Source organism: Ornithodoros turicata, chromosome 1 (assembly GCF_037126465.1).
Source record: "Ornithodoros turicata isolate Travis chromosome 1, ASM3712646v1, whole genome shotgun sequence".
Classification (NCBI taxonomy): domain Eukaryota; kingdom Metazoa; phylum Arthropoda; class Arachnida; order Ixodida; family Argasidae; genus Ornithodoros; species Ornithodoros turicata.
Window position 1 is genome coordinate 182,652,715 of NC_088201.1, and position 141,760 is coordinate 182,794,474.

General features: G+C 46.2%; 5 protein-coding genes across 12 annotated transcripts; 2 read left to right on the plus strand and 3 right to left on the minus strand.

Moving 5' to 3' along the window:
- Nucleotides 1–10,355: 10,355 nt before the first annotated feature.
- LOC135373685 (zinc finger protein 287-like) lies at nucleotides 10,356–19,650 on the minus strand. The gene is made up of 4 exons (XM_064606772.1): nucleotides 19,511–19,650; nucleotides 17,164–17,273; nucleotides 13,787–13,897; nucleotides 10,356–12,560 (listed from the first exon to the last, which is right to left on the minus strand). The coding sequence occupies exons 2-4, from the start codon at nucleotides 17,264–17,266 to the stop codon at nucleotides 11,227–11,229; spliced, it is 1,548 nt and encodes a 515-aa protein (XP_064462842.1). The 5' UTR covers nucleotides 17,267–17,273; nucleotides 19,511–19,650; the 3' UTR covers nucleotides 10,356–11,226.
- Nucleotides 19,651–20,005: 355 nt separating this feature from the next.
- On the plus strand, nucleotides 20,006–52,645 carry LOC135378864 (zinc finger protein 431-like). 5 transcript variants are annotated; one of them, XM_064612011.1, is made up of 8 exons: nucleotides 20,006–20,187; nucleotides 20,993–21,086; nucleotides 22,909–23,085; nucleotides 25,563–25,676; nucleotides 28,424–28,537; nucleotides 34,785–34,904; nucleotides 50,083–51,829; nucleotides 52,142–52,645. In XM_064612011.1, the coding sequence occupies exons 4-7, from the start codon at nucleotides 25,571–25,573 to the stop codon at nucleotides 51,819–51,821; spliced, it is 2,079 nt and encodes a 692-aa protein (XP_064468081.1). In that variant the 5' UTR covers nucleotides 20,006–20,187; nucleotides 20,993–21,086; nucleotides 22,909–23,085; nucleotides 25,563–25,570; the 3' UTR covers nucleotides 51,822–51,829; nucleotides 52,142–52,645. The 5 variants fall into 5 exon arrangements, with proteins under 5 accessions (XP_064468081.1, XP_064468080.1, XP_064468084.1 ...); XM_064612010.1 differs by having other exon boundaries at nucleotides 20,006–20,160; XM_064612012.1 differs by lacking the exon at nucleotides 20,006–20,187 and adding an exon at nucleotides 20,252–20,343.
- A 3,555-nt stretch (nucleotides 52,646–56,200) lies between these two features.
- On the minus strand, nucleotides 56,201–59,017 carry LOC135373695 (uncharacterized). The gene has a single exon (XM_064606780.1). The coding sequence runs from the start codon at nucleotides 58,769–58,771 to the stop codon at nucleotides 58,208–58,210; it is 564 nt and encodes a 187-aa protein (XP_064462850.1). The 5' UTR covers nucleotides 58,772–59,017; the 3' UTR covers nucleotides 56,201–58,207.
- Nucleotides 59,018–59,407: 390 nt separating this feature from the next.
- LOC135373709 (zinc finger protein 468-like) lies at nucleotides 59,408–91,690 on the plus strand. Of its 4 annotated transcripts, none has more exons than XM_064606794.1 (6): nucleotides 59,413–59,669; nucleotides 60,295–60,331; nucleotides 60,396–60,512; nucleotides 63,816–63,935; nucleotides 73,125–73,214; nucleotides 90,174–91,690. In XM_064606794.1, exons 3-6 carry the CDS (start codon nucleotides 60,404–60,406, stop codon nucleotides 91,082–91,084), a joined length of 1,230 nt encoding a protein of 409 aa, XP_064462864.1. In that variant the 5' UTR covers nucleotides 59,413–59,669; nucleotides 60,295–60,331; nucleotides 60,396–60,403; the 3' UTR covers nucleotides 91,085–91,690. The 4 variants fall into 4 exon arrangements, with proteins under 4 accessions (XP_064462871.1, XP_064462864.1, XP_064462856.1 ...); XM_064606809.1 differs by having other exon boundaries at nucleotides 59,471–59,486; XM_064606801.1 differs by lacking the exon at nucleotides 60,295–60,331 and having other exon boundaries at nucleotides 59,408–59,486.
- Nucleotides 91,691–104,028: 12,338 nt separating this feature from the next.
- LOC135391560 (uncharacterized) lies at nucleotides 104,029–104,568 on the minus strand. The gene has a single exon (XM_064621857.1). The coding sequence runs from the start codon at nucleotides 104,566–104,568 to the stop codon at nucleotides 104,029–104,031; it is 540 nt and encodes a 179-aa protein (XP_064477927.1).
- Nucleotides 104,569–141,760: the final 37,192 nt, after the last annotated feature.

Consider the following 141,760-nt stretch of genomic DNA (forward strand, 5'->3'; position numbering starts at 1 on the left):
TCAATCAAGATTGTTTCAGGATATAAATAAGGCGTGTTTCTGTTTGAAACTGGATATGTAATGATAATAAGTTTTATTAGTGCTAAACAACGACCACAGCGGCCTTATAGTATAGATGAACATAGCGCATCAGACACATTGTCGCAAATTGCAACATAGAAGCAGCCAGAAATATCACGCAAAAGAAACACAAAACAAACTATGCTAAAAAATAAAAAAATGACAATAATTAAGAAGAAACAGTGAGGTTGCTGTTCGACAAACTCATGATTACTTTTGTGTGTGTTTACGTGTGTGTGTGCGGACGAATACGAAGGAGCAAAGAACCACTTGTAAACCGAGATCACAAGATTTGGCAACGATAATAAGATCATAGGGACAGAATGCACCTATATAAAATGATGACAGCTTGCGAAACGCAGCTCTGGGAGGACAAATAATTCCCCGTGTTCGCATACAAGCTTTACTATTGAAGGAAGACGATGTCCAAATCCAGTCTTCGCCGACACGCCGCCGAATTAGGGTCCGAGAAAAAGAGCTAAATACTGTACAACATATGGCAGACACTAATTTTACCCAAGCTCCACGATGTTCATTGGTCATTCATTGGTGTATTTCGCAACTTTTTCACGTCAGTTGCTGTGCTATAAGTCCGCATCGTGACGCTTAACTGGTCATTGACAAATATACTAAATGCAAGGAATGAGTTCTTAGTTTGAAACAACGGATTTGAGCGGCACGTTGGGTGGATTGCCGTGAAAGCGCTCTCTCAAATACGTGATCAGCGGGACGATACAGCGAGAAGGACGAAAACTTTACGGCAAGTTGCCTCTCTTTCACAATAACTTGGTTGTCGTGGCAGATTACCACATAGAATTAATTTCCATTTTGTCTTCTCCTTTGACTTTCTATGCAGGCAGCTTCAAACCGCTCTTTTCGAACGGCGAAACTAGCACAGCACTGCTAGACGCTGCTGGCTGGTACCAGGGCATTACGCCGCGTTTCCCTTCGAGGGGCCGCTGCCGTCGATAGAAAACTCTAGCGCACGGTGCCCATACCGCTGTCTCGGTGGCTTCACCATCTCATACAAGGACACACACACATACATATAGCTTTTTCCATTTTGACACTCCTAGCGCTAACGCATTAAAATTTGTTTAATCTCCCGAGCCATTGTTCTGTTGTAACCGTTGCGGGTCACTGCACTACGGCGGGGAAATCCGACGGGTGAATTGGGGGAGGTGGAGATGAGCCGGTTGCTTCGTGCTGGGGGAATCGGGACGGGGGAGTTTAAATCGGGGGAATCGTGCACCACCCGCCTGGACGCTGACGTTCACATGTGGATTTCTTTGCCAGGTGGGTGCAGGGCACCTCTTCCGCTTATCATCTGCCATCTCTACTGTGTGCCCGCACACAACAAAAGGGGAGAGACCTCTGAAGAAAGGGGAGTCAAACAGAGGGTACAGAATGCCCTGGTGGGATGTCACCCTTTTCCGGAATAATGTGAACACAGCCCACTCCAGGGACAGAGGACATTGACACTTTTCCAGATAATCTAATCAGAACGAAAGGGTCTGGTGTAATGTGAAGTACCCTGTGAAAACCAAGGAGTGTCTAAAAATATAGTACTGAAGTTAATAATCAGAGCCTTATGAGACGGAAATCGTGCTCCGAGACCTCGTCGCGCGTCAAGTTCCTTTCATTTTAACTTGTCCATTTATACATAAAGATTGAGTTCAAGGAGTTATTCCGAAATCCTAAACTGTTTGGAGAAGGCGTTTGATCGAAGACCGCTTGGTCGCAAGCCGTTCGATCGAAAGCCGGTTGATCGAAGCCGTTTGTTCGAAAGACGTTTTTTCGAAGGGAGTTCGAAGCTCGCAGCGTGTCCTTAGCACCTCTTTTTCTGTAACTTTTGATTCGAACATATGGAGCATGAGGCAATCAGTGTCCTCTCCTTTTTTTTTTTTTTTTTTTGGCTGGAGGGCTTTCAGCTAAAGAGGGGAGACCACTGGTCATTTGCAGAAAGGTTTTATTGGTCATTCACGAACAGCACAGCCTTCTGGCTTTTTACTCTCTCCCATCCGAAAGGAAATAAAATTGAATAAAACTGAATTGAATTGAATAGAACAATGCGGAAGCATCCCCCGTAGCTGTAGGACACATACAGAAGAAAATGTCTTCAAGTTGGGAGCAGCCAATAGTCTGTGCTTCTTCTGGGCACCCTTTTCATTGTTGGGATCCGAAATGGGATAGTGATATGTGCACGAAAGGCACTCGAAGCCTGAATGCTAAGAAGGAAATTTCGCCATAGTATAAAATACAGATATTGTATTAACAGCCATATAAAACTTTAGTTCAGTCTTGTTTAGAGTATGCATCTGCTCCAAACGAAGCAATAAAAAAATAAATCAAACGACCGTTGCCGTTTCGATCAAACAGTGTTCGATCAAATGACTTTCGACCAAATGTCCCGCGTTCGATCAAACGGCTTTTGTACGTTCTTGCCGAGACAATTTCTCCGGGGGACATTTTTCCCTGGGGACGGTTCTGCCTGGGGACATTTTTTTCCGGGGAAGAAAATCTGGCATCTCTGGCGAGCTTTGATTATATGAAACGACTTCTCCGTGATCATTCCTTCATTTGGCAACTAGCGCTCATATTCATCTCTGGAAACCCCAATTTTGTAATTGCATCTGTGTTGCCCTTCAAGAATAGTGATTTTCCTAAAATACGCATAAATTTGGCTCACATGGTGTCCAGTTCTTCAGCTTTACCACGACCGAATTTCACGTTTTCAAGTTACGATTGAATTAACTGAGACCTCAGCATTCAACACAACGAAATCTGGAGTAAAAATTTAAGCTTCAGAAATTCTTCTAAAAAAAAGAAAGGAACTGTACTTCTGCCAACTGTACCGAACTGTACTTTTTTGCCACACTCAAACAAGAACCTGTTATGTTGTCGGGTGACCATAGTTATTATTTTTCTCCAATGTGTCCTTTTATTTTTTGTCGAATCGTTCCTCTTGGCGTTCAGGAAAAAAAAAAAAAAAGACTGTGTAGGGAACTTCCGCTACGAGGCCTTGCCGCTCGACCTTCCCATATCTTTTTTGGTTGGTTTCCGTGTGTCGACCCGAAGCCTTTATCGCCCTTCACCTCCTTTGTACGGTTTTGCAACCTGGTACACCAGAAGAAAAGGGGTCCCCTGTCACGGTTAGGCCTCATATCCTCCAAATGCCCATTTCCACCGACGTCCCAAATCAACCAAAAGCTCATTTCATCCGAAAAAATGTTCGGAGGTTCTGGGCTCTCGGTTGATCTGGGCACGCGGGTGGCAGTGACCCATATCCCCCAAATGCTCTTTTCATCCGAGCGCCCAGAACCACCGAAAGCGGGATACTTGAAAGGACACGCTTCCCCCGTTTGTCAGGGAGAAGAGGAAGGCTGAGCGGTTTTTGGGTGTGCGGGAATCCAATCCTGCAACTGAGTCAGAAGTGAAGTTTGCAAAGGAAAGACTATTGATGTCGATCGCGTTCAAGAAATGATCCGATCCGAACAGAGAGATATTTTCCATGTGAGTGACCGGGCTCCAGGCACTGTGTAGGTCATCATAGTGGAAAGCAAATAGTAACAAAGCGCCCACTTTACAGGTCTCGAAGAAGGCTACAAAAAGGACCTCCTCCTTTACTTTTCTTTTATGCGTTCTGTTAATACAGTTCAGACGTCCAGAAAACACGCTATTAACCGGCTGAAATAACTCCTAGAAAAAGCTTGCAAACAGTATCTCCTCTGAAGGCGTTTGAGGTTGGTGTGCTTTCCGCAGTCCCGCTAAATGTTCCAGCCACAGAACATACCACTCCCACCATGCCCTTTTTCCGTGAATCGTGACGCGGACTTCCATGACCTTCCGAAGATGGTGCTTCTCCCGTCAGCAACGTGCATACCAATAAAATTCATTTTCGGGATACCTCTCCGTTCAGATCACTTCTTGAACGGGATCTCATTTGTACACACCGAGTGTCGTGTCATTTCTATCCAACTACGCTCAAGCTTCTTTAATACAGATCTCGTGCATCAGCTCTCATATTTATATTAGTCATATATGTTACATCTCTAAGGAGAACTATTAGTAAGCAGGGGAACAAAGGAAGCTGTGCAAATCAACGGACCGCATACCTCACGCTACAGACCATTTCGAGCACCGTATGAGCAGCAGTCAGGAACCCACGTGACCCTCTCTGGCGAGTTGAAGGAAGTACAGCTCGAAGCAGAGTTAACTGGAACGCCACTTCGACCGCTGAATCGGGAAGAAAATCGCCCTAGCGGCGCTTAGGAGAAATAAAGGGAAATAATGTTTCCACTGTCCTACTTATGGCGAATTGGGGTGGTCATTTAGTTACAACACCGCCTGGCGCTCGGAAATTGCTAGGTCGGCTCCGGAGCTGGATCATGTGACAGTTGCCACCCGAACATGAGTGCCAGGGATCTGGCGGTTAGGATCAGGATCAGGCTCGCCTCATCCCTTTTGAATTAGGGCAGAGTTCGTACACTTGGATCACGCTAGGGCCATCGCGGTCGCCTGTCTTCGGGTTCCGTCGTGTGCTAAATCACGTGAACTTCGACGTGCGGTCCAATGAGAGCTCTCGCCACTGTTGCAGTGCGGATTTGACGACACCTGATATAGTTGGGCAACCCGCTGCTCGATCGTTTCGAGACCTGACGAAATCAGCAAAAGCTGGGAAATTCCGGGCGCACGGAAAGTGCCACGCGAACATGCAGGATTGCTTGACTGCTCGAGATCTGTCAAAAAAAAAAAAAAAATAGAAAAGAAAAGTTGCCACCAAATGACCGCCACTCGCCATGATGCTGCGAGGGTGTCCGCCTTGGCATGAGTTGTTGACTCGGCATTACTCTCAACGGTGGTTATCATCGCGATGTTTGTTTGGGTTTGAGACGATTATGTAAAGGTGTATGCTGGCCGATATCACGCGGATACGATGCTGTTATCTCATTGATACGCGCAAAGGTGGACAGCAACTCCAATAAATTTTCCACTAGACCCTGTGCATCTTCATTTGTTTTATCACAAATCTGAAAATGCCCCACTGAGCGAACGCGACCACTTTCGCGTGTATCAATGAGATAAAGGCATCGTATCCGTGGGATATCAGCCGGCATACACCTTCACATAGTCGCCGCAAACACAAAAAAAAAAAAACATCGCGACGATAACCACAGCTAAGGGCAATGCCGAGTCAATAGCTCACGGCAAGACTTACACCTCCACAGCAACAGTGGGACAGTCGGAACACTATTTGCCTTTATTTCTCGTAAGAGCCGCTAGGGTTGCTCCCTCCCCGAGTTTAGCTCCGCCAGTCGAAGTGGCGTTCCAGTTAACTCTGCCTCGAGCTGTACCGCTCACCCTTCCTCCTCTCCCTGTTAAACGGTGGACGCGTGTCCTTTGAAGTATCCCGCTTTCGGTGGTTCTGGGCGCTTGGATGAAAAGATCATTTGGGGGATATGGGTCACTGCCACTCGCATGCCCAGATCAACCGAAAGCCCAGAACCTCCGAATATTTTTTGGAGGAAATGAGCTTTTGGTTGAATTGAGACGTCGGTGGAAATGGGCGTTTGGAGGATATGATCTGCTACCCCCTGTCACTGGGGTTGTCGACTGACATCATTTTTCTGAGCGTGTGTAAGGTAAAAGAAGAAGAAGGGAGAACATGGAGGAAAGGAGCCTTTCAAATATGTTACTGAAGCTTTCGGTAATAATAAGAAGTCTGTTCTACGACGGAATTTTTGAAAAGTCTTTTGCACCAACGCCTTGTAAATGAATTCAGATATTTGATAATGCTTACTTACCAGAAATATACATATCAAAATGTCATTTTTGCATGAATAATAGAGTTATTATCAAGGTAAATTGCATGTTGTAAAAACATTTTTGGGATCCCTCATATAGGACCCCGATTAGCGAATGCTGCCCTTCTAGACGCAGGCGGGTAAACTTTGTTGTGCATTTCTCACACACAAAATATTGACTTTGTCGCAGGCAATGCTATGTACCTCATAACTTTAATGAGCTCCCCTTCGACAGTTTTTCTTTGGAATCGAAGTACAAACTAAAAAAAGCGCTACGGCAACTTTATCATAGGATGTAGTACCTTTATATGTTCATATACTGTCAAACTGTATGCCGCTGGCTGCTTCAGGGCGAGTGCCACAAGCCTTTCGGCTTAGACGGGCCCGTTTTATTATATTTGTAGTTTGCTTTCTTGAGTAAAATTATTATTATTATTATTATGTAAGCGAGTGTAAAAAAAAAAAGAAGAAGAAGAAAAAGAATAGGGAATACCGTTTCGAGGTTTCGAGCACTGTAAGCGCTGTGTGTAAGCAATGTTTATAGCCTGATTTGTAGCCGCTGGTAGATCCAATTGAAAGCCTCCGAGATACCGGCATCCGTAGTATCCGATCACACTTGTACGTCGGCGACTCGGCATACAGTAAGTATGCACTAGTAAAACAATACGAAGAGCAACTAAACATTCCATAATCAGTCAGTACAGGCGGTAATGACTTGTGAAAACAATAATTGTAGCATAAATATATAAAAACAAAAAATAAATATATAAGAACAAAAAAATAAAAATAAAGTACTCATGTAGCAATAGGAGACGAGCAAAAAGACGTGGATGTCTCAAATCGAACTGCGGACCTTTCGTGGCAAAGTCCGACACTTTACCGCATTCGTTAATTTCCGGGCGTATGAGGCTTACTTGTTTGTGTCGTCCCTAAGTGTGGTCTGCCTCGGCCAAATCTCGTTGTTTACGACACTTTACCACTCGACAACCACACCATGCACAATGGGGATTATTTCGGGAGTCGGAGGCGAACGGCGTGATAAGGACGGCGAGTGTGGCGCCATCTAGAATCGGGAAAATCGTGAATCGGAGTTGCTCCCCGACTGGTATGGCCTCTTAACGTCGGAAACATGGAAATTACTTGGATATGCTACAAATCACACAGCACAATAACTTTGAAGCAGCAAATATACGGTGAGTAGCATATGTGTAACCTACAATATGGCGGCCGAATGCAGCACATCTCTGCGTGCTAGCGACAGCGGCGGTCTCCCGCGGATAGATTTTTATTTTTGACCTTGAAGAGTGGGGAGTTTCATCGCCACAGGCGATACTCTACCCCATTGCTGGTGGGAATGCGGGGAATAAAATAACGAACCCCTTCACAACGATCGAAGTCCGATGGTGTCCAAAAATGTCAGAAGAGCTTTGAGCGCAGAGCGTTGCTCTGCTGGATTGGGCCAGGGACCAAGCAATTTCGATAGGGAGAAAGGGCGACAGTCCAGCTGACGAAGAGACTCGGAGAGTGTGGTTCAGGAATGTTGGTAGTGAGGGCAATGAAGAAGAATATGCTCCCTCTCCCGCGGATGACGTCATGTGAACGGGGCAAAACAGTGATGTAACTGTGTTTTCTACCCAACAGTTTAATGTGCATTCCCACAGACATCTCAGTGAGGGCACTCTGATGGGTAGAAATCGGCTTTCACCCTATAGAGGCAACCTTCGTGTACGACTCTGTGTACAACAAGTGTACGAACTCTGCCCTAATTCAAAAGGGATGAGGCGAGCCTGATCCTGATCCTAACCGCCAGATCCCTGGCACTCATGTTCGGGTGGCAACTGTCACATGATCCAGCTCCGGAGCCGACCTAGCAATTTCCGAGCGCCAGGCGGTGTTGTAACTAAATTGCGATTCGGGGTGCAAACTGGGGTGAAGAATCGGGTTAAGCCCTTCAGGTTCTATTTATGGCGAGGGCTTCAATATTCTGCATAAATAATTATAAGCTGCAGGTATCACATGAGAGAATATACATAGGGCTGCACAATATCAGTTCACAGATGTGATTCAACTACTGAATTCTAAAGATCATAGTAACAGAAGAAAAAAATATTGATAAAATAGAGAGTGCTGCTTTTTTTTTTTTTTCTTGCTGCTGATTCCAGTTTTACCTTTTTTAGGGGTGTGCGAATATTCGAGTTCTCGAATTCGAATCTATAATCAAGCGCTCGAACTATTCGGTTCGCGAATCGAATATCCAATGTTCGATTTTTCGAATATTCGACTATCCCCCCATTATGAATGATACAACCCGAAAGTGGGATGATGCTTCCGTGCATGAGGTGAAGCCTGCTTTACAAAATTGCAAAATTGGCGCCCCTCCCACATGCAGTTTAGCGGTGTCGAGGGGGACTTTGATTTGATGTCTGTGAGGTTGCCTTTAAAAAGTTAGGGCTCTTGAATAATGATAACAGCTCACGAACAAGAAGGGAGTCCTTTATGTCTAAAATTTCAGCAATGCAACTTCATAGGGCGAGAAAAAAGAAACTAAAGGTTGTTCATGGCAAAGCTGAGGCAGGATGCCAATTCGTTTGTTTCACAAATGGCCTGTGGTTGTCTGAAACAATTACATCCTCATCCGTATAACATGCCACTGCCTGACATAAAATTTTGAAATGAGGTAACCACTCCAGTATTCCAGTAAGTGTAGGCTCACCAGAAAAGCAGGAAGCGCTCTCATGTAAAATTAAAGAGTAGGGGACTTAAATACAAGAACTGCATGTCTCTCTTGTAACAGTTAATGGCAGAAAAATTACACTAAAGCCATGGGCTACAAAATGGAAACTTTTAGTATAAAAGTCACATATTGTAAATTTTGCACGAATATTCGATATTCAATTCGGTATTCGGAATTTTTTCTCCCATTCGATGCAATTCAACTTAAAATATTCGGATATGCACACCCCTTTTTTATTTACAAGAACCTCAAGCGCCCATATAGGCGTTACATGAGGGGTGGGCAAGTGCGCAAGCAGGCTGAGTTGCTAACTCAAAAAAAAAAAAAAGGGGAAGACCGACATTGGAAAATTCGTTATTGCAAAGAGTGCTAACCCCTTTGGAGTCGAAGCTACATTTGTGACTTCAAAAAAGCGTAAATTGCACGAGCAGCTCCATGAGAACAAGAAAAAGATGCAAAATCAAGCGTTTTTAAGGACTAAAAACAAATCCAGGTTTTGCAGAGCTTGAAAATGACATTTTCAAATACAAGAGTACTGAAGTGTTTCAAGGATCAGTGGGACCATGTGGACTATAGCATGGGGGGTGAAATCAGTTGCTCTGTGTGCATTGAGGACACATTAGGTTATAGCTTTGGTCCAGATCACACCGTATCAAAACCGCATTACACGTGTGTAGATAATGCTATGTGCTCTCAGTGTACCAGCACCCACACACACCGGTGCATCATTGCTACTGTTCAGCACTCCATCAAACTTGCGCTCAACTTGACTCAATCCAGTGTGGCTATTATGCCGTATTAACAGTATGCCACGTATTAGCCGTGGCTTATGCACATTTTTTTTTTCATGGACACTCTGCGGCTTATCTGATGACTATTTCTTGCTGGTATCTTCCTCATACCCCGGTCTTAACAAAAGGGCTGACAGTGATTCACGTCCTCTGGAAGGCAACTGACCCATCGATCCATAAAAAACACGAAACACGGGTACAATCCGATCTTAGTAGAATGATAGAACTGACCTCATTTGTTATACATAGAGCCTGATCTTCCCCGAATTGGATGTTGCCTCTCTTTAGGGTGAACACATTTTTACTCGTCAAACTGCCCTCGCTGAGATATCTGTAGGGATGCACACCAACTTGTTTGGCAGAGAATGCAATTACGTCACAATTTGTGCCAAACCAGTACTGTTAGTATGAGTATAATTGAGCCAGGTTTCTTCCTGAATACAGCACATACTGGAAATTTTTTCTACCCGAATTTGCATGAATTTCGAGCACATGTTTATTTACCCTATTTTTTTCTCGAAAGTTAGAAAAATGTATTTCCCCGAGAACTTCAGGTTCTAGTTATACACCATGCCGACCCCGGAATGTGGACCACAGGGTTTACGGCCTCCTTTATTGTCTCTATCCTGTCCTTCTAAATGGTCCCCTTTGTCTGAAGACCCACAGAATCTTCTGTCGAATAAGTGGTATCCATTTTCACTGCATTAAAGTCACTATTGATTACCGCACAAATCAGTTGCGTCGTATTGCCCGTGGCCTACCTGTGAGAAAATTTTCGAAACGTTCCTAAAAGTGTGCCCTCCAGCTTATCTGCGGTGTGGCTTATATGCGTGAAATTACGGTACGTACTAAACTGAGGTAGCAAAGCGAAGTAGTTGGTCCATATCCATTGGAAAACCACCTCATTCCTCCTCCTGCTTTGAGGCTCAAGTGGACGACCAATGCTTACATACTAAACTCAAAGTGTACTTGACAAGTTGATTTACTTCATTCTCAGTACATTTGTTGCGTAGTAACTTGTACTACGTGAGAAGTACAAATAACGCACAGAGCTCGGAGCTTCACTTTCAGTACAGTCTTGAAGTACTTCACACTTCACTGCTCTGCACTAAAGATGCGAGTTGTCCAGAGGCAAACCTTACACACGTTCGTCATTCCTGCTATTTGTTTGAGAAGAATGAGACTCAATTGATGGGGTACGCATCGGTGTTTCTGTTTCCGCCATTTTGCTGTGGCTAGATATGCGTTCCCTGAATGCACTTCACTGGAGCCAGTGGTGTAAGGAAATCCTCGCTACTAATTTCTGTCGTTAGAGTTTTATGCACGCTTAAATTAATTAAACACCATTCGATTATCATTATTCATTAAGTAGTAAAGGTCGTCAAATTGAATCAAGAGCCACCAAAGTAAGTTCTATGCCCTCGTGGGCCTCTCAAAATAAAAACGGCCAGTTAAATTTGTTCTGCCTTTCAGACATCAAGAATCTAGTTGTTCATTGTGCCAGAACGTGTAGTCTTGCACCACACTATTACGACCGTCGAACTGCATCGCTCGTAAAAAGAGCTCTAGTTTTGAGAGTTCGACTCATCCGAGTTGCTCCGCGAGATAAGGGGTCCCATCGGAATTTTTACCACGTAAATTAGTGAAATAAATAACAGACCGCATCGAGATTAAGACAGGCGCAAAGTGCTTAAACACCGCAGGAGGTTCAGCAACATTCGCAAAGCTTATATCTCTGGTTACCCCACACTTTCTAACGTAACGACTTCGGAAAGCGGATGCCGCGGAAATCAATCCCACGATCTCCGCGCGACACGACACTTCAACGTTCCGGCGGTCAGCAGAGCAGTTCGGACGTCGCGCTCGACTTCTCTTCCTCGTGCATCCGCACGTGGCGCTTCAGGTGCGAGTGCTGGGTGAAGGTCGCGGGGCAGACCTCGCACTTGTGCGGCTTCTCGCCCGTGTGCACCTGCATGTGGCGCTTGAGGTTGGTGGACTGGCTGAACTGCGCGGGGCACAGCCTGCACCTGTGCGGCTTCTGGCCCGTGTGCGTCTCCATGTGGGCCTTGAGCTGGCGGGTGTACGAGAAGGTGGCGTCGCAAGTCTCGCACTTGTAGGGCTTCTCGCCCGTGTGCGTCCTCTGGTGGTCGGCCAGGCGCGAGGAGCGGGCGAACGCCGCGGGGCAGAACGTGCACTTGAAGGGCTTCTCCCCCGTGTGCTTGAGCAGGTGCCTCTTGAGGTCCACACTCTGCGAGTACGCAGCCGAGCAGAGCTCGCACTTGTAGGGCTTCTCGCCCGTGTGCGTGCGCAGGTGGGACCTCAGGTTGGCGGGGCGCACGAACTCCGCGGGGCACAGCTCGCACTTGAAGGGCTTCTCGCCCGTGTGCGTCCGCGTGTGGTACTTGAGCTGCGAGTCGCGGCAGAACGCGGCGGGGCACAGCGCGCACTTGAAGGGCCTCTCCCCCGTGTGCACCAGCATGTGGACCCTCAGCTGCCCGGCGAAGGCGAAGGCCGCGGGGCAGTGCTCGCACTTGTGGGGCCTCTTGGCCAGGTGCAGTCGCATGTGGTTCGTGGACTGGACGAGTCCTGCGGGGCTGACTTCGCCGTTGCGGGCCTCTTCGCCGGCGTGGACGGCAATGTGGCTCTCGAGGAAGGAGTGCGTGGTGAATTCGCTGGAGCATATCGGACACTTGTGCGGGCTTAGCTGCGTGTGCAGCCTCATGTGTGACACGAGGGACATGAGCTGAGAAAATGATGCGGAGCAGGTGTTGCAAACAAACGGTTTCCTGACGTGCACCCTGAGGTGGCTTCTCAGGTGGGCTTCCTTGAAGAACGTCCCCGGACACAGGTGGCACTTGAAGGACGGCTCGCTCGAAGTCTTGGGAGATGTGGTTTCGTGGCCGCTCTCCTGCGACGACGAGTCGGTGCCGTTTGCCCCTCGAGTCGAGTCGTTTCTCGCCAGGCATGTAGGGCTTGTAGCACAGGCACGTAGGTCATAGGGCTCAGGGTCCGCCTCGCCGTTCACCTTGGAGAGCGTGTTAAGAGGAAAGCAGTGGCCTTGCCCATGGGCCGGAGCTGGCACGCTGAACGAGCCCTGTCTCGATGGCTGGGAGGTGTGGGAGTCCTCGAGCTCTTCGTTCACGTGGATGTCTGGTGTGGTTATTATTTCCTCTAGAATGAAAAAAAAAAAGAAAAAAAAGAAAGCAAAATGTAAAAAAAAGGCAGGAAATATATCATGGACATATTAGAGTAAAGTTCAATACGATGTGGTATTACAATGGTATTATACCATCAAATTAATGCGAGATGAACAAGATCGCATCAAGAATGCAGAAGAAAAACTGTCACCCTCCCGTCCTCTTCCCATTTCCTCGCTCTTCTTTGAGATAATTCTGCATTGAAACCATGCTGGCAAAGTAAGCAGAAGCTTGGGAAAAGAAATGGCAGGTTGCCATCTTGCAAAAGGTAGGGTCATTGGGTAGGGTTAGGTTAGGTTAGCACACTTTAGTTAGGTTACGTCAGTTTCAGTTTGACAGATTGCGGGAAGGGGGATCTGGGGGCGTCCCCCTCCCCCAGGCACACGGCAGGGAATGAGACTCTGCTGCCGGGTTGGCTCTTGAGTAAACATGGTGGATCATTTTGAAGAAACCGGCGATAAATTTTAATTCTTGTATATTTTGCATAGGACACTGATTCTCGTTTCATTTTATCCGTTATTTTTCTCCTTTCTGGTGAAATCATTTGTTATTCGATGTTTATTCCTGCTTGGTAAAAAAGTCATCGACCCGTTTACGGAACTACCGTAATTTCATGCGTATCAGCTGCGGCTTATGCGCGATCTTTTTTTCTCACGGGTGCTCTGCCGCTTATCTGATGACCATTTTTTCCTGGTATTTTCCCCATACACTGGTTTTAACGGAAGGGCTGACAGTGCCTCTGGAACAGCACTGCCCTGCCGATGCATGAACAGTGCGTAACAGGGACCGGTCCACATTCGAGTAGATTGATCTTCCTGGCGCGTACTCCCGAGTAGCTTTACCGAAAGCGGTGACAGTGAATCACGTCTTCTGGAAGACCACTGACTCGTCAATGCGTGAAAAACGCCCAACAAGGGCGCAATCCGATTTTGGTAGAACGCTACAGAGCTGACCTCCTTTGTTGTGCACTATGCCGATCCCACAATATTGACCACAGGGTTTATGGGCTTCTCTATGGTCTCCTTTGTCGAACAAATCACTCATCTCATATTGCCCGCAACTTATCTGCCAGAAAAGTTTCAAAATGTTCCTAAAAACGCTTCCTGCGGCTTATACGGATGAAATTACGGTACATCCGGGTAATTACGGTGCAAAGTGATTCAAAGAAATGATGGAAGTAATGTGTTGCTGATTTCATACCAGGTGTATCTCCTGTAATGAGTTCCTCTATGGTTCCATTGGCTCCTGGAGAGACGCTGCGAGGTTCCTCCTTGACCTTGATGACGGGATAAGTTGGAACCACACGTGATTCTGCAGACAGAGAAGGAAGCACATTTTTGTACTCCACTTATTTTGACAATTAAATGCTAAATTTATGGCACGATCATTGCATTTGAGGATGAATGGGTCATGGGAATGTTACTGTAAGACCCTTTGATTTCGCGACACACATTTTCTGTGAGTCGGGCCCATATTCGTGGTCACTAAATTTAACAAAGTCTAGGCCCTGAAGTTCTTGGGTTGGTTGCCTCACCTCGTGACACACCTCAAAGGGGCAATAAACAGGTATATGATGCGTACTTTTTAAAAATGCATTGCGATACATTGCCAACGGTGAACGTTTTCAGACAATTTTTGTTGCAAAAAAGATAAATAATGGCTCCAAACCGACTGAATATTCACTACACTCTTTCGCCCCCATGCCCCGCTGTGCGACAATAGCGACACGCCATTTTGATGTCGCGCATCATTAGTCATTTAGAATGCGGAACGCTTATACATTAATTTTGTTGTAATATCGAGAAGTGAGGTCAATTCTAAACGTATTCCCACTTGTCAAATCCAAGACAGCGAGTTGAGACTGTACCAAAACCACTCAATATTCTATTTCATGTGCGCACTATGTTTTCAGGGCTGCATTTCTCCATGAGGGCCCCACGCTGTTCCCGCAACTGGTTTCCCTCTCGAGCTGCAGCCTGTCTCAATGGGGTCCCTCATTGGCAAGAAGAGCAAAATTTCCCCCACCTCCAGCTAGGGTTGCCACCTTTCGGAGTGAAAAATACCGGCTGAGGGAGAGGAGGTGGAATAGAGGGAAAGGAGGAAAGACACGTGGGAAAGGGAAAGTGGGTGAGGAACGTTCTAGCTGGCTCGACACAACCACCAACAGCTTTGCACAACCACTGCTCTTGTATCCTCCGAACACAAGACGTAATGAATAACAACGATAATAATAATAACGATGAATAATAATAATAATAATAATAAATAACTAAGAGAACGACTGGTGACTGCGGAGTTGGGTCTGTGCTCCAGATTTATTCAAGCTGTAGTGCAATGTTGAATGGAAAAGCCCGTAAAAGCCCTTATGAAAGGTCTTGAGCCACAAATACCGGCATAGGGCTGCCGGTATCACCTTCCTACCGGCAACGGGCAGAGCGCGCAAATAACCGGCCTGGTGGCAACCCTACCTCCAGTGTCTAGAATTCGGTATTGCTAGAATGCGGTTCCAAGGATAAGGAGAGACTCACGTGGAGTATGCTCTTTGAACGGCATTGTTTCGTGTTAAAGACGCTTGCTAGAAGTGACATAATCTTATATTTGGATATTGTGAGCTACGTTCTTTCAATTAGCGTAATAATTAAAGAACGTGTGCCCCTTTAATTTGCCCTTGTTACGTTAAATTAAGATGGTATAGGGCACACTTCTCCTGTAAAGCAACTCAAATGCTTCCTAGCGACAAAGTGCGAAAATAATGCTTCAAATCGTATCACTGTCTCGGAAGTATCGGTTTACGCTCAAAATTTTTGCATGCCCTCAACAATTCATTAAAACTGGGGCCACACAAACAATAAAAGTTTTACAGTACTTGAGATTTTCTGTTGTTTAGCTTTACAAGTTAGAGCTACTGTAACAAGCGTGCTTAAACCTTGGGAGCAAACAGTTCGTAAAGCGAGGTTTCATAAACCGAATGTGTCAACCTTCAGTTTATCCACACATACGCGGTCATTACGTTTGAGGGAAAAAATCCGCAGGATGAAAATGTCGTGTTACAGAAGTTTTTACTTTTCAGCACAAAAAATTTTTCAGCAACACTATGTCGTCCGCAGTTGTTCATTAATAGAGTTAAAGGAACAGCAATTCAACGGATGGCACACTTCGGCATCATTTCGGATTCACTACATACTGTCAACTGTGTCTTTCCCTAAGGGTCATCGGCAGAGGCAGTAATGTTTATTCGCAGAATAAATGCGTGTATCAACGCACGCCATAGAGACGTGACATTTTGTGCCTGAGGAATACAAAATACTATTATTTCACTGTGCAAATTTATTTTTATTTATTTATTTATTTATTAGTCATCTCTATTGGAAAATACATACATATCTACATACAGGTGGAGAACCCAGTAAGAAACAAAATCCCTGTTAAAGGGTTCATCAAATCAGCATGTCATGCAGATACCCGCATGGATTCGCGTATAACTGCATGCACACACACCTCTAACTGTTGCGCACTTACTATGACTACCCTCGAATATACAGGGTGTCCTAGAAAACATGCCATTGAATTGTTATTAAAAAATTATGCTGCCTAGAATCATGCAGTCAACGGCATTTGTTCTTAGAAGGTTTTTGCCACCTCCCGATGTGAATGTCATGCAACGTAAGTTTTATTACGTATATTTTCGCGAACTGAACTTGGAAATTTTCCAAGTAAAGGTTACTTTTTTACTACACCAGTATGAAGAGCGTGCCAAATTTACTCAAATTCATTACAATTGACAGGGATATTGAAGAGCTATCCCATCGGAAAAATAGCCGAACATTGTTCTTTTCGGAGGACCATAACGCTAGATGACTTTTTAAGCCCTATCTTTGTCAGTTTGACAAAAGGAGGTTGTAAACCCATCCGACAGAGTGATACTATGCAAGGTGACAGTTCTTGGGATTGGGAGACGGAAGGCATGATCCCAGCAGAAGCCGGATGCAATAAGCCATGTCTGTGTTATTTCTTTCTACTATCACTCTGTGAACTGGCTCTGCAACCTCCTTTTGTCGGACTGACAACGACTGCACTCAAAAAGTCATCAAGCGCCATGCTCTGGGTACTCCAGAAAGCATGATGTTTGGCTATTCTTTCCGATGAGTTAGCTTCTCAATGTCCCTGTCAATTATCATGAATTTGAATAAATGTGTGCATGGTCCTCAAATTGCTCGGGTAAAAAAGTGACCTTTACTTGGCAAGTTTCTGAGTTCAGTTCGGAAAAATCTACATAATAAAGCTTACATTGCATGACATTCACATCAGGATGGGGCAAAAACCTAGAAAGAACAAATGCCGTTAACCGCATGCTTCTAAGTGGGGTAGTTTTTGTTATAAAATTCACTAACACGTTTTCTGTGACACCCTGTAGGTCTGTGTAGACACACAAAGATTAACACGTGCAGATATGAAGTACAGATAGGTATTTCTGTGTACATGTTCTGAAACAGAATGGTGTGCAAGTATTAGGTTAAGGCATTGCAACCTGGTAGCCAGCCACGAGTAGTTAGCACAAGTCAGCTACTAGTACTCACCACAGAGGTCCCCTGTTATGAGCTCTCCCTCAGTGCTTTCATCACTACATGAGGAGGAGATGGAATCGTTTGATTCCTGGCCTACGCAGACACGCAAGTCCATTTCAGCTCTACAAAGAGAGAGAGTCACGTAAATTATATTAAAAAGGGGAAGTACTCAGGTCAAGTGATGGGGAGTACTTACAAGTACGAACGTACAAACGTACAAGTCATTTGTTGCAGTAATTAATTGGTTTCGGTTTACATATTTTTGTCACGGCTGGATGCGGCGAAGTGCAACAGGACGTAATTCATTGGTGGACATGGGAGTGGAAGAGCGTCCTTTTGCGCTTCACCGCGACCAGCCGCGACAAACATATGTAAACCGAAACCAATTAATTACTGCAACAAATGACCCGCTTCGGTGGCAAATTTTTCTCTAGAAGGTATCTACCGAAGGTCCCAGAAGGGTTAGTACCCATTTTAATGCCGACGGCGCCCTGCTTTAAAAGTTAGCTTTTTTTCACGAAACTCATTTGAATTTTTATTTAAATAATGAGCGCCTCCTGCTCATTCACGCGGTGCGCATCTTGTAGGCGGTATTGGACAGATACTTGTAAAAAAGAAAGTTATGCGATTGGTGCACCGGTTCGCGAATTATTTAGCCCGGGGATTTAACTGAGACACCCGGTATATATATACACACGTTCAAGTGCTACATCTCAGAAGCCACACATATACAGTGATATATGCTTGAGCAAACAACGTGGAAGAGCATGCTGGGATGTTACAATTTATCGGCTCTTATAGGGGTACAAACTGGCTAAAACAGGCTGAGGTGCAGTGAGCCAGCAAGGACACCAGAAGGACACTTGAAGCGCTTCAACGGAAGGTACAGCGAAATGTACTTCAAGTAAGGTACAAAGTATTACTCGAAGTAAAGCAAAAACACCACAAAAAGCACTTGAAGTACTGCCCCATCACTGGCCAGAACTCAGTCGCACATAAAATGCCTGGGATACATTCCCACGGGCCAACTTTCTGCACCAACTCGAACCAACATCTTATGACCAACTGCAAGACGGTGCTGTCTTTGCGTTTACATCTTTGTATGGTGTCAGCAAAAAAAAAAAAAAAAATGATAATAAAGATATAAAAATAGAAAGAAGAAAAAATAAATAAAATGAAGATTATAGTTTGGCAATGTTGGCATTCCAACAACAGGAAACCCGTTTCGTGGTTTTTGGTTGGTGTTATCTATCCGTCTATTATTCTACCAACCAGACACACCTGCGTCAAATATGTTCATTTTTTGTAGAGTACTTCTCGTCTACCAAAACTCATTAATAGCTAGCTTCCATTGATCGCTCAGGTATGTCTCAACAGGTACTCTACAGAAACCACACTGGAACAAGTGAGCAGACAGGGTTTTCCTGCGATACAAATAACAAAAGGAAATTGAGTTACTGTAATTAATTACCTTCTGAGTAATGAAGTAGTTCTACCTGAGTACTTTTGAAGATGAGTAACTGTAACTGCAAATTAGTTACATTTTGCTTGTAACTTGCACTTAAGAAGCAAGCACCTTTCAAGTTCAGTTTGGTCTGTGCTTTCTCTACAGTGCAAATATACATTTTTTTTTTTATTGTGTGCTTTAGTTTCAAAACACTCCTTTTTTTTTTCTTATTGCACACATACACATTGGTCTGTTTAATAAACCTTATTTTTAGTGGTTTTGGGGGGCACTTTAACATTTGGACACTTGAAATGCATAAAACCCAAAGTAACTCAAGAGGAACTCAATTACGTTTTCGTTACGGAAATTTCATTTCTTTCTGTGTTGTGTAACTGTAACGAACTTGATTAGGTTTTTATTATTTACACAGCCTTCCGATTTCAGAGCCGACTTTGAAGGGGAACTGTTCTGTCGCCCTTGCGGTAAAACCCAGGGGAAAACAGACGAGGCAAAACGGCCGCTGTCGTCTGCAATCCGAAGGGCACCCAACACTTTGAGCGCATGATTGCAAACATGGGAAAAGAGCTATTTCGCACATCGTCTCCCGATTAACAGTACTTCAGCAAGAAACGAAACAGAACAGATGGTTTCTATCCGGCTGTTCTTCGAGTACCAGAAACAGTAAATCCATCAGGAATAAAGGAGGAGCAGATAAAGCAAATTATAAAGTACGGGGTGAAAGTGGAAGCTGCATAGTCGTTATGTACTCGGTCATCTCGTAAAACTACCATGACGCAGGATAAGTGGATTTAAAATCCAAACAGATGATACAAACTTTCTAGAAGTTGACTGGACGAACTTTTTACGTTTCTTGACGAAAACGAAAGTGTAGAGATAACGACAAAGGCTTACCGTGTCGACGCTGAGCTTTCTAGTTAACTAGGGCAAATCATGTTTCTCGATTTTTGCAACAGAAATATATGTTTCACAAGCAAAGCAACAAAGCAGGGTGTTACAAGTGGTACAGATTACACAACATCCTTATTCCCTTCGATGTCGATGGCAGTCCAATTTTTGATATTTCCATGGCGGCCAACCGGCTTATTGAAATCGCCAAAAAAAGGTAGATTTTCGACGGTTTTTAGGAATGTAAAGTGGGCTATGCTAACATAAATGTTTCTGTGTTCGATAATTTGTTGTGTGTTCCCTTGTTAGATTCCTTGTGGGGCGTACGCACAGCCTTTAAAACTCCACACAATCGAAACAAAATAAGAAAAATGTTGCGTCTTCAAAAGTAATTCACAATAAGGTGTTTGAATAACTATAAATTTAGTTTTTTTACAAAATAACAGCGTCGCAAAATACAACGCCGGCTTTATTCCAGTAGTGGCGCTGAAGCGGGTGAGGATAGAGCGGGAAAATACACATCCTTCTTGTTATGCAGTGTTGTGCAGTTAAATTTGCATGTAAATTTGCACCGAAATTTGCCGTCCTTGTGCTGTTCAGCGTACGATGTTTTCCTCTACTGAAATGACGCAAGCAAGGCAAACGTGCGATGCGAGGTTTGTTGGCGCTAGAACCCAATTGAGGTACAATGGGCATTGAACAACAATAAGCGAAACTGGATTTCCTCAAAATTATAATTTACAGTGAGGTACAAAGTATACATGGGATATGTGGTACTCGAAGTACTGTACAATGTGCGATATTGCTTGATATAATAAACAAGTGAAGTACAAAGCAAGGTATACTTTAAAATAGTACTTGTTAACTATATTGTAGTAGTTTGTTTACTGTTCGGCAGTGACAAAGAGCGAGAAAGCAATTATGTTGGGAATGACATGTTTAGTGCCACTGATTTCTAAGTAAGAAATGTGCGCGAGGAGGACATAATAAGTGACTTCTTTTCGCTTGCACCTCCTGCACCAGATCTGAACTGGGTTATATGCGTGCTGCACTTTCCTGTTGAAAAGAAAGCCATTACTAATAAAGTTCCTTTCAGCTGGAGCTGCACGTTCCCGAAAACCCGTCTTGCGTGGTGTCCAAAGCAGTCCAGTGCAAGTGAAAAGAATGCGCTTAATGTCAGTCTGAATGGAGACAATCCAATAGCTCGGGACTATGTTTGGTGCAGGGTTTGAGACATGTGGTTCCTGTTCCCAGTGTTTCAAACTGAAATGTCAACGCTTGACGGCACGGGCATCTCTTGGGGCCACACACTTGTATTTGTATACAAGTGTGTGTATACATACTTGTACTAGTGCCTTTATTTAGTGCTACCTGTGTACCACTGTGGTGGTACACAGGTGTGTGGCACACAGGTACACAGGTGTGTACCTGTCTACCATCAGTGTATATGTGATGTGAAACCCATCCATATCAAACACTTCCTTGCAGTTAACCATCCGGTGCAGTGGTTCTGAACGTGCGTTATTCGGGGGAATCACGACCTCAATGAACCTACTACCCTGAGGCAGCTGTGCAGAAGTTGGTGAGGAGAACTTTATGTCGTCTGAGTAGCAAATTATTTATTCTGTTTGACTGATTATTTCATTGTGTAATTACAATTAATTTTATTTCATATTATTTCCTCGCAAGATGTCACTTGAGCTTTGCCGGATTCATTCAACTTGCATTGTGAGTTGCCACTGATGCTTGTAAATCCCAAGCCCGCGGAGAGCAGCGCAGAATTTTCTCAAAATTATCTCTGACCTTCCACGTGCTTGAAATGCTTTCGAAATAGTGTGTATGCTCAAAGATATAATGTACAATGCATTACTACTCCGAATTACAATACAATTATAAAACAAACGGTAGACATTTTGCCACCTGTGTAGGCGGCATCATCAGTGCAAATGGCCAGACAAGGGGGCACGTCATCAGTTTGTTATCATCACTTTGATAACGCGAAAGCCTTGGCACGGGAGACAAGACGGCGCCCAAGAAAGTTGTTAGAATCCTGGTCTATTAGACGTGATATATCAGCCTGTTACACAAGCCGGGGCGCCCTCTGCTCAAAGTGTACAACACCCTCCTGGATAAATAGCTTGGCTTGCCCCCTTGTTTGGCGATTTGTACCGATGATGTCACCTGCATAGGTGGTGTAACGTCTATTGTTTGTTTTATATTGTTATCTAAGTCGGAGTAGTGAGGAATTTTACAATATGTCGTCATCTCCCAGCTTGTGAAGTATATTTTCATGTTCAAAGATGACAGTCACTAATCGTTCGACGAGCGTGAATGCTCCACATTATCTATGTTGATCACCAGAAATTTCAATATAAACCTTTTGAGTCCAAGCAGAGAATGTGTCATGGCCCTATCTCATTACCGATCCAACTTAGCTCACCGTAAGATAGGGGTCCTGCTTCGATACTGCGTTTTCTAGGAACGTGCATGTGCTAAAGTGCAGACAGTGCCGGCATTTTAAAGTAACGAAGGTCGATATCATAGTTAGAGCCTGAGGTTTTAGGGTTTTACCCGATTCTTCCCCGAATTTGCACCCCGAATTGAAGGTTGCCTCTTTAGGGTGAAACCCAATTTTTACCCGGCAAATTGCCCTCACTGGGATATCTGTAGGAATGCACTAAATTTACTTGTTTGGCAGAAAAATTCAGTTACATCACCGTTCGTACCAAACCACAACAGTTAGTTTGAGTAACTGAGCCAGATTTCGCCCCGAATTTAGCATACTGGGAGTTTCTCACCCGAATTCGCATGAATTTAGTGCACATGTTTATTTACCCGATTTTTACCACCCGAATTTAGAAAAAAATATTTCCCGAAAACTTCAGGCTCTAATCATAGTTGGTGATCCAGTCTTTAGTAGATGTTCGTACAACAGGGCTATGGGTAACTAGCAATATTGAATATACTCAAACTGATGCCGACTCAGCCAGGGCAGTGCTACTATGAAACGTGTCAATACATGGTTCCCACTGGTGCTTCAAACCCTTGAATAGCCTCGAATTTGAAAACGCCTGGAGTTTTCCATGGTCCATTTGAGATCCCCTGATTTTGCATTTTTTTCTCGTTCTCATGGAGCTGCTCCTTACAAATTACGTTTATCCTGAGCCAGAGCTATAACTGAACTAGAATTCGAAACTATAGTTTCGAAGTCGCAGGAGTTACCACTCTTTAACAATAGGAATCGGCAGCGAGAACTGACAACCTCTGTTGTATTAAACAATGTTCTGTACTGTTCCATGCTCTTCAGTGTTAGCGAGTCTTCAGAAACGTTTGTGAATGGATCACTGTTGGGTAGCAATGCCCAATCCTGCAAAGAACTAACTGATGTCAACACCCTCGGACAGGTTCTCGATCTTCCGCCGGAAGAACAGTGGGATCGTCAAAGCGGATGCCGTTGGGTCCCCACCAACCGTTACTGCGCTCATGGATCACAACAAAGTTATACTAGCAAGAATTTCCTGCGATACGTCCTCCTGTGGACTCCCATTGTGAACTTGCTGTGCCAGCCATTTCGAGCCACCGTGAGTGAAAATTCACTTCTTTTTAAACATTGCAGATTTAAAAGGGCGCAAAACAGCTCGCCGACCATTTCTGAATTACGACGCCCCGTTAAAGAACGTGGTTCACAATATCCAAACATCTAGTAATTCCTTTGCGTGTAGCGAGCATATTTACCAATAAACAATGCCATTCAAAGAGCGTAATCCACGTGCGTCTCTCCCTTCTTGGAGAGCACCACGCATCTTGCACATGTAGCAAAGCTGCATTCCAGTCACTGGAGATAGGGGAGATTTCGGACTCCTAGCCAGTGACGGGGCTCTGTTGAGACAGCCTGCCGTACCTGCAGCCGAGAGAACGAGTTGTGGGGACATGACTGTGACCTCGCAGAGCGATACAGCGCAGCAGATATAATTCGCACACGAAGTGGAACAGTGCGGACTTCTGATACGGTTTGAACTGGCTATCTTGTGCATTTCAAATAGAGATATTTTAGAGAGATGTTTGGACTCTACCTCACTTCCCGATATTACAATAAGTCAATGTATGAGCCTTACGTCAAAATGACGCGCGGCTATTGTCAGCAGGGCATCGCAGGGAGGGGCATGAGCTGGAAAGAGTGCAGTGAATACTGTTTTGGCTTAGAGCCATTATTTACTCTTTGGTGCCAATAATTTTTGGAAAGCGTGCACCGCTGGGAATGTAGGACAGTGCATTAACAGAAAGTGCATTTTGTATACCTGTTTAGTGCTCCTTTAGGCCTGTGTCTAAGAGTTCAGACTGCTCGACGATTTGGACTGATTTTGTGGCTTCTTCAAGTATGAAAAGTTGGTCAGCGACTGTAGGGATCAAAGATTGGGCATAATTCAATTTTTTGACATTATGTAGGAAAAAGGAGTGCAGGAATTACGTACCAACGTACAACTTCTGATGCGCTCTGGCTCAAGAGAGTGTGATCTGGTGATGGCAATACAATGCGAAGCAAGTGTAAGAAAATGGAGTTGAATATTTATTTATTTATTTATTTACAGTCGAACCCGCATATATCGAACTCGAAGGGGGTCGGCAAATAATTCGATATATCGATAATTCGATATATAAAGCGTTCGTATTTTAACTGACATTCGCGTGTGCCATATTAATTACCGTTTAATTGGGATAGTATGAAACAGGAGCTTACCGATTTGCATGAACGAGAGCAGAAACTGCACAAACAAAGCGGGCAACAGGACAGTTAACAACATTTATTTGGGACGGAAGAACTCCGTGAGTTGGGCTTGTCTCTTGTTGCGAGCCATGAAGTCCATTACACTATTTTCGATCTTCTCGAGGCCTCCTAAATGAGAAAGTCCAGCTCCTTCTATTGCCCCGCAGCAGCGACGAATGGTAGCGAAAGCCAAAGCGATCTCGGTGGCTGTGTGCATGACATCGTCGCCGTTAAGACCTCCCAGTGAGCCTTCATCGCCGCTTGGATCGACGTCGTCACCAGCAACGTCCGCTATGATGTCCGCATCCGTCATCTCTGCCACAACGTGCACATTGTCGTTGGCGCTTACAAAATCATGTGCCGTCAGATCAGTGGGAACGGCTTCTGGGAACTCTGCGACCTTTCGAAGCTCGTCATCCAGAGCGTACTCGAAGTCGTCATCGTCGTCTAAGGCATCCGTACACGCCTCATCTGCAACTGCTACGAAACCCGCTTTGCGAAAGCAGTTCGCTACTGGTTCACGCTTGACGTCATTGACGTGGGATGCCGAATGCTTCTGCTACCGAAGACTTCTTTTCTCCATTCTCAACACGTCGGATGATGTTGAGCTTGGTCGCGAAGTCCAGGTTCTTCCTTTTCTTAGCGTCCATGGCTGCCTCATTCGTGCCAACTTTCAAATGGTGGCGCCTACCAAAGGAATGCTACGACGCCAGTCGCCACTGCGCACGTCTCGGCCATGCGCTGCGCCCGGCCGGCATGGACGATTCCATTGGAGGTCGCGTGCTCGGGGAAGGTAGCATGTAGCATGACGCATGACCCCGTGATTTCTCACTTCGGAGCGTGCGAAACAAGGCTCCGTGGGGTCACTAACTTCTCCCGTTGGCAGCCTGCCCTCATTTCCAACTCCTTTTCGTGTGGATGGCTTCATCCCTAATCTCCAAGCCGCGCTTTGTCCTTTTCAATCGCGAAAAATCGCGCGCCGGCTGTTCGATATAGACGTACAGCACGCCTATACATTTACATGCTATTTTCAAGGGGATGTTTCGGATGTTCGATATAGGCGATAATTTGATATAACCGGGTTCGATATAGTCGGGTTCAACTGTATATATTTATTTCCATACGTTGAGGACCTCCAAGGGGGTAATGAGGATCATGCAAGACTTTTGCGGAGCAGGCAGTGACTGCTGTGCCTTCTGCTTAATATCTGAAAACAGAAGAACAAAATGAAATCTGCACAATTGAAGTGAAAGAAGTATGAAACTGACCTTTTTTTTTCATTGCCGTTCGTAGGAAGAGTGATGGACGCAAACAACTTAATTCGCATCAAAGAAGAACTCGGCAGCCCTCCTGTTCCTCCACAAGATAGTGCGATCACTGAGGAACCAATGAGGGTCAACAGCCTTGGTGAGATACGTACGCACTTTGCTCTGTGCTACGACTCTTTGTTTGACTAATATGAGAAACTAAACTAACGGCTTACTTGACCTTAGCTTGACTTAATCTTGAATACGCTGATGTCGTGTGGGATCTCATATTCTCCTAGATAGAGAAAACCTGCTTACTCGTCGACGAGACGTAACGACTAATAGTCATCCAATCAGGATCGTGCTTTCAACGGCCGTAACCAATCACGAACGTGCTTTCACCGGTTGTGGCCATGAAGACGAACCACCGTGGTCTGCGAGTGGTGATTGTATGCCTCCGCGTACCAAATGGGAAAACTTGGAAATAGAGCGCAAAGCGACTCCCAGTCGTTTTCAAAACAGATTTTCTAGAAAGAGTCTTACACTTTTTTGTCTAAATATTGGGGTCTGCATGTTCAAACTAAGCTGCAATCATTTGCGGGTTCTTGAATTTTCAGAACGGCGAATTGCAGTAGCAGACGAATTCTGACTGTATATGTGTCAACGTAGCGAAGGAGGGAGAGGACGCAATAAGCAGGCCTTCTGTGTCTAGGTTGGTCATACCAGCACAGTCCGCAGTGTCCCTCCCCAAGAAATGAGGGGGTTGCACGCTTTTGGGGAAAAAAAATGGGAATGTGGTAGAATGGCGACGGGTACAAACGCGAATGGGTAGTTACGATATACAGCTGATGTATGGGCGAAGACACAGAAACAGGCACAGCATTCACATCGTTCTTTTGTCACCGCACGATTAATGACACTGTACTCTGAAATTACATTCGCCCGTTGAAGGGGTCTCGACCCAGGAGGCATACTAACCCTCCTGTCCCCCACTCCTTCCTGCTGTCCTCTCTCCATCTGTCCACATCTGTACGTCGCTCACAGTCACAGTTGCTTCGCGGCGCTAACACGGAATAATAATAATAATAAAAAAAAAGTTTAAAGAGTTCGAGGAACTGGTTCTCTTTTGCTGTGACCGGCACAAACTGCGTAGTCTCGATTAGCAGAAGCGGTGCAGTAAAAAACATGGTCAAATAGTAATGAGAAAAGTGCGTAATTGAAGGTGACGGATCAATGTGTGTTTTACGCGTTACGTGATATACTGATAATCAGCGACTGTGGAGTCACTCATGGTCCCAAATCATTAATTATTTACGCATCAATTTATCTTTTACATTAAAAAAATACAGGACGACTACAATTGTGCAACGCGAATTTTATTCATTGCACAACGCGCTGCAGCGAATAGTGGGGGCAAAAAAGTTTGGGGGTCAACTCAGTGCTCCTTTAAGTGTATTGTTCTGTACGTAGGAATCTGTTCTTTTTTTGATTGCTTGTTTCTCTTATTTTTTTTGTTCCTTTTTAATTATGTACACTTTGGCCGACAACTGCTGGCTAGCATTATATTTAAATAATAATAATGAATGGGAGTTAGGGTTCCTAGCATTTTCATGTGTGATGGGGAAACCATGTTTTGCCCTACCATTGTTTTTGTTGTATAAAAAAACAGGAAATTAGGTGCCGTACTGGTGTTACCAGTGATGCGTCAACCCCTAGGCGAGTAGAGGTTGAACGTGTGCGGCAGTGTACGCGAGTGTTTTTCTTGTTTCTAAGAAAAATGTTGCACGGAAGGGAATTTTTCTTGTCACTCGGTAAGGGCAAGGCATCCTGTTTCACGATGTGTCTATAGCGACAAAAAATATATATCTGAGTTGGGTGTATTTGCTCCTGTAAACTGGTAACAACAACTTTATTACAAGATGATGAACGGGAAGTTTCATAGCCAGGGTGGATACCTTACCCCATTGCTGATATAATCCTGATTGCTGGTACCAGTAATGTATCAAGATAGAAGCATAGTTTCAAAATAAAGCTGTCGTCGAAAACAAGAGAAATGGCTGTAGCAGAACTGGATCCTGCACTGAAGGTCATTAGGAGCTGCACTTGACAAAAAATTGAGTGCGTGAGTTATTTTGTAATGCTTTTTTTTTTCTGCTTTCAGGCAATTTAGGATTTATTGTCTCGTTTAAAGGTGGTGTCCACAAGGAATCCAGAATTCTAAAGTTAATGTGATATCCACTTGGAAATGCCTTCCAAGAAGACAACATTGAAAAAGTTTCGCAAAATTCATTAGTGTTTTTTCATAAAACATCAAAAACATCGAATTGGATACCAATTGTCAGCTTCCGGTTGAAACGACCTTTCCCCTGCTTCGCCTCTTCTGCGCACTGTCGGTGAGATTCCGAATCGTTCAGCTGACAGCATCACCAGGCCAGTGATAGTCCGATACCACCGAGAGCGTGAATGCAGATGTGTCTGGCAACTGTGTGGCAGCAGACTGTGAGTCGGAAGACAGGATTTTGTGACAGACAGCCTGCCTTCATATCCGACTCCACCGATATCAGTCAGCACACTGTTGCCTCAATTTAGCCACGAGCTTGCATCCGGCTGTAAAATCCGGTTCAATTCATTTGCAGATGTTTCCGACTGTTTCCAAACAAAGTATTCCGGTTACATGTATTTCAGGCACCCACTGTTCTGATCGCACCTTTAGTTCAACTTCGTTTTTGGTCCGGACACCACTTTTAATGACCTCATGGGATCAGTAATCTATGTGTCTACCCACTAATCCTAAAGTCCCAAGTTCAGTACAGCTCATTACTATCAGTGTCATGCTTGCATATCTGTTTTTTAGTTTACTTTTCATCATACAAATTCAGCAGTGCTTAATTAGTCTTGTGTCCTCAGGAACCTGTGCAAGGGGTCCCACCTACATGAAGGAAGAGCTTCAAGGAACAAACATCCCTTGTGTCCCAGGAAATGATGGAAGCACCGAGGAGATCATTACTGGTGACTGTCCAGGTGAGGTGCTCACAAGGGGGCTTGTAACAACTAAGAGTCAGCCAATCAGGATCTTGTTTTCAATGGCCGTAGCCAATCACGAACGTGCTTTCAGCGGTCGTGGTCATGGAGAAGCACTACCGTCGTCTGCGAGTTGTGATTGAACATCCTTGCGTACTAAACGGGAAAACTTGCGAAATAAAGCGCATAACGGTCTCAATCTTTCTCAAAACTGGTTTTCTGGAAAGTGTCTCGCACTTTTTGTCTAAATATTTAGGTCTGCAAGTTCCAGGTGAGCTGCAATCATTTGGGGGTTCTTGAATTCGCAGAACGGTTAATTGCTGTAGCAGACGAATTCTGACTCTTAATTGAAAGAGGGAGAGGAGGCAACGTAATAATAATAATTTGGGGTTTACGTCGCGAGACAACTGAGATCATGATTGACTCCGTAGAGGTCGGTCTGTGGATTGCTTTTGCCCACCTGAGGGTTCTTTAACGTGCGATGAAAGCTCATCACACGGCACCCCGTATTTAACGTCCCTTGCGGAAGAAGGCGTGTCTAAGCAACTTGTACTGCCACCATGTTGCTTGCGTCCTCGGCCGGGATCAGAAGTCAAACACGCTACCGACTGAGCCACCGAGGCCTGTAGAGGAGGCAACGCGCAGGCTTTCTCTGTGTAGGGGTATTGGCTCAGTACGCACTCGAAGGGGAAGGTCCATTGCCAGCAGGGTTGCCAAGCCAAAATCCTGTAAAGTCGCCAATGTGCCCCAAGAATGCAGCCAAAAGTAGCCATTTGTGTAGCCAGTGCAGCGTAAGCATCATATGACGTTTCATGAGCTCCTCTAAGTTAATTGCAGCACAAATGTTGAACTGGCTGTTTGAACTAGAACACATGTGGTGCACGTCGGTAGCATAGTCAGAGAAGTATTTTGAGAGGGGTTCCACAAAAGTGTTACATGGAGGAGCAGATTTCCCCCTTGCTTCCCCTCTTCCAAATGCACCACCAAAGGTACGATTCTGAGGGCGTCGATCCCCCTCTAGCTATGCCAGAGATACACGTTGACCAATAAGTAAAATCTTCTGGACGAGTTCTTCATCTTCTTCACAACATTTTTGAAGTCTTGCCGACTTCTTCACGATATTTTCAGAAAAAGAATGGGTTGTGTGGACATGATTCGAGTTCCACGCGAGACATGACCACGAACCAAAATATAAATTTTCCTAGTGGCTAAAGAGATAAATAAACCTAGTGGCTAAAGAGAGAGCTTCATGTAATAATAGGTTGCATGCTTATGTTGTGAGATAACTATGATCATGAGTGACACAGTGTAAGTGGGAAGGGAGTTGCCTCAGGACAGAAGCCGCCGATATTTCGAACAGAGACTGTTCTTCTTCTGGGCACCTTTGCACCTTTACAGTGCAAGTGGGTTAATTTTGCAGAGCTGAGCTATCATTAATGAATGCTAAACCCCTGTACAGGAACAAAACAGATATGAAGTGCATCATGCTGGCTGAGAGGAGACCGATGATGAAATAATTTAGGAATATTGTTTCATTACGTGTACTATCATCACAATGGAAGCTACCCTGATTTAGGTAGACAGAACTCTCAAATCTAGTACAAAGGAGCATCTGCAAATAGCTAAGTTGCCGCCACTCATATTTCAGTGCCATGGCATTCACAAAAGCTGTCTTTGATTGGGCTGCACTTTCTGAACTAGTGCAAGTTCGTGCAATTCATTCAGCAGAGGTGCAGCCTTTGCTCAACATTTGACCATTCATTTGGAAAAAGTGCCATGTGAGTGCAGCATGAGCTCACGAAAATGCTGCACCTTCTCCGACGTCAATGACAACGTGCAATGCTTTTCGTGCACCGTGGAGCAGACGACACAAGTAGGGTAGTTGTGGTTCTGGGCAATGTCTTGTCATTGATCTGGAGCACGATACTTGCCAACTCTCCCCGGAGACTCTCCCGATTGTACGGATGCGCCCTCCAGTCTCCCGGAAAATTGGGGCCTTGGGCTTTACTTTCTCGTTTCCTTTTAAAATCTTCACAAACACATTCCTGAAGAATTAGACAGCCCGTAACGCATCTTTTGCGGCATGATCATCCATGGCTGTAGATCGCAGTGTTTCATTGTGTCGGTGTTTCTCGGGAAGACGTGCTATCGTCAGCCCAGTTGCGTACAATATTTGCGTCCCCTCCGATGGTGCTCTTCACAAAGAAGAGGTTCTTGCAGGTGTTCCTCATACGTGTCAAGTGCCTTTTCGTCTTTTTTTTTTTTTTTAGCACAACCATCAGTGGTGGGTAAGTGACCACGTGTGACCGCCATTGGAGTGGACAGATGAAGTCCACTGCCATCATCGGTGAAATGTCTGCAGCGGCACAAAATGCAATGTTGGAGAGCCTGAGACAATGCATCTTCGTAATTGTGGTTGACGGAAGGAGCGATGGGGCACCACAGCCCCACCCAATAGTGATTATCGTAGAGAAATCGCAGTACAGTGGCAGTGCTATTTTGGGTGCACAAAATTAATGCGTCCTCCTCCCCCAGCGGGGCGGGCAGTCTCCCAAGTTTTGAGTTTGTCAGGTTGGCAAGTATGGAGCGTACTAACAATCAGATTTGTTAGCATGACCGTCTTTTTACTCCCCAAGTCAATTTATTGAAAATAATCGCTCAAATAATTGTGATGCAGTTTAGACGTCTGTGAGAATATATCTGAGGCTAACACTTTTTCTGTTTGACTGGGCTCAGTGTACTTTGCACGAGAGCAGCACCTATGATACACTTCGTTTGCACTCCCTCTTTTACACCGCCTTGACACTGCCCCTGACACTTATTCACGAATCGAAGACAGCTAAAGTAACCAATCTTTCACAGGGTGCTCATATCTAGCAACCCTGGATACTAGTACCATGGCAGCCGCATAACGGTTTCACTTTTTCTGCTTGTCTATTTTAATTTTGCAATGGTGGCCAGTGATCCTAGCTTGTGGCATAAATATTCATGTCCCGTGCTAAAATGTTGGAGGTCCTGCATTTTTCTGAAATATAGATTACGCATAATACCAGTCCCACACCAGCATAACAAGTCTGCCGTTATACAACCCTCCACATAGAAACAAGCTGCTCAGATCGTGTATCTTTAGGGTCCCGCATTTTTGGCATTCATTCCTGGTGATATTCGGTGGGTGTTTTTTGGCATTTATATATATGTTTTCTGAAATTCGAATGTTTTCGGCACTTTAAAACATTTGCGCCAGAAATAGATGCATAAAAATTTGCATATATAAAATGACTCATAGAAGGGGGGGGCACTTGGACGACTTGGACATGAGAACACGAAGAATTTAGTTTCCTTTTTTGCAGGGTCCCATGTGTATTTGAACCCTCTTGTGCACTGTTAAAAGTGTTGCAGGGAAAGCTGTCCCTGGACTAGAGGCTAGAGGCTCTGCAGGATGGTATTCCCTGCATTCTGCCTGAAGACAAGGGAGATAAAAACAAAAATGTGATGCCCCGGAGGAAAACAAAATGCAATCGGGTTCCGTCATTTTCGACATGTACCACCAAATGTTAGACTATGATTTGGAAGTTTTAGGAATATTCGGAATTTTCAAAAAAAATGTTTGGGGGGTGTTTGTCGGCATTTTTTGGTAAATGCCGAAAATGTGGAACCCTATGTAGCTTCGGTCCTGTTGGATGCGCCTCGATGTGATACACGTCCGTGTGTTCTCATAATTTTTATCGCACACAGTTATTTTCCCTATTATTTTTTGGGCTACAGTCTTTCTGTGTGTTTTGGGCTACGTGAGCATTTGTGAACCTGGCATTGTCATTGGCCTCTGTTGTGGAGTATACTGCTACGGCAAGAGACAGTGGCGAAATTTAAGTTTGGTCATAACGGTAACACTGCCCGTGGCTATTATTTTAAATTAATTTTCTGCAGGAAAATTTGCCATGTCACGGGATATCGCCAAATTTTACCCTATCTCACAGTTGCTGACACCTGATTTTTACCCCCGACTTTGAAACATACACTCTGAAGAGACAGGGATTTATGCATAAGTAGAGACTGACATGGCTTTTCGGGTTAAACCCAATTCCTTGTGATTGTTCCCCCCAAATCATTTGCAGACAATTTCTAATGAAGCCAGATTTTTCTTCAAATTTTAAAATAATGTATGATGTTGCGTTATGTGTCACAACACACTATTTAGTTGCAATCTTGAGGCATGTCTCACATAATTATTATTTGAGTGCAATTATGGGCTTCCTTGGGGGACTCCTTGTAGAACAGGATGCTGAGGGCTTTGGCCTTGGGACGTACGGGCAGCGACAGTTTGGTCCATAAGGAAGTCTTCGAACCAGATGAAGAGCCGACCAGATACCCCAAACGAGCGCAAGGCGTGCAGCACACAAATGTGCGAGACGGTAACATATGCGTGCTTGATGTCGAGGAAGACTGATAGGACGATCCGTCAATGGGCACGAGTATGTTGAACTGTAGAGACTAGGTCGAGAGCTGGATCCATAGAGCTTTGGTGGCGACAAAATCCAGCCATTTCGTGAGGAAACGCACGTTGTTTTTTGAGCCATCAGTCGAGGCGATGCAGAACCATTCTCTCCATCAGTTTCCCCATACAGCTTGTCAGGCTCACAGGGCGAAAGGATAGGAGGATAGGGCAGGATAGGGCAGGGAGGATAGGGCATTTGGGGGCTTGCTTGGTTTCAGGATGGGAACAACCAATGTCTCCTTCCATGTATGTGGTAAAAATCCTTGTTGCCAAGATGTATTATACACATAAAGGAGAGCTTGGAGTGACCGCCCGTCAAGGTTTCACAGGGCGGCATAGGTGATTTTATCGGGTCGAGGGGACGAGCCGGCGTTCACAAGCTTCAACGCTGCCTTTAGCTCGATTAGGGTAAAGTCGCGGTCCATAACTTCCGGGGGACGGGGCCAGTCTTGGTGAATATTCGGGGTTGCTTACCTTTGTATCTATTGAATTGTAGGCTTTTTAACATTTTCAGATGGCATAACAGCTTTTTCTCTTTTTTTAGGGGTGTAAATGCGACTGTGCCCTTCAGGGTCATGCTGAGTGCTGCACTTCGTTTTTCGTTTCTGCATGTTTGTGCCATTTTGTGCCATCCTTTTTTGCATTTGGTTTCCGTCAATAACTTGGTTTGCTAGAATGGGTTCATATACATTTGATCAAAAGATTTGGCCTCTCTGGGACTTTCAAGATCTTTGAGGGCAGGGAACTAAAAGTATTATTCAATATTACAAGGTTCCAGGCCGCCTCAGCATTCGTGTAGCAGACGTCAAAGCACGTATAATACCATAGGCTTTAAACGAGCAGGTTTTCCTGGATGGAGCATTCCGAAACACAAACAAAGCCAAAGAGCCTACCGGATTAACATGCATATTTTTTCATTTTATTGCCTATTTTTGTATTTTTGAGGGCCTAAATGCCTGCCTATTATCGCCGTTTTTAGTGCCTAACTTTCCGGGCCCTAGTTATAAATAGGACCTGACTTTTTAGGGTTAAACCCGTATCCGCCCGATATTTACCCCCCGAACGAAATCTATAAAATTCGGGTTTATCCTAAATCTACCCGAAAACATCCGGGTCGTGTGGCGCACTCATAAGCGTGCGTTAAAATAAAGTTTGATAACATTGCTAAACATTAGTTCCATGTTAAGACAAATTTTTATTTAAAAAAAGAAAAAATCACCGGAATACACACGAATTCCTGACGACAGAATATGCCGTAACGGGATTTAGCCTGAATACACCCGAATTTTCAAATGAAAAATATCACCCGATATTTACTCCCCGAATTTGGGCAAAAATAAAACGCGAGGAAAGTCAGGCCCTAGTTATAAACCATTGATCAAAATTGGAATAGCAAAGTGGTTTATTGTGGCCCCCCTGAAAGGATGCGTCTAGGCTTACATATTCCTAAACTGGTACTAGAAGTAACTAGTAATGGTTAGAAACATTTAAAAAAAAAATATTTGAACGAGACTTTGGTGTAGCAGTCTACACATCATCAGGTTGATGAAGGCTGATGAAGTGTAGACTGCTACATGAAAGAGTCGTTCAAGTAAATTTTTGTCGTTCACCATTGTAACCATTACTAGTTCCCTCTAATTCGTCATCGAGTCGCTTGACATTGTTTTTGTTCCTGTTGCAACTTAAACTGATGCTACTGAAATATTGAAATTTGCAAAGTCTTCAAACTGTGTTTTCCATTGCTTCCTGCAGGAACGCCAGTTTATGCAAGCCATTCCATACGTATCAAAGAAGAATTTATCGGCCCCGGTTCACCCGCATCACCTGGCAACCATGGAAATGCGGAGGAGCTTGAGTCATGTGAATGCCTGGGTAAGTCAGCTTGGACAATGTTCTTGCTTTTTGCTAAAAAGGAATGCAGCAGAAAGTGGAACACGCAAGTATATCTTCTATGTCACATCGGCGGAACAACCTAGCCGCAGGAGTAAAGCCCCTGGCATTCTGCGTTGGAAAGTTTACTTTTCCATGAAGCAGCATTTACTAGTCTGTGGGATTCCGCGGTGAAGAGAAGTGCAGAATTGCAGAATTCTCCCGAGATTGTGATACGTGTGTAATTCCGCGAAATTTTGTAGAATCACAGGTTCGCAGATGGCTAAGGGCTCTACCAACACCACCTAGATATAGGAAGCCTGCTTATTCATTGACGTGATGTAACAACTAACAGTAAGCCAATCAGGATTGTGTTTTCAACAGCCGTAGCCAATCGCGAACGTGCTTTCAGTGGTCGTAGCCATGGGGACGAGCCACCATCAGCCGTATGGATAGCCACTGTCGTCTGCAAGTAGTGAACATCCCCACGTACTAAGTGGTTAAACAAAATAAAGTGCAAAACGGTCCCATATTTGTCTCCAGACTCATTTTTGGGAAAGCGTGTTGCCCTTTTCGTCCTCTGGTGCAAATTTGCAAAGTTTGCTGCAATCGTTTGCGAGCTCTTGAATTTGCGGAACGACGAATCGCAGTAGGAGACAAATTCTGACTTCATGTATTCATGTGAAAAAGGAGGGAGAGGAGGCATTGAGCAGGCCTTCTGTATGCGGTGCCCCAGGTGGTGTTGGCTCTATGCAGGATCTAATAGCGAAGTCTTTAGAAAAATGAAAAATGCACAAAAAATCGTGAAAACATTGCTACTGCTGTGCTGGTTCTGTGCTGTAGCGTAGCTTTAAAGGAGCATGGAAGGCACTTGGAACATACGTCTTTTTACTGCGTCATGTGAGCATCCTACCTTCAGTAACCATCATGCAAAATATTTCATTTGGGAAGTACAAATTTACTGGGAAAATTGCATTGAAAGAAACACCTCAGTACTGGCAAGGTACAGCTCCGGTCAACCTTAATTATAACACTTAAAAAATTGTGGTCTCGTTTTCGAGCGCGATTACAGCAACCGTTGGGGCAATGGGGAAATCTTACTTGAACAAAATTATTCTGCTAGTTTAATGCAAGAATTTTATTCGCTTAACATTCCCCTAATGCCCCAAGGGTAACTGTTATCGCGCTGGGAAATGAGACCGAATGTTTTTCAGTGTTATTATTAAGGTTGACAGGAGCTGTACATGATGTTGCGGACTGGCAGTTGAGGCAAGCATGTTTTCTAAAACCACGAGATTGAAAGCTTTCTTCTGGTCCAGCATTACGTGCTACACTCACAGTTTTTGTGCCGGTGTGTCTCCCCGGGCTTGTAATCCCAATTTCTAGTTCCTCCAGCGTATTTATTGTCAACCCTTTCCAGCTCTTTAAAGGGGCTCTGAAGTGCAAAAAACAACTTGTTCTCAAATTAGGGTCCATGTCTTAATTGGTGCAATGAATGGAAACAAAATTAGTTCTCACAACTCTACCGTTTAGAAGAAAAACTCAATGAAAACAGAGCCGGTGTTGCCAGCAACGAATGGGAGACCCAGCAGGCAAACATTGGCAGCATCCAATAAGACAACAGGAGAAGCGCGCGCCTACCTGTCGTGGGCGTGCGAATTTAGAATGGGTTCCGACCATAGTGTTCTGTATATGTACGGCATGATGCACGCTGCTTTATTTTTGAATACTGATTTACTAGATTGTAGCCCACAACAGTTCTCGTGAATGTTCCACTGACTACATTGGTCTTCACGTCCTTCGGACACAGACGCCAGTTTGCTTTGTAACGTGCGCTATGTTTTTCACAGCAACTGCTCCATGGCGTGACGCGCACATCTTCGACTAAAAACGCTGATGCATGAGCTGAAGCATCACTGCTTAATGCCGAAGCAAGAAAGAGTCCGATATAATCGGAATCGAAACGGAATCAAAGTTTTGAACTATGATAACAAGTATGAACTTAACATAGCTTGTAACGTAATTTGAAGTGAACTTGCTCTTGCATTTTAGTGGCCCTTTAAAGGAGAGGGGAAGGCCATAAAGATACAGCCTGTTTTTGATTGCGACCAAACGTTTGATCACTTCGTTGTCATGCCATAATGATCTATCCATGCTCGCACTCTAGGCTTGGCAATCAATCAGTGTGCGTGCACCATTGTGTTGTTCGCGCATAAAGCTCTGAAGGAGATTTAATCTTGGTAAATGGTGCTCACCATAGGGCAAAGTCAAAATACGAAATGTAAGGGTCCCATATTCAGAACAAGCAGTTTGATTGTGTTGCAGAATGCTGTTGATATGCTGCTCCGCAGGTCATGTCGCGACACACGATACAGGAGTGCCCGTGAAAGGGATTGTGGAATCATTTCTAAACGTTTGAAGAAGTAACACTGCAAATATTTAGTAAACATATTTTTATTCACGATTTATTAATTTTCGCGAATTGCGCGACTGCTAAAAACTAAAACTTGTACTCGCAAACGCAGCTTGACCTTTATCCCGCGAAAGGAAACAGCCATGGAAACGCAACATTAAGTACTCGCGAATAATTTCGCAAATGACTCAATTGCGAAAATTAATACAGTGGGCCTTCTGTATGGTGACTTTCGAGCACTTCAGTCATGCTCACAATACTTTGGGCAAGCGTGCTCAGATAAACCCTCACTTCCTGTGTGTTTGTTGACGTATCTCGGTGCAGCTCGGCACCACTGTCAGCGATGGCTCGAAAAAAATCTCAGTTTTAATAACCGAAGATTTTAGAAAAAGTTCAAATAGGCAATGTGGGATTTTTAATTATTATTCCGCGTTACCGCCGTGAGGCGACTGCGGCTATGAGCGGTGTACAGACGTGGATACATGAAGAGAGGACAGCAGGAAGGAGTGGGAAACAGAGTGGTTCATGTATGTCCTTGGCTTACTTGGGGGGAATTGTGCTGACATACGTCTGGAAAATCCATAGATTGAGAAGTTACCTGTCAAAAAGAACTCATTACAAGTTATGTTACTGTGTGAAAAATGTAACTAAGTTAATAACGAAGTTCTTCAGTCTGAAATTTAACTCGCAGTTACGGAGTTACTTAGAAAAAGAACGAGTTACTTCCAAGTTACTTTGGACACAAAATAGCACTACACAGTGCAGCGCGCGGGAGCAGTTGAGTTAGACCTTGAGTTGCCTGCGGAGGAGCGCAACACGCTTAGGTCGTTTTCGTTTATGTCCAACAATTCAAATGTTTTGCATCTTTAGCATCAGCTTTATTTCAATGACAGCAGTTCTTACTCCCTGAATAGAATACTGTCATTGATTCAGTATCACGTTCTGCGGCATAAAATGCCATGAAAGAACTGGAGAAAGAGCAAGAAAATATGTGGACGTGAGTGAAAAGCGAATTAAAAGTAACTTGAACTTAGCTTAGGTTACTTTGGCAAAGTTGCCTGAAAAGGAAATGAGTTCCTCTGAAAGTTACCACGACGAAAAAGTGACGAGTTAAGTTATAAATTACCAAAAAAAGAACTTAGTTATGGTAACAAGTTACCTCGAACTCTGGGAAAATCTTCGGAAAACCTCAGACAGCACAGCCGGTGGTAGGATTCAAACCCACCATATCTCAGTCTTCAGCCCGACCTTGGTTGCCACCACTTAGTGGGACGCCTTAAACCGCTCGGCCATGCCACTGCTGCAATATGGGATTTCACCTGTTCAATCCAAGGACTACAATATACGAAACAGAACATAATGGGCTGCGTGTGGTTTCTCAACCTCCTTAAGGGAGCAGCCTCAAGATGAGAGCTGACAATGTTTCAAATGGAGACTGCTCTTCTTCTTGGCCAGAAGAACAGCCTACAGGTGTACAGTACAATGTTATGGTAGGAGAGTACAACAAACACCTTTTGTTAACTTTATTAAGAGCGAGAAAGGCAACACAGAGCACACACTTTTGCCTGAGGAATTCGCTTACCATGGTGTGCCCTCTGCCAAGCCAGCCCAGTCTTTGATGAAACCTCTTTAAAGTAGCACAGAAGTCATTTTTAACACCCAGTTTTCTTCATATAAAACTGTTAAGTTTGCCAGTAAGATGCACCATGCGAAGTAATTTACACCACAGAGTCATAATTATCCCAGAAATTGAATTTAAAATACGCCGCAAAAAGTGACTGTGGCAACGGTGGTGAAGAGCAGTACCAGCCTGTGATCTGCCTGGAACCTCGCGCTGACGCATAAGGAGAACGCTCGCTGATTGGCCTAGGGAAATGTTGTCTGCTACTCCGCTGTCGTCTGCTACTCGGCTGTTCGGGGTTCTGATAAAGCCTTTCTCCTTGCTCGGTAATGCTTCAGCCGCTCCTTCTATCCCCAATTCTCCAGGAAAACTGGTAAAACAGGTTTACGGCGGCAAAGGGACAATGCGCTGACCCCCACTGACTGGCAAACCAGAACGAGTCACCTTATGCCGTCATCGGTGACGTGCCATCATACCTCCTCATCCTCGTTATAGCTGGAGTGGCGAGTTAAGGGTGAAGGCGCGGAGCTATGTTTATGTGAGTTTTTTTCTGGGAAACATCAATACCTTCATCATACATCAATACCTTTCGTGCTATTCGGTATAATGACACACACACTTTCATCAGATGTCTTAATCTGAAATTTTTTTGGATGGCCCTCTGTACTCCAACAACCACTCCTAAGCACCAGAATTTTTGTCTCATCGTTTGGTCTGCGCTGGTACTATTTCACGCACTTCCTAGTGCCTACTTTCAAGCAATGTTTTGTTCCTTTCTGTTTGCGCAAGTTCATACTGCAGCGCGGTGGCATCTTAGTGCGGTGGCACTCGGTTAGCATTTAAGAATTATGGTATTCGGACAATCCTTTGCTGCAAACTCTGCTCCTTTGCAAACACCGTGTGGCTTTCTTCCTGCTGTTGCCTTGCAACACAACATATTTGACAGCACAACATGCAGGGCAACGAAAACTGTATGCACGGAACCATGCATTTTCAAGCGTTGCCCCAGCAAGAATGGCAGGAGTGAAATTGTGCTAACGGGCAGGAGAGGGCACTTCATTTGGCATATCTCCCATCAAGGGTGTACGGTGCTGTCCAACAAGGAAAAAGCCCCCCCCCCAACAATGTAAACTTTTCCAAAGGGACAGCCCACGCCAGCCCCTCTCAGAAATCTACCTTGCTGATATGCTAAGTCCGTACATTTCTGCACACAAGAAGAAGAAAAGGGATGGAAAAAGCACATGACAAAGCGTCTGTCCACTCAGAAAGCTGCACTAAGGGGGTATTTGCAGACAGGCCACAACACTATGGTGAAAAAGATGAAGCCACGTGAACCTCACGTGCTGTTGTTGTGGTACCTTATTTGAGAGCGATCCAATGAGACCGTTTTACGTGCACGAGGTAAAAGGGAAAAGCTGAGGGACTGCGTAAAAGGCTGACCTACTTTCATAGCATATACTCAAGACAAACGTTTTGAGGGATATTCTAAGAATTGTGCTTCGTGTGAGTAAACATGCGTCGCCCTGCCTGATTTCTGTGCACGTGAGGGGTGTTGGGGGATGGGAAGTACCCACACCCTGAAGCATTAGCACTGGGAGGGGCCATTGTGCATCAGCCCTGTCCAGCAGATCGAAAACTTTCTGCCTCCATATTTAAAGGAGCATGGAGTGACCCCCAAGGTTTTTTTTTTTTTTTTTGCTGTGGCATGTTGTGTAAGGAATAAAATGAACTCCTGCAAAACAATGATGAGCACATGTGACCTGCAGAGCATGCACAAGGCTCTGTTCTGCCCACCTTTAAAAAATCTTCTCCTTGCGCAAAGAGAGCATCGCTGAACAAGAGGACATCGTGGCGCATAATGGCGCATAACCAGTGACGTACAGCTCAAGCATGTAGAAGTGGCGTGCGAGCCGAGAAAAAAAAAACGAGGGGAAAAGGCAGCGAGCCATTTCTACTTCACACGAGCATCGTGTCTGTCGTCTGCAGCTGCTTTCTCCAACGTTTTTTTTGGAAATTCGATGGTGCTGTGACAATACACCACAGGGAGAAAATATTTTGCATTGCAACTCCCGGTGGACAGCTTCACAGAGGAGGCAGGGCTTTGAGCCATGTTAGGTGTCACTTCCATGCTCCTTTTACAGCTGGGAAAGTGCGAACTAAGTTAGTCGAAATTTCTGTCTGTGTGTTGTTTGTTTGTGATTCCCACTGGTCCTCGGAACCTTGGATGCCCTGGAATTTAAAAATGCTATTTTCAGGGTCTGGATAACCTTGCAATTTTTCGCAGGCATTGAAAACCCTTGGTTTTGCATCTTTCTGTGGTTCTCATGGAGCTGCTAGTACAAATTCCTCTTATCCAGAGTCGCAACTATAGTTTCGAAAGCACGGGGGTTAGCACTCTTTGCACTAGAAATCAGCAGTAAATTAATGGCACCATCCGTTACATTAATCGATTTTCTTTTTTTTTTTCTGTCCTGTGATCTTCAACATTCAGAAGTCGTGAGCCACATTTGTTAATGGATCACTATTATCTCATTTGATACCTGTGGCTTAGAAATATTTTTGTGAAATATTGAAGCCCTGGTTAAAAAACTACATCACAGACAAAATGAAGGCTGAGCCTCAAACGGTGCTTGAAAGACCTTGAATTTTTGTTCCGAATTTCAGTGAGAACCATATGGTCTTCACTGTGTTTCTATCCTCTTTTAGCACATTTCTGTCAGTGTGCAATGCCACCAGTTACCAAGGACCACTTTAGCACACAGGTTGATGTCAAAATGCAGTTGTCCTGTCTCCCATTTAATCCAAAGCTGCAAAGTGACCTGGAAGACTTTTCCTGAGTGCATGAATCATGCACCCTTCACTTACCTTTCAAGTGTGCAACAACAAGTTGAATTATACTAGAGGAACCCGAGGAGCACGGAGCACCGAAGGACAGGCAGAACGAAACAGACAGTGATTTACTGTACTTACCCATTTCTTTCAGGATCAGCAGTGCCCAGGAGTGTGCTTTGCATCAAACGAGATCCCGAAGATTTGTGTGACTCCCTGACTTTGACTCATAGCCCTTGTGACTCACTGTTAATGGATGGACCCGTCACTCCCTTCGGCCATGGTATTCCATTGAGTGCGAACTACGATGACGGAGACGTAAAGCCAGAGCATCCTGTTACTGCATCCTCAGTGGCACAGGCTGAAACTCAACAAGTCCACAACGTTTACCCATTACCCCAAAAGACGAGTTATGAAAGAACAAGTCATGAATGTGCAGAACATGTGCTGCTCAAGAGCAAGGCATGTCCAACGACATCTTTCAGGAAGACCAGTGAGATCACAACCTATGATGTAGGAGGGATGGATTTATGTAATACATGTCGTTCCCCAACACTTGGGGCAGGTATGAAGGAAAGTTTGCACAAACGTGAAGTGTGTTCAAGTATGCTTTCCACCGAGCCCACCTTACATAGCTATATGGCCCCACACAGCAATGAAAAGCCGTACAAATGTGATGCGTGTGCCCGCACCTTCTCCGGCATGGATGAGCTCAAGGATCATGAGCAGTCACACGCGGGTCGCTCGTCGGGCGTAAGCGGCGATTCCGTGTCACGCGCGGCCGAGAAAGCGCGAAAGTGCTCGCTCTGCTCCGCGGAGTTCGCGTGTCCTCGTGAGCTTAAGACGCACGTGATGACCCACGCGGCAGAGAAGACGTACAGGTGTCGTCTGTGCCCCGCAGCGTTCGTCCTACTCAGCACCCTCAAGCGTCACGTGACGACACACGCGGGAGCGAAGCCGTTCGCGTGCGACGTCTGCGGCGCTACGTTCGCCAGGTCCCCGGACCTCAAGAGACACGTGGCGAGGCACATGGCGGAGAAGCCATTCAAGTGCGAGTTCTGCCCCGCCACGTTCGCGTCATCGGCGGAGTGCAAGAAACACGCAATGACGCACACGGGGGAGAAGCCCCACAAGTGCGAGCTCTGTCCCGCTGAATTTCGTATCTCGTCGGGCCTGAAGGCGCACGTGAGGACCCACACGGGGGAGAAGCCGTACAAGTGCGCGTTCTGTCCCGCCGCATCCGCGACACATATAGAGTGCAGGAGGCACACAATGACGCACACCGGGGAGAAGCCCTACAAGTGCGAGCCCGCAGAGTTTATCCTGTCGTCGAGCCTGAAGTCGCATGTGAGGACCCACACTGGAGAGAAGCCGTACAAGTGCCAACTGTGCCCTGCCACGTTTAGAACGTCCATAGAGCGCAGGAGACACACAATGACTCATACCGGGGAGAAGCCCTACAAGTGCGACCTCTGTCCCGCTTCGTTTATCCAGTCTTCGAAGCTCAAGTGTCACAGTCGGACGCACGCGAGGGAGCCCACGCGTTCAGCCACTGCGCAAACCTGACAAGTCGCAGGTGAGGTGATAAGCCCCAGGTGATAAGCCCCCCTCGCAGGTGATAAGCCCCAGCAGTGGAAGCTCTGTTCCGCAGAATTTGACCTCTCATTGTGCCATTAGTCGCATGGGAGAGAAGCCGTAGAAATGAAAACCCTGCCCCGCGGCATGGAGCGTAAGTGATAAAAAAATGTGCAAGCCACTCTGGAGTAAAGCTGTACAAACCCTACAGAAAGGCATGCAAAGTTGACTGTTCTTCTCTGTGTCACTTGCCCTGGAAGCGTCAAGAGACCTGAGATGACATGCTAGGTGCAATCTCTCTCTCTCACTCTGCTTGCTCTGTCTGGGCATGTTGGAAAGGTGCACTGACTTGTGGCTCATGTCTCCTGTTGTAGTGTTCATAAAGCCTTGGCTGAAAGGTTTAAACCGGCACCACCTAGACCAGATGTGCCGAACTCATTTGTAGGCCGCAGGCCGTATACCATGCAGTTTGGAGTAGCCTGTCCCTGATAATGATGATGCAGCACAGAACTTACGGCGACATAACACGTATATACAGTCAACCCTCGATTTATGAACAACCTCGGTTTCCCGAAAAATTTTTCATAAATGGAGGGATTCATAAATAAAAAGATCCGCGACGTGAGTACTATCGAGCAAATGGCACAGTATTTCCGAGTTGGGATTGTGTTTATAATATAATATATTGTGTAATTTTGCTTTCGACCACGCCTTCTGCTGTATCAATCTCACAAAGAACAGACTTTAGCACACTCACACTCTGTTTATTATGCAATACTAAATTGTTTAATTTTGCTTTGGACCTTCCGCTGTGTCAATCTTGGAAAGAAGAGATGTCAGCACATTCGCACTCGACTGGTCTCAGATTTCCTCCGGGATTTTTAACATCTGTTTACGTATTAATCTCCGGGAGACAGCGGCCCGCGGAATGCTTGGTCGCCCCTTGTGCGACCCCGGAAATCCCGTTTGTTGTTCGGATTTTGAGGGGTTAAGAACCGAGGGTGCAATACCTGGAAAACGTTTTGTCCATTCAGGCGTCATTCATAAGACCACGGAATAATCCCTTTGAAGGTTTCTGTTGACCTCGGAACGATCCGTTCATAAATTGAGGGCAAAAACGCTGGGCAACGCCTAGTTGGTTCCCAGAAATTTCATTCATTATTCGAATATCGAGGTTCATAAAACGATGGTAGAATGCATGTAAAAAGTTTGGTTCCTCGTGCTCGTGTTCATAAAACGAGGGAATTCATAAATCGAAGGTTCATAAATCGAAGGTTGACTGTATTTCCATTGTTGAATCACGTGGTCAGCAATCCTTTTTATTTGCTGTGTGCTAAGGAAACTTGGCACCTCTTGTTTTCATCTGTTGAGACGATATCGGGTGAAAATGATTGCACAGTCGTTTGTGAGTTGTGAGTCTAACTTTCACTTATTCAGGTTCATCACAGAAAACACCTGCTCGTAGACCTATGTTGATACAGTTGTCTTGCGACGTAAACCCAGAAATAATTATTATTAGATGTCTGTTGTACCGAACATGGACAGGTTTCTCTGTGACAACATATTTACCTTCGGATACTTTTTATCCAACGTAAGAATAAAACGAAGCCGCACCAACTATGTCCCTATGTATGTGTCTACTACAAGGTATGTCGCACTGCAGGTCAATCAGTTCTATTTGTAAGTCATCAGGAACGTTGTCCACAGCCGTAGAAAACGGCGACCAAAAAAGGCCCCGTTTCAAGTATCCTGAACTCGAAGAACCTTTGCTCAGATGCACTCAGGACATCACCGAGCCTGCGACTGAGTCAGTCCGTTTCTGGTTGCATAGAAGGCACCAGTATTAGAAATCGGCCACGTATAGGGTTTGTTCAGAAATTTTGGTAGGAATGTACTAGAAATATCAATCGAGTAAATATCAGCTACGCAGGGTCAGGTTTAGAGGGTCATCAGCGAAGACGAAGGAAGTAGCACAGAGACCCAGACAAAGAACGTCGAACTTTCAACCTTTAATCGTACGACTAAAGGTTGATTAACAGTTGAACATTTGACGTTCCCTATCTGTCTCCGTGCTACTTTTGTCATCTTTGCTGTTGTCATGTACTAACAGGCCCTGGTCTTCTCTTATTGAGGGAGTCATCAGCTGTTACAGATAAATGGCAACAGTTTTCTATCACTAACTAATGCAAAATAAACTGCACGAGTGGAGAGCCCAGACAATGGCCAGTACAATGCCACGACCGTTCATCAAGCTTGGGATGATTTTTTTTTTTTTTATTTTTTTGCTCGAGGGCCACATGGGAGCCGTATGGCAACACCAGGTGGGCTGTCACTATGGCACCCGTGATCTAGATGAAGAAAGCCGTCTTCTACCCTCCTAAGAGTATGGCATAGATGAAGGGCAGATGGTGGAGAAACTCCATTACGGGAAAAGTATATAATGTGGAATATAAAACGAGTTGGTGTCGCCTTCAGCCAGCGGACCGTTTCCGTGTTGTCCCTAGCTGCGGAAGGTCGAATGCCGTATTTTCCCCGCACGTAAACATGGAGCCGTTTTCTGCCGAGAGTAGCATGAGAAGATTGAAAGAAGAATGCGGACAGACTGAAACCACCTTGTAGTGATTACAAGTGCATAGCGTTGCCAAGTCTCGGAGACAAACGTCCACGTTACCTTGAAACAGGCTACCTCTACCAAGTGAACACGGGCGCCTGTAGGTGGCTGCAAATGCGCATGCGCTCAGTGCCTTGTATCAAAAGAGAGTCTGGCCATTAGGAGGAGCCTAAAAGTAGAGGACCAACCTGTCAGTCAAACTTGGACGCATTTCATTGGTTGCCGTTTTCCACGGGGGACACCATGGCACCAAAATTTCTCCAAGAATGGAGGATGGTGCTTGGAACGACAAAGTGCAGATTTTCACAGACTGCAGTGAGTGTATGTCATGTATGCACCTGCAAAATCAGCTTCAACTTTCGCTCTTCCATCATTATTTATGCGAAAATGGCACGTTTCTCCGCTAACGTTAGACCTAGTGAAGATCAAGTGAAGACTAGTGAAGACTCCAAGAGAATAGCGGGAAAGGTATCACTGATGCATAAGATTTCGCATTATATAATTGAAATTTAATTATAAATATATCTTTGTCCACTTTTGATTTCATCTGCTTATGTTATGTGAATTAAAAAGTTCATACCGGCAGCCGTCTGTTCTGATGGTGGGGGCTTTCACAGGCTCCGACACCATCACTGTGCAAGAAGTCACGAAGAAGTTGTCCTGCCACTCTTCTGGCTAATCACTTCTGCCAGTAACCATTTCTGCAGTTCGGTCTTCCCAACATGTCTCTCTCAATGCAGATGGCGTTGATAAAAGTGGGTGCAAAATCTGTCGTTTTGGTGTGTCACAAGTGATATTCGTGTCAATCCAAATCAATCAAGTTTTTCCAAAATGGTGGCACTCAGAAAATAAGGATGAGATATAAGTACTGGATGGCCTGCGATAATAAGGAACTGTATTTTGACCTGTGATTGGCTAAATACCTCAAAAAGTGGGTGAAACCTCAGGTACATGCAGGTCCCATTAATGGCCAGAACCTCTCTTAATACACGGCACTGCATACAGCTTACTCTGAAACGGTCTGTTGCCGTGACCATTTGAAACACAGGCTTTCCTTGGCTACCAGTGGCTTCCCATGCAATTGATGGTTGCTTATTGATGCCCATTGATGCCAATTGATGGTTGATTTGCAGTCTCTTACACTTTGTGTCAGTTCATCTATGCAATCGGCCTTTCTCTGTTTGGATGGTGTCTGTTTATAGTCTGCGACTTGTATCATCATAAATCCTATAGAATCATCTTAGAACACTCCCTGAAAGCTCCCGGAACCTACTACTCTCTGAACCTAGACCTGAACTTGAGTGGAACTAACTCTGTGAAAACCTAGACCTGGACTAGCTTGTCCCGCAGTGAGCAGGCTCACATCTCCATTTTCCCCATCATCATCATCATCGCCTATCCTGAAAACAAACTTGTCAAAAAGCATGATCAGTACCAGCGGCATGGCAGAGCAGGCTAAGGCGTCCCGCCTGTCGGTGCCAGTCAAGGCTGTGCTGAAGAATGGGAGATGATGCATTCGACTCCTGTCACTGGCTGTGCCGTCTGAGGTTTTCCCTAGGTGTTCTGAAGACCTTCCAGGTGAATGTCTGCACAGTTGCTCCCTGAAATCGGCCCAGTACTCATCCCCCCCGTCCCCCACTCCTTCCTGCCGTTCTCTCTCCATCTGTCCACAACTGTACTCATAGCCATAGCTGTGCTAACACAGAATAAAAAAAGGAACATTATTAATCAGTGTCATGTGGAGGATGTGATGTGATGCTCTAAGATGTTTACATTTGATTAGGATTGCTTCCATGTAGGAAGTCCTGCACCAGTCTGCATCAGACTGGAGTAAAATTGATACCAGTTAGTTGCAGTCCTTGGAGTATATATGAACGAATGTTTAAGGAAATGATGTTGGAGAAATTCCTAATATGCACAAGAAAGAGGAAAGGACCCAGTACAGATACCAGTGATACACCAGATAGTACAGAGGGATTGTTTGATTCGCAACCGTTTGCTGGGACGCACTGGCTCTGATATAATATGGATGGTTTCTGAACCCCTTTGATGCGTTTCGTGCTCTTCAGCAGCTTACACAGCGCAGCCACTTCCACCAGGTGCCAGGTGAAACTGCAGATCAGAAGGTTTTGAGAATGCCTCTGTGTGGCGCAATGCGCAGTCTAAAGCACTGTTGCAGCACTTTTTTGGGTAGAAAGCATCCTGTCAGGTGTAAATGTCTGAAATAGGTTCAATAGGCGCACATCTTTTTGGACTCTGCCTGGGACTCAACATCTCTACACTTCCATGATTAGCATAGGTGGGGAAGTTACTTTTATTTTGTAGTGCACTACCGTTACTCACTACTTTTTTCAAAAAGTAACGCGTTACGTTATTCGTTACTGTTGCGGTAGTAGGTAACGCATTACTAATGCTGTTACTTCTGATAAGTAATGCCGTTACTTTTGCATTACTTCACCAGTTGTCCTTATAATATGTACCATTTTTGATTGAGTCATATAAGTGCATTTCGCAAATCAATACAAGCAATGTTGGGCATAAACAAGGGTCACGCATGAACACAACTTACATGTACGATTTATTGCAACACAGAAGTAGTTGATGTTCAAATTTTTCATCTTTGAGCTTCGCCCGTTTGGCTGAGAGGACGCCCAATGACCAGTGAGTGCTCCTTGTCAAGGTCGATAGAGACGGCGACCTCTTATCTCGCACAGTACAAATCCAAACAGCCAATCCCTTGGTACTTTGTTACTTGTTCAGAGGGTAGAGGCTATTTTACTGTCGCTTTTGCCCCATTCGTCCGAAAAATACCAGAGGGAGTGAAAAACAGTGGTGGTAAACAAAGGTGACATCTCAACCAGGGTAGGTCAATAACCCTTCTTTTGCGTTCTTTGTGGGTGTCGATGTGACCTTCTTGTCATTGTTGAAGATGACTAAAAAAAATCGGGGATTTTCCCGGATTCTGCAGGCACGGTCCTCGCTCAAGCTTTCAAGTTTAGACGATGAAGCAATGTTCCCGAACACGCACTAACGCATAATGCCGTTACGCATTAGTTATTAAAAATGTAATGACGTTACGTTACTCATTACTTTTCTCCCAAATGTAATGCGTTACCATATTTCACTACTGGAATGTAACGCGTTACCGGTAACGCACTACTTCGTAACGCGTTACTCCCCACCTATGGTCAGGTGTAAATGCCTGAAATAGGTTCAATGGGCACACATCTTTTTGGACTCTGCATGGGAATCAACATCTCTACACTTCCATGATTAGGACATGTTCTGGCTGTGCTGTGAGTGTCCATATTGTCCTGCTGTCCTCTGTCCATGTCTGCTTATATCCACAGTTGCATCACGGCACTAATGCAGAATGAGTTAAAATGAAGAGTGCAACAGCAATCACGACAATGGGGCTCAGCAGTTACTGTTCGAGGATGTCATAGTGGTTATTATTTCAACAAAATATAACTTTTTCTGCATTCTATCTCAAAGGAGCAGAGGAGGCCTCTTGAACATACACTTTTTTTTACAGCGTGGCATAAGCAGACTAATTTTGGGAACTGTCATGTAGAAGATTTCATTTGGGAAGCACAAATTTTCCGGAAAAGATTGGTGCAGAAAAATGTGTGGCTTCCCCATCCGCTCCTTGTGTGTCATGATGTCAGGCCACTGGAGCACTTTTTTATTGGCTTACAAGAACTGTTGGAGATGTGGGACATGTGGCACAAAATACAACTACAAGGAGGAAGAAGGAAGAAAGAAGGCACATGCCTCAACTATTGTGCGGCTGACATGTGACATGACAAACTGGCAACCGGCACAACAGCTTTTCTGGCCCACAAGATTGCGTGCTGTCTTGTGTCTGGTTTGTGTGCTTCACTTGTTGTGTGAAGATATATCTCGGGGGCTTGCATAGTCCTGATTTCAACTGATCCTAATATGTTTTTTTAAGTCCTTCCATGTTCCTCTTAGACAGCACAGTATAACCCAAAACAGCTTTTCTCGGTGCTCAGAAAATTCATGGAAACTGGAATGGAGTTTTGCTGAGTGAATCAATCTTGCACTCTTCTCTTAACCTTTCGAACGTGTAACAACAAAGTGAAATTGCTCTATCTACTGTTTCTTTCAGGAGCAGCAGTGCAAAGAAGTGTGCTTCACATTAAAGGAGATCGCCACGATTTTTTTTACTCCGCTACTTCGACGCACAGTTCTACCGATGCACCGCTAAAGGATGGTACCTTCCCTTCCCTGGACCACGATATTTCGCTGAGCGCCAACGGTGATGCCAGAGATCTGAAAGCCGGAGTTGATGCTGCATCCTCAGAGGGACAGGCTGAAGTTCAACAAGTGCGCAGCGCTCACTCATTGCACCAAAAGCCCAATTCTGAAAGAACAAGCCATGAATGTCCAAAAGATGTGCCGCTCAAGTGCCATGTGTGTTCCGCGACATCCTCCGCTGATGCTGGTGAGGTCACAACTTATGCATCTCTTCCTCAGACATCTGGAGCACATGCGGGTGAACAGCCGGGTGGAAGTCAGCGTGAATGCGATGTCCGCTCAGTTGTGTTTGCCGCAGACTCTGTTCTGCGAGGGCATCTGGCCACACATAGCAACGAAAACCCATCCGACTGTGAAGTGTGTGCTTGCGTATTCTTCTGTGCGGATGCATTCAAGGCTCACAAGCAGCCGCACACAAGTAACAACGTGTCAGGCATCGCCTGTGATGCAGCATCGTGCACGGTAGAAAAAACTGAGAAGTGCTCCATCTGTTCCACCGCATTTGCTTGTCCCGGAGAACTCAAGGCGCACATGATGACCCATGCGGCAGAGAAGACATACAAGTGTCGGCTGTGTCCCGCGACTTTCGCTCTTTTCGGCTCCCTTAAACGTCACTCGAAGACGCACACAGGAGCGAAACAGTTTGTGTGCGACATCTGTGGCGCCGAGATCGGCAGGTCCGGGGACCTCAAGAGACACATGGCGACGCACATGGAGGAGAAGCCATTCAAGTGCGAGTTCTGCTCCGCCACATTCGCGTCTTCGGCGGAGCGCAAGAAACACGTAATGACCCACACCGGGGAGAAGCCCCACAAGTGCGAGATCTGTCCCGCGGAATTTCGCCTCAGGTCGAGGCTGAAGTCGCACGTGCGGACCCACACGGGCGAGAAGCCGTACAGCTGCGAGTTCTGTTCTTCCGCGTTTGCGACATCCGTAGAATGCAGGAGACACACCATGACGCACACCGGGGAGAAGCCCTACAAGTGCGAGCTCTGTCCCGCAGAGTTTATTCTCTCGTCGAGCCTGAAGTCACACGTGAGGATCCACACCGGAGAGAAGCCGTACAAGTGCCAGGTGTGCCCCGCCACGTTTAGAACGTCCGTAGAGTGCAAGAGACATACACTGATGCACACCGGGGAGAAGCCCTATAAGTGCGAGCACTGTCCCGCGGAGTTTCGCCTCTTGATGGGGCTGAAGTCGCATGTGCGAACCCACACGGGAGAGAAGCCATACAAGTGCAAGTTCTGTCCTTCCACATTTGCGACATCTATAGATTGCAGGAGACACACCATGACGCACACCGGGGAGAAGCCCTACAAGTGCGAGCTCTGTCCCGCAGAGTTCACCCTCTCATCGACCCTGAAGTCACACGTGAGAATCCACACCGGAGAGAAGCCGTTCAAGTGCCAACTGTGCCCCGCCATGTTTAGAACGTCTGTAGAGTGCAGGAGACACACAATGACTCATACCGGGGAGAAGCCCTACAAGTGCGATCTCTGTCCTGCATCCTTCATCCAGTCTTCGAGCCTCAAGCGTCACAGTCGGACGCACACAAGGGAGCCCAGGCAGTCAGCCACTGCACAAACCTGACATCACAGGTAAGAAGCCCCACAAGTGAAAGCCTTGTTCCGCAGAATTTTGCCTCTCTTTGAGCCTTTAGTCGCATGGTAGTGGCGTACGCGTTAAAAGACAGTGCTAGCCACAATGGAGTGAAGGTGTACAAAGCTGGCTCTGTTCTGCAGCATTAACTCACCCTGGAAGCCTCAAAATACTTCAAAAACCTCAAAAAAATTCAGAAAACTGCAAACGATATGGAAGCCTTTTGCTGAATGAATCAATCAACGCACTCTTCTCTAAGCCTCGAAACGTGTAACAACGAGGAGGTTTACCCTGTCTGCTGTTTCTTTCAGGAGCAGCAATGCCCAGAAGTGTGCTTTGCACCAAACGAGATCCCCAAGATTTGTGTGATTCCGTAACGCATAGTTCCAATGACGCATCGCTAAAGGATGGTAGCTTCCCTTCTCTGGACCATGATATCTCGTCGACCGGCAACAGTGATACCAGAGAGGCTGCATCCCCAGAGGGGCAGGCTGAAGTTCAACAAGTGCACAACGCTCACTTGTTACACCAAAAGACCGGTTACGAATGAACAAGCCACGAATGTGCAAAAGACGTGCCGCTAAAGTGCCATGTGTGTTCCGCAACATGCTCCGCAGACATTGGTGAGGTCACAACTTATGCATATCGTCCTCAGACATTTGGAGCACATGCAGGTGAACAGCCGGGTGGAAGTTTGCATGAATGTGAAGTGCGAAATGTGTAACGTGAGTGTGTGCGTGTGCTCAAGTATTTTTGCCACAGTGTCTGCTTTGAGAGGGCATCTAGCGACACACCATAGCAATTAAAAAGCCATACGAATATCAAGTGTCTGCCTGTACATTCTCCTGCATGGATGCACTCAAAGGCTCACAAGCAGTCACACACAAGTAATGTGGTGGGCGTGACCTCAGGTAGGGTTGCCACCTTTCGTAGTGAAAAATACCAGCTGAGGAAGAGGAGGTGGAATAGAGGGAAAGGAGGAAATGTTCACGGGAAAGTGGGTGAAGGGTGGAGAGTATACAGAGAGAAAGAAAGAAAGAAAGAACGAGCGTACTCGCTCAAGACAACAATGATAATAATAATAATGAATAACTAAGAAAACGACTGGTGACTACGGAGTTGGGTCTGTGCTCCAGATTTATTCAAGCTGTAGTGGAATGTTGAAAGGAAAACCCCGTAAAAGCCCCCTGTGAAAGGTGTTGAGCCACAAATACCGGCAAAAGGCTGCCGGTATCACCTTCCTACCGGCAATCGGCAGAGCGAGCAAATAACCGGCCGTGCCGGTATAATACCGGTTTGGTGGCAACCCTAGTGACCTGTGATGCAACGTCATACATGGAAGAAAAAAAAACTGAGAAGTGCTCGCTCTGTTCCGCTGTACTTGCTTGTCCTCGTGAGCTCAAGACGCACGTGATGACCAACGCCCCTCTTCACGACCCTCGTGCGCTGAAGAGAAGACATGCGGATGTCGACTGTGCCCCGTGGCGTACTCCCACTTTATGACTCTTCAACGTCACGTGACGGCGACACATGCGACGCTGTGTTCGGCAAGCCCTGCGGACCGCAAGAGACATATTTATTTTTATTTTTTATTTATTTATTGTACCTCAAGGGCCCAGGGGCATATTACATGAGGGGTGGGCAAAAAAGTGGCGAGTACAGTAAGTGGCACAAAACCAATCTACAACAACACCTGCGAGCCACAATTATAGCACAAACTTAAAATTATACAATGTTTATACATACTGTTATGTAACATGTTAGAAAGCAAGAGAGGAACTTTCCCAAAAAGATATTCACTGAAAATGTGTACATAGTTCGTGCCGGAAAGCACTCGGATTAACACTGTCTATAATTAGACCCTGAAGTTTTCTGGTTTTATATTTTTCCAAATTCGGGGGCTAGAAATTGGGTCAATAAATTGATGTAAAAAATTCATGCAAATTCGGGCAGAAAAATTACCATCAAACTGAGTTCGGGGCGAAATCGGGCATTATTGTAGAATAAACGTTCACTGTACCGTTTATCCAGAGTGCCATAAGTAAGGGGCCGTCGCATATTTTGTGAGAAACTAGTATGTCGATGCCTTGAGGTGCCTAGCCTAGGTGCAGTTTTGCAGGTAGAAATCAGGTTTAACCCTAGATAGATGAACCTCAATTCGGGGTGCAAATTGGGGGAAATATCGGGTTTAACCCTAAAACATCAGGGTCTATCTATGATGCGCTGTGGAAGACTATTCCAATCCGATATTGCAGATGGAACAAAAGAATGAAGAAAATTATTTGTGTGGCAAGGAACTTGTTTTATTTTTTTTGGAGTGGTCGATGCGGTTAGAAACGTAGTCTGGGTTAAGAAACAACCCGTGAGAAAGTGTGGGATGATGGTACATCTTGTGTATTAAGCCTAGCAATTCTACATCTATTGCTGAGAAGTGGCAAGTTGAAACTAGCTTTCAATGAGGACGCACTGGTGGACCGTGAATATGAGGAAGAGATGAAGTGCACTGCCCTGTTCTGGATGGCTTCAATGGAGGATATTAGGTTAAGCTGATGTGGGCTCCAAATGGCGGAAGCATGGTGAGGCAGATGGTAGAGGAACCGTTCAGATGCAACTTTGCCAGTTCGAGTTGGTTTGTTGTGGGTGGTTGATGTGGGGGATTTGAGGGGTCTGCCTGCCTAGATTGGGGGCACGCTGCTTAGGGAAGGGACGAAAGGGGGCCCTGTTGGTCGAAAAACAGAAAAAACGATAACTAAAAGATGAAAGATGAAAGGTCAGTGACTTTCATCTTTCATTGTTAATTTCTTAGGCAAATTGAGGCCAGGTATGTGTAATTAATGTTTAAATGGTCTCTGAATTGATCACTATGAGTAACACTCACCCAGAAATAACATCAATTTACTCATTACACAGTTTTCGAGACGTTTTATGTAGAGAGTGACTTTTTCGGGTGAAACCCGATTCGGCCCTGTTATTCCCCCCCGAATTGACCTCCGACCAACTCGGGTTAAACCCGATTTCTCTCCGAATTCCAGTCGCTATGGAATCCTCAAGTGACGTTTCCACTGAAGGTGAACAAAGGTCGCCACGTGTAACACATGTGGTAAGAATGGGTCACTTACGTTCCCAGCAATACACCCATGTGTGTCAACACTGTCTATGACTTCGGGGATTACCGCTGGAAGGTCACAATCCCGCAGAAAAAAAAAAAAAGAACAGAAAAGAGAGATTAGGAAAGGACTTAATAGACAAGAGGAGAAACAAAAATCCCCGAATTACAGATTTAAAAATAGCGCCCGATTTTTACCCCCCCCCCCCCCCCCCCCCGAATCTGAGAAAGGCATTTAACCCGAAAAAGTCACTCCCTAACCATAAAGAGCAGAAAGAATAGAAGTGCAAGCTCTACCTCACAACATTGAGGAAGCGTAAGGTAAGTGCCAAAAAGGCACTGCAGAATACTTTGGAATGAAGATGTACAGGTCCTACGAAAGGATAATACAAGGTTAACGGCGCTGCATTTGCTTTCTCTGGACGCCTCAAAGGCTCTTCTCACTTTGTTTGCTATGTCTGGGCATCTTGGAAAGGTGCGCTGAATGGTGGCACATGTCTCCCCTTGGTAGTGCGAATAAACCTTGGGGTTTACCCAACACCATCTCCGTGAAGAAAGCAGCCTTCTAGCCTGCTATATAAAGTTTGGGCTGTCATCAGCTTCACCCAATCGCGCACCCAGTTCCAAATACAGCATTTCTGTTACTACGAGTGACTGCCATTGCGATTGATGATGGTTGTTACAACCACAAAAATGCTGGTAAACAAATTTTCCTAAATGCCGAGTCCTGCTACCAGGGAAACACTGAGCACGACACACGCGGCACAGCCAGTTCAGCTCGCAGCGGGGCTGTTGATGTTCATGTTCATCTAATAGGTTAGAAGCTTTTTTTTTTAATCCGGGAAATTTGCTTTTCCAGACGATTTTACCCCGTGTTATGGCTCATGAAATAAAACTTGATTCTTGCCCCCCCCCCCGATGTGAAGCGTATCGCTTGTGAGAGCGCACATGAGAACCGTAAAAGTGTAAGAGTTATTCTCTCTTGTGCGTTTTAGCAAGCGATGATGCACATCAAGATCAGTAGTGTCTTTAGGTTTTAGAATTTTGAAAATTGGGGCAAGATAGATGTTTCTTGATTAAATGGTCCCATCAGGATCCATCCCCATGGTTGCATCAGGAATTTCGAAATCTGGGATTTTGCAACAGAGAATATCGAGGTCCTCCCATTAGACAACATGAATTGGCACCAAGTATCCGGTCTTGTTCCCATTGTCACTTCACTAGCATCGAAAAGGTGGAACTGTCACAATAATGTAGGTTCAGCATCGTTTTGTATATGTTTTTATTCATTGCCATATTTTTATTTAGAAGGTGGTTAACAATGAAAATACGACAAGTTGAACAGACAGTGTACAAATATTACCCGCATAGTACAAGAACATAGAAACACAATTTGAATGGTGGGTGTGCAATGTTCACATCAACCACTTTTCCTGCAAGACAGGTATATTTATCTTCTTTCTAAGCTGTATAAAAACATGGCATGACTTGACACGTCGAATGGCATAAAGCTCAGCGTTTCAGCAATGCCTCAATATTGGTCGGTAATCATTCACTGTTTATTAAACAAAAGACAAATTATAATGCGTAAGAAAGGCGATCAATTGCACATGCTAGTGAAGAGCTCCATGCCACATACTCAGCAGTGTATCGTGACATTCTGAAACATTATTACGAAGCATCGTAGCTGCTGCGCTGATTCCACATATCGAAACGTCTCATTAAAATTAAATAATTACACTTTGGAAGGACTGAAAAACAGAATAAATAGTATGATGCATTAATTACATGGCAGTATGTGCTAGAGACAACAAGTAGGCTTCCTTAGCGACTCTTGTGTACGCTACACATAAAAGCATGTCAGTCTATTTTAACAATTTGATGACATGTCTGCTAGCAGTCGACTCCAATAAACACTTGTTTGATCGAAATGGTAGAAAACCAAGATGCTGTGCACTCTTGGTGTTTATGCAACATAAAGTTTAAGCCATATATAATAAATATATGCACCCATTGTAGTAAGGTACCCTTGGAGTACATTTAAAGGACTAAACCAGGAAATGGTGACACATTAAGTTTTACAAAAATGCTGCCTGTGTCAAAATGCAATCAACCTTAATGTCAACCTTCAGCTCTCGTGTTTTTGTTCATCTTCCAGTAGTCATTATGCTTTTCGAGATCATGACAGACATGAAGTTTGATAAAAAAAAATGCATTACAGTAAAAATGCATCACAGTCGGCAAGGAAGTCTGAACACTAGCGATGACCCCACATGTAAGAAGTATTCCCCCAGACAGGGGTTGTAGGCAATGAGGGACATGCTTATGGGACACCAGCCCCTCCCAAAATGTAGTCAACCACATATGCATAGTCTACTTGTGACTGGCTCGCGGGAATTCACTGACGCATACAACAGATGGGATCATCACAGTGCCCACATGGATTTTTCTCAAACTACGTCCCACCTTGGCTGCACACCCCTGCCTTCCAAATATCCCTGGCTATGTCCCTGTTTGCACATCACTATTTATTACATACAGTAAAACTACCTAATGTCAGATACCCACAATGGAGCCAAAATGCGTCAGAGATATAGAGAATAGAGTTTAAAAAGCGGTAAGAAGAACACGCTGCGTTGCTACGACATCCATGTTTACCGAACTTGTTTAAAAAAATTCACATCAAATGGAAAGAGTTTTGCACCAAAAAGACCTGGACCAAAAGGACAGTGTTCTGCATTGCATGTTTAACCAAGGCACTGTCAAATTTGCGAACTGATACCTGTGGAGATGACTGACATTCATGTTCCTGCAGAACAAGGCCTATTATTATTATTCTACAACTGTTGAAGGTTTCAGTTTGACAGTTTGATTGCTGCACCAGATTCTCTGCATATTTTAGCTGCCTGTCCAAAACATCTCTCTTTTTCACAAGTATTAGTACCACACACTTTGTCTTTGGCGCTGTTTCTACAGGTCATGGAATGCCTTACTCGAGGCCTTTGGTGCAGTGCAGGGCTGGATATAACGGTAACACCAAGACAGAGTACATAACCTAGATTTACAAGGCTAACCCCCTCTCTCTCTCTCAAAAAAAAAAAAGCCTGATGATTATCTGAGGGAAAGAAAAAGGCGAAGATCGTAATAACGGTCGTCTTTTCTAAAGGAAGGCTAAGACTGCGAAAATCATTTTGTCCGACTTATCACAGAAGGTCCTGTCCTACTTCCGAGATAGGTTCCCTATACAACGAATATGCGGCAAATATCGGAACTAACGTTCGCCAGGCACGGAACAGTAGGCGTTCATCGTTATATCCGGTATGATGTTGCAGTGTCTCACGGTCTCCACTTTGTCCTCAAGCTGGAACAACTCGTTCGTCAGACGTCGAAGCGTGGAAGACACCTCCTGGACCAGCTGCTGCGAACGAATCAGGCTCTGCGTGATGGACGTGATCTCCCTGGTGGCGTTCTGGTACGGCTGGCAGGCCATCTCAGTCAGGTTCTTCCTCAGACTGGCGTTCCTCTCGCGTAGCTTTCGATGCAGGAGCGAGTTGTAACGCGTCGGCTCCGTCATCCTCCGTCCCGTAGAAGCCGCGCTGAACGAGCCGTCCAGAGACATCGCCTGGGAGGTGCTGCATCTGCTGTCGGTGGTGGAACCGGAGTAGGTTGCGTCGTCTTCGTCTGATTCGGAGGCTTCGCCAGCGACGACGGTGGCCAGTGCTGGGGAAGCCCTGGGTGGCACGGAGTCCAGATCTCGTTGCATTCTTCCTAGCCGCTGGTGATCGCCAGCCGGTTGGTCACGTATGGTCCTCGTCGACTCTGCATCAGCTTGCATGCTAAAAGCAGCTAGAAGTCTGGAGATAGAAGCAAGATGCGATTGGCTTCGCTTAGACGCAGAGCAGAAAGGCACTATTCGTTGTCTCAATGGTAAATTGCAGGCACTCCACGCAACAGCTGGAGCTTTTACTCGCTTCGAGTTGCTTGTCTGACGTCTAACCAGTCAAAGAAACAGAATCGGTGTAACAATAACACGATAAGATAAGGATAGAAGTAGGTTTAGCTGCATATGCTGGATAGAGCGTTGCCAGATCACAAGCTATTCAACTAGTCATCAACAGGATAGCAAGCCCCCGCGAGGGAGGCTGACCTTCCATAACCCATACTAAGCAAGCAAGCAAGCAAGCAACTGGCGTAAAGGGGTCATGCTTGGAATTATTGCTATATAGGACGTTCAACTAGTCTCCTGCCAAAGGATCATCGGGGTCATATCGCTCTTGAAAAGTCGTTGGTGTATCCTTTCTTAAAATTTATTATTCAGGAAGGTGTGGTGTCGAGGCCAGTGGAACAGAATGAACACGATAAATTATATTAAAAAATCGTCGTACGGAATGTCGTCTGCTATCGCGTGTTCCAATTTACATTTGCTCACCGCCATCGTAATCAGTACGGTAGCGGATGACGGTGCGGGTAACGGAAAGTGGTTTTGGTTTCTACCATGGTTTCTACGGTTTTGTCGACGGTTTCCTTCAAAACATCCCATGTATTTATTTGTATGTAGCTCTCCTTTCCTCTTTGTAAGCACGAGGATGAGGTTACTCTACAAGACACTCGTGTTTACATTAACATGTACGATATTTTGACGTACGTATATGCACATTCATGACCGGTACTGCTCGAAAATTCCGGACATCAACCCCAGCCTGTCGTTCATCGCGTTCGTGTGCTTATTTGCGGTGAGCTTCCTTTCAGACTCGCATATGTCGCGTTCAAATCTTAAGCGGACTCCCATCACACCTCGTCAATCCCATGTCCGTGTTGTATGCTGCTCTGTGCGTTAGTACCGATATGTTCATAAGATCAGTTCACGTACGGACAAGTTGAATAATTTGAATAATACAGGTACTAGTATTTGGTCAGTACGTACGGACCACCTCAGTGCAGGAATTATTAGTAAGATTGGACTAATGTGAGATACCCTTTCTTGCTTCTGGTCTGATTTCTACACATCCTGTTGTGCACTTGAATGTTTATGTCATCCTGTCAGTTGCCGCCTTGCACAGAGTCACGAAATATCTTAAAACATCTTAGAATATTATAGGAACTCCGTACAGTGCCTGCCTTTATAAATCAGGTAAACAACTGGTAAACTGGTTCCATAATGCCCGACCCTTCTCCCTGCAGCTCTAAGATCGCCTCTTGAAATTGTGCACTGTTCAATCACACGCCATCGTTATTTATACTCTGATGTTATCAGAATAATTTGAATCTTATCCACTAAATCCTCGGCATATAAGACATTTCAATTGTTGTCATTTGAATGTGTAGTGTGTATCGGTTGCTTTCTTTTGCCTCCCCTAGGAAGCTGTTGGAAAGGATCCGGGAGCATCCATCCTTTGTAACGGCACTGCTTTCGGTGTTGAGGAAGTATTGACCTGAAAGAGATATCTTTGCTCGTTTAGAAAGCACAATGGCTGCAAATGGTGTCGTCTGCATTACACAGGAGCCTCACGAAACAAGATGTTTCTCTCCCACGGACCATGGAACGACAGGGGAACTTGTGACAGCTGACTGCCCAGGTACGCAAACTGAGGAGGTCATGCCGTATCGATATCATCTCGATAATAATGAAAACGGCAGCAGGCTCGAATGCGTGCGTGTGCATCCAAAGTGCATCGCAATTTTTAGGACTTTGTAACCAGAATGTTTTCACACAACATGCCATCATGTCGGCAGGACCTCAGAGGAAGACTGATACTTGTTCTGCGACATATATAATATCACAGGGAGTCTACCGACCTGGAATTGTCAGGGGGAGTTTTGACGTGACTGGAAAAGCCAGGGGAATGTCAGGGAAGTTGCCGAATAGCAGCTGAAGTCAGGGAAGATCTTGGAAGAGTGCCACGACACTACGCCGTGAATCGAGAGTGCCGATTGGTGCAGTTGGGTGGCCATGCCGCTGTGATGCACCCGCCTGCTCGCGTTGCATCCACATTAATGTTTAACACAACTAAAACGGGTGGGCCCACGCTGAGGCGAGGAAAAACGAGACGAGACCGCTTTACAGTTATAGCATATTTACGTTCCTAGCCGTACAACATCGCATCATGTGTGACAGGCTCACCCTTCGACGTGGCTTGCAGGTTGTTCTGGCTGTTCTGGCTGACAGGCCTTCGTTGACGACGACACCCTGGGCGATGGTCTAGGCCGCCCCACGTTGGTGTTCAGTTCAGATCCGGGGACGCAGACATGTCGGCTGTGACGCAGGGCCTGGTCGGCGTTGTTCCGGGAGGCGGTTAGTGTCAACCGGCAAGCTCAGAGCTCCCAATCGTCAGGAGATGTTTTCTCGTTCGTTCTCGGGTCTCCTCTGTCCACCGTCAAAGCTCTTCCTTAACGCGAAGGCTCGGTGCCTTTGTTTCTCGCTCGCCTGCTTGTTTCCCTTCGAACACCCCGCACATATGGTTTTCATTCGGCTCGAAGTACGCGCCCCTTTGATGCCGCCGTCAGGTGCCACAGTGTCGCCGGAGGTGATGGGGTCCTCTAATTGCTCCCAGACGCGGAGCCTTGTCGCGTCGCTTGCTCCTGTGTACGTCACCTGGTCTGCATTACCTGCCCCACCCAGCATATTGTTCATGTCGCAAGTTCACAAGAAGGGTCCATCACACCGCAAGTAACAGTTCACCAATATGATAAGAGAAACAGAAAAGTAGGGCAACCTCACTAATAAGTGACCTTCGACGATGAACGACAAGAGTTACAAATACAGCACAGTATGAGGTCTCCTTACCACAAGAAAAAAAATTTGGAACTCTTAAAGCTGACGTCCGGGCAAAAAACGCAGTTGAACTGAAGGTCTGATCGGAACAGTGGATGCCTGAAATACATGTAATCGGAATAATTAGTTTTGAAACAGTCTGAAACATTAGAAAATTAATTTAATCGGATTTTGCAGCCGGCTGCACACTCCCGGCTGAATTCGGGCAACAGCGTGCGGATCGACACTGGAGTCTGTCATGAAGGCAGGCTGTCCGTTACAAAATGCGGTCTTCGGACCCACAATCTGTTTCGAGTCACAGAAACAGATTAGTAACAGTCGCTAAAAACATCTGCGTTCATGCTTTCGTTGATATCGGATTGCAACCAGCCTGGCAATGTCATCAGCTGAACGATTGGGAATCTCGCTGGCAAGGCCAGTTACGTTATTGGAAGAGGCGAGGCAGGGAAGGGCAGTTTGAAAGTGCAAAGTTGGGGTAGTTGGTGTAACATTACTAATAGGCGATTTCAGATAATGCCCTTGTGCTCCGCACGGGGGCCCTCCGTCGCCCAAGTCGCGCGCATCGCGCAATGCGTCGTGGGAAATGGTTTACATTCGTGCTCGTCTGCCTGTTGCTCGAAGGTGCGGGAGGTGCAGGAGAGAGAAAACCGAAACCGTTTGCTCTCTTCTTCTTCTCTCTGACTCATGAAAACTAAATCCCAAGGTGCAGCGGGGCTTTCGCAACACGGCGCACTCTGGTGGGCCGTCCGTGCAATTTCTGAAACCGTCTATTTAGGCTGCCAAGGGGACGACGGACAAAGCAGACGACAGACAACAGAAACAGTTTCAACTGGAAGCTGGCTGTTGGTTTCGAATAACAACGTTTTCGATGATTTATGAAAGAGCAAACATTTTTGGTGTTTTCTTCTTGGAAAGCATCTCCAAGTGGACATCGCATTAACTTCAGAATTCTGGATTCCTCACAGACACCACCATAATGATCGAACCCAAGCCCAGCCTAGGCCCGCAAAGAGAAAGCGTTACCTGGCCCATGGGTCGGGCTCGGGTTATCGGGTAAGCCCGAGCCCGTGCAGTGTTCTAATCCGGCTTTCACAATCTTTCTCCAGCTGGTACTTTTGTAGTAGTGAGCGTATTTTATGCTTGAATGGGGTAAATCCTACATGCTCTCTCTGTTTCTATAAAAAAAATATCACGTTGACGTGGCAAATTTGGAGTTCAACTGTGAATATAAAATTTCTCATCAACTAAATTTCATAAAAGCGTTCAGAAGTAATGGCAAAATCTCCCCTGGTGTAAATAGGGTTGATCCCGTAATGTTCAGGCAAGTAGATTTTTATAAATAGAATTTTACGGCACTTTACGTGAAACACCCTTTATGTACACGAAAGGCGCAGCATTCCCCTGACATTATTTCATCACCAATGGCATGGCCGAGCGGGTTAAGATGTCCCGCTCATTGGTGGTAGCCAAGGTCGTGCTCAAGACTAGGAGATGATGGGATTGAATCCTATACCACCGGCTGAGGTTTTCCCTGGGTTTTCCAAAGGCTTTCCAGACGAATCTCGGCACAGTTCCCTCCGAAGCCTTGCCAGGACGCATACTAACCCCCCCTGTCCCCCCACTCCTTTCTTCTGTCCTCTCTCCATACGTCCATGTCTGTACGCTGCTCGTAGCCACACGCAATCCCACGCAAGTTTGCAAATTATTAAGACCGTGAAATTATTACAGTAAACAATTGGATTAAATTGGGTAGCTCTTGGATTAAATAGGTTGGTGTCTGGATTAATTTGGTTCACCACTGGATTAAATTGGGTAGCGCTTGGATTAAATCAATGACCAATGGATTAAAATGAACGGGAAAACCTGTAGATTATTAATTAGAATTTTATCACACATTACACGAAACACCCTGTATGTACAGGAAAGGCGCAGCATGTCCCCTGACATTATTTCATCTGTTTTCTTGCACGTCTCCTCAGACTCTGTTGGAAATGCTAACCCTTCCCCCCCCCAATGTATCGTTAATCCTCACTTCTCTTTTCAGTGCATTAGAATCCTGGAGGTAAGCAAGCTAAATGTTAAATCGCAATTTTCTCCCGCCCTCTAGAATGGACAGAACCTGTGGGTGTCCCCATACACGTCAAGGAAGAATGTTGCAGTGAAGGCCATTCTGCTCTACCGGAAACTGAAGGCAGCACCGAGGAGATGATCCTGAGCGACTATCCTGGTACGAAGTTCGCTAATCCTGCGCTACATCCCTACATCTTTCTCTGAACTAGGGGTGTGCCCATAATACTGAGTTTGGGGAGCATTACTAAGGAGCACAGTGGAGGCCATCCCTGGCTGTGAGAAATCATGATAGAATGCCGGTATTGGCAAAAACAAGTACGAGGTTGTGTAGGTTGTGTCCCTACTTTGAGAGGGCTCATTCTCTGTGTTATCCTAACTCTTTCCTTACCATGGCAAAAATGACAATCTTTGGGTGGTTCGACAAATATAGTTTTTGTGGCTCTCAGTGTCACATTATACTGGATTGCTATAGAGAAAACTGTACCTAACTAAGAGCCCTGTCGAATGATATAGGGTATAGAAAAGAAGCTACCCATGTATTTTCAAAATTGATTTCGGAATGCAAAAAGATCTGTGCAGAGAACGGAAAACTCGTGAAGGTACGCCTGTATCTCGAAGAAAGATATCAACCTAGAAATTCCAAAATACGAAAAATGTCGCAAATTTTGTTGGAAATAATATCTGCAAATATCAACGATCTAGGCGAAGAAGATTGTGAGTTGTGGAGAATGAGATCAACACTCCTGCCATACATGCCATTGAGTAACTCAGTTCCTTGAAGGAGTAATACAGAAATTAACGTAATAATAATTTCTGCAGAAGACATTATTTTCATGCTCAGCTTTCCTGTCCTCTTACCAGATTTTGCTATTTCACCACTTTTCTATTCCTCTCAGTTTGTCTTGAGGCAGGAAAAACAGCACCAGTGCAAGTTTTACATATCCTTATATTCAGGACAAAGGTCTGGTTATCCAACATGTCCAGAGTCATTATTTGTGTCCCATCCCCTCAAATACATCTCAAATGCCAGTATTGCGCACTTGCAAAAGAGGTGAGCTGCGGGAAGATGACTATGCGTCCAAGATAAAATCTCCACAGTCTCTCGTTGGATGTGCCAGTTTCATTAAGCTATGCATGAGAAGCTAATACCCCTGTCAGACGGCCACATATATACGGCCTTAACGGTCACGGCCGTAAATGCATACTGTCATTAACTTCCTGCCAGACGGTCAGCAATAAGGCCTTTGCGACAAAACTGAGGTAGAAGGGCAACGGCGTTCCCGCAAGACAGTCTACGGCACTCCATCGAAACTGCCCAAGCCTCGTTACCAAGCACACCATAAACAGGATTTAGCAAATTTAATTCAATTCGAAATAAAATGCTTTTTACCCGATGTAATACAGTAAATCTCGGTTATAACGAACTCGACGGTCGCGCGCAACCCGTTCATTATATCCGAAGTTTGCTATAAATGGAATGGACAAAAAATTTGATCCAAAAGGCCAGCAGTGTAAGAAACATGAGTCATGTATGCCGTTCATTGAAAATACATCGTTGATGGCGCCTGTTTATACACAGTTGCGGAGATCACGGCATTTTCTAAGTCATCAAGGTGGTCCAGGTGGGCCGCGACGAGCGCCTTCGCGTACACAAAATCGCGGAGCGAAGCAACGTACTTCAGTGCCTCCGCTGTAGTTAAAATGTAAGGAGGGGAAGACACTGTGCCATCATCATCGTCATCGGAAAGTTCGTTTGGCGGCGGGCGCACGTCGACAATGATGTCCGAATCACTGAAGTCCGCGACGGCCTGTGCGTCGTCATCTGTTGTCGCGAACTCCTCGAAAGACTGACAGCCGTCAGTCAGATTCGCAGCCATTGCTCTGTCCCAAAGTTCTGTGTCGGTATCACGCACACCAAAGTCCACTTCACGATCGGCGTCTGTAGCCAGTGCCTGATGAACAAATCCAGCTTTTCTGAAGCAGTTTCGCAAAGTTTCCCGCTTCACCTGCATCCATGACGCCTTAATCATCGGCCAAACGGGTGCACGTGCAGCGCGCGCTGATGGTGACAGCGCATTGGCTGCAAAGCGAGGTCACGTGCAAGCGGCGCCTGACAAATCCGCGGGCGTCTGACGTCGCGTGCTCGCCTTCTCCAGTGGTCGAGGGAGCTCTTTCGGTCGCAGTAACCGAAGGCTCCCCGGCAATTCGTTCATAATAGGCGGGGGCAATTTCCATAGACTCAATACAAATTTTGACGGTCGTTCATGAGGCATTCGTTATAACCGAAGATTCGTTATAAGTGGGGCTGTTATAACCGAGATTTACTGTATTGTCATCTTTTTTTTGTGTGTTTTTCTGGCGTTTCTGCACTTTGCTTCGCTTTTTATCCCATCTGTACAAGAGCTATGTTTGTAGTTACATCCTCGAACCACTGCACGCGGCATCACACCGTATCGTCTGCATCCAAAAAGCCAGACGCCACTCAAAAGAATATCCAAAGCACTTATTTCACTGTTGTATTTTGAAAATACCAACAAAACGTTGTTTTCGTGTACTTTCAGTAAGAAAAAGCGTGATTTCGCTACATTACATTCAACGTTCACAGACTTGTTTATCGACGTGGAGCTCACCGACAAAATGCCTTCACGGATAGAGTCTGGCAGCTCCCCAGAGCTTAGGGCCGTACGTAACTTACGGCCATTCCTTAATGCCGTAACTTGAAGGGCCGTATATGTGCCCGTCTGACAGAGGTATAAAAGGGAAACCAAAACTGAATCTGCAGTGTCTGTAGTGTCCACCAAAGGTCACCAGTTGTTCATATGTGCTCAGGAGGTCGCGTAGCTTACACCGTCGATCAGCGGTGATAGACGCTTTATGGACGCGGTAAGGAAAGAGTTAAGGTCACGAGAACACGTGTCATTCTTGAGGTAGCGAGTAGCTGCTGCGCCATTAAAGTAGCACAGAAGTCGTTTTTGACACCCTGTTTTCGTTTTATAAAACTGTTAAGATGGCCAGTAAGATGCACCATGAGAAGTACGTAATTCACGCCAAAGACTCATAATTATCACAGAAATTGAATTTAAAGTACGCCACAAAAAGCGACCGTGCAGAACGGCGGTGGAGAGCAGTACCAGCCTGTGATGTGCCTGGGACCTCGCGGCTGACGCTACAGGGGCCACGCTCACTGATTGGTCCAGAGAAATGTCGTCTGCTATTCGGCTGTTCGGGGTTCTGAAAAAGCCTTGCTCCTGTCTCGGTCATGATTCGACCGCTCCATCTATTCCCAATTCTCCGGGACAACCGGTCAAACTGGTTTACCGCAGCAAGGGGACTGAGTGCTGACCCCCACTGGCCAGCAAACCAGAATCATCATCATCATCATCATTCTTGAAGCAGCACGAATGCTTGCATTCTGATGTGCATAAGTGAACCATCAGCTGATCTCCCTCCCTAACACCAACATTTTTTTTCTGTTTTCTTCCTTGAGATCAAAGTCTATGTTGGCCTCTCGTCTCCCCAAATTCAAGGTTGTGTATCTGTATTGCGCTTCACATCAGCTTGATTGCTTTATCCTCTTCTCCACACTACCATAACATTTAAGTTTATAATAGAGCAAAATTGAAATCTATTTTAAAAATTGCTCGAGATTTCATTATGAGTTCTTTAGTACAATTTTGCTCTTTTTAATGTCTTGCTTTTCTTAGAAAGTTGGCATTGTTTTTCAATGTTAAAACGAAAGAGGTGAGTTGACTGTCTTTCCCCGACGTCTGTTTACACACCGAGCAAAGTATGTTGCGGGGGAGTTGCATGGATGCATGAAACACGTACAGTAAAACCTCCATATGTCGGAACACTTGTCGGGCAACCATGTCCTGTCCTACTTAGAGCGGTGTCCGCGTTAGAGAATCGAACATTAGGAGTGCGAGAAAAACGATACACAAAGGACACCATGAAAGATGAAAGTCACTGAAAAGGTTAGCCAGCTGTAGGACCCGAACCCACATCTTCTGGATTGCCGGTCCAGGGCCCTACCAATTGAGCTAAGCTAACACACCTTCTCAGCGACTTCCAGGGTGCGTCATCTGAAGGGACAAACCAGCTACTCTCTCTCACTCATCCTCCTTTCACGCTTACATTTTTGCTCACTCATACACACATTCACACAACAGGGATTGACGCAAGCGACAACTGTTGAACATGAGAGAACTGATGTTCTGAGGCTGGAACAACATAGAAGGGACAATTGCACACAAAGCCTCAAATTGCCTAAGAAATTAACGATGAAAGATGAAAGTCACTGAAAAGGTTAGTTGCTGGGAAGGCGTGTTAGCTTAGCTCAATTGGTAGAGCCCTGGACCGGCAATCCGGAAGATGTGGGTTCGAGTCCTACAGCTGGCTAACCTTTTCAGTGACATTCATCTTTCATCGTTAATTTCTTAGGCAATTTGAGGCTTTGTGTGTAATAGTCCCTTCTATGTTGTTCCAACCTCAGAACATCAGTTCTCTCAAGGACACCATGTTGGTATTTGAGAGTTTATTTCTAGAGATTCTCAGAATGTGAAGCAGTATCTATGGAAAATATTCTGTTCTATGCAACATTGGGCTGGAAATGGCAACATTGGGCTGGAAATGGCAATGTTTTTCGATCGTCAGTAAAAAAAAAGAAAAAAAATAGTGCAGCATCTTTTCATTCACGCTCTCGTTGTCTGTCTTCCTGAGGTTCCTTTACCTCTTGCTTTTGGAGTTCTGTTCCCAAGCTCTCGTAAGGTTTCATCTCTGCTTGTACTGATTTTGGACACCGTTGACTTGGAAACTTTAAATTCCACCGCAACTTGCCTGCACTTTGCTCTTCCGTACAGCCTCTCTGGAGAACTTCTTTCTTCCTCTTGAGCATCATTAGTTGCTCATGAGCCATTAAACCTCAATCCAATCCAATCCAATCTTGAGCACCAATTCCACGAGCTTTCGCTTCGGCATTGCTGGGCCATAGCCTCCTATATACTGAGTATAGGAGGCTATGGCTGGGCGGTCTGCTGAGCTCTCCCTACAAGGTCTGCAGCCAGAATGGAAGCGCACATCTGACAGACAACTATTATTGCCTTTGTAAGCACGTGAGGACGTGAGTCATTCCCTAATTCGTGGTGGCTTAATTCGCATCAAAGAAGAACTCAGCAGCCCTCCTGTTCCCCCACAAGATAGTGCAATCACTGAGGAACCGATAAGGGGCAACAGTCCTGGTGAGGTACTTATGCATTCTGCTCTGTGCTGCGACCTTGTTTTATTAATACTTTGTATCATTAATGTGAGAATTTATACCAACAGCTTACTTGTCCACACATATTCTTGAATACGCTGATGTCGTCTGGGATCCAGGGATTTCCCTACACCCCCCCTGCATTTTTGCAATCCCCCTCCCTTGAAATTTCTCAGGTGACCCCACCTAGCTCGGCCACCAAGACGTTCTGGTAGAGAGTCCGGCGCAGCGAATTACATCCTGTACTGTCAAACTTGGGCTGTCCGAGTCTGTTGGGTTGTCCGAGATGCAGAGGTGTCCGACATGAGAGGTTTCACTGTACATGTATCTAACATAAATCTGCACACACACACACAGTTACACTTGGTGTTTCAAAAAGGCCCCTTGGCTGAAGAATTCGTAAACAGGTGGCCCCAGCAAAAAGATCAAGAAGCTTTCTTTTCAGTGAGCATCCCTGAAACATCGTCCAACGACTGAGCAGTCAGCAGCTCATTTGCGCTCATGCTCATGCTCATTAATGAAATAAAGGTGCTAACTCTTAAATTCTACTTCGGCTGCTTTCAGAGCCTCTGTTTTATCAACCCGGACCTTCAAAGAAAAATATCCTCGAAAAATCTGTAATCGACGCTTAGTGATTTTTTTGGTTGGTCCGGTTTGCATATTTCTTGCGAGGAGCACAGTACCGATGGCAGTCTTTCGCTCAGCCATCTGGCTGCCAATTACGTGTTCATCCGCGCGGCCCACACACGGGGGTGACAGAGGATTATGTACAAAGAGCAGCAGTGCTCCTGTATGCCTTCTCGTTCTCCTTTGCCCGACTGGTGCACAGCTCTGGCGATGCATTCGTCGTCGTCACAATAGAGGTGTGCTGCCTCACTTACCGAATGACAGCACTGCGAGTGCTTTGTGAAAGGAAAGGCCCGGTATATCAACCACAGGAATGCACATTGCTTTAAGGAGTACAGAGGGCCTTCCAAAAAATTTTCAGATTAAGACGTCTGATGAACGTGTGTCTATCTTTATACCGAATGGCACTAAAGGTTTTGATGTGTGCAATTTGCTTCCCCCCCCCAAAAAACTCATATAAACATGGGTCCGCACCTTCACCCTTAACTCGCCACTCCGGGTATTACGAGGAGGATAAGGTATAATGCCACGTCACCGACGATGTTATAAGGAGAACTCGTTCTGGATCGCCAGTCAGTGGGGGTCAGCGCCTTGTCCCTTTGTCGCCGTAAACGAGTTTTGCCAGTTCTCCCGGAGAATTGGGGATAGAAGGGAGCGGCCGAATCATTACCGATGCAGGAGAAAGGCTGTTTCAGAACCCCAAACAGCCGAGTAGCAGACGACAGAGGTGTAGCAGACAACATTTCTCTAGACCAATCTGCAAGCGTTCTCCTTATAGCGTCAGCGCGAGATTCCAGGCAGATCACAGGCTGGTACAGCTCTTCACCACCGTTGCGCACGGTCGCTCTTTGCGGCGTATTTTAAATTCAATTGCTGCGATAATTATGACTCTGTGGTGTGAATTACGTCGCATGGTGCATCTTACTGGCCTACTTAACAGTTTTATAGGAAGAAAACAGGGTGTTAAAAATGACTTCTGTGCTACTTTAAGCCTGCAATTTAAATTTTCACAAAATTTCGCACTTGAACTTTTTTCGCAAAATGTAGGTAGCGAGTATGAAAAAGTATGAGCACTGGCATTCGTGACGATATGAACACCACAAAGACAAATGGACTTACATTGACGACCTTTATCGTCACACTTTGTTCATGTGAAACGCTTCTATAATTGAAACGTTACTTCAACATCAGTAGTTTATTTGGCATGGTGTTATCACTTCCCATGCCTAATACCTGCTTTCGCAAATCCAGCACGTGTGTCATTGTTACGGGGTTTGAGTTTACGGTAAGGCACTACAAGCCAGCATGCATGTAGAGGCCGGCTAATGCTAATTGTTTGCTGTCGGCAGTGTAACGATTCCCCGATCTCCCCGATCCTGCGATTTTCCGCTTCCATCCGCTTCCACGTGAATATGTGATATTAAGGTCCCGTGAAATATTCTCAAGACGTGCTCCCACACAATTTTGCGAATTACAAAGGGACTGCAAAATTAACCGCTTTTACAGTAAGCGATTAGTCAATCATTTCATAGAAACTCGTTGAATTGTTTATGGTTTTGTTGGAAGATGTCAATTGAGGGTTGTTGGATTCATTCGACTGTCTCACAATACTTCCCCGCAGATAACATGGTGTGGGTTTCCAGGAAGTGTAAGCACACGGCAGCCTTTATTACGTATGTAAACAACGAAAACCGGACCACTCAAACCTCACAACCGAACAAGTGGAAAACATGTCCCTAGTCCATGTGCAGGCATGAAATTAGCTGTGGGGTTTCCCCAAGGTAGCCCCAACTTTTGCGATTGCTTGTAATGCTTTCAAGACATCAGAGGAAAGCAAAAGTGTGGTGCAGAGAAATTGTCGTGTTGAAAGATGGAAATCACTGAAAAGGTTAGCCAGGCTGTAGGACTCGAACCCACATCTTCTGGATTACCGGTCCAGGGCTCTACCAATTGAGCTACGCTAACACGCCTTCTCAGCGACTTCCAGGGTGCGTCATCTGAAGGGACAAACCAGTCACTCTCTCACTCATCCTCCTTTCACTCTTACATTTTTGCACACTCATACACACATTCATACGACAGGGATCGACACAAGCGGCAATTGTTGAACAAGAGAGAACTGATGTTCTGAGGCTGGAACAACATAGAAGGGACAATCACACAAGGGACAAGGGACATTGAGGCCTTGTATGTGATTGTCCCTTCTATGTTGTTCCAGCCTCAGAACATAAGTTCTCTCTGGTCAGGTTGAGTCGTGGGTTGAGCCAAGCAAGGAACATAACAGCTGCTGGCTCTACTCTTTGCAATGACCTCCAGTTGTGGCAACCTGGTCGTGCGATCTCTATGTCAGTGCCAGTGCGAATGATCAAATGTTGAGCATGCTCATGAGTGCTGGACTATCCTGTTTACGGAACCTTAGGACAAGGGTCGGGGGACTAGCGGCACGGCTGAGTGGGTTGAGGCGTCTGCTCATTGGTGGTCGTCAAGGCCGTGCGGAACACTGGCAGGCAGTGGGTTCGAATCCTACAGCCTGCTGTGCAGTTGAAGTTTTCCTTTGGTTTCCCAGACTTTCCAGGCAAATGCCTGCACAATGCCTAGACCCTGATGTTTTAGGGTCAAACTCGATTTTTCCCCGAATTTGCACCCCGAATTGAGGTTCACCTATCTAGGGTTAAACTCGATTTCTACCTGCAAAACTGCACCTAGGTTAGGAAGGGAGTTGCCTCAGGACACAAGCCGCTTCTGTCCTGTCGGCTTCTGTCCTGAGGCAACTCCCTTCCTACATCTCTACCGGTTCACTGGATTTCTACCCATCTATGCACCTAGGTTAAGCACCTCAAGGCATCGACATACTAGTTTCTCCCAAAATATGTGACTGTCCCTTACTTCTGGCACTCTGGATAAACGGTACAGTGAACGTTTATTCTACAATGCCAGATTTCTTCCCGAACTCAGTCTGATGCTAATTTTTCTGCCCGAATTTGCATGAATTTTTGACATCAATTTATTGACCTAATTTCTACCCCCCGCATTTGGAAAAATATAAAACCCGAAAACTTCAGGGTCTAACAATGCCCCATGAATGCATAGTAATCCCCCCTGTGCCCAACTCTTTCCTGTTGTCCTCTCTCCATCTGTCCACATCTGTATGCCGCTCATAGCCACAGTTGCTTCACGGTGCTAACATGGAACTTAAAGAAAAAAAGGGTCGTGGAACCCTGGTTGAGAAACACTGCGCTGGAAGACAACAGTCCCAGAAGAAGAACAGTCTCTGTTTTGAAATGTTGGTGACTCTCTTCCTGAGGCTGTTCCCTTAAGATCTAGGCTAATGCTAGGTGTGCATGTTTGTGAAGAGCGAGTGTTAATTCTTTGAGAGTTCCAAAACTCTACTGAATTGTTGAAATTTGAAATGCATAAGAAGACATTGTTTCACAAGCTTATGCCTCTTTTTATTTCCGTCCTCAGAGACAACAATTACTGCAGATGACTCCAGAAGCATTGTGGAAGGACCCTACAGGATCACATGCCACAGAAACACTTATGGGCTTGTGACAGGTAATTGTCGAGCAATTTATTGCTTGTTTACGTGATCCTTGTTTGTTTGGTCACAGTGGAAATGAGTGCAAGTCGCACTTGTAAAAGTTTCTTATACCCTGTCACATGGGCTAATTTAGTGTCATTTTTGTGAAGTGCACTCCCACCAAGCAAACGTCACTTTCACTACGAGCTTGCTACACGGGTTAAAGTAGCACAGAAGTCATTTTTAACACCCTGTTTTCTTCCTACAATACTGTTAAGTAGGCCAGTAAGATGCACCATGCGAAGTAATTCACACCACAGGGTCATAATTATTGCAGAAATAAAATTTAAAGTACGCCACAAGAAGCGACCGTGCGCAACGGTGGTGAAGAGCAGTACCAGCCTGTGATCTGCCTGGAGCCTCGCGCTGACGCTATAAGGAGAACGCTCCCTGATTGGTCTAGACACATGTTGTCTGCTACTCCTCTGTCATCTGCTAGTCAGCTGTTCGTGGCTCTGAAAAAGCCTTCCTCCTGGCTCGGTAATGATTCGGCCGCTCCTTCTATCCCAAATTCTCCGGGAGAATTGGCAAAACTGGTTTACGGTGGCACAGGGACAAAGCGCTGACCCCCACTTACCGGCGAACCAGAATGAGTTCTCCTTATAACATCATCGGTGACGTGGCATCATCCCTTCTCCTCCTCGTAATACCTGGAGTGGCGAGTTAAGGGTGAATGTGCGGACCCACGTTTATGTGAGTTTTTTTTTTTCTGGTAAACAAATTGCACACATCAAAACCTTTAACGCCATTTGGTAAAATGACACACACGCTTTCATCGGACGTCTTAATCTGAAATTTTTTTTTTGAAGGCCCTCTGTACTGCTTTAAGTAAGGGTCACTTAAGCGCTGAGAGCAGTTACGATAGATGAGAATAAACGGCGGCAAAATTTTTAGGTGTGCGCTACAGTACTTTCCCCAGAATCTTTTTCTTTTATTTAGAAACACTTCCTGCAAGTCTTCTTTCAACATTGGCATTAAACAAATTGGCCTCAAACATGTCCCACAACAAAAATGGAGAATGGGAAGTTCCCACAGGCTGTTAACGAGAGTAATGACATGTTTTTTTGGCACAATGTCACACTGTACTAAAATAAAATAAACGCGCTGTGAAAAATGCTTGTTTAATAAAAATATTGTGCTTTCGGGGACCCTCGCCTTTTCTCAATATTTATGCTTGTATCACAAAGCTCGCCGTTGAGGCTACACACCCGTTCCGGCGAAGAGAAGTGAAGTGAGTTTGGTGAACTCAATAAATCGGTAGTGCACTTTCTCCCGAGTGTCACTAAAAGGTGTCATGTGACAGCACACGAATGACACTAAGTGCAAGTGTCACTCATTGAAAGTGGCACTAAATTAGTCTGTCTGACAGGGGTATTACTCTTTGGCGCTGCACTGTGTGAGTTCTAGTTTTCGAGTGCAGCGATGGATTCAGTGAAACACTGTAGTAGCAGGGACACTAAGCCTGCCTGGCTTCTATCGTCTCCTGTAACGGCTTCAGAACGAAGTTTTACAAGACATAAAGGATGGGATAGCGCAACTAATGGAGGAGAAGGACAGACACAAGAGACAAGAGTGAATACTAACTTCCTTAAGGTGAACTCAAATAAGCTGAATTTTCGGATGAGCTGAACAAATTCCAAGCCTTAGGTTGGTTTCCCATAGACCTAATGCAAAAAAAATCCGGTTAACATGAACTACCGCGGCCGGCAACTTCGGTTATCGTGAACACTCCCGTAGTGCAATCAGAGCCGCCATTGACGTGTAGCGTCTCCTGTTCGCGGGCTCTCCAATCATCTCTTTTACATCCGGGCACGTGAACCAATCACCGCTCAGCATCCGGAACTGTTTCCACATCCATGTGTGAGGCCATTAATCAGATATCAGCTGTCGCCAGTCTCAACACGCTACAGCGCGATGTCGAAGCAGCCCTGCCAATCCCTTCACCTTGAAACAAAGGTGAAGATACTGACTGACGTGGAGAGTGGCAAGTTTTCGAAGACTGAAATCGCCAAGAAGTACGGCATTGCGAAGAGCACCGTCACCGGTATCGTCAAGAACAGCGCACGGATTCTCGAATCTTAGAACAGCGGCGAATTTGGGCCGAAACGAAAGAAGATGAGGACGGCCGCACACAAGGACTTGGAAGACGTTCTCGTCGCTTGGGTGCATCAAGCACGCGGTGCTGGTCTTCCTGTGAATGGTGTTGTGCTTCGTGCGAAAGCCCAGGAGATAGCCTTACGCCTCAATGTCCAGTTCACGTGCAGTGATGGCTGGTTAGACCGTTTCCGGAAACGGCATGGCCTGGTGTTTCGGTCGGTTGTCGGGGAAGCTGCAGCCGTCGACGAAGCCGTATGTGATGACTGGCGCTTGACAAAAATGAGATGCTTATTACAAGAGTACAACCCGGAGGACGTCTATAACGTTGACGAGACTGCCCTGTATTACCAACTTCTTCCAAATCGGACGCTCGCGTTTGCGGGAGACCCGTGCACTGGCGGGAAGCACAGCAAACTCAGGGTTACTGTGCTAGTCGGCGCGAACATGACTGGGACGCACAAACTCAAACTTCTCGTCATTGGCAAGGCCAAGTCACCAAGGTGCTTCAAAGGTGTGAGGACATTGCCTGTTGACTACGAAGCGAACTCGAAGTCTTGGATGACGCAGGTGCTATTTGAGAAATGGCTGCGCGGAATGGACCGTCGTTTCGTTAGAGAGGGTCGAAAAGTTCTGTTTTTGGTTGACAACTGCCCGGGACATGGCATCGTTAGTGGACTTACGGCCATTTGGGTGGAGTTTCTCCCGCCAAACACCACGGCCAGGCTGCAGCCAATGGATCAGGGAGTGATCAGCAGTCTCAAAAGGCATTACAGGCGGTCCCTTCTCCAAAGAATGCTTCTGTGCATGGAGAATGGTAAAGATTACCAAGTGACCCTCTTAAGTGCAATCCACCTTCTGTCCAATGCCTGGGAACAAGTTAGTAAAGAAACCATAGCCAACTCGTTCCGGCATGCAGGATTCATCCAGGACTGCTGCTCAGCTGCAGAGGAAGGCAGTGAAGAGTTGCAGGAGGACACAGACTTGATGTCTACACTGAGCAGTATTGGTGTGCCGGTGGACATTGCTGTATACTCCAGTGTTGATGATAATGTCGCCACATGTAGGGAGGACACCATGGATGCGCTGATTGGAGAGGTGCTCTGTACTGAAGCACAGACGTGTGATGACGAAGTGGAAAATGGGTGTGAAGACGACGAAGTTCCACCAGTCACCTCTAATACTGCAGATGATGCTTTGAGCATATTGGTGCAATACTTCCAGCAACACAATGACACTGAACAATTTCTCGCAAACATTGGACAGATGAGTTCATTTGTGGCGAAGCAACGCTTGTCCCAGCAGCGTCAGTCTAAGGTGACAGAATGGTTCAGCTGCCCCTCAAGTGCAAACCCATAAGCATAATAAATGTTGTGTTCATGCCAGTTTTATCCCGTGTACCAGATATGAATGATCTAGTTTCATTGCCGATGACAATTTGGGTACTTCTGTTAAGACGAACTTCTGATAAGACGAACAAATTTTTGTCGCCCCCTCGTGTTCGTCTTAAAGGGAGTTCACTGTAAATTGAATTCCAGGTTTCCAGCAAGCCATGTGCAAAATGTCAGGTTCTCAGGAGAACCCGTTGTTTGTTTGTGTTAGGGCTATTGACAGGATGGTTATGCATGCTGGCCCTAGATGACTTATTTGCTCTGCTTCAATTATCTATTCTTGCTTTTCCGTAGAGTACCTGACTGCTGAAAAATTGGTTCACATTTGCATCTGTGAGAATGCTGTACTAGACCCCGCTCCTCTTTCCTCTTTTTTAGACAGTTGTAATGCTCACTGTCTTTCGTTGATGCAGTGCCTGCTCTGTTCCTCAATATTGTCTGCTGTATGTAACAGAAATCTGGTACATTACATTTACGGAACATGCTACGTAAGGGTTCCTGTACATCAGTGATGAGCAGTACTTGAAGTACCAAGTACTCAAGTAGTACTTTAAGTACATTTCTGTGTACTTGTACTTTACTTTAAGTACATTTTAAACCGTGTACTTTGCACCGTACTTAAAGTACTTTTTTCCGGGTACTTTCCCATCAAGTACTCAAGTACCCAAACTTGGACCCCAGACAAAAAAGCACAAAAGATTATAAAAAAATGCACCCTACTAAAAGTGCTAAAATGACAACAAGAAAACGAAAACACACAGATAGCGCTATCTGTGTGTTTTCGTCTTCTTGCCATCACTTTAACGCTTTTAGTGGGATGCAGTACCAACAGTCCCAGTCTCACATTTTACCAAAAAGGATTTTTGTGCTTTTAAAGAACGTATTTGTTGAAGCAAATATATTGTGGAGAGGCTTGAAATGTTGAAAAAGTATCATTGCTTCTATGATTATGACGCACACATTATGACACTGCAACCGGCAGCACAATGACTTGGTCAGTTGTCATTTCAGTTCTCTCAATGCAGGGTTCTATGCTTTTTTTATATTGTTTCCTTCATTGGCAATTAATAATCATTTTATATCACGATGTGTGATTGCATTACATGATGAACATTCGACAGTCGTATAAAAATGAAGGCTTAGATTGTGCTTCATCCTTTTTTACTTTCTTCATATTCTTTTTTTAAACATGTTGTATTTCAAAAAGCAGCTAGGAATGCCCAGAAATATATAATCTCTGTTGGTTTGTACCCTTTTTCCCTTGAAATTTCCTAGCCTGTTATAGCAGAAGATTAGTACCGGAACACCATAGGGAGGGTGATCTTGGATCAATCAAGGTATAATACTATTTTGCATAATCACAGCACAGCTGGCTGATTACCTCTCAACATGTAACTTCAAATTATTCCATCTGATTAAGTTCATATTCGCGGGTTAGCACCTAACCTAGGACTTTTTGGCTTCAGAGCATTTTTTCAAGAATGCTCGCATAAGTTTTCAAAAAAAAAAGCAAGACACAGATACTAAACACCCAAATGCAAAGTGACACAAATTAAATTGGCAATGTACTTGATGAGTACTTGAAGTACTTTGCCTAGTACTTTGTACTTTACTCCAAGTACATTTGGAATTGGGTACTTTGTACTGTACTTGAAGTACCAATGACGCCAGGTACTTGGTACTTTACTTTAAGTATAATTTTGAGGTACTTTGCCCATCACTGCTGTACATTGTGCCGACATGATGGAGTCTTCTTCTTTTGTGGGGTGCTAAGTTTGCAGATCTCATACAGCTTCCCGGACATCAGTCTTACTTCCCATTGAGAATGCACATGCTGGGCCTACCAGCTCTGTCCTAACGAACCTCTTCTCGCTAATCAGTCAGCACATCCCAACCTTGTGAAAAAAAAAAGGAATATCTAATCTCTGCCTCCATAATGCCCTCGGAAAATCGTACCAGCATAACATGACTGACAGCTTTGAGAGACTAGCCAAGGTGTCTGTAATGTATGATGCGGACAGTTTCATATCCGAGATCCTCAGAGTACTTCATCCACTCCAAAGCAAATGAGAAAGTGTCAGTCATACCCTATGGGCATAAGATTTCCCATTGCCTGTGAAAAAACGGAGGGGCGTGCTGAATTGAGGGTGTTTTGTTTTTCTGCCCCTGACAAGCTGTATAAAATATGCCAAGTTACCATCCCACAAAAAGAAAAAGCACAATGTATGGGAAACACGTACGTTGTGTGCTGAGTGTAAATGTCATTTACAGTTCACAACGATACACAGTACAGTAGAGTAGACGATATGTACAGGACAGACCGGGCACTGCATCCATGAGACTCCATAACCATCACAACAGTGTAAAGAAGACGAAAGAAGGGGGAGGGTCTAGCCCAGCATTGTTGCATACGCAAATGTCGACCAATTTTTCAGCAGTGCAGTATTTTAGGGATAGGCAAGAATAGAGTAACAAGAGATATAACTAGGGGTGTGCGAATACTCGAATTCTCGAATTCGAATCGAATATCAAACGCTCGAACTATTCAATTCGCGAATCAAATGTCCAATATTCGATTTTTCTAATATTCGACTACCGTATTCCACGAATATGAACCCGAAAGTGGGCTTCACCTGATGCTTCCATGCATGAGGTGAAGCCTGCTTTACGAAATTGCCTTTGCTGCAGGACCCACAGGCGGGACGGTGTTTAGTTTAAGATAACTTTACCGAAAAGTTAGTTTTGTAGACATTGTCTGTGGAAGGGGTGGTGCCACTCCCACATGCAGTTTAGCGGTGCCGACGAGGGACTTTGATTTGATGTCTGTGAGGTTGCCTTTAAAAAGTTAGGACTCTTGAATAATGACTACAGTCCACGAACAAGAAGGGTGTCTTAAAGATGTCCTTTGCATCTAAAATTTCAGTAGTGCAACTTCCTAGGGCAAGTGCAAAGAAACCAAAAGGTATTCATGGCAAAGCTGAGGCAGGATGCCAATTCGTTTGTTTCACAAAGGGCCTGTGGTTGTCCGAAACAATTGCAGCCTCATTCGTATAACATGCTACTGCCTGACATAAAATTTTGAAATGAAGGTAACCACTCCAGTAAGTGTAGGCTCACCTGAAAAGCAGGAAGCACTCTCATGTAAAATTAAAGAGTAGAGGCTTTAAACAGAAGAATTGCATGTCTCACTTTTAGTGCGAAAGTCAATTTTGCACAAATATTCGATATTCTGAATTTTTTCCCCCATTCGATTCGATATTCGATTCGACTTAAAATATTCGGATTCGCACACCCCTAGATATAATAGATAGGGCCCCATGTTTTCGGGCTTCACGTGTTTTGTTTTTAATTCAGGACGGGGTTGGGGGAGTAAAAATCAGGTTTTATTCCAGGACCTGTAAAACGGTAAGATCGGGCGGAAAGGTAGATTCCCGGGGAGAAAATAAACAATGCTTTTCACATCATACATTGACAGAAAGTGGGGAACAGCTGTGCTGAGTGCCGAATGCTTAGCATTCTCTGGAGGCCATATTGGCGACTGAATTAGCACTTTTACAATTTCATTTTCAGGTTTTACCCGAAGTGATGATGACACAGGTAGGGGGGGTTAAAATGAGCTTTACAAGGTTTTACCCCAAAACACAGGGGTCTAATACTAGAGGACTTCTGAAAATCCCAGAGAGCTTAGCGTCACTGTGAACTGTGGAAACTTTGTTATCAGAAAGGAGGAGGAGGTCTTCAAACAGTTTTGATTTCTCCTCTCTTGCCCAACTGTCCATGAGGTGTCAAGGTCAGCGAATAAAGCGAAATATGGAGGACTGTCATCACTCCCTCATCACAGTAACCTCCTAGGTTGTGATGCATGCGCAAGGAGCATTGGGACTTCCTGAAATCTATTGAAGAAGAACAGATAAGTTGACTAGGGACCGCATGCGTAAACATCTCATAAGTACATCTAACACACACATGCACACACACAAAAAGACTGGTCTTTCTGAGAACTTCACCTTTTGCTCACAGCTTGTTGAAAGCCTGGAATTTCATTTACATATACAGTAAAACCTCGTTAATTCGGCCCCCGTTAATTCGGAATTTCGGATAATTCGGCTCCTCCAGTTGGTCCCGTCAAAACAACCATGTATTTCTATGGCAGGACGCTCTCATGAATTCGTCAAAAAATTGAGCGTGCTCCGCATAATTCGGACTTCGTGGCGGACAATCGGCTGTCACAAACGCGAAAAAGAGCGGTACACTAGACTCCCATTGAGATCCCAGCCCGAAAATCGGCTGTCGCAAACGCGAAAATGAGCGGCGCAAGCTCCCACCGAGAGAGAGCATCACCCGATCTCCTTGTCTCTCCCTTTCTTATTGCACGTGCGCTGCCCTTCCTCGCTGTTCTGGCCAGTGGAGTGCAGCTGTAGCTTCCACAGTTTCGCCATGAAAACCACCGCCCCCCTTGACCACGTGATCATCCGTAACGAATCACGACAAAATAGCCGGAAAACGGCGCCCAAGAGCGCGCGCTGGCTGATCGAACTACGCATGTGCGTTGCGTGCCCTCTCCACACCCTCTCCTCCTCCCCCCCCCCTGTTCCGAGCGCTTCGCCAGGTCATCTGCTAATATTATCGGGAAGCAGAAAATGAAAATCCAGAAGACGAAGGAATTCACATGTACAAATTTATTGACACGGTAAACATATACACAAGAAGCAACATTTGAATGCAAGTAAATCTACACGATTACTACAGAATACTGCAGAATAAACAGAGAATAAATAGCGCCGAGCAACAGAAAGCGTGACTATCATATTATACAATCCTTAAGGGAACCTATTCGGTTTGGAGAAAGTAGATATTATTATACATATCTATAGCACGTGATGAGTCGCAGAAGTCATCCGCTTCATCCCAGCACAACTGTCGAATTTTCTGGTGACAGGGGCCACATGCTCGCGGATCGCAGGGCCACGAACAGCTCTCTGTGTCTGAATGAAAAAACAAAAAACAAGGGAACCTGTTAATAATATGGTAAACCGGAGCACAGGCAACGTTAATTGGCTGAATACGCTCTATAAGACATGCCAGCGTTACGCGTCTAATGTCGACTAATGACAAAATTGGAGGAGCCCTGCGTACGCGATGCACGCTGTTTTCCTTTTCATGCACACCAGTGTACTAAGCATCAGACACATTCAAACAGCGGAACAAAACGCAAGAAGCAACGCCACGCAGAATCATCAACCAGATCATGACTGTTAACCGGCAGAAAGTGATGTAATACGGGGCAAGGTGCACACAGTTAGGCGACAGTATTAAACGTCTGATCACTGACATGCATCATACGTTTGTCTGCTTACCTTTCATTCAGGCGTTCACCTCATCCATGGCTCGAAGATCTTCGAAATCCACGAAACGAAGTCACCGCCTGCTCACATAGGCAGACGCGAGCTACACAACGGTCAGACGGGTCGGCGCCTCGGAGAAACGAACGCGGGCGAATCCACCGGTTAAATGAGCCTCAGCCAATCATGATCGAGAAGGGTCACGTGGGAGACCGGAGCCAATGGAAAGTAAATAGCCGGAATTTGGCGGGAAATGCCAGTGGCGACACTATTTGCGCGGCCGCGAAACCGGCTTACTGTGCCTCCTCTGGTTCTGGCTGCTCCTCGTGGCGTTCGTAACTCAATGGAAGCGTTCGGACTGCACATGGCCATGATTGCTCGCGCAAAAAGTGGTGTTTAACTGCTTCAAATATAGCGGATTTGTGCAATCTGAGGACCAACTGGATGCCCCAGAAGAAACTTTCGAGGCCAGCATACAAGACGATGGATTTCGACCGCGTTCTTCCCCGCACGGTGCTACTCGCGGACTACGTTTCCCTTGACGACTGCGTTGCTGTCGCCGGCCGACAGCAACGCCAGTTGACAGACGGAAACCGTATCAATCATGCGTTCGGCACAAAACGCGATTAATCCGACAGCGGAATCGACTGTGAGGAGATGCCACGGCCGCCGCGCCCGTCCGTGAAGCACGCCGCTCGGGCCCTAGCCACCCTCAAGGACTTCTACGGCGGCCCCGATGGCGCCTGTGCTGAGGAACTGCTTGCGGGCGTCCGGAAACTCGTTATTCGCGTGCAAACATCTGGTAAACAGGCAACTATTAACCAGTTTTTTCGGAAATAAACCTGTGTGAGTGCAGCGCATGTAAAAAAAATAAAGATAATCGTTTTTTGACGTAAATTCGTTATTTCGGACACCCTGATAATTCGGATTTTTTTGCGCTCCCTTGAAATCCGAGTTAACGAGGTTTTACTGTATGTATTCTGGTTGAGTGTTGTGTATATGCAGTGCTTTTTTCTTATTCTGCATAAGAAAGCACTGCATTCTCGTAGTTGATGAAATTTCAGTACTTGGGTGACGCGCGGTAAAATACCACCATTGGTGTGCACACTACAGTGAAGGCTTGGGCAACAAGTACAATCACACATAGCACAGTGTACGTAAAAGCAATTGCCTGCAAGCTGTTCAATGTTCAATGTAGAGGGGCAAACGCTATCCACTTCACAATGATGAAAGTGGTGAAATACAGCCCTTCAGCCATGCACGCACAGCAGAGATCCTGCGTCGCTACGTGAGGGCACTTTCCTCGATCGCGTACCGCTGTAAAAAAAAGTGTCTCGAACATGTCTGGTGCAGTGCACTTCACATTACCTTTTATACGAAATCTGTTTCACACAGCGGTGGAGCCAGGGTAAGAGCTGAGCACCTCCACTCACCAAAGCATAAAAATACAGAGATATCAGTATTTTATACTGAGGGGATTTTTGCGAAAGAGGACCCAAAGCATTTCCAAAACTGGCAAAACCTTGAACAACGACGAAAGAGGACTTTGACTGTTAAGTAAGAAGAACTGAAACTAACCTCCATTCAGGTGGAGAAGCAGACATCGGATGCCTCGTTTATTGCTCAGCGCATCGTCCCCCGTCTTCCTTCTCTAATGAGCCGACTTCAACATGCCCCCTGCAGCGCTGGTTGCGTTTCCCTCCATAAGGTACAGTTGCTGTATCGGGCATTGAATCTGCTGTCCACTCGGAAGGAGGACCCAGAAGCATTGCGCAACACCGCGTCCTCCGCGATCCCACACTGGACCGGGAACCTTGCAAGAAGTTGTGTACTTGGTAACGTTGTCAATCGAGACCCCGTGTGCATAAAACCACCCGTTAAGAACAGATGAGCTGGAGCACAACTTCCTGAGCCCCATGCTGGCGTCTGCAAGGATTGCACTCGCCGTTCGGTAGATGTCTAGTGCTTCTGCCTGAGAGTGACCCCGATGACTAAGTTGCCGCCATAGAAATATTTCTGCAGCCGAAACGCAATGTTGTTGTTTTCTTCTACGTCTGTAGGTAATGCTGCAACGTAGCCGCAAGCAAGAATGGGCTAGAAGATGCCCCGAAAGGCACTCTCGTCACTAGCAGATGCAGAGAATAGGCTGTCCCGCTGTGGGAGAAAAAGTTCAGAAGATCCTGCTCTTCCAACCTGATGCAGATCCACAGAAACGCTTTATGTATGTCCATGGTGAAGACTATTGGGCTGCATCTCATCTGCAACAGAAGCCGCAACAACTCTGCCCCGAGCTTCGCTTCTTTGTCCAGCACGTCGTTGAGCGAAGGACAGCACAGCTCATGAGAAGACGCATCGAATACAACCCAAACCTTCGTGGTGACCACTTCGCGATGTACAACTGCATGATGTGGAAGATAGCATACCATCTTTGAGTCGTCGCTCACTGGCTCTTCCTCTGCATGGCCTTTTTTCAGGTACTCCCTGATGACACTTTCGTACTCCTGAAGTATTTGGGGCAGGGCCTGGGAGCATTGTAGGCAATGCTTGAAGGCATTTCAACAACAGTCCGATTCGTGCTTGGCAAGGGGCCTTGCGACTTCAGCATGATAGGCATGGCGTAACGCCCTTTGTCCGTCGAGACAGCATCACGGAACTGCACCACCGCCACTGGCTTGTTGATGGGCTGTTTCCTACATTCTGAAATGCCAATTGCGTCGAGCCTCCACACTTCTGAAGAGTCTCCAGCCAGGTGCGCGGTATACCACCCATCAGCACGTGCAAGAAAGAGAGCAGTGGTGTGACCTTTGGCGGACAAAGAATGGATAATCCTGGAGTAGGTGCCTTGTACCGTCCAACCGAATACAGTTTACACTGCGCACATATGCTCGCTGAGACGGTCGGCACAACCTGTCACGAAGGTGTAGCACAGGTCCGAGCCAATCAGTATGGTAATCACCAAATCCAAACATACACCAAGCAATGGCTCAAGAGCGAGCTGCATATCTTTCTTGTGGAAGCTAAACCTTAACTCTGGCGTAATGTCTGTGCTCCTCACGGTGCAAACTTCTGGGACACCAAGCGTGTCAAGCACGACAGCCTTGTCACCGAGCAGGCTGCGGAGCTCAACCCTCACCTTGCGGCAGTGACAGTGCTGTGGGCACGTCGAATTCCCGAAGGCGAAGACGGTTAAGTCCTCTTCTTCGATGCATGGAAGACCAACCTTTGGCGAGATGTGTCTTCGTGTGAAGGTTTGCCGACTTCCGGTATTGAAGAGTGCACGCAGCTTTATGCGCTCGTTGTTTCCCGCAGCCCAGACCGGTGCTGTCTGCAGTAGTGTTGGTGATGGCGAGTCGCTACTGGCCGGGGCTGATGTGACAGGATGCTCGTCGTCAGCCGAGGCGCTGAGCACACCTCCAGATGTGAGACTTGGGTCCGTTGCAGCGTCATCGTTTCTCTTCCAGAGGTCACATAACACAGAGAGGTGACGTCTTGAACAGCACCTCAACCAAGTAAGTGTCAGCACTTGAGTGCTGGCTTCCCTGTGACGGCTGAAGACAACTGTGACGGCTGAAGACAGACAGATGGCTGAAGACAAGAACCAAGCTTGAGTGGCAGCACCTCAAGCAAGTAACACTGCGACAGCTGCGAGCGAAGTGATTGCACTTGCCACATTTGTAACAGCGGTTCTTGGCTGCCAATCTTCTTCTCTTGTCATCCACCGAAATGGCAGCATGGCATTCCTGAACAGCTTGCCAAGTCGCATAGCGGACAAGAGGGGCGCTGCTGCAATGAAGATGTGGCCAAGGATAGTGCTGGCGGTAAGCTGGACTACGCTTACGGGAGCTTGGGAGGAACGATCCATGGTAGCAGTAGCATTCGACGCAAGCTTTGCACGACACGCGTGTGTCTCCTCCATTCTTTCAACTTGTAAGAATTACATGACGGTCCTAAAGGAGCCCAGAAAGCCACCCTAAAGGTGTTCTGTTTCTGGCGAATTACGAAAGGACGTAACATGACGTGACAACTAACGCAAAAAAATTCTCTGTATGCAGTATTTGTCTTGGAGCAAAACACTCCCGAACGTCGACCCGCACATTCCCACTCGACTCGCTCTGCAGGCCAAAACGAGGAGGATTGTGATGTCATCATGGTTACAAGCGAGACCGCGCTCCAATCGAGGCTGGCGCCTTTTCGCACTTTTTTTCTCTCTTTCGTTTCTACTCCCAGTTCTCTCTCTGTGTAGCAGACGACGTTTCTCCAAACAAGCAAACCAGTTAGCTGGTTGTACCACAATGACGTCAAAGCGACTCTGGCGGCTAGTTGTGGGCATTTCCACCGTTGCGTGCGGTCGCGATTTTCAGAATCGAATTCCACGATCTGTATCCAGCTGCCAAGTGAATCACTTCGCATGGTGCGTTTTAGCAGTCAGGTTAACGGCTTAGTTTAGAAAAATGGTCGTGATTGAAGCGCTTTTTGTGCTCCTTTAACCTGCTCCGCTCAGGACTCCGCAGGTTCAGTAGCTGCGGAGGACACACCAAGGGTTGCGAGGCAACTGGTACGGAAGAGGATCTGTTCATAGAGCTCACGGAGTCGTGCGAGTTGCGAGCTCTGGATCGGCGTGATTGCAAGCAGACTGTCAATGTGCTCGTGTGTACAAGGGTGTCCTCACGACCGAAGCGCTGGGTTAGGACACTGACTGCAGCTGCGTAGTTGTCCTCCATAAACCTGACCCATTCCACAGCGTGCTTCGCTTGTCCGGTCAAGTGGGATCGTAGGTCCTTGAACTTCTCGATTGCAGGTAGCTCGGGATGCGTATGGATCGTGGCTCGAAAGTGCTCTCAAAATCCCGTGCCACTCATGGAGGTCTCCGGAGAAGACGGACACCTGCAACGTCGGAAGGGTCAACCTCCATCGTCGAGGGTCGTGGGGCCCTCCCAGGTGCAGGTTTATCGTGAACAGTAGGAGTGGTAGGAGCCAAACCACTCATAACTAGGGCGTGACTTTTTAGGGTTAAACCCGTATCCGCCCGATATTTACCCCCCGAACGAAATCGGTAAACTTCGGGTTTAACCCGAATCTACCCGAAAACATCCGGATCGCGTGGCACACTCATAAGCGTGCATTAAAATAAAGTTTGATAATGTCGCTAAACGTTAGTTCCATGTTAAGACAAATTTTTATTAAACAAAAAAAAATCACCCGAATACACCCGAATTCCTGACGACAGAATATGCCGTAACGGGATTTAACCCGAATACACCCGAATTCTCGAATGAAAAATATCACCCGATATTTACCCCCCGAATTTGGCCAAAAATAAAACCCGAAAAAGTCAGGCCCTACTCATAACGTATTCAGTGCGATCCCCTGGTGGGCCTTGAAGTGAAACGGTGGCGGCGACTTGCACCAGAGTGGCTTCAGAACAGGAGCTAAGAACAGCTAAAAATTCTTTCATGATAATCCAAGGTGGTACTGGCCTCCTCTTCGTAACTGTCCTCGTTGACTAGGTCCGCAATCTTTTCGTTTCAGCCCGCAAGCGTCGTGTTTTTTTCCACGACTGGTCATCGTGGTCTGCATCATGAGGTCATCGAGGGCTCCATCCAACTCTTCAGTAGATGGGATCTCTTGTTTCAGGACGTCGGTTGCAGATGACAGCCGTTTGGTCGTTGTGCTGCGTACTACAGACCAGTTCTTATGCAGCTTGTCCATCCCAGTCGGTCGAGGCCAGTTCGGGAGGGCCCGGGTTTCCGCACCAAAATTATGTTGAGTTATTCAATTTCTGGCACGCATTTTGTGTTGCAGTTTGTTTATTTATTTCTTGTTATATTTCAATGTATACATTTTTTGTGATATACAGAGGACAGCAGGGCAAGCCCGAGATGCAGTCCCGAGAATATAACTAACATAAATCTTAATGAAAAAAAGTATTTACAAAGTTCTGTAATTTACAACGATAAGTTTGCAATTCTTCTGCAATCGGTGTTTTCTAACCTCTTTTATATTGGTTCGCACGTGAACAACAGCGTTAAGAAGGAAGAAAAATCGAGTATTTTCGAAAACCAGCCTTTTCTGCAACATTAAAGGTGATGTGAAACCTGTTCCAAACTATTGAAGAAATCATGTTGTAAATATTCATTTCTGTCTGCTAAACATGCACATCAGAACGCTGTGTTTCCGCGATCCCGCGTTACGAAGCTATTGCTCGTCGAAGGTCGTGGGCTGGGCGAGCTGCTCCATCGCTCTCAACGCTTCACCACCTCACCTGTTTTTTGAGTGGAGAAACGAAGCGCATACTTTTCTGTTTCTATGACGATGCAGGCGGTTGTAAACGGAGCCGGCCACAGTAGAATGGCCTTTTTGGTACTTTGGGAAAGCATGCACAGCTAAAATGTCACTTGCCGTCTGTCTGCCGGCGCCTCTCTGCACTTTGGGCATATGCTACAGTCTTCAACGCTGCTCATGCGTAGGGCACTACTAAAGCCACTGTCGATGGCATTGAGGAACATTCTTAGCGTCTGTGCAAGTGCGTCCTGGCCCCACCTGTGTTGTGCCCAGGGGCGGATCCAGGCTCCCCCCCGAGACATACCTCTACCCCCCATTCCGGCAGATTTTCCTGCCGCACGCTCCGTTTTCCGCACACGCCGAACGGTGGCGTTCCTCTACAGCTTGCTAAGCTTCGCAACATGTAGATCATAAATAAAGTTCTGGTGTAAAACGAGGGAGCAGCTCGCCGTCTTACATGGCGACGCCCCCCCCCCCCCCCCCCCCCGAGGATCTTCCCTGGATCCGCCCCTGGTTGTGCCTGCACCATCTTGATAAAGAATACCTGCCTAGTGCCTGTTGGCATATATTAAAGGGGTATTAAACAGTTACAGGGTGTCTGCCAACCTGGAAAACGGGGAAGTGTCAGGGAATTTGGCCAAAAAGGATCGGAAGTCAGTGAAAATCGCAAACAAGTGCCGTGATGATGCGCGGCGAATAGCGAGTAGCAGTTGCCAAATACGACAAGCTCTGAGGCAGAAAAGTAGGGCAGCCTCACTAATACTTAATAAATGGTCTGTTTAATGAGGGATCTGTATCAAAATGTAGCAGCAGGCACCAAGTTCCCTTTCATTTTGGTCAGGAAATTTGCTTGAAATAGTCAGCGAAAACCTGGAAAAGTCAGGGCGTTTGAGGGCTGCAATTTGGTAGACACCCTGAGTTCACCGAATATTCTCCAGTAGTCACGCTCTATAAAAGAACATGGCTCACAATATCCAAAAATTCAATTCCGGTAGTTCTCACGAACACTCCACTGATAAGACCACGCTATTCAAAAGACATAACCCGTACATCTCTCTCCTTCCTGGAACTCTGTCGCTTTTGGAGCTGAGCTGTGTCATGAGTCCCCCATCTGCAGCACCACTGCATTCCATGCAGTAGAGATAGGCCACATTTCATAGCCAGTGATAGGTCCCATGGTGGGTGTTGTCAATCCGAACAGAGGTACTCCGCCGAGAAATTATACTGCGGCACGTCTAGGTGTCGCATATAGGGTTGCTATAGTTTTATGAAGAGACTGGAACAATAAGGACAACGGAGAAGACACGACCAACTGGTCCGGTTTACTTCTGTCTTGTCCGTTGTCCTTATAGCTCCAGTATCTTCATATAGCTGTGTACCAACTGGCCCATCAGCCATTCTAATGCTATGACTTTGTTGTCTGTGCACTACTTGTCACAACTGTAGAGTCATTCGGCTAGCTATTGCAGCCAATGGTAGCAAGCATAGGCTGGAGGTTAAGCATGCCATTCTTAGGCTGAACAGAACTGTACTTCTTAAGTATAGTTAAGTGTAAGGTGTACAGCTTTGTGAGCACAGTGCGGGCTGCATTTTGGAGACGAAATGGCGGGTACCATAGCAGACGACACAGTTGTCTTCAGCCGTCATAGGGAAGCCAGTATTCAGGCACCGTAGCCTAGAATGCACACTAGGTCCCTCTCTACTATTTCTTCCTACTGTTCTCTCCCTGTCCGTCCGTGTTTCTACAGTGCTGCAAGAACAGACATTACCTCCTCTACCGGTAGCAGCAAAATAATTTTGTGCTATTGATTTCTTGTCATTTCAGGAGCCACAGTCACTGGTGGTGTGAAGAAGGAGCCACAGGATTGCCACAGCTCCCAAACTTCGCGTTGCAGCATTGTAAATCCACAGACTCTGTCAATTGAAGGCCTTGAGCTTTCTTGTGACCATGACAGGACAGAAAAAGTGAAATCATTCCAACGTGAACTATATCCTGCCACCTTTGCACTTTCCACGGGGATGACGAGACACGTGGCAGTGCACAAAGAAAAGAAACAGCGCACGTGTGAACTATGTTCCAGAGCATTTACACGATCTGAAAGCCTGAAACGACACATGGCAATACACGCGGGAGAAAAGCCGTGCAAGTGTGAACTCTGTCCCGCAGAATTTTACCAGAATGGAGCTCTGAAAATTCACATGAGAACACACACGGGAGAGAAGCCATATAAATGTGGACTCTGTTCCGCCAGGTTTGGTTGGTCCGTAGACTTAAAGCGACACGTCGCGGCGCACGACGGTGTGAAGCCGTACAAGTGCGAACGGTGTTCCACCGCGTTCGCCCGATCCGGAGACCTGAAGAGACACGTGGCAAGGCACGAAGAAGAGAAGCCGTACATTTGTGATCTGTGTTCTTCCACCTTTGGCTGGTCCGCGGACTTGAGAAGACACATGGCGACGCACGACGGAGTGAGGCCGTTCACGTGCAGACTGTGCCTCACCGCGTTTGCTCGTTGTGCAGACCTCAAGAGACACGTGTCCGTGCACAAAGGGGAGAAGCCATTCAAGTGCGAGCTCTGTTCCACCACGTTTGCCCGGTCCGGCGACTTCAACAGGCACACGAGAATACACAGGGGAGAGAAGCCGTTCAAGTGCCAACTTTGTTCTACGACGTTCTCTAGGCCCGAGAACCTCAAGAGACACGCTAAAATGCACGGTGAAGTACCGTTCACGTGAAATCCATCCTGCGTTGCATCCCTACGGTCTGACGGCACTTGAGTTGGACGCATGCGGGAGTTGAGTGATGTAACGCCTGTACAGAAGAGAAGCAACACGACCTAGATACAGAAAGCCTGCACGCTCGTCGACGTGACGTAACAATTAAGAGTCAGTAAATCCGGACCGTGTTTTCAATGGCGGCAGCCAATCACGAACGTGCTTTCAGCGGTCGTGGCCATGAAGACGAGCCACCGTCGTCTGCAAGTTGTCATTGAATGTCCCCGCGTACTAAATGAGAAAACTTGGAAATAAAGCGCAAAACGGTCTAAATCTTTCTCATAAGTGATTTTCTGGAAAGCGTCTTGCACTTTGTGTCTAAATATTTAGATCTGCAGGTTCCAGGTGAGCTGCAGTCATTTGCGGGTTCTCGAATTCGCACAACGGTGAATCGCAGTAGCGGATTAATTCGGACTCGTAATATCCACGTAGCGAAGGAGGGAGAGGGGCAATGAGCAGGCTTTATGTATCTAGGGGGCGTTGACTGAAGTCACTTATACTCATGTCACACTGGCAGTCTTAACCATGGTTACGCTTAACTGCAGTTACGCTTAACCGCCGTTACCCCCCCCCCCCCCCCCAAAAAAAAACGCGGTTATAGTGAACCAATGTTTGTTGTTGTCACAATGCAGCTTGTGACGTGTTAGCAGTGACCACGTGATTGCGACACAAGCACCAGGTATATTCTGATTTCGCTGTACATCGTGAAAAGAAAAGGGCATAATGGTAATTAAAAAGCATTACTATCATTAAATGCACTTGTGCACATGATTATTTGCGGGAACTTTCACAGTTTTCACACATCGAGCATCATGGAAAAGCTGGTCGCACGAGTGAGACCTACGTTTCGATTTTTTCTTTCTACTTCCGTTCTATTCTATGAAAGGATGACGGTTAAAGGCTGCCGCTCCTCCAAAGTGAAACTTCAGTGTATAAATTATCTCATTGTAAAGTTCCTCAGGGGCATACGGTGTATTTGATACGGCGTGACTGTCCCAGAGTCAGGCTTTTTGGGACGGACTCTAAGTCATGTGTCACATGCTTAGCAGCAACGTCTTGAGCTGGATGGTGGATGTGAGAATGTGGCAGGTCGGACTGTAAAAGCTATATAGTTTTCTCGCGACGTCCGCATATCACCCGCAATTCGCGCTAGCGCCGTCAGCTTAAAACTAGCCCTCTTATGTGATGGCGGGTGGTAGAGAAGAAACCCGATATCTCTGGAAAATGACCTCCTCGCTGCCTACCAAGCATCGCTGCTCTCTTTGGAGCCTTCCCCCTCCACATCCCGCGATGCTAAAAGGCTAATAGAGTAGTAGTAGTAGTAGGCTAGTATAGGGAGTAGTAGGCTAAAAGATAAGGAAGATGGGCTCACTAATTTTGTGACTCATCTAATCAGTCAACAATACAATGCTAAAAGGACAATCATTCCAGCTATCTTTCGAGTGAAAGCTGTTCCTCTCTCAGGTGACAGCGGTTGCTTTTGCGTTATGACAGTTGTGTTGGCTGGGACACCTCCCGTCCTGATCACAGATACCGCTTTCAAGAAACTCTGAGATATTGAGGTGCTGTTGAATATGGCCACGCAGCGCAGATGTGTTACTTTGCTGGCGTTTGGAGAATATGAAATTTCATGGCATGCGTTTCCGCCGTCACCGGGGGTTTTCACGTCCAGTGATCACTGCCGCGTGTTGCCTTTGCCAACTGGCAGTCTGGACGTTCGTACGCTGCGCAACGCACACGTAGTCTTTGGCATGCATATTATCCCTTTAACTGGCGCAAATAGAACGCATGATCAAATAATTTTTTTAATGCATTTATGAAGCTTCAACAAGTCAGAAAAGTGTAGAAATACAAGCGCCAGGTCGCTCCAACACTCCGTTTAGAAATTTCCACAAATTCGTGGAAATTGTGAAAATTTATACAAATCGAATGTCAGTGAGCTCAACCGGTCCGAAGTACGCTGATAGACTGGTAATCAATGCCACCAACCCTTAGAAACAGCTAATAACAACATGAAGCTTCCACCGAAGCTATATGTAATTCTCACTCACTGTATTACCCCTGAACTGGCACCTCGACAATTTTGTAGAGTTCGGAAATGTGTGTTATCAGAGAGCCCAATAAAACAAGAGAGATGATTTTTTTTTCTGTACGTTCTACAAGGGTCATATTATTACCAAAAAAAGTTTGGATGCATTGCCTGATCTCTGTCGGCGGAAATGTTCTGCACAAAGACGCTCGTTCTCCAAAGCGCCGCAACTTTTGGCGCGCGATCGTCGTGTTCCTTTTTAGCAGTGCCGTGTATGCCAAAGGGAGTCTGGCCATTAGGAGGAGCCTAAAAATGGGGCTCGACCTGTCAATCAAATTGAGCGTTTTTCATTGGCTGCTGTTTTCTATGAGGGCCGCCATGACACCAAAATTTTCCCGAAAATGGCGGCGTAGCTTGGAACGGCGAAGCGAGGATGTCATGACAATTTTTTTTCATAAATTACGTCAATTTTATTCCGTAAGTGTACATTCTGTTGCAATTATCTTGCAAATCACCTTTAAATTACGCTCCAGTGTCGATGTTTACCTGAAAATAATATGTTTCGTCGTCCTTGTTAGGCCTAGTAACGACAGCGATCACAGGCAAATAGCAAGAAAAACGCTACAAATGGCCAAAAATTTTCATTTTATGACATACTTTTATCCATATACACACCTTTGCCCGTTCTTGGTTCAATCTTGTTATGTTTCATAGTTAAAATACGTATAATACCGGCAGTCTGTTCCAACTAGCGGTTCTGCCGGCCAATCAGTTCTGCTAGCAAGCACTTCTGCTTCTGCTCTTTCTGCCTTCTGCTATTCTGCGTCTTCCCCGGCGTGCCCCTCGCCGTCCAGATGGCGCCGTTAAAAGTGGACGCAAAATCCAGTATGTTGCTAGGTCGTCAGGGAATATCCTATTCAATCTAATCCAATCCAGTTTCCCGAAAATGTCGGCACCCAGTTAATACAGGTAATATATAGCTTGGATAGCCTGGGGTTAATAGCGAACTGTATTTTGGCTAGTGATTGGCCAGAGAGCTCAAAAAGTGGGTGGAGCTCCAGGTATAGGCATGTTCCATTAATGGCCAGACTCCCTTTGGCATACACGGCTCTGCTTTTTAGATGCCACCCGTGACACCTATCGTCACGATACTTAGTCAAACAACAGAACATTGTTTCAGAAGTAATATGTAGGTGTCGGCACTCTTCAATCTCTCTCCTCCTCAGAGAACGCTGGTTTTGGACATCATCAACAAAATTGTTGAGCAAACAGTTAAAGGGTTATTGGACTATCCTAACACCGATTCCTTGTAAAGGTGCAACATTCAAATATCTCAATCAGACGAAGAAAGGCGACTTATGCGAACGCAACCAACGCCACCTATAGATACAGAAGGCGTGCTTATTGCCTCCTCTCCCTCCTTCGCTACGTGGACACATAAAGTCACAATTCGTCTGCTACTGCGAATCGCCGTTCTGCGAATTCAAGAACTCGCGAATGATTGCAGCAAACATGGAACCTGTAGACCTGAACCTGTAGAGAAAGAGTGCAACACGCGTTCCAGAAAATCAATCTTCAGAAAGATATGGGACCGTTTTGCGCTTTATTTCGAAGTTTTCCAATACGCGAGGACGTGCAATCACCACTCGCAGACTACGGTGGTTCGTCTCCATGGCTACGACCGCTGAAAGCACGTTCGTGATTGGCTACGGCCGCTGAAAGCACGTTCGTGATTGGCTACGGCCGTTGAAAACACGATCCCGATTGGCTGACTCTTAGTTGTTACGTCACGTCGACGAGTGAGCAGGCTTTCTCTATCTAGGTGATGTTGGCACAACATGAACCTACGCACAACAACGGCAAAACGAAACCAACAGCCATTAGACATTGCGGACTTGCATGCAACCCGCGCGCGCCGCTGTTGTGTAGTTCCGTATCGTATAACTTGTATGCGTTCTACATGTATATGGATTTCTCGCTTAAATTTTCTGCCATCTATTACATGCGTTGCGTTAGTGGAGGCTCGTTCCCAAGAGCGCATTCGGACAACGCGCATCCTGCGGGACTGGCGAGAAGACGTCGAGAAATTGAATTGCGGGCGCCCTTGATGATTTTGCATCTGGAGCACGGAAACCTAGATGATCTCGAGCATTCCAAGTAGTATTCGATTTATACGACATCTAGAGATATAAAAACGTCAAATCGAATAGGAGGAATATGTTTGCAGATGTAATGCAATAAAATGACACTCGCTTCCTTGCTGACTTGCTTCCTTGAGTTATCCACGGCATTTACCTACTGTCACAGCAAAATCAAAACGTTCACATCCAGCCGTAATGAACAACGATCGCCACTGAGAAATAGCCTCAAAGTTCGGCGTAAAGTGCATACGCATGGTTTATAAGCTGAGGTCATGATAGCGATGTAAAAGTAATGGCAAGTGCTGTGAGCTCAATTGAAATGTGCAAGGAAATAAAAGCAGGATGTACAAAGACGGTGAACCTAATTCTATTCGATTCAAGTGTTTTTTGAGGGGTGCCGACAATAAACCTCTACCGGACAAACGTCATCATGACGTTGGTAGACAGACCGAAACCAAAACAGATCGGACCCAGTAAACCACGAATATCCTGGAGACGTCCAAAATGTGTCGCAGACGTCCAAGACGTCGAGACATCCTATGTACGTCCCAGGGATATTCGTGATTGGATCCAAACTATGTCGCAGATGTCACAACTGTACCTATGTTTCATGGACGTCACATGGACGTCCAGTTTGTCTCCTCAAAATATTTTAGTGGTGGGGATATCCAATTCTGTACATCCCCTGTACGTCCCAAAGCGAATATCTTGGGTACATCGAGATTTAGATATTCTGAGGTGATCGCATCACGAACCAAAAAGTACGTGCAAACAGGGGCTGAATGACGTTTCTCAGAAACAAAGGGCTGTCCTGTGCAAGATTGCAGGATTTCGCTCCTTCCAAAACTGACTGTCTATGTTACATTGAGCACTTATTGCGAAAGAGGCAGAGATGCGGAATTCTGTGGCACTCTCAAAGTTGACTTTCGATGAACCTACTGAGTGTCTCAGACCAAGAGGAGTAAGAAACACAGGCGTTACCTTGTTGCAGAGTTAATACGCCACGCAACTCCTCACATGACTGTTGTTTTTGTGCATATAATCGAATTATACCTAGACAGCTCACCCACCATTTTGTTTCGGAGGCGAGCAGTACCCTCGAATTCGCGGAAGTTCGCGCGACAAGCAATATATAGTATTTGTTTTCTCTTGGAAAGGGAATGCTAGTACCTTTCGAAGCTTTTTGGACTGTGAGATTTTCCATTTCTCTGTTTGCTTTATTTAAACCGCCGCGATCTGCGTCCGTTATGGGAAATACCAGAAACGGGCACAGAGGGGAACCAGGGAACGAAATAGTTATGTGGTGGCCACTCTCTATAGTTACGGGTCCGTTAATGGTGCCGACCCCCCCCCCCCCACCACCACCACCACCAAAACTCTCGCAAAATGTTTCAAAATATGTGTTCGTGCGCACGGATCGCAATTGGTGGCGCCAATATCCTCTGAATGTCCGAATGTCCATTAGTTGAGTTAATTGGACGTCTCGTGGATGTGGAAAAAGCGGGACAAATAGCCATCTATTGGGCGTACAAAAGACGTCTATAGGCTCTGTGCGAACCTCCCTGGGATATCCGAATGTCACGCTCAGGATGTTACATGGACGTCGCTGGGATGTAGATGGTTTACTGGGGAATGGGAAAGCTGGGTTCCACGAATGAGCAATTGTTCGCTCAAAGAAAGTAGGACCGAAGGTCGCGTCCCTTTCAGTGACCATCGTAATCCGTTCAAGACCGTGGCTTTCAGGCGCGACCTTGTTCGTCACTAGCTTTGAACGTAGTTCAACTCTACCAAACTCGTGGCGCTGTCGAACATTATGACGTCATTTGTTTACAAACAGGTAGAGGTCTATTCCTCGACGTCGAAGGGCTGAAGCAGAACATTAAAAGATAACCTACAACAGCCCCACCATGGTGAGCAACAATTTTCTTCCACAACTGAAAACGGCTAATTTTCTGATGCATAAATTTACTGCAATAAAACTTTCACTGACGTCATCCCTCTTGAGGGCCCTAGCTTCGAAAAAGCGAAATCGCCGTCATGGTGTATGCCCATTGCAGTTTGGTTCTGGTTTTCTTTCGCCGCCATATGCTAGTTAGAGGTTTGTCAACGTTGAAGGCATGGAAATTACCATAGAAATCATAAGGGGCGAGGCTACAAGAAAAGCCGGGAGAGAGAGCGATGGGAGAGACTAAAGGAGTTGTACAGCGGTAATATCATCTCCCAATGTCCAAACCAGGGAGGCGTCATGATGGAGATTTTGGATTCGGTCCGGTTGGCCACAGCCTTTCCACGTATGAAGACCAGAGTTGCGGAATGAGCTCCCATTCCGTTGCAATTCCATTCCGAGGAATGGAGATATGCGATAATTCCTTTCATTTCAACTCCTCGGAATGAAAAGGTATGATCAGTTCCCACTCCTGAAATGGCTTGGCAACCCAATTCCATCCCGTTAATTCCCTCAATAAAAGAAAATGACCGGTAACCATACTGGCAAGTCCAGCAGTGCTAGAGGAGATTGACATCACCAAGCACGGAAAAAGCGCAAATACAAGGTTATTTCACTCTTGACCGTGTGCAGGTGCGGTGGAAAGGGTGCGAGGGCAGAAACCATCACGTTGAAACCAAAAATGCCACCGGGGCACCCAGACCATTCCATTCCCATTCCTAGGACACCCAGTAAACCATCTACGTCAAAGGAATGTCCAGTGGATATTAGACTCGGGATATCTGGACATCCACTGGAGTTTCGTGAGCATCCATCCGACGTCTGATGAATATCCGTAGGAGATGCACTTTAACCCTGTTTTGGTATCAAAGAGATGTCCATATGATTTATTTCATGGATATGTGGATGTAACCCGGAGGTTAAGACTGCGCACCTGGTTGCTCCACCGAAACACCAGGCTAGATATCTGGGCTCTACTATATGGAGTCTGCTGTACACTGTTCCCATTTTACATTTTATTTTAAATCCAGGGCCAGAAAAATGTTAAAGATATATGAAGTGTTAAACTGCCCACAGGTTTAGCTTTGCATGGCGAACTAGGGCGTTCCATGTGGGAGGCCACCTGTATTGTCATCAAGCAGGAGAACAGGCAACTTAGGCATTCTTGGCCTTCGGTATGGAACATATACTGAAATACAAATTGTTGGGGCACATTTATTTAAGGGTAGAGTGGCGTAACACGTTTGTCACAGTGATGAAAATATGTCCTCGCAGTTTACTTTTACATTGGCAACGTCAAAGTGTACAAGCTGATATTGTCGGCATCCATTCCTCTCGGGGTACCGTGTTTTTAATTCAAGCTGTCGTCTGTGGCATGGTTGTATCGTGAGTGGATCCGTAAAGCCGATAGGTTTTCCGTGCAATATTTTGCCAAAATGCAGCACAGAACGGTGAAAACAGCTCAAATATGAGAAAAAAAGGCAAAATCTATTTTTGCTTGCTATTATCTGAGACCTAATTAGCAAACCCCAAAAAGCTGTTGACTAGAACTCAATTAGCATTACGTGCACAATATAGCTGCCGTGAACCACGTTTTCTGACAAACAGAAGTGTTTATGCGAGAGGACGCACACTGTATGTATCCCCTCAAACACCTGAAACGCTTCAAAATTTCCAGTGTAACATATGTTTGCCTCAAGCGAAAAAACAAAAACAAAAAGAAACAGGGTAGCAGTTCATGATGACCCATCGCATATCCTCTGCAAATCTCCATAGAATATCTTGCGGACATATTTACCCGGATAAAGTGTGAAGTTACTTTGTGGATATCGCCCAGATGTACATAGGACGTATGTGATGTCCAAGATTATCCCTTATTTTGGACCAACTTATTTTGGATGTCCCTGGGAGATTAATGGTTTACTGGGCAGTTTCCACCATTCCATTCCAATTCCATTCCGGGCTTTGCTAAATCTGGAATGATTCCGGAATCATTCCAACTCCGGAGTGGCAACTCCGCAACCCTGGGGAAGACCAGGCGTGTTCTGCGCAATGGTGTCCAATCTAATGCAAGTCGCTTCCGCTGGGCTCCGCGTCCCATGCCGTGTTTGAAGTGTGTTTTGTCTGCTATTACCTGTGCGTTTGGATTCCGTAGGGAGCGAGTATCGTACGATTTAAACCTTGTGCTGCGACATGAAAAAACAGCGCACGGAACTCGTAGGAGACACCGTTCGTAACACGCTAGGCCTACCGTATGGACCATGGTGGCTCATATGTTCAGATGCCCCCCACTCCCCATTCGCTGACTTGGTTTCTAGTTATTATGAGAGTTCTATGGAGATTGCCTGAATATGGTACAAATAATATTCACAAGTACAATAACGCTGAAACACCAAATGTATGATGAATGCGGTGTCGTGAAGCTAGACAGTCAAACCCAGAGAGTCCTACATAATTATGGCGGCAAATCTGCTAACGACAGCGGCGCTCTCCTGCGGATGACGTCATCGCTATGGATTTGTATACTGCACAACAATACATTCATGTAATTGATTCAGGATGTCGTATGTCATAAGACCGCGTACCCACATGCGGAGAATCTGCGCGTAGACGCGAACGCGGCGCGGTGAACTCTTGCCGCTGGGCGGGAAAAGCCACCTCCGCTTTCCGCTTTTTGGCGATCGCGCAGTGCACGATACGCAGTTCACGATTCTTAGCGGCATCCGCACATGCTCGGACAATCAGGAAAACGGAAGTTGCGTGCGTTCTTGTTTTCTTCCGGTCTCCCGCACGGAGAGCATTGACGGCGTCGTTGACTGGAGGGTATGTCGCAGTCTCACGTTTTTCAGCCGCGGTGAATTTATGAAGACAATAAAATGTCATTGCTGCCGACATTATAGCGCGTTGCATTGAATTTTTGGGCCGACACTGGAATACAATTTGGGAGTGCAGGTAAGTAAAGTGTAAGATATTGACTCTCGGTGTCAGAAAGTTGAAAGCTAAACATTTTTCAGAACAAAAAGAATGCGCTATCTCCGCAGCGAGTGAACCCAAAGCCTGCGTTTCTTGCTTCTGCGATGTTGATTTCGCAAAAGCTCAGCTGTAAGAACGGAAACGTTCACTACAGTCAATAACTCGAGTTCGCTGTCGTTCGCCATCTTGTCAAGCTCTCGCTGTGGAGAGTCGCGGGCGGAGGCTGTATAGCTGGGACGGCATGCATACGCGTCCGCTTGCGGCAGGCGGTTGCGCACATCTCTACCGCATGCGGGTACGCGGCCTAACTAGGGTTCCGCGTTTTCTGTTTTTATTTTTGGGCGGATTCGGCGTATGTTTTTCGGTGTTGATTGATTTTCACGAAATCAGCGTTTTTCGATGTTTTTCCTGGCGCGTTGAAGATGAGCTTTAACTTGCGGAAACAAAACAAAAACAAATGTATCGGGTGACGCTATCGGAACTGCCCTTATCTTGGGTTGCATTTCGTGCTTTCTGTTAATCGTTTTCCAGGACGCAAGAGACGATAGTGTGCTCTTTCACCCTCTCACATTGGGGGTGAAGGAAAAACGCCCCAAGCAGCACAATGTACCGAAAGTCGAGTGCAATAGGGGTGGACGGTATGTGTCTTATCAATGTTCTTTAGTTTCACCAGTTCGTTCAAGGTCTTCCACCTACCCGTCCACCCCTATTGCACTCGACTTTCAGTACATTTTGCTGCTTGGGGCGTCTCCGAAGACGTGCAATGAACAAAAGAAAGAAGAAAATGGTGTTCCTTCACGAATTTTTTGCTCACGATTTATCGAACGGATTTTTGTTCTGAGAACGGCTCCGGTATCATGTGACCGAAGAGGCCAGATGTTCTCATTGGGACAACTTCGTAGCCTTTATAATTAGAATGTTAATTATTGAAAGTTAATTAGGACATTACCTTAGGAGTTCGCTGGTGCCCTCTTAATGAGTCCCCTTCAGCATATGTTATATTGCAATTGACTTGACCTCGAAAAAAGTGATATATATATTTAAAAAAAAATCTGTTCGCATTTAGCTGGGACAGCCTGTATACAATCTATACAGTCTGTATAGAGCTTATACTATGCACGGAAGTTCATACTTATGGACATGTGGTACGTGTTTTTTTGCTGCATATTTGAAGAACAACTAATACATATTGTTAAATGTAGGAGACCTGAAGATCGTTGAATCCCTACGTTTATTAACGGTTAGTTCCAAAACTAGAATGCCCCAAAAGCGCGTAATCATAAGTGCGCGCTAGTCGTTCTAGTCCATCGTCTTCCTCCCCATTGAAATATTCCACATCCTCCCGCAACGAATGATGAGTTCTAAACTTCCAGATTAAATAGGCGTTGAGCAGCAGTCGGGACTAACTTGCCGTTAGTGCGTTTGACGACACATAATCGCACGGTGCCGTCTTGCCCAGGGAACGTCTTTACCACCCTCCCTAAGTTCCACAGGTTCCGTGGCAACTTGCTCTCGATGAGGAGAACATCGCCCACCCCTAACTTCGTCGTGAAGGATGAAGAGAAGTGATGAGCTGATCGGAGTTGCAATAAATAGTCTCGCTTCCAGCGTTGCCATTCATGACCTTTTCTCGGTGTCTCAACCGACGCGTAAACTCGTCCTTTCTTGTGGTCGAGCAGTCATTGTGCGATGGGGTGACCGCTGTTACTTTTAATGGACGGTCCAGCGAACTGTATCTGTTGATGACGAGAACAGCCTCCACAGGTCCCATTGTTACGTGAAGGGCGTGCTGTCTCTTCATATGGTTGTGTCGTAGTTCGTAATCTGTTTCGTGCACTAAACCGTTGTCAAGTGGCCACTCAGCAGGATCATTGTTAAGCCGTTGCGGACCATTCCACCATAGTTGTGTTTCCACCAAACGTTGTGCTGTGATGCCTCTTGTCAACAGATCCGCTGGATTATCACTGCTGATACAATGACTCCACGTTTCAGGACAGCTGAGTGTTCGGATTTCTGCTACTCGGTTTGCCACAAACTGGTTACAACGAGTAGGTTCATTTTGAATCCAGCAAAGCACAAGCAAAGCACAATAGACGAATCCGTCCAAAAATGGCAATCAACAGAACAGTCAAAAAGAGCTGTTCAGACGTAACTGACCAGTCGTGCCGCCACAAGAGCTCCAATCAGTTCGAACCTTGGAACAGTGGGGCAACTCTGACTTTAGCTACTAGCAACTGGGGTAGCTCATGTTCTACCTTGACGTAGACTGCTGCGCCGTAGGCGTGAATGCTGGCGTATGAGAAGGTATACAGACTAAGATGCCTTCTGCTGTCCGTGGTTCGTATGCCGACGTACGGGCTGCCACTGACGAGACGCAGCGTAGGAAGTTCCTTACACCACGATTTCCAGTCCTGTAGTCCTCCGTTTGGAAGCCCTGCATCCCACTCGACTCCATCAATCCAGTTTCTGGAAAAGCCTTTTGACGCGGACGGTAAACGGACTGAGGATCCCCAAGGGGTCGAATATTCTTGATGAAGCCTGTAAAACGTAGCGCTTGGTATCAGCTGTTTCTAAGAGAAACGCGAACAGGGACTTCAGGGCGACTTGTAGCTTATCTTGATCTCTATCCCAAGACACGCCTGGAATTTTCTCTTGACTCAACAGGTGAGGTCCCATTTTCGTGATTTCGGTGTGCTGCTTCTGCTCACCATTCAGTAACAACTGCAGATCTTCGTTATTAGTCATCCACTTGCGAAGATTCATTCCCAGTAAACCAAATATGTCCTAAGGATGTGAAGGGGCTCGTTATTTTATTCCCCCCATTCCAACCAGCAAGGGGGTAGAGTATCGCCTGTGGCGGTGAAACTACCCACTCTCCAAGGTAAAAAATAAAGTTGTTGTATGTCCTGAGGATATCCTGGGGAAAAACTGAATTTGACATTTGGATATCCAAGGAATATTCGTGAACGTCCCGTTTACGTCCGTGCGACGTCCCTGGGAACAGACTTGCTTCCTCATTTTGAAGTCCGGGGGACATCCTATGAAGGTCTCCGTTGGATACCTGGATGTGAATGGGACGCTTACCGTTTCATATCAAATTAGCTTGTATGCTGAGCACTATGCATTATTATTCAGTTTTTGTTATCTGTCCACGTTTTAGAAATAGTTTTGGATAAATAATCGACATCTTTTATTTGAGAACGGTATACAACCGCTGTATATAGCTATGAATACAGCACTTATCGGCAACGCCACGTGACCTTGCGTATCCCATTGTTGTTATGGGAGACTGCTTGCACTCGCACATACACACATATGTGATATCTACGGAGGCCTGTCGTGGCCTCTTTTGGCGTACTGGCATACTGAAATGAGAGTTGTAGGAGTACGTTCAGTACGTAAGTGTACAGCGCGGTGAACTACGATTGTAACGGTGGAGACGTCTTGGGAACTAATTAGTTCGTGTGGCAACAACGCCGAAGCATAACCGTTGATACTTTTGGCGTCCCTTTCTCACAAACATTGTGTTTTTAATTCAAACTATCTTCCATGATGTGATTACTCTGAAAATAAAGGTCTAAACCCAAAATATTTCTCGCTTTGCTTACGTCACTCCAGTAAGCGTCACGTGTCCGCAATGTGCGCAAAATGCAACGCAGTGGGGCAATTCTTTTTACATCCTGCAGATGTCCCTGGAAGATACAATGTCGGACGATTTTCAACGTCACATTGTGGACGTCCAAATAACGTCTGGTGGACTTCCTAGACATAGGTGACGTGTGCGACTTTTCTGGGACGTCCCTGGGATATTTCTGGTTTACTGGGTTCCAGCTTCTTTCATGGTCTGCAGTGCTCCTTGATACAAAACCCACGCTTCTTCTACTGAATCTGCTCCGGTGATCAGATCGTCCACGTAGAATGACTGCTTAAGTTTCATCGCAGTTGCTTCATATTCACCAGTTACGCTGGCAAGGTGATGCTGAATGGTAGCAGACAGGAGAAATGGGCTTGAAGTCGCTCCAAAGGGTACCCTCGTCATCCTCAGTGTTTGAACTTTGTGTGAAACATCAGGAAAGGCATCTGGACTTGGTGGCTGCTCCAGCCACAAGTATCGAAATACGTCTCTATCCTCTGGGCGAATCTGAACTTGAAGAAATGCCTTTTCGATGTCCGCCGTAACAACTGTCGTGTAACTTCGAAAGCGAATTAGCAATTGCAAGATGTCAGGGTTTAGACAGTCTCCTTTATCCAAACATTCATTCAGCGACGAACAACTGCGGGCATGGGATGAAGCATCGAAAACAACTCGAACCTTGGTGGTGACACGATCTTCTCGAATGACAGCTGAATCGGGCATGTAATAGATTGGATTTTGCGTCTCTACTCGCTCATCGACAACTTCGGCATGTCCAAGATTGAAATACTCTCTTATGACGCTGTCATACCGCTACAGAAGATCATGTGTTGCTTCATCAAGAGCTTCTTGAGTCGTGTCATTGCGACTTCGAAATTAACTTCAAGCAGGTCTGCCGGATCTTGCTTCCATGGTAACGCAACTTCATATCGCTCGTCATTTTTGTGGACTGTCTCCGCGAAGTTCTCCAATACAGGATTCTTCGATGAAGCTGAAGGCTCTGGGTTGATTCCCATGTTGTCAATCTCCCGAAAGGAACGTAGAGTGGGTTCCCAAGTGAATTCGTCATCTCTCGAAGCCTCGTGTTGTGTGGCGGCGCACACCCCGAGAACGCATGACACATAAGATGACCTAACCAAGGTCTTCTCTTGAAGTTCCATTCGTACTGAGACGCGGGCACACCCTTGTACAGTCCAGTCCAGGGAGGTGTGCACTGCTACAAGTTTATCACAATCTTTATTTCTGACGACTTCTCCGGTGAGGATTGCCCACATCTGATCGGATCCGACTAATAAACTTATATTGTCACGTGACGTGTCACCAGGAAAGCAGCGTTCATCTGCAAGATATTTTCCGTCATTTCTCAGTTCTTGAAGAAATTGCAGATCCTTTGGAGTGGCATGGATATCGTGGCAGATAACAGGAACAACGATGGCCTTGAGCTCAACTCCCGCATGTCATACTGAGATCGTATTCGAAGACTTACGATCTTGTATCTCTTAGATGATGCATGCCTATCACTGCCAAAGGTGGCTATGCTGAGGGTCACCTCGTCGACAACAGGTAGATGCAAATTACTTGCCAAGGACTCTATCAGAAAAGTCCGGTCGCTCCCGTCATCGATGACACCTCGAATATAGCGGCATTTTCTCTCTCCAACAGCCCAAGCTCGAAAAGTCTGCAATTGAATGGCGAATGGCGAATGAACCGCGCTGCTCCCGTTGACGCATTGTGCAGCAAGGTTTGTGCCGTTGTTCGCTGTCTTGTGCAAGGACTCCTTTCTGCACACACAAGTGGCATGCTTTCCATTGCAGCTTGCACGAGTAATGCGAACTCTTCCGCTCGATGACCTTTTATCGTGCATCGGAAACACCGATAATCCTTAAGGGTGAACCGCATGGCACGAAAAACTGTCCGAAAACTGTCCGAACCGAAATCGGGACCGAACTTTTTTCTGTGCATCACCGCATGCTACCGAAATGCACCCCGAATTTCGGCCGAAGACTTCTGGCCTTGGGGAACATCGCCTTTCAACCATACAGGTCAATGAGATAATCCCCGTATTCATAGGGGTAGAAGTCGCACACACGGCAACAGTCAACTCCATTGCTACGTCATCGTTGCTATGGTTCTCCTTCCGGCTGGATAGCCATTGGATGCTTCTACTTTTTCGGTTGGCGTCACTTCCCATTTCGGAGGAGAAATCTGGCTGGGCCAGATCGGGCCGAATTCGGCACGGAATTCTGTTCTCTGAAAAAGTTCGGTCCCGAATTCGGTTCGGAAAGAATTCGGACGCTTTTCGGGCCATGCGGTTCACGCTTTAGATAATATACTGGCCTTCTTCTCCCAAGGTATCTCGCTTGAACAAGTTTGAGTCTTGTGTGGTTTCTAGCAGAAGAGGCATTCGCCTTTTGTTGAAGACGATAGGGTTGAATCAGAATGCAAGGCTGCTGCAGACGGCACCGTCCTACTTTGTCCACCCTTGGGTCCTCCTCCTTGCTGATCACTCCGTTTATCGTGGAGGGAGTGCTCACGGCTCTCTACTTCGATTTTCAAGAACTCCGTCAACTTCTTCAAGTCATTTTCTGCAGAAAATGTCGTTTGAGTACCAACATCAGCTGCAACCCCTCGAGATCGATTTGTTGGCGTGAAGTCGTTGACGGTCATATTCCACGGTCATCTGACGAGGTAGGGCCTGTGTCAACATCTCCGTCAGCATAGCCGCATATGATGCTTGTTCAACTTTGATAGCTTGTAGGCTCCGTGAATGAACTTCAATGTGGTCATAGAGTCTTCGGAGTCCACGGACGTCATCGACCGAATGCACAACAGGCAACTGACGCATCTTCTTAAGGTACATCTGGCGAATCTGTTGGACGTCCCCGAAACGATGCTGAACAAGGTGAACAGCACCATCATAGCACGAGGCACTTGTCGGCATTCCAGCAATGGCAGACGCTGCCAGCCCCGTCAGGTGACAACGTAGATAGTGAAATTTGTCGGAGGGAACCAAGTTAGAATTATCATGAATCGTGACCTTGAATTGCTCCCAAAACGCAGTCCACTTGGTGAGATCCCTATCAAAGGGCGTTATCGTAAGGTACGGCAGCTTTGGACCGTTAGGCCTAGACTTAGAATGCTGGCGCGTGTCGCTCAAGGGTTCATCCGAAGCTGACGGCGCTGGCGTTGGCTGAGCCGTTGCTTGAAGCCTGACGTAATGGGACTGCAAATTCGACAGCATTCCTACCGCTTGATCATCATAGTCGGTAACGGCGAGAAACTCGGCAGCCGCTTCCTCCGGCATGATGGACTGTTCGTATGGGGAATTGATTCTCTTAAGTTCCGCATTACTCTTCTGTATAGTCAATCCTTGGGACACTTGACGGCTTCCTCAGTACTTCATGGAAGCGTTCAGAGCACTCTCGCGGAACTCCGAGAAGAATATTGGGTTCAGCGGGGTCGGCAATCAGTAAAGCGAATTATCAGAAAATGTGCCATCTGCGCAACGTTCAGAGCTCGCCGTGTCGTTGTGCCTACGGCCTCCCTTCCGAGTTTTAGGATAGAAGCGAATCAACCTTTCACAGTGGTCGGCGTCGACTCTGTTGGCCCACTATACGGAAAGAATAGTAATCATAAGTACTACATAGTCCTGTTCACGTGTGCTTCTTCTGGCGCCATTCATCTGGAGGTTACGTCGGCGGCAACCGCTGAAGTGTTCCTAATGAGCTTCCGCAGATTCGTTTCCATAAGAGGACTACCGACAACCGTTTATTCCGACAATGGTCGGAGTTTCAAGAAGGCAGACAAAGAACTTCGCATTCTATGGAAACCGACAACAGACTCAGATGTCTGCGGGTACTTCACGCGTCACAAAATTACATGGAGATATATCCCCCTGGTGGGGAGGATGGTGGGAGAGGTTGATCCGGACCGTGAAGAATACACTTCGAAAAGTTCTTGGGAAAGCTTGCTTACAATTGGAAGCGCTGCGAACGTTGATGACGGAGTCGGTTTTAAACTCTCGTCCCATCACCTCCGTAGGAAACGACCCAGACGAGTTTGGTGCTCTGACACCGTCTCACTTCCTTTTGGGCAAAAGAAGTATTGCGCTGCCTCCATCGGTCACCCCATCGCACAATGACTGCTCGACCACAAGAAAGGACGAGTTTACGCGTCGGTTGAGACACCGAGAAAAGGTCATGAATGATTTTTGGCAACGCTGGAAGCGAGACTATTTAGCAGTGATGGTCAGTAGTTAACTACATGTAGTTAAACTACCTGATTGTAGTTAAAAAGTAGTTATCAACTACTTGCAGAAATGTAGTGGCAACTAGTAGTTAAACTACTATTTTGAGTAGTTAAGTACAGTAGTTAGGTTACTGCAGGCGCCAACTACTTCCGATTTTGCCGGAAGCTTTACGGCACGATTTGCTTCCGACTTTTACCTTGAGCTACATGTTTGATGAGAACGGAGGTGCAGAACAATTGTGCCGTGCATGTGTACTAAATCTTCACTTTTATCACTGCTTGTGATTCATATTTAGGTGTTGATGGAAAACGTTAAGTATAGTTATAGACGTAGTTAAAGAAGTAGTTTTAACTACCTCCACTGAAAATTAGTTGAACTACTAGTTAAACTACTCCATTGCGAAGTAGTTAGTAGTTATAGTTAAACTACTGTAGAAGTAGTTAGTGGCCATCACTGCTATTTAGTGCAACTCCGATCAGCTCATCACTTCTCTTCATCCTTCACGACGAAGTTAGCGGTGGGCTATGTTGTCCTCATCGAGAGCAAGTTGCCACGGAACCTATGGAAGTTAGGAAGGGTGGTAAGGACGTTCCCTGGGCAAGACGGCACCGTGAGATTATGTGTCGTCAAACACACTAACGGCAAGTTAGTCACGACTGCTGCTCAACGCCTATTTCATCTGGAAGTTTAGAACTCATCCTTCGCTGCGGAAGGATGTGGAATTGAAATATTGCGCGCTTTTGGGGCATTCTAGTTTTGGAACTGACCATTAATAAACGTAGGGATTCAACGCTCTTCAGGTCTCCTATAGAACAATTTTTGGTGCCGAAACCTAGGTTTAGCGCGTAATCAAAAGTGCGCGCTAGCCGTTCTCGTTCATCGTCTTCTCCTCATTGAAGTATTCCACACATATGATATGTCCATGTATGAACATGGATATAAATATTAACAGCAATATTGTGGCTTATCACATCAAGCAACGCGAACATTTACTGTTTAATTTTTAATATTGCACGTGACACACGGCTGCTTCTACACTGTCAGAGGGAAAGGTATCAAAGATACATGTATAAAAATAGGTAAACCAGGTCTGAAGTACCATTTTTGCACCTATCTCAACTGTATATACCCCTTTAAACCATGTTTAAGACACAGATTGTGGAAGCTAATTGTATAATACAGGGTTCCATACATGTGCAACGTACAGCACCACATTAATTTGGTGTGGAGATTGTGTTGGTTTAGTTCCAGAGTAATTTAAATAATAAACACAGTCTTCGATGCAGTAATATATTAACCAGTTGGAGGAAATCTTTGTGGTGGCTGTTTATTGCTCCAGAAATAACAATCTATGCGTGCTGTCCTCACCCGTGCGGTGGCATCGGAAGCGAAGATGGCTCCACATATGACCAAGGCCGTGCTGTACCTAGGATGGGGTAACTTCGCCAATAATCCTGGCGGTTACCGTGGTACAAGGAGCATCCCAATGAAGACTACTGACTGGCAATACAAGACTACTGAGGGATGCTCGAATGTTTTTTGTGTAAGGTAGTCTAAGAGGACTACCCTAATCCCAGAGCAAGAGGGTTAGCACACCCCTCCCTCTCCTGTGCCACCATCATCTCTCCCCTCCCTCTTTCACCCTCCCACTCTTCTCCCTCCCCTGGGTGCACCGAGCCGCCACTTAGAGCAGGCTGACCGCACCTTCCCCTACATCACCCCCCTCCCTCCTCCCGTGCTATACCAGTATCTGTTCCGCTTTCTCTGCACTATTGCAATCCCAAAGAGGGCCTGTGAGGGATGTTTGGCGTTGGCTGTTTCGTGAGACTGCCTGCCTAGCACTAGTTGATCCTGCTTTTCGTCTTTAGAGCGAAGGCAGTACTACTTTTGAATTGCGACGTGGACAAGCTTTGGCTTGTCCCATCCTACACTTGGCAATACAACAGTAGTAATGTATCAGCTCAACTAGCCGGCAAGTCACATCTTCGTCTGGACGCCATTAATTAGCAATTAGAGCTAATTGGGACCCCCCACATTAATCAGGACCCACCAGGGAGTCATTACACTAATTGGGGATCATCTAAGACACGTCCAGACGAAGATGTGAGTTGCCGGCTACTTGAGCTGATAAAAAATAAAAAATAGGTAGAAAATAAAATAAAAAGATAGAGATAGAGTGGAGAGAAGGAGTTTAGTTGAAGATCAACGACGCCATCTTGTAGAAAGCGGTCCGGAACGGCCGCTGACTGTCGCTGGGCGACGGAGCACGGAGGCAGGTTGCAAAGCATCGCAGCACCAGTTCCGGACATCCTGTGACGTCAGCTGTGACGTCATCATGGCATGTCTGGGCAAGTTAGGACAGCTCTGGACATGCAAGGAGAAAAACACTCGTAATACAGAGGCTGGGAAAGCAAGAGTATGCAAACCATCAATAGCTAACAAGAAAATAGAATTAGTTACACAACGAATGATTCCACCACAACAGGAGCGCAGAACGATGCAACTGCTCCATCCGAGAGGCAGGCAGAGAACTGACTCGTAATGGTTTTTTTCTCCTGTATAAAGCCCCGCAGCTGCATCCCCTAGCGGGTACTTACTCAACTAATCTCACAACAAAATTATTAAGAATCACGCCAGCGCTACTCCCGTTCCCAAGGCAGAAGATGATAGAAAATGCCGGGGATACCCGGACAACAGCAATCAGCACCCGACGTGCACTGGCACGAAAATCGCAAACAAAGCGGGAAGAAAGTTGGCGAAAGCATTAGTTACACAACAAATGATCCCACCACAACAGGAGCGCAGAACCATGCGACTGCTCCATCCGAGAGGCAGGCAGAAACTGACTCGTAATGCTTTTTTGTCCTGTATAAAGCCCCGCAGCTGCATCCTCTAGCGGTTACTTTCTCAACTAATCTCACAACAAAATTATTAAGAATCACGCCAGCGCTACTCCTGTTCCCAAGGCAGAAGATGATAGAAAATGCCGGGGATGCCCGGACAACAGCAACCAGCACTGACACGAAAATCGCAAACAAAGCGGGAACAAAATTGACGAAAGCATTAGTTACACAACAAATCACCTCACCACAGCAGGAGCGCAGACCGATGCGACTGCTCTCCGTGACAACCAGCCAGAAACTGAGCGAGCGCGGGGAGCACACGTCTGCTTTCTTCGACAGCCGGAGAGAAACTGACTGGGGCGCCGCTATGCATATGCGCTCCTAGCGCCCTCTGGGGCGACCACCTCCGAGAGACTAAGAGTGAACAGCATTCCTGCGCCCTCTTCTCTCGTTGCTCATTGGTCGTGAGGCTAAGTGAGAAGAGCATTCCTGCGCCCCCTGCTGGCCGTTCTCATTGGTCGTGAGGCTAAGAGAGAAGAGCATTCCTGCGCCCCCTGCTGGCCGTTCTCATTGGTCGTGACGTCATCCTATTGTCTCAGGGCTACCCTGTTTTTTTTCCACTAATGCTCCTTTGGTCAATCTACAATGAAGCCACAGTATGACGTCATCATGCACCTGCGTGGCTCAAGGACGCGTAGGCTCTAGACAGGGGACCTATTATTTATTGAATCACTATCCCATGATTATTTCCTTTATTCTTCTATAACGATTGCATAGGAAACTATTGCAGAAGAGCACCATGCATGAAAGCTGATCGTAGGAATTCCAAAGTCTTACTAATGAGACTTGCAAAAGAACAAAATATCCTAACACGTAACTCCATCAACGACAAATAAGAGGACTAGGCACTCAACAAATCAGCACAGAGTACGGGTAACCAGGAGCGCAGAACTCAGGGCAGCACTATCGTCAAGACAACAATGCTCCTTGTCAAAAGAGAAAAAAATACTAAGCGTCAACAAAGGAAAGCATGCATATCGGGGCATGTCAGGACACGTCAGGACAAATCGTACGACTGCTGGGCAACAGAGGAAAACAAACACTTGAACAGAGTGAAAAAGGCACTCACCATCATTTTTCCTGTTCACAGCATTCCTTCATTGTAAATCCGCTCGTCACAAAATCCACCTGCATCGTCGAACACCATTCACCAGTGACGAACCACACATCCGCACCCCATCAGAGGCAGACAGAACCCCACCGAAGCTACGCTCTTCCACTGACGGCCAACGCCAGGAGCAGAATTTGCGTGTCGAGACCCGTCAGTGTCCAAGAGAGAAGTGAATCCTTGCGCCCCCTGCTGGCCGTTCTCATTGGTCGTGACGTCATCCTATTGTCTCAGGGCTACCCTGTTTTTTTTCACTAATGCTCCTTTGGTCAATGTGCAGTGAAGCCACGGTATGACGTCATCATGCACCTGCGTGGCTCAAGGACGCGTGCGCTCTAGACAGGGGACCTATTATTTATTGAATCACTATCCCAAGATTATTTCCTTTATTCTTCTATAACGATTGCATACGAAACTATTGCAGAAGAGCACCATAGACAAGAGGAGATTGTAGCATTTCATTCCCAAAGTCTTACTGTACAGGAAAAAACAAATGGTTCAGCAAGACATAAAGTCACACACCTGTCCCCCTCGCGGTTACTCTCTGAACTAAATGAATCGCAAAATTATTAAGAATAGCTCTACTCCCATTCAAGGCAGCACTATCGTCAAGAATATGCCTTGTACAAAAAGAAAAAAACTACATGTAGAAGGAAAGCATGTCAGAACAAGCCCAGGCATGTCAGCACATGTTTGTCAGACAAGGGGGGAAAAAGCGAAAAGAAACAAAGAAGGAAACCAGCATCAAACTATTTCTAAGCACACGCACTCCTCTTATTCAAAAACAGTGCTCATCATAAATCTGCCCAGGACAATACACACTATTTTTCTATTGCCACACTTTTTTCCAGTAAGGGTCAATGCATTGCTACAGACCACGTGACGTCATCACATCCTGTCTGAAGAAGACACCGACAAAGACTCCTATTATTTATTGAATCGCAAGATTATTTCCTTTGTCCTACTCTTAATGACATTGATTCTCTCATTAAAATTCAACAAAAAAGCACCCCGCATATTAACGATTTTCACCCCAAAGGCTCATCATGGTCATTAGAATTACAGTAAACTGCCACTGCTCTTTTAAAATAATAAGTGAGACCACTCAACATCACCTCCAGGCTTATGTAATACATGACCCTTTCTATGCTCATACATTCGTTGTCTGAGGCTACACCTGCGAGCAAAAAAGGCGCGGAAGCCGGGTGGGCAAAGTTCCATTCGCGCATTGCGAGCATAAAGGCGGGGAAGCCTGGGAGCAAAGTTCTATTCGCGCATTCCAAAGCACAAGACAGAACGCCTTTACGGGAACACGATAGCATTCGTATACTATATTAATGATTATTGCATTGCAGTTTAGAAATACTACTACAAAACTATAATTTTAGGAGTCCATTAAAATTCTACTTTCTATGGAAACTATAATTGCCCTATTACTTGGATCGCTATTAATGAAGCGCTCCAATTTTTTTCTCTCTTCCCATTTCAGCCTTGTCATGCAGGGAAGCAGACTCACATCCAAAATAATTAATTTACACTGAGGATGCCATGCTTCAGGAATTCCTATCCTGCGCTCAGATGTAAGCATTTCTTTACGGAAACCTTTAACAGCAAACTTCCTCAACATGTCGAACACCCAACAAAATCAAACAATCAGAGAAACCCTCTTCTCAGCTGTACCATGCGACTGTCTTCTTCGTAAAATCGTTGATCTGAGGAAGAGAGCAGCGAAAAATTGCGCGCACTTGTGCTTGACTTAAAAACCTGAAGCATATGCCAATAAACCAAGAAAAAGACACTCATGTCTGGTATCTGATAGTGCCACATACACAGACGCATTGTCGCAAAGAGAGCACAGGACAGGGATACACAAATTTCCTTAGGTGAGCAGGGAAAAGGCTTAAGACATCAGGAATAATAGAAGAGTCACTGGACATCGCTACGCGGCTAACACAAGATAACAACAACAAGATAATAGCGGCGGGTAAAATTGCAACACTGCGAAACAAGCCCCAACATGCCATCATGACGTCGCAAACCAGGAAAAAGAAGCACGCGCGCGCACACAGCAGCTCAGGAATGCACAAGGAGAGGTGCTTTATAGGAATTTCTACTCCACACACTCAGATACCAGCATTTCTGCACAAATACCTATAACGGCTGACTTCCTCAACATATCGAGGAAAGCGAATACTGACACTCAACATATAACAAAAAACAAACAAATTCCATTCTCATGAACTCTCCTCTGCCGAGCGGCTTTCTCCTGCTCTACCTGGATGCTGACTGTTTCCCCTCATCTACATTCTGAGTAAAAGCCGTGAAAGGAGAAAAGAACCGCGAAAATTACACGCATTTGTGCTCCAATAGCTACAACTGCAAGAAACCGTAGCGCACGCCAATACACTGAGAAAAAGACACCCATTTCTGCCACCAGATAATTCTTGCATAATGCCACATACACAGTCGCATTACCCTTGCGTAAAGAAAGCACAGGACAGGGATACACAAATATCCTTAGGTGAGCAGAGAAAAGGCTTAAGACCTCAGGTCACCACACATCGCCACGCGGCTAGCACAACATGACACCAACAACATACTAGCGGCGGGAAGAACTGCAACACTGCTAAACAAGTCCAGACATGCCACGATGACGTCACAAATCAGGGGAAAAAGCACACGCATGCACGCACAGAGGACAACGCATTAAACACACGGAGCGCTCAGGAATAATCGTAGCGTTACCGCACATCGCTACGAAGCTCAACGTCTAACCCAAGACGACAGCAACAAGATATTAGCGAAGAGTAAAAATTGCAACACTACTGAACAAGTCTAGACATGCGACATCGCATACAAAACACTGGTGATCGGGGAAAAGGCCTAAGCCTGCGGCGGATCATCATAGAGCATACACAACTTCATTTTTCTATTTTGCGTAAACTAAACGCGGTCTGCTTGGAAAACGACGTACAAATTTTCTTAGGGAGCAGAGAAATATAGAAATTTGTACTCCGTGCTCAGATACCAGCATTTCTGCTCAAAAACCTGCAAAATTAAGCACTGCTTACTTCGTCAAGATATCGAACACCCAACAAAATCAAACAAACAACCCCACTTCCACTGGTAGAACACTATTCAGCTTTTACGCATGAGGCTTTCTTCTACATAAAAAGTAGAGAAAATAAGAAACGAGCAGCGAAATATTACACGCACTTTTGCTCACATAGCTATAAGAGAAAAAAATAAATAAAATAACGACGCACACGCTAATAAACTGTGACAAAGACACCCATTTCTGCTATACGATAATTATTGCATAATGCTAAATACTCATTTGCATTGGCCCTGCGTGAAGAAAGCACAGGACAGGGATACACAATCTATCTTAAGCGAGCACGGAAAGTCACTTCTACTCGAACAGCTTAATACCATAAAGTCTGAATTTTTGCAAAGAAAATAAAGCTTGAACAACGCTACGAAGGTGACAGACACATACTAACAAACAAACACTTCTTCGAGTCTGTATTATGTTTTAAAAAATAACGAAAGCACACACAAAAAATCAAATCGGCTAGGTAGCCTACCAGACGTTGTGCCTTAAAGTTGGCTGCACGCAATGCGCGGAAGCATGCTGCGAAGCCAACTTGCGGTTTTGCTGGATGCACATGAAGTCCGATTCCAATTGGAAATCGCGCTAAGGACGTGCCAAACGTGGAATTTTCGCAAAATTAATCCCAATACCTGGAATTCTGTTCATTTTAGCGGGAATGTTGGCGCTTGTGCTCCATTATTCGAAATTTTCGAATATTCGAATTTCTCGATTATTAAATTTTCGAATACGAATAGGGTTCGAATATCAACAATATTCGAACAATATTCGAAATTTCGAATATTCGCACACCTCTAGTGAATACTGACACTCAACGATATATAACAAAAAACAAACAAATTCCATTCTCATGAACTCTCCTCTGCCGAGCGGCTTTCTCCTGCTCTACCTGGATGCTGACTTTTTCCCCCCTCACCTACATTCTGAGTAAAAGCAGTGACAGAAGAAAAGAACCGCGAAAAATTACACGCATTTGTGTCACAGGACAGGGATACACAAATTTCCTTAAGTGAGCAGGGAAAAGGCTTAAGTCGTACCGCTCAGGAATAATCACCGCTTATCGCTACGCGGCTAGCACTTGAACAGCGCTACGAACGTGACAGATACATACTAACAAACAAACAAACAACAGCAGGACCGGCGTCGGGCACTCATAAAATACCCTGCCCAAAACAAAGACTTCACCAGGTTCGCGAGGCAATTCCATCAAAAACGCTCGTCCTATCCTACAGATAGCAATGCAAACGCGACTGCCCTTATTTTTTAAAACCACTATTTCACGCAATAGTACATAAATGTATCACTCGTGTCACACGAAAAGGCAAACACTTACTTGTCAAGTGGGGTCCCCGCGCGTGCGCGCGCGCACACACACACACACTAACATTTTCACACTCACAAACACAAAGTCTATTTTCACAACCACATAAATCCATATTATTCCTCAGGTCAATAATTATCCTGCCATCGCCAAAAGACGCCACAGATATGTATGCTTACGCAAGACAATCGGTCCTCGTTCCGGATGTAATAGGATATCGCCACTCGGCCGGCGCGAACCAATAAAGAAAGAAAGGAATGCATGTTCGCTACGAAGAAAACGGTGCCGTGCTTCTACGCAGCGATCATTATACAGACGCGTAAATCTGAACATCATTCGCTACACACTGTAGCTCTAATCATTTTTAAACCAAACCAAACCGTGTTCATAGGTCTTCACTAAATAGGTGAGCCGATAATGACTCAAAATAAAATAAAATAAAATAATCATTACATCATCGCTGGCTGCAAGCTTGGGTACCCAACAGAGCAGCGCGCTCCCATCAACACGCCTTGGGCTGACCTTACACACCCGAAGCCTTTTCTGAATACATTCTGCACGCGCTGGAATAAAAGATTTATCGCGAGGGTACTACGATGTCAGCTCTGTTGCTGTTTAAGTGATAAAACAGTGCGCCCGAACCGCGAAGCGCGCGCGGGCCCGGTCTCGCGGTTTGGACTCGCGACGCGCGCGATTCCCCGCGGTGCGAGCGCAACGCGGACCCGTTCTCGCGGTTTGGACGCGCGCTCCGCGGTTCGGGCGCACTGTTTTATCACTTAAACAGCAACAGAGCTGACATCGTAGTACCCTCGCGATAAATGCGTCGCGTGCGTCGTTATTTTATTTATTTTTTTCTCTTATAGCTATGTGAGCAAAAGTGCGTGTAATATTTCGCTGCTCGTTTCTTATTTTCTCTACTTTTTATGTAGAAGAAAGCCTCATGCGTAAAAGCTGAATAGTGTTCTACCAGTGGAAGTGGGGTTGTTTGTTTGATTTTGTTGGGTGTTCGATATCTTGACGAAGTAAGCAGTGCTTAATTTTGCAGGTTTTTGAGCAGAAATGCTGGTATCTGAGCACGGAGTACAAATTTCTATATTTCTCTGCTCCCTAAGAAAATTTGTACGTCGTTTTCCAAGCAGACCGCGTTTAGTTTACGCAAAATAGAAAAATGAAGTTGTGTATGCTCTATGATGATCCGCCGCAGGCTTAGGCCTTTTCCCCGATCACCAGTGTTTTGTATGCGATGTCGCATGTCTAGACTTGTTCAGTAGTGTTGCAATTTTTACTCTTCGCTAATATCTTGTTGCTGTCGTCTTGGGTTAGACGTTGAGCTTCGTAGCGATGTGCGGTAACGCTACGATTATTCCTGAGCGCTCCGTGTGTTTAATGCGTTGTCCTCTGTGCGTGCATGCGTGTGCTTTTTCCCCTGATTTGTGACGTCATCGTGGCATGTCTGGACTTGTTTAGCAGTGTTGCAGTTCTTCCCGCCGCTAGTATGTTGTTGGTGTCATGTTGTGCTAGCCGCGTGGCGATGTGTGGTGACCTGAGGTCTTAAGCCTTTTCCCTGCTCACCTAAGGATATTTGTGTATCCCTGTCCTGTGCTTTCTTTACGCAAGGGTAATGCGACTGTGTATGTGGCATTATGCAAGAATTATCTGGTGGCAGAAATGGGTGTCTTTTTCTCAGTGTATTGGCGTGCGCTACGGTTTCTTGCAGTTGTAGCTATTGGAGCACAAATGCGTGTAATTTTCGCGGTTCTTTTCTCCTTTCACGGCTTTTACTCAGAATGTAGATGAGGGGAAACAGTCAGCATCCAGGTAGAGCAGGAGAAAGCCGCTCGGCAGAGGAGAGTTCATGAGAATGGAATTTGTTTGTTTTTTGTTATATGTTGAGTGTCAGTATTCGCTTTCCTCGATATGTTGAGGAAGTCAGCCGTTATAGGTATTTGTGCAGAAATGCTGGCATCTGAGTGTGTGGAGTAGAAATTCCTATAAAGCACCTCTCCTTGTGCATTCCTGAGCTGCTGTGTGCGCGCGCGTGCTTCTTTTTCCTGGTTTGCGACGTCATGATGGCATGTTGGGGCTTGTTTCGCAGTGTTGCAATTTTACCCGCCGCTATTATCTTGTTGTTGTTATCTTGTGTTAGCCGCGTAGCGATGTCCAGTGACTCTGCTATTATTCCTGATGTCTTAAGCCTTTTCCCTGCTCACCTAAGGAAATTTGTGTATCCCTGTCCTGTGCTTTCTTTGCGACAATGCGTCTGTGTATGTGGCACTATCAGATACCAGACATGAGTGTCTTTTTCTTGGTTTATTGGCATATGCTTCAGGTTTTTAAGTCAAGCACAAGTGCGCGCAATTTTTCGCTGCTCTCTTCCTCAGATCACCGATTTTACGAAGAAGGCAGTCGCATGGTACAGCTGAGAAGAGGGTTTCTCTGATTGTTTGTTTGATTTTGTTGGGTGTTCGACATGTTGAGGAAGTTTGCTGTTAAAGGTTTCCGTAAAGAAATGCTTACATCTGAGCGCAGGATAGGAATTCCTGAAGCACGGTATCCTCAGTGTAAATTAATTATTTTGGATGTGAGTCTGCTTCCCTGCATGACAAGGCTGAAATGGGAAGAGAGAAAAAAATTGGAGCGCTTCATTAATAGCGATCCAAGTAATAGGGCAATTATAGTTTCCATAGAAAGTAGAATTTTAATGGACTCCTAAAATTATAGTTTTGTAGTAGTATTTCTAAACTGCAATGCAATAATCATTAATATAGTATACGAATGCTATCGTGTTCCCGTAAAGGCGTTCTGTCTTGTGCTTTGGAATGCGCGAATAGAACTTTGCTCCCAGGCTTCCCCGCCTTTATGCTCGCAATGCGCGAATGGAACTTTGCCCACCCGGCTTCCGCGCCTTTTTTGCTCGCAGGTGTAGCCTCAGACAACGAATGTATGAGCATAGAAAGGGTAATGTATTACATAAGCCTGGAGGTGATGTTGAGTGGTCTCACTTATTATTTTAAAAGAGCAGTGGCAGTTTACTGTAATTCTAATGACCATGATGAGCCTTTGGGGTGAAAATCGTTAATATGCGGGGTGCTTTTTTGTTGAATTTTAATGAGAGAATCAATGTCATTAAGAGTAGGACAAAGGAAATAATCTTGCGATTCAATAAATAATAGGAGTCTTTGTCGGTGTCTTCTTCAGACAGGATGTGATGACGTCACGTGGTCTGTAGCAATGCATTGACCCTTACTGGAAAAAAGTGTGGCAATAGAAAAATAGTGTGTATTGTCCTGGGCAGATTTATGATGAGCACTGTTTTTGAATAAGAGGAGTGCGTGTGCTTAGAAATAGTTTGATGCTGGTTTCCTTCTTTGTTTCTTTTCGCTTTTTCCCCCCTTGTCTGACAAACATGTGCTGACATGCCTGGGCTTGTTCTGACATGCTTTCCTTCTACATGTAGTTTTTTTCTTTTTGTACAAGGCATATTCTTGACGATAGTGCTGCCTTGAATGGGAGTAGAGCTATTCTTAATAATTTTGCGATTCATTTAGTTCAGAGAGTAACCGCGAGGGGGACAGGTGTGTGACTTTATGTCTTGCTGAACCATTTGTTTTTTCCTGTACAGTAAGACTTTGGGAATGAAATGCTACAATCTCCTCTTGTCTATGGTGCTCTTCTGCAATAGTTTCGTATGCAATCGTTATAGAAGAATAAAGGAAATAATCTTGGGATAGTGATTCAATAAATAATAGGTCCCCTGTCTAGAGCGCACGCGTCCTTGAGCCACGCAGGTGCATGATGACGTCATACCGTGGCTTCACTGCACATTGACCAAAGGAGCATTAGTGAAAAAAAACAGGGTAGCCCTGAGACAATAGGATGACGTCACGACCAATGAGAACGGCCAGCAGGGGGCGCAAGGATTCACTTCTCTCTTGGACACTGACGGGTCTCGACACGCAAATTCTGCTCCTGGCGTTGGCCGTCAGTGGAAGAGCGTAGCTTCGGTGGGGTTCTGTCTGCCTCTGATGGGGTGCGGATGTGTGGTTCGTCACTGGTGAATGGTGTTCGACGATGCAGGTGGATTTTGTGACGAGCGGATTTACAATGAAGGAATGCTGTGAACAGGAAAAATGATGGTGAGTGCCTTTTTCACTCTGTTCAAGTGTTTGTTTTCCTCTGTTGCCCAGCAGTCGTACGATTTGTCCTGACGTGTCCTGACACGCCCCGATATGCATGCTTTCCTTTGTTGACGCTTAGTATTTTTTTCTCTTTTGACAAGGAGCATTGTTGTCTTGACAATAGTGCTGCCCTGAGTTCTGCGCTCCTGGTTACCCGTACTCTGTGCTGATTTGTTGAGTGCCTAGTCCTCTTATTTGTCGTTGATGGAGTTACGTGTTAGGATATTTTGTTCTTTTGCAAGTCTCATTAGTAAGACTTTGGAATTCCTACGATCAGCTTTCATGCATGGTGCTCTTCTGCAATAGTTTCCTATGCAATCGTTATAGAAGAATAAAGGAAATAATCATGGGATAGTGATTCAATAAATAATAGGTCCCCTGTCTAGAGCCTACGCGTCCTTGAGCCACGCAGGTGCATGATGACGTCATACTGTGGCTTCATTGTAGATTGACCAAAGGAGCATTAGTGGAAAAAAAACAGGGTAGCCCTGAGACAATAGGATGACGTCACGACCAATGAGAACGGCCAGCAGGGGGCGCAGGAATGCTCTTCTCTCTTAGCCTCACGACCAATGAGAACGGCCAGCAGGGGGCGCAGGAATGCTCTTCTCACTTAGCCTCACGACCAATGAGCAACGAGAGAAGAGGGCGCAGGAATGCTGTTCACTCTTAGTCTCTCGGAGGTGGTCGCCCCAGAGGGCGCTAGGAGCGCGTATGCGTAGCGGCGCCCCAGTCAGTTTCTCTCCGGCTGTCGAAGAAAGCAGACGTGTGCTCCCCGCGCTCGCTCAGTTTCTGGCTGGTTGTCACGGAGAGCAGTCGCATCGGTCTGCGCTCCTGCTGTGGTGAGGTGATTTGTTGTGTAACTAATGCTTTCGTCAATTTTGTTCCCGCTTTGTTTGCGATTTTCGTGTCAGTGCTGGTTGCTGTTGTCCGGGCATCCCCGGCATTTTCTATCATCTTCTGCCTTGGGAACAGGAGTAGCGCTGGCGTGATTCTTAATAATTTTGTTGTGAGATTAGTTGAGAAAGTAACCGCTAGAGGATGCAGCTGCGGGGCTTTATACAGGACAAAAAAGCATTACGAGTCAGTTTCTGCCTGCCTCTCGGATGGAGCAGTCGCATGGTTCTGCGCTCCTGTTGTGGTGGGATCATTTGTTGTGTAACTAGTTCTATTTTCTTGTTAGCTATTGATGGTTTGCATACTCTTGCTTTCCCAGCCTCTGTATTACGAGTGTTTTTCTCCTTGCATGTCCAGAGCTGTCCTAACTTGCCCAGACATGCCATGATGACGTCACAGCTGACGTCACAGGATGTCCGGAACTGGTGCTGCGATGCTTTGCAACCTGCCTCCGTGCTCCGTCGCCCAGCGACAGTCAGCGGCCGTTCCGGACCGCTTTCTACAAGATGGCGTCGTTGATCTTCAACTAAACTCCTTCTCTCCACTCTATCTCTATCTTTTTATTTTATTTTCTACCTATTTTTTATTTTTTATCAGCTCAAGTAGCCGGCAACTCACATCTTCGTCTGGACGTGTCTTAGATGATCCCCAATTAGTGTAATGACTCCCTGGTGGGTCCTGATTAATGTGGGGGGTCCCAATTAGCTCTAATTGCTAATTAATGGCGTCCAGACGAAGATGTGACTTGCCGGCTAGTTGAGCTGATACATTACTACTTACAACACGTCACTATTTTATTTGTTTATTTTTTGCGCATTGAAGTGGGAAGGCACCTCTCTGATGCCGCGGTAAAATAAATGAAACATTCCTGGTTTTTGAAGTACAAAAGAAAGTTGTCGAGCTACTGCACCGGCTAGGTGCAAACCATGCGTAGCCAACCAGTTATCGAAGCTGTAAGCTGTATCGAAAATGAAAGGATATTCTATTCATATTCTTCACGACGTGTAGTTTTTTTCCCGTATAAAGTTTCTACAGAAACTGGTCTCCAAATATTCATTCGAATCATCGAATGACGCGATTCACGTTCACGTGACCATCAAGAACGATAAGCGTTCGCACCGAAGCCCGAAGCGCCGAAGCTTTCGACACCCTTACCAACACGCAACACTGTATTACAGGTTGGGACAAAAGTTTACTGAACGGGCGAGGGGCGTACTTTTTCGTCTGTGCGACACCCTAACGGTCCCCAGAAGCGGGCGAGTTCACTGTTTCAGAGGGGTGGAAGAGTACGCTGTTAACGACACACAGCCGTAGCTTCCTCTTCCCAGGCACACGCAGGCGACACAGAAACTACCACTGTATGTCGCTAACAGCGCACGCTTTCACCCCTAAGAAGCAGTGAACTCGCCCGCTTCTGGGGACCGTTAGGGTGTTGCACCGACGAAAAAGTACGCCGCTCGCGTGTTCAGTAAACTTCTGTCCCAACCTGTACAAGCAACCTATGTTTTTCTAAAACCGACTCATGAGACACATGAGCTGTCCGTCTGCGAATCGTTCATGAGCTCGTGCGCACGTTCATTGCCCCGTGTACAGGAGATGGTGTTCCTTTACAAGGGGGATGAACAACGGCATCGGTTCATATCGGAGAGAGAGAACATGTTTTCTCCCAATTCGCATATTCATACTTGCTGCTAACGTTTGAGATTTTGCGTTAAAAACCTGATTTTTGGGACAGAGAAAAAATCTGAGAAAGTGTGGAGTGAATGACCACCACCGTTGTGGTCACATGTGCTCCAAAATGTGCATGTCCGCTTAAATTCCAAGGTTTCCCTGGATACTTGCGTGCGCGACCCACAACAGCAAGGAGGCGACGGTGTTTGTGACACTGTCACTCTTGCGTATTGTACCTCATTATCATGGGCATACCGAGAGGGGGGGGGGCAATGGGGGCCGTGGCCGCCCCCCTGGAACTCCGAGGTCGCTTGGGAAAATAGTGCGCTCTTTAGTCAAGGTCGTAATGATTATTCTCAGATGCCATGATAGGAACCTCTGAACGCCCACAGAGTGCACAACGCCCGCCTTCAGAAAAGGTATGGGAAGGAGGTGGGGGTTTGCACTCTTGCCGCCCCCGGAAAAAATCCTGGGAACGTCCACGCTCATTGTGCCGCGTACCTCATTGTACCTCACCGTGCCTCGTACCTCATTGTACTGCTTCATCAGGACGAATCGTATAATCATATACACATTACTCATTACATTGCATACGTGACTTGGTCTGCCAAAATATACTTGAGCTTCACGAATGTGCGATATATGGCATGACCGCGGACTGGAGAAAAACAAACAAACATAAAAACAAAAACAAGCAAACAAACAAAAACACTCTAACAAATCTAACGAATTTTTTAAGCGAAAAATTTGAAGAGTTCAGAACTGGTGTGGTAGTTGTTTAATGGTTGCTCGCAAGAAAGAGGGGGGACAGCGCTAGCAGCAAATTTATTTAGTTTTTTTATATATTTGTGTGTATTTTTTTAACATTCTATTAGCAGGACGACAGAGAAAAAGTTGCCAAATGACAACTCCACGAAGGCCTTGCCTTATTTGCAAAAACCGAGCCAAGAACCAGTCTTTTGCCGTTGTCGTTTTGCATTCCTGTAAATTCTTTGTGTATTTAAGGAATGCTGGGGTTCATTTAGGATATATGTATTTTCGAAAACTATGAAGGCGAAAACGCATAGTAAAACTATTGCGCTGTTGCGGTGGACATTGTTTGCCTCGTAACACATGGCACGTCCAGAAAGAAAATTACTGTTCGTGGTGAGCGCAAGCTTGAGGACGTGCTGCGGGCACTTAGAGAATCTCCCTTTCGGGACTTAGTGAACGAGAGCCTTCTTGTACAGGTATTGTAAAGAATCCGTTACGGTAATATAGTCTGCAACGATGACAGCATAACACGTTTCATTAGTGAAGCTGGCGCATTTATTACGGTGAGGAGAGTGCGTTGTGTGATGCCTCTGCAGAGTATATATGCTAAATTCCCATTCGTTTCTGAACTGAATTACTTTGTCGATTTTCTTGTATTCTGTGGTGCTACCAACAGTTAAATTACAGTGATAAACAGTAATATTATTAAGTTAAAAGACAAAACAGGGTATAGGCCTAAGTGTGATTTTTGGCTGATCTCCTCCTTCCTCCCGTTTAACGCAACCCGTGAACGCAACCCACGAAGAGGGACAGGGTCATAAAGTACATATGGGGATCTGGAGCTGTCGCTTAAACAGGAAGCAATAAACATTCTTTCTTTGAGCGGCATGTTGAACACAGAGGAAGATCCCCGGCGTTTGTTTTCGCTCCTTTTCCTCCCGTTTTCCCGTTTTTCCTTTCCTTTTTTTGTTTTTGTGACAAGCCGTTTTCTCCCTTGGCATGACCACTCTAGAAAGCTGGTTCCTGCTTCTTCGGACATGTAGTGGCTGGAATTAAACTGTGCACTCAAACTCAGCAATAGATAAAATATATCATAAACGAAAGGATAATCAAAAAAGCAAACGAGATGACACAGAGCTAAACAATGAGAACAGTTTAACGTTTTGGTCTATGCAAGCTTTTGGCACATAATGCGAATGGGAGGAAATATTTCTGCGTATTCGGGCACAAGAGCCACATGATACTACAGGCCCTTATGAGAATGTGTTCGAGTTCCAGGTATATGACAAGGATTTCAACCTGTATGTTGACTTGGACGCACATGATGTGGTCGAGCCCCACTCAATGCTCAACTTAGCACTGCAACCGGCTGCAGAAGCTATAGTACAGGCAGTGGATCTGAACATAAGGTAAATGTTCAGCAATTAATTCCTAAGTCATAACGCACTGAATTAAGCATGCGTTCGGGACGTATATTTGTATTTGTTTTATTTCTTTATGCGTTTATTTTAATTCCAATTGCAGTACTACAGATAATGGAACAAGTGGCCCCTCTAGTGGCGAGCCTTCACTCTGTCGAGCAGGGCACCAGCTCGCGGAGACTCAGCGGCCACTAACCCTCTATAAGCTTCCTGAAACGCCTCCAGATGTAGCAACTTTCATGAAAGATGTGAAAAGAGGAGACATCCCTGAGTGCTTGCGGAGAAGGCTAGTAGACTGGATATTCTACGACCTCTGCGCGCACACGCTGTGAGTATGACCCATCAATCTATCATTGAGTGGTCAAACGTAAAAAAATATAATTGCAGTGAAGAATTCATACTGTTATATTATACACATAATGGAAGTGTATAGTGTCAATGGGCATCACAACACAGTTTCGTGTTTTCACCAGGTACCCTGGGAAATTGTACAAAGCTGCAACTGAGCAGCTAGTTCGACGTTTCCCTGTGCTGAAAGATCTATCCTCAGAAGGGCATGTAAGTATTGGCATCTTGAGGTCCACAGCAGTATAAGCTAGCAGTATACGTTATCCACTCAAATTTGGCTATAGCTATAGTATTGTCGTGATTGTATGTGGTGTTATATCTATACTAATATCAAGCAACCTACTTAGAAGGTTTTATATGCAACTATTACATGTTAGTTTTCATGGTACATGGCGTTGAGGAACAAGGTCAAGAATACTAGACGGAGGCTTGGAAGTGGCATACCTGAATTAGATGCTGCCAGGGAAAAGACGAAGGCCCGCAAAGAGAGGGGATCCCTGGCGCATACAGGTGGGACCAGTGAGGGACCACTGTATGTCTCAAGAGAGGTAAGGATGGTATATATACGTATATACCATTTATCAGATTGTTCCAAGAAATAGGATACCTTGTTTAGGGGAGTACTGTCAGAACTTTCAGTTATAAAATGTTTCAGAACAATAAAACAATTGGAATGATGTTTATAAATGCACTGTTTCCAATCTTTGTTACAGTCTACCAATCATACAGTGCACGGTGAAGCGGAGGATGAGGCCTCTATAAATGGGCATATTTCCTTCATGGTCAAGGAGATGAGAAAGAATGACATAGACAAAGAAAAAGTGAAGAGCTCTATGGACAGGACTTTCCAGTCAAGAAGAGAGTGGATCAGGACAGAGCGACCACTGGTGCAGGATGTACTGACGAAATATCCTGCACTGAGAACTGAAGATGAAGTAAGTTCCTTTCTAACGTTTGTTGTGTCCGTGGTTTCAAAGTCCCTTATTTTGGATGGCAAAAATTACATCCTATTATAAATTGACATTGGGGGATATTGATTTCATTTTGGTCTTGGTGACTTATCATTGCACCGATTTGCTATACAGGGTCTCTTTTTCGTGCTTTTTATGCATATTTTTCACAACATATTTATTTATTTATTTATAAAACATATTTATATAAATTATTTATATATGTTATATATATATATATATATATTATATAGTGTACAAGGAAAAAAATAGCCGGAGCTCTTTGGCTGCACGTATAGCATATGTTTGTAACTCAAACGTCGCCATGCCAGTACTGGACAGCTGTTTCGGCCTTGTTGGGCCTCATCAACAGTACGCGGGCAGGCAACGTTTGAGTGGATGGCGTCACGTGTTACGTGACCTTCTGACGCCATCCACTCAAACGTTGCCTGCCTGCGTACTGTTGATGAGGCCCAACAAGGCCGAAACAGCTGTCCAGTACTAGCATGGCGACGTTTGAGTGACAAACATATTATATAGTGTTATATATTATAGAAATTTATTTATAAAACTAATTATCTATGCCCTACACATGCCGTTAAGACCTGGCGTGGTGGGCGTATCTTTTGGGGAAAAAACGAGGTTGCAGAATCGATGATTTAGATACAAGTAGCTGCTCTTCATTATGCAAATGAGTCAGCTTCGAATATAGCCATTGAAGTTGATCTAGACAAAATGTTTCCTTTTTTCTTGGACACCACAGCCTGTGGTGCCTTTTCTAACATGCTGATCTGTGTATCTATTCTTGCACTGGAAACCATCACTCAAGGTCTCTAGGTCATGTACATGGCTATTGTCATAGCTTGCGGTCCCCGAACGAAAAACGGGAACATGGCTTCTTGCCCAACTTGAGCGGTTTCAGTTCATTAGCATAATAAACAGGAACTGCTTGTATCTCAAGGCACAGAAATATTTCGAGAAATATTTGATTCTTAGTGTAATATTCTACTTTTCTGTACTAACTTCTAGGTCAGAAATGAATTCAAGCGTCTGACAGGGGTCGACGCAGATCGAGCGCTCCTTCAGTTCATTAACAATTGTGGAGACAAGGTGCTCAAGCTGGGCTCTCAGAAGAAACCAGTTCAGGAGCATGTCAGGGAGCTCTTTAAAAGCCTAGAAAAACTTCAGCCAACCGAACGAAAGTGTGAGTTCCGTCATAGGCTCACTTGAGGCACTATTTAATTTTTGTGTGTACCTGTCCGTTGTTCAAGACAGTGACATGTTTGCCGTTTACAGACTACTATGCAGTTGGTGTACTGAAGTGCTTGCCTGGACTACTGAGAGAAAATTGGCAAAATCTTCTTGTAAAGCTGGTATGTAAAGTTTGAGCACCTTAACCTTGCTTTCTCTTGCTTATCAGAATGGCTAAGTTTTCATATTATACACGGCCACCTGAACTGAAGCAATGGTATGAGTGACACATAAAATGCTCTTGTTGACCAAAAATGCCGGTTTTTTCTTTCAAAGTCGAGCACGGTAAAGTCTTTTCACTCCTTCTTTAGTTGTTTTTGAAATTTGATTTTTGGTGATGTTCGCAGACCAGTACAGTTGCTTTTACAGTCTGTCTGTCTTCCTGTGCACATGCCTTTCCATATAATGACAAAACCAGGGATGGGGCCAGCAATACTAAAATAATTATAAATGCTCCATTTTGTTATTCGACTTTGTGCTTGTGTTTTAATCCTTATCCCACACTTTAAGCATACTTTTATCCCACGTTGTACCCTGAGCTACAGTAGAGGAGATAACGATACTAAGTAGATTCTAAATTCCTTGGAAGTTAGGGAATCTATGAGCATCGTCTACTCTGTACTCTAGGTCAATGTGTCTGAAATATGTATTCCTATGCCAGTGAACCTGACAGCTGCTTTCATTTATCTTACAGGATCCCAATGAGGCGCACGCCTACCCAACAATCAGTTATACAGGCGACGATCCACTGACAACACACAGCGTTAGTGTCACCGCGGAAGGGCTCACCATTGACGTCGTTGATGTGACATCATCGGTGTCACTGTTGTTGTGTGTCTACTGGACATTCAACATTCAATATGCACCAAAGCTGAAAAGCACACTGTGTGTGCTTGAAAGGATGATGGGGGTAGAGTACACCGAGGTAACGTCCCTCCCACTACGTGTCATAACGGCACTGAGCGCTTAATGTGAGTGCTTTATCCATTTTTTCTATTTTGTATGTATGTATGTATTTTCGTTATTCAGATAACTTTTTCCTGGGCCTTAACGTATGCTAGCTTCTTATAACTACCATCCATATATCGGCTATTCGTAAAAATCAATAAAATATATTATTATTATTATTATTATTATTCCAGTTCTCAGACACAATCTAAAACGAGGTTCACCACAAAGCATGGTTACAACCGACCATCACTCAGAATGACACCATTACCTATCTCAGTTTATTTGGATATGTAATAGATATTCTGTAGAATAATCAATAATAGTTTTTGATTTCTCGAAAAGGAGGAAACTATTATTGATTATTGTACAGAATATCTATTACATACCCAAATAAATCAAGATAGATAACGATGTCATTCCCAATGACGGTTAGTTCTGAGCATGTTATGTGGTGAAGATGTAGTGTACTTGTCAAATATGTGTTATTCCAGCTACATGTGCAATAAGTCTTATTGTTGTTATTGTCATTATTAGTATTGTACCTTATTCTGTAGTTATGGGTATGCATAAATAAACATGTGCTCAATAAATTCTTGTTTATCAGCATAAACTGTAGTATGTCGTTCAATACGATATGTTGCATGCACGCTCAGCTCAGGCAGTGTACATTACTAGGTTGACTATAGAAAATTGCAGGCACAAAGGCTGTTATGTCCTGAGAACGAGTTTCTCTGTAATTTGCAGAGACAGGCAAGCAGGTAAATGTTATTTGTACCTATTTGCACGTCTGCCAGTGCACGTCACCAAGCAGAAGTGTAGTCAAACATGTCAAATATGTTGCTAGGGGCCGTCATCAGTCAAACAGGTTGCTAGGGTGTAAGAGTACACCACCTCTCCTTTCTTCTGGTGTATGAGTACTCCCAACGCGAGGGTGTAGTAGCACACTCTTTACTTTGCCGGGGTGTACTGGTACACGCCGCGTCGGGGTGTACTAGTACACTCCTCGCCGGGGTGTACTAGTACACTCCTCGCCGGGGTGTACTAGTACACTCCGCGCCGGGGTGTACTAGTACACTCCGCGCCGGGGTGTACTGGTACACCCTTGTGCCGCGGTGTACTGGTACACCCTTGTGCCGCGGTGTACTGGTACACCCTTGTGCCGCGGTGTACTGGTACACTCCCAGGGGTGTCATATGTGCGACATCCAAGTACACCCCAAAAGGGTGTTAGAGGACACCCTTATTTCTTAGAGTGTACCAACTACCCCGCTTTGTCCCTCTTGTGTATTGTTCGAGATCTGAAGATAACCTTTTCAGGGGATATTGTCGTAACATTTTTTAGACCGTAGGCATAAAAAGCGGGGGTGGGACAAGGGGGGGGGGGTGCGTGACGCGCTTCTCCTGCCCCAGGGCCGGCACTGCCCTCAGAACAAGAACACAGTACAGTGAAATCTTGTAATGTAAGAATCAGCATGACAGAGAGAGCATTGCTATCGAGAGAGTAAGGGAAAGGAGGAAGACTCTGTGAGTTACGACGATTAAATGTCATGCAACTGCCCTTCTGAAGGTTAAGTGGCATTAAGCACCTCGTTAATGTACCAGGAGTGGATTAGTGATAGGTCTTGTTGGAGAATTAGTTTATCAGAGACAGAAGAAACCGTGCGACAAATACACAGTCGTCGACAAAATACAAGAGTTCACGTAAGATATTCAACACTATATACGTAAGATATAGCAACACTATATTCTGCTAACTACCGTTCCGTTATGCAGTACCAGAGCTGTCGCGATGTCAAAAGTCACTAAATAGCGGTACAGAGCATCGCATTCTTTTTCCGGAGCCGTCGATAGGTGTCCGTGATGGGCCGATCGTGTCACGTGGATTCTCCTTTTAAGAACGCACTGTCCAAGTTGAGTACCTTCCACCCAAAATTGGTTTCCTCCGTTGCGAGCTCGCTCTTCTCCGGCGGAGAAGAAGATTGGCGTCCCATTGTTAGGTGCAGCCGCGCCCGACGCAAGATGGCGGGCTCGCACGCCGGCGTGGCTCAATGTCGCTACTCTGCTCACTATTCAGTGATTCTAGCGATTTCAAAGTCCGCCTGGAGCTCGATAAACCTGAATCCCCCTTACCCCCGCGGCCTTTCTATTTCAGACAAAATTACCAAGGTCAGTTTCCGAGGTGAAGTTGGGTGAGGAGGACCTTGACCGAGACTTACGTGGGAACCGCATACGACGTTTTCTCGACGCAGGTAACTCCGAGCTTTGAGGTCGCGACGTCACTCCCGATGGAGAAACGTCGGGCCGTGTCACACGCAAACGGCGTTTTCTCGGCGCAGCCTATAGGAGCCGGCGCAAAGTTTGTACTCGAGGTCCCTGGCGGCATTTCTCATCATGAGTAAGAGCGATTATAGGCTGGCATAACATACACGACAGATATCACTTGAAAAACATGCAGTATAACTTTGTATAAATACAATATCTGGTAACCAAAAGCAATAACCAAGGCGCGCCGACCATCAACGTGGAAATCTCTTGCTTGTACTTCCGCTTCCGTCCGCTGTTCTCTCGCGTTTTCCAGTATGGACCAAAGGCGAAAATTGCTGCTTCTTCTCTAAAAGCGACAGCTGTTGGCGAAGGCCGTCCAGAACACTCTACTGGGTGCAGTGATGTCTAGGCCAGAGGGAAACGACAATCGAACAATGGCTAGCAAGCGGGATGGTATGCGTTTTGTCGCTCCCGTGTGCGCATTCATTTTCATTTCCAGCCAATTCTGCCCGGTCCACTTCATTCTGTCTTCCACTTGCGCGTACTTCGCGACCACACACCGTCTATGCCCACATAGCTGAGCGGCTGTGGAGACGGTCGTTTCCGGCCAAGCATGCGATTGGTCAAGACGGACACGTCGCTTCCTACGCTTGCCGCTCCGATCTGTTCACCTCGCTGTTCACGCTCGACGGCTATTGTTCGTGGAGCTGAACGTAAAAATGCCGAGCGCCCGGCGTTCTTGCGTCGAGAAAACGTCGTATGCGGGTCGCCCTTTACCGTCGTCGGTGTCCCGTGCGTCGCAATAGACCTCTCTCTGTTTGTAAACAAATGACGTCATAGTGTTCGACAGCGCCACCCATTTGCTACAGTTGAACTATGCTGGAAGCTAGGGGCGAACAAGGTCGCGCCCGAAAGCCACGCTCTTGAGGGGATCACGATGGTCCCTAAAAGGGACGCGACCTTCGGTCCTACTTTTCTTTTCAATAGGAGGCAGCGACCAAGTGCCCATTCATGGAACCAAGCCCTCCCCTTCCGATTTGTTTCGGCTTCAGTCTGTATACCAACGTCATGATGGCGTTTTTCGGGTAGAGGTCGAATTTCCCCGAATTTTTCCCCTTCACAGATTGGCATTTTCACAATTCCCAGCACCATTGGCAATAATAAATATATTTCCACATGTACTTTTATGTATGACTGTCCTTTGCATGTCTATACATGCATGTAAACCTCCCACCGCACAGCTGCTGGAGCGGAAACACATTTGCGAGTGAAGTCGGCCCAGGCGGAATAATCGCGAATGATGTCGGCCCAGGTGTCGGCCCATCGCTTGGGGGGGTTGCCAGTGTGTATGTCCAGGGGTGAGTGTGGGTAAGCAAACTTGGACCCGCACCCGCAAGAATGTAATCTGGGCGACCCGCACCCGCAGTGCTGTCTGTATACCCGCATTGGGACCCGCAGGGGGAAGTGAGCGGTATACACACGCTCGGCCGCCAGCTCGAACCCCCGTTTTCTTGTTCACCATCTGGGTGATGACGATGACGATGCGGGCACGATACACCGGCCTCACCCCAAATCAATGGATACGTTCCTTCTGTTCGTTATTGAACTTCCACTCGTCCCCTCGTCCACTTTTCCGCTGTTTCTATTTTAAAACAATGGAAATTCTGAGAGTTGGCTATGTGTCTCGGACGGCTTCAATCGTATGCCAATAAAACTGCAATTCAACCAAGAGCCATATACGTCTGCATTGATAATCGAACTCGCCCGCCAGCACTTGCCTGCTGCAATCTGGTACATGGATTTATACGGCCAACGACATAGGGCACTGCTGAGATCGCGTGTGGCAGAGAGGAATCACTTAGTCTATGTATGTCCAGGGCTGAAGAGAGTGAGGCGCACACTCCACATAGTATCGCACAGGGCCGAAATACCTCCCTCGCCAAGAGCGCCACAATGATGCGTCACGACTGAATTTCACTCAGCAAGGCAAATGTCCGCACAGTTCTTATTAAACAGGATGACGACGAACGGTCCGCCTGTAACCCCAGCAAAGGAGCATGCCGCCATATGGAAAGGCAGATCGCTCGACAACAAAACACGAGCACCCAGCCAAACAAACTGCCACTTATGAATACAGTTGCGCCGCTTGACCACAGGGAAAGCTGATCAATCAGTCAACAATAAGTAGACGGAAAGGTTCGAGTTTAGGATTCGGGGATATCTCGAAGAAAATATTGTTACTGCTATTGCAGAAAAGCAGTCTTCTGTTCGAAACACTCTGACTGGAGAATTATTAAATGCAGACATACGCTATGTACATTAGGTTATATTTTAAATGCCTATCATCTCACGATCGAGACCAACGTGGAATAATATATCTTAGCTATAAGCACTGGGCATAAGTGGTTAAACTCGCGGGCTCAAAAATTCGCGAATTTGTGAATACCCATAACAAGGCAATAATTCGCGGAACCTTAAAATACGGCAATTTTGGACCCTGCACAAAACATCTTAGGCGCTCTAAACCTTGAAATTTCGGGAAGACGTTAACAAAAGGTGTAACAACTGGGTAGTCACCCGTTCCATTTGTCTATCTTAGAGTCATTCTAACTCAGAGAGCCGCGATTAAGGAGCCCTAACTCGGTTATAACTTTTCCAATGGACGATCTGCGTGACAGCGTGCTGCCTTCAACCCATACAGGTTGGCTGGAGGATCCAGGCTTCCAAGGAAGTGGAAACACGGTACTCGGACATCCGCACGAGATTCATGATGGCTGGACTACTATCTCCACTTGCTACGGAGAAGAACTGAACAATTTATGTACCTCGGCGTCTTGGGCCTTGTTTCTTACACACATATCAGATAATAATACATACGTACTAACAATCTATCCGACCCTGCTGCAGTATCTTCCGGAATCCCACAATGCTCTGCACTATCTGTCACCTTATCTATTTCTAGTCTATGTTGGAGTTGGAGTTGGACGGAGTAAAAATAATACGGATATGTTAATCAGCTCCACAGCGGTCTATCCTCTATTGTGCGCCATTTTGCCACTGATTCATAGAATCAAAGTGCAGGGCAAAACAGAAAAAAAGCGAGAAGAAGAGTTACTGCATACCGGAATGGTGATAATCGACAGAATATAAGTAGGGAGTGACTTTTTCGGTTTAAACGCCTTTCTCAGATTCGGGGGATAAAAATCGGGCGCTATTTTTAAATCTGTAATTCGGGGAGAAATCAGGCGATAATTGTGCCTTCGGGTGTTATCTGGTGTTTTTGTTTCTCCTCTTGTCTATTAAGTCATTTCCTAATCTCTCTCTTTTTTTTTTGCGGGTTCGTGACCTTCCAGCGGTAATCCCCGAAGGCATAGACAGTGTTGAGACACATGGGTGTATATTGCTGGGAACGTAAGTGACCCATTTTTACATGTGTTACACGTGGCGACCGTTGTTCGTCTTCAGTGGAAACATCACTTCAGGATTTCATAGTGACTGGAATTCGGGGAGAAATCGGGTTTAACCCGAATTGGTCGGAGGTCAGTTCGGGGGGGGGGGGATAACCGGGCGGAATCGGGTTTAACCCGAAAAAGTCACTCCCTAAATATAAGCTAGTGTTGGGGCAGCGTTGGATTACATCGCTGGTTACTCCTCCGATCAAATGTGACGTACTACCATCACTCATTACTTAGATGTAACTCATTAATGTAATGCCTACCAACTGTAACGAAACCGTGTCGTGTTACTCTGAGACCACCAGTCTCCGTGCGCTCCTTAGCCTGGTTCCCAGTGACGAAACAACAGGGGTGGACTGCCAAAATCGCCGCTTCCCGCTGGGACGAATACTGACGGCCGCCGTCTTTAATGAGTATCGCTGACGATAACGTAACATTCCATATAACTAGTCACCCGGTAAACATCTCAGTAGCGTATCAATGTTTGAAGAATCAAGGAAAAACAAGAATGCTTGCTTCCGCGTGCGATATGCACAGTTGTTCACGTGAGGAGTGCTGGCTGATGCGATATATTTTCCACGCCGGTTCCCGAGCAGGGGAAAATGAACAAGACACGAAATGCACACCAAGGAACACGGAAATGAACACGAAAGAACACGAAAATGAATGAACGTGTAGAGCGAGAAATGAGGCGACCAGGCTCTACTGAGGTTGATGGGTTTAATGACGGTTAATGGCGATGAACCGAAAACGAAAGCTCGGGTCACGCGCAGTGCTGCGCGTAACCGATGGCGGTGCTGGTGATGATTATGACGCTGCTGCTACAGGGCTCCCCCCCGTGGCGGATGACAAGGCTGGCGAGGAGGGCCGAGGTTGGCGGAAAGGTCGGGCGCCGAGGCCAAGGAGTGCAGGAGCCGGACCCGAGGCGGCGGGCGGCTCGTAGTGTGCGAGCTGCGGCGCCCAATGCACCCGACGTGGAGGGGAAGGAATGCTGGAGACAGGAGCTGAGCACGGACGTAGGTAGGGCGGGTCGGGCGATACCAGAGGTGCAGACTCCAGGAATGCGGGCTTAAGCCTGTCGATGGCCACAGTGTCAGGTCCCCGCGGAAGATCGAGGCGAAAAAACTTCGCGGCTCGCGAGATGACCTTGTAGGGGCCGTCATAGGGAGGCTGCAAGCTGGAGCGCACGGAGTCCCGGCGGACGAAGACGTGGGTGGCTTGATGAAGGTCGGGGCTCACGAACACGCGTGTTGCGGGAGCGGAGCGGGTAGGCGTGGGCTTGAGGTCCCGGAAGAGCTGGCGGAGACGGTCGATGTAGGAGGAAGGGTCGTGCACGAGCGGGGCCGATGGGGTGAAGAATGCTCCGGGAAGGCGGAGCGGGCAGCCGTAGACCATGTGGGCCGCGCTGCAGTCATCCTGGCGGATCGCGGCGCGAAGGCCAAGCAGGACGAAGGGTAGACGCTCGGGCCAGGTTGTGTCGCCGTGGTCAGTGGCGCGGAGGGAAGCCTTGAGCTGCCGATGAAGGCGCTCGACCAGGCCGTTGGCAGCCGGATGGTAGGCCGTGGTTCGGATGTGATGGGTTCCGAGGGCGCTGCACAGGTGACCGAAGAGGGCCGATTCAAACTGGCGTCCTCTGTCCGTGGTTACAGTGGACGGGACGCCGAATCGGGAAACCCAGGAGAAGAGGAAAGCGTGGGCCACCGTCTCTGCCGTGATGTCAGGGATCGGCGTTACCTCCGGCCAGCGGGTAAAGCGGTCGATGCACGAGAGCAGGTAGCGGTAGCCTTTGGCCGGAGGAAGCGGGCCGACCAAGTCGATGTGGACCTGGTCGAAACGTGCATCTGGCGGAAGGAACCGCGATGGAGGCGAGATGGTGTGGCGGTAGATTTTGGACCGCTGGCAGGCCAGGCAGGCCCGCGCCCAGTCACGGACGTCGGCATTCATGCGAGGCCATATGTAGCGCTCTGCGACGATCTTTTGCGTGCCGCGCACGCCAGGGTGGGACAGCGAGTGGAGGGCGTTGAAAACATGCCGGCGGAAGGCCAGGGGAACGAAAGGGCGCGGGGTACCAGTAGAGGTGTCGCACCATAGACTTGCCGTCGAACCGGGGAGCGAGATCTCCCGAAAAGTAGTGGATGAGGCGGGGGAGGAACGAAGAGCGGCGAGCTCTTCATCAGCCTGTTGCGCCTGGGCGATGCCGTCCAAATCGACCGCGGGGGGCGGATGGAGAGCATTGACGTCCGGCCGCGAGAGTGCGTCGGCAGCGGCATTGTCTTCGCCTGCGACGTGTCGCACATCGGTCGTGAACTCCAAGAGGTAGCACATGTGGCGGGTTTCACGAGGCGAGTGGTTGAGGGAGGCCGATCGCAGGGCGAACATGAGAGGCTTGTGGTCGGTGTACAGCACAAACGGGCGGCCCTCGAGAAAATGGCGGTAGTGTCTGCATGCCAGGTAGGCGGCGAGGAGCTCACGCCCGAAGGTGCTGTAGCGTGTTTCTGCTGGCGAGAGGCGCTGGGAAAAGAAACCGAGAGGTTTCCAGTTGCCATCCTGACGCTGTTGCAAGACCGCGCCGACAGCAGCAGTGGAGGCGTCGACGAACAACGCTGTCTTGGCGTCAGGACGAGGATGGTGGAGCAGCACAGCATCTGCCAGGGCCTGCTTGACTTCTACGAACGCGCGTTCTGCTGCCGGCGTCCACTCCAGAGGGGCAGCACGGGCCTCTTTCGGATGGTCAGCGCCGAGAGCTGCGTAGAGAGGCTGGAGCAAGGCAGCACAGCGAGGCACAAAACGTCGGTAGAAAGTCACGAGGCCAAGGAATGAACGAAGTCCTTTGCGAGAAGCGGGGGCAGGAAAGTCTCGGATGGCCTGGACCTTGGATGCGAGTGGCCGGATGCCTTGCGGGGTGATGGTGTGTCCCAGGAAGGTAAGGGTGGTAACGCCAAACTCGCACTTCGCGGCATTGATGGAGACTCCGTAGTCCTCCAGGCGCGAGAACAGGGCGCGCAGGTGGGCGCGATGAGCCTCCGGAGAAGGACTTGCGACGAGGATGTCATCCATGTATGCGAATGCGAAGTCCAGGCCGCGGAGCACTTCGTTGATGAATCGTTGGAATGTCTGCGCAGCATTACGCAGGCCAAAGGGCATCCGCACGTATTCAAAGAGGCCAAAAGGGGTGGCTATAGCAGTCTTCGGGATGTCAGGGGGATGGACGGGAATTTGGTGATAGGCTTTGATGAGGTCTATCTTGGAGAAGATGGTCGCTCCGTCAAGATTCGCGGTGAAGTCCTGAATATGGGGAAGCGGGTATCTGTCCGGCACCGTGACGATGTTGAGTGCACGGTAGTCCCCACATGGGCGCCAATCACCAGGTGTTGCTTTGGGCACCATGTGGAGAGCGGAAGACCACGGGCTGGAGGAAGGCCGAATGATCCCCAGTTCGAGCATGTGCTCAAATTCCCTCTTGGCAATGACGAGGCGCTCTGGAGCCAGCCGTCTGGGGCGAGCGAAGACAGGGGGGCCCCGTGTCACGATGTGGTGAGTGACGCTGTGGCGAGGTGGGCAAGAGGCGTGCGATTGGCGCAGGACAGCGGGGAACTCCGTGACAATGTCGGCGAAAGCAGTGGGCAACGGTAGCCGTATGGTGGGACTAATGGCGGCTATATGCGCTGGAGCTCCATAAACGTGCAAAGAAGTAGTGTTGTCGACGAGGCGCTGGCGTCTAATATCCACAAGAAGGTCGAAATGGTGGAGGAAGTCGGCGCCAAGGATTGCGAAGGGGAGGTCGGCGATGGTAAAAACCCAACGAAATACTCTGCGCAGGCCGAGGTCAAGGGTGACGGAGCGTTGACCGTAAGTTGAGATGGTGGACTTGTTGACGGCCTGCAAAGCCAAGTCTGGTTGTCGGTGTCGTTTTTCTGCGGGGGTTGGTGGAACGACGCTCACGTCAGCCCCGGTGTCCACCAGGAAGCGACAGCCGGACACGCGGTCCGTGATCCGGAAGAGCCGGCTGTTGTCGCCCCCAGCCATGCCAGCCGTTAATGGTTGGGGGGAGCGTTTCCCGGCCACGAGCAAGGGGCCTGGCAGTTCCTTGCGGCATCGCCGAATTTTCGATGATACCAGCAGAAGTGGTGCTGAGAGGGCGAAGGAGACCGTTGACGGGATGGCGAGCAGCGACGGCAAAACGGGCGCCGAGGGGAACGTGGTCGCTGCGGGGGAATGGCGTCCACCCGGTTCACAAGGGCCGCCACCGTAGTCTGGAGTTGCTGGAGCGACGTGCTGATGGCATTGATTGCAACGTCCACCGGTGGAGGGGAGGTGCGGGGGGCCAGGGCGGCAACGGCTCCTGGAGATGGAAGGCCAGCAAAATCCATAATACGGTCCGCCATCTTCGCCAAGTCATCCAGGCGGGAATTTTCGCCGGCGGCCAGGATCATGCGTACGTTGTGGGGCAAACGTTGTAGGAAGAGTTCGCGTAGTAGTGAGTCGTCCGTGGTAGGGTTGCCGGCGAGGTCGCGCATGCGGCGTAGGAGCTGGGTGGGCCGTCGATCGCCGAGCTCTTCCCTGTTCAGAAGCTGCTGCAATCGCCGCTCCTCCGAAGCAGATGTACGGCGAATGAACTCGTCCCGTAAGGTGTCGTAGGGCAACTCGGGGTGAGGGTGGATTATTAGGTCACGGACTTCCGCCGCAGCTTCGGGAGGAAGGTTTGCGATGGCATAGCCAAACCTTGAGGCTTGAGAAGTGACGCGGCGTCCGTCGAAGAGAACCTCCGCCTGCGCAAACCACAGCTGAGGGTCGGAGATGGAGAAAGGCGGCAGGCGGAGCGGTACCACGGGAGCGGCGACCAGGCTCTACTGAGGTTGATGGGTTTAATGACGGTTAATGGCGATGAACCGAAAACGAAAGCTCGGGTCACGCGCAGTGCTGCGCGTAACCGATGGCGGTGCTGGTGATGATTATGACGCTGCTGCTACAAACGCAAACACGGGAAAATGAAGGAACTAGGCAAACGCCAGTCCACACATGTACAGTTCCTGTGACTACCAAGAGGTGGCAGCAGTAATGGCGGCACCCATTCATTGAATCGCGTTTTTGTCGAGGAATGCGGATCGAATGAAACTCTTGTGTCTGCGATTCAGGTTCATGTGACCGTCAATAACGATAACCGTTCGTAGTGAAGCCGTATCCTAGACACCCTTCCCCACACGCAGCATAGTATTACATGCACATGACCTGTCCTTCTAAAATCTATCCGTGAGGTAGGGGCAGAACCAGACCCTCGGGTTGGGGGTTGGGAGGTTTCTTTGTCTGAGCACTTAGTGGGGGAGGGAAGAGATGAAACCCCATGTAAAAGCTGACGTTTTTTTTTGGGGGGGGGGGCGATCGCCCAAACGCCATTCCCCCTTGGATCCGCCCCTGCCGTGAGGCCCCTGCGAATCGTTCATGAGCTCGTGCGCACGTTCATTGCCCTGTGTACAGGAAATGGTGTTCCTCTACAAGGGGGATGAATAACGGCGCCAGTAGTATAGGACTTGTGAGAGTACGTTCCCCTATGTGCCCGATTCGAAGTCCACCGCGTCTGGGCCAACTTCACGTGCGAATTGTTTCCCGTGCGCAGTGGGTGACGCGTGGGTGGAGCGCTACCCGTGGGCTTAACGTTGCACATTTTTCCGCCTGTGCCGACTTCATTCACAATTTTTTTCCGTGCGCGGTGCGTGGGGCGTGGGCAGTTTACATGCAAGTGTGGACATACACGCTGGCAACCCCGCCAAGCGATGCCACCATCGCATCTGGGCCGACTTCGCTCGCAAATTTATTTATGCTACAACAGCTGTGCGGTGGGCTGTTTACATGCAAGTATAGAGATGCAAAGGACAGTCATACATAAAAGCATATGTGGTATTGCCAATGGTGCTGGGAATTGAAATGCCAATGTGTGAAGGGGAAAAATCCGGCTGAAAAAAAACCTTCACGATATGAAACAGAAGAAACACATTACAATACGATTCACATAATAAAGAATATACTTAGTTATTACCGGTATGATGCAACAGCAATGGAGAGGGATGCCACAGAAAGCATCAAACAGAATATTTCTTATTAATCGTAATCATACACACAAGTTTTCGATGAATCTATATCACATGATTGCGTGTCGTGAAAATTACGCTGTCTACAACTAAGTTCGTAAATTGCAACACCCATTCAGATTTTAATTGAACACTTACTGATGTGTGGTAGTTTCCACTTTTCAAGACTTCTGTTGAAGGTGTATTGATAAATTTTAGCATTTAGTGCGCAAGCAAATATGTTGTACGGGATGTCTGGCTATATGTCCACCTTTTTAATCTGTATCTTTAAAAAATTGTAAGAAAGTGTGTACAGTTTTGAGTTTGAAAATTTAAACAAGAAAATGATCGTTGGTGTAGAGTTTGCGTTCTACGTCATTATGACGCAAAAAACTTTAAAATTAAAGTGTGTTCTTTCCATTTGTAGTGTCCATAAGCTATGACACTATGAATAGGATGACAGTTTTTCAGTATGTCTTTGGGAAACCTCATGTACATTTTGTGAATTGGATAAATGGTCTACGTTTATATGTTACCTGTGCTGCCTATAATGATGAAGTTTGCAAAAAAAAAAAAAGATATTTGCTTATTATAGTTAAGTTCACATATCTTCCATTGCGCTTATGCATGGTGCGTATCCTCATTGTATATTGGTTAAACATTTCTGATGATAATTGTGTGGTTCGCTTCTCCCAAAATGTGATTGCCACTTAGAATTTGTCATACAGTCGACCTGCGTTTATCGAGACGGCTCTGTTTCTTGTGAAAATGTCCGGATAGCGGGAAAACCGCATAAGTGAAACAAGAAAATCCAGAGTGATCCTAAAAGGACATGTTTATTGACCATTACACAGAAAACTATCCATTGGCATCTGTTTCATTCTAATGCACACATCCAGTTCTTGCATACCTTTGCTAATGGCATTAAGTTGCGAAATATTGTTCTGTTGCTCCAAAAATACTAGCGGTGTTCTCAGTGCCGCACGGGCATTCTCTACCGTCACAGCTGGTGCATCCC

Excerpts from the sequence above, each read along its gene's own strand:
- LOC135373685 (XM_064606772.1), bottom strand. The coding sequence starts at position 17,266 with ATGGACTTGCGTGTCTGCGTAGGCCAGGAATCAAACGATTCCATCTCC. Across the intron at positions 13,898-17,163 it reads CATAACAGGGGACCTCTGTG|AATCACGTGTGGTTCCAACT; the intron begins GTGAGTACTAGT and ends CTCTGTCTGCAG. Across the intron at positions 12,561-13,786 it reads CATTACAGGAGATACACCTG|AGGAAATAATAACCACACCA; the intron begins GTATGAAATCAG and ends TTTTCATTCTAG.
- LOC135378864 (XM_064612011.1), top strand. The coding sequence starts at position 25,571 with ATGGACGCAAACAACTTAATTCGCATCAAAGAAGAACTCGGCAGCCCT. Across the intron at positions 28,538-34,784 it reads CATTACTGGTGACTGTCCAG|GAACGCCAGTTTATGCAAGC; the intron begins GTGAGGTGCTCA and ends TGCTTCCTGCAG. Across the intron at positions 34,905-50,082 it reads TGAGTCATGTGAATGCCTGG|GAGCAGCAGTGCAAAGAAGT; the intron begins GTAAGTCAGCTT and ends TGTTTCTTTCAG.
- LOC135373695 (XM_064606780.1), bottom strand. The coding sequence starts at position 58,771 with ATGCAAGCTGATGCAGAGTCGACGAGGACCATACGTGACCAACCGGCT.
- LOC135373709 (XM_064606801.1), top strand. The coding sequence starts at position 60,404 with ATGGCTGCAAATGGTGTCGTCTGCATTACACAGGAGCCTCACGAAACA. Across the intron at positions 63,936-73,124 it reads GATCCTGAGCGACTATCCTG|AGACAACAATTACTGCAGAT; the intron begins GTACGAAGTTCG and ends TTCCGTCCTCAG. Across the intron at positions 73,215-90,173 it reads CACTTATGGGCTTGTGACAG|GAGCCACAGTCACTGGTGGT; the intron begins GTAATTGTCGAG and ends TTGTCATTTCAG.
- LOC135391560 (XM_064621857.1), bottom strand. The coding sequence starts at position 104,568 with ATGCCCGATTCAGCTGTCATTCGAGAAGATCGTGTCACCACCAAGGTT.